At 38.2% G+C, this 144,179-nt stretch overlaps 1 protein-coding gene across 1 annotated transcript; it reads left to right on the plus strand.

Annotated features, from left to right (window-relative positions):
- Positions 1 to 3,352: 3,352 nt before the first annotated feature.
- Positions 3,353 to 83,183, plus strand: TNC (tenascin C). Its single transcript, XM_044661513.1, has 27 exons — positions 3,353 to 3,809; positions 5,823 to 7,229; positions 9,460 to 9,723; positions 12,125 to 12,240; positions 13,185 to 13,341; positions 19,451 to 19,720; positions 20,002 to 20,187; positions 21,849 to 21,938; positions 23,262 to 23,525; positions 35,427 to 35,699; positions 36,169 to 36,426; positions 37,378 to 37,650; positions 40,270 to 40,542; positions 42,874 to 43,146; positions 53,160 to 53,432; positions 54,680 to 54,952; positions 61,089 to 61,211; positions 63,790 to 63,933; positions 65,062 to 65,181; positions 66,737 to 66,880; positions 67,901 to 68,031; positions 72,369 to 72,501; positions 73,120 to 73,271; positions 75,273 to 75,369; positions 75,999 to 76,160; positions 80,349 to 80,512; positions 82,598 to 83,183. Exons 1-27 carry the CDS (start codon positions 3,353 to 3,355, stop codon positions 82,706 to 82,708), a joined length of 6,588 nt encoding a protein of 2,195 aa, XP_044517448.1. The 3' UTR covers positions 82,709 to 83,183.
- The last annotated feature ends 60,996 nt before the right edge of the window (positions 83,184 to 144,179 follow it).

Here is a 144,179-nt window from a genome sequence, read left to right on the forward strand (position 1 = left end):
CTAACTCTTAGGGCAAGAAACTGCTGGAAAAATGTCAGGAAGCCACCTACAGAATAACCAGCCTACACAGCTAATTGACTTGAGACACTAATGCAACAGGAACTTGTCCAGGAAAAAGAGATGGAAAAGAGCGATTCCATGAGTCAACTGACTGATATCATTTAGAAACAAATGCCCATGACTTCCTTTCCCTCAGTTACATTAAGGGGAAAAAAAAGTAGTCGAGGAGGGTCTTGAGACAATGCAAATGATTTGTAGTTAATTTCTATATACTTGAATATAATATACATTCAAGCCTGAGGTATATTTTTTGAGCTAAAGTAATAACCACGCCCAAATCAGCCACTTCTTAATCTTTTTCTTCTCAGTTCCTTAAGTCCTTTGTAAGACAAAGACATGACAGTAAGATGAAAGATTTCTCCAGGCTGACCAACTGAGATATTCCTCTTGTTTGGAATGCCTTTCCAATAATTATGCTTCTCCCAATCCTATTCATCCTCAAGGATCAGCTCAAGAAACAATTCCTCCATATCACCAGTCACTTTAGTTCAATGGCTATGAAGCTAGCTTGCCTCTTAATGTTGAAGATATTCACGGAGGCTCACAAATTAGGTGCCATCCTTGACTTTCCAGCTATTCTCCCAGCCTCAAGTGTCTCCCTGCTACAGCCCATTCCACATTAGCTGTCAAATTAATATTCCTAAAATTCAAGACTGACCTTGTCATCCACTATTTTTAAAAAATTTGTTTATACCTCCAGGATAAAATATAAAATCTACTGTTTGGCTTTTAAAGCTCTTCATAACATCCCTCCACATTTTACTTCTTTTCTATTTTTTGATCTAGTGATACTAACCTCCTTGCTGTCGCCACACTAGACATTCCATCTCCTTACTCTGTATGTTTTTCCTCAGTATCCTCTATGGCTAAAATGTTCTCCCTCCCCATCTCCAATTACTGGCTTCATTCAAGATCCAGCTAAAATCCTACCTTCTTCAAGGAACCTTTTCTGATTCCCCTTAATTTGAGTACCTTTCCTTTGCTGATAATGTCCAATTAATCCTGTATAGTACCTCTTTCATAAATAGTTGTTAGTGTGATTTCTCCACCATTCAGTTGTTAGTTCCTAAAGGGTAGGGACTGTTTTTTTTTCTCTTTCTATTTTGCCTTTCAACTTCTTATCACAAGAGCTGACAGACAGTAGACACTTAATAAATGCCTTTTGACTTGGCTCATGATCTTCCTGACCTGAATCTGTGATACACAAGTTAGCAAACTCCAGTTGTTTCTACATTATTCTCTAATATTTATATTGGCCTTATCTCCTTGACTGGCTTAGTCGTTCCATGAAGGTAGATGCCAAGTTCCATACTTATTTTGTAACAAATGCAAAGGCAAGAATAGGACTGGATATACTATAGAAAACAAAAACACATTTACATGGGTGGGGACCAATGGCAATGTGCAGAAATCTCTTTTCTCCCAGGGCCAAAACATAGCAAATAATGGCTTTGGGCTCCAATTTCAAGTCCAAACACCTTAAACCTTCTATGTATGTAAGAATTCATTAAGAAGAGAATGTGATAAACTTATCCATGGCAAGGAGATAAATTAATATAGAAGAAGAATAATGATGATAACAGTTAACATGTTAAGCACTCTAGGGTTTGCAAAGAATTTAATATACATCATTTCACTGATGGTGAAAGAAGAACAGCATGATCTAGAGGGGTGACCACTGATATTGGAAGCAGAGGGGCCGGGTCTGAATCTGGACTCTGTCATTTAACTGCCTGTGTGATCTTGGTTAAAATACATAACCTTTCAGAGCTTCAGTTTCTTTGCTTTAAAATGAAGAGGGTGGATTAGATTGTCTCGGAGCCCCCTTCTAGCCCTATGATCCTTTGGTTTAAAGTCTTTGGGGAAAACCATCCCTTTCTCACTTCCACAATGAGTGGGAAGGAATGTACTGTATTCTCCTACTCTCTTTCATGCATCCTGTGTTCTAACCAAACTAGTCAACTCCCCATTCAGGTCATGTCCTTACTTATCTCCATGGCTGGCCTTGGTTGACAATATCTTCCTTGTAGGGAATAGGATCATAGAATCATAGCTTCATTGATTGAATTAGAAGGGATCCTGGAGGTCAGTTCATCCAATTCTTTCATTTTACAGAAGAGGAAAGTACATTCTAATAAGGGTAAATGTTTTGTCCAAGATCACACAAGTCATAAATGACAGTGCTAGGAATTAAGCCCAGATCTTCAGACTCCAAAAAATACAACCTTAAGTCCTTGATTCCCCATGTCTTCATTTTTGATATTTCTTCCTTTCTGTAAAATTTCCTTCTTGAAGCCTTATCCTCACCCCACCCCCGATACATGAACATTAGTCAAAGGAGGACGTCTTCTTTAAATTTCCCAAGTGGGTCCTTCCTATACCTTTCCTTTGGATTTCTCACATTTTACTTTACATAATACTTATTTGTGTGTGTGTGTGTATACATATATACATATATATATACATATATATATATATATTCCCCATTAGAATGCAAAGACCTTAAGAGAAGGGTTCTTTAGCTAGGTCCCAATTAGTGCAAATATAGAATCCTGTGAAGTTGTCCCATTACTCCAATTTGTACTGCTATCTCAGTCCATTAAATTGAAACTAATTGTCATATTTTTGATAATTTTAACTTAGAACACTATGAGTTTGAAAACATGCAATCACTTCGTGGGATTTATTATGTACACTAATAAGGACCTAACCATATCTCTATCTACACAGCCTCAAATCTTCTTCTTAAAGCTAAGAGGATCATTAGGAAATTCTCAAGAAACCCCTTCACATTGTTGGTGCTTAAATATTGACTAAATTGAATTAAAGAATTTATGTCCAACAATATAATAGTAAATACTTTGAGAAGCAGCCAGGTCGTTCAGTGAATTGACAGCCAAGCCCAGAGACAGGAGGTCCTAGGATCAAATCTGGCCTCAGACACTTCATAGCTGTGTGACCCTGGGCAAGTCACTTAACCACCAATGACTAGCCCTTACTGTCCTTCTGCCTTGGAACCAATACACAGTATTAATTCTAAGATGGAAGATAAGGGTTTAAAAAAATACTATGCAAAGTTTCTAGTCCTCATTATTGTTCAATAAAATGAAAATAATTCAATGACAAAATATCTGTCTTTTTATATTATTTATAGGAAGAAAACCATCTCAAGAAGAGTAAAGGAAACTGGCTCTTGCTTAGGCTACATTTTTCCCATTTCCAGAATTGAACTGTAAAAACCTATTAGCTGTCATACTTCCAAAGTGCTGCCACCACGTAATTAAACTTCACCATGGGGCCTCTGACCCAGGTGTTGGCCTACACGATTGTAGCTCTGTTGTCCCACTCTACCCAAGCAGGAGTTCTTAAGAGAGTTATCCGCCACAAGAGGCAGAGCGGCATCAATGTCACGTTGCCAGAAGAGAACCAGCCAGTCGTGTTTAACCATGTCTATAACATCAAGATGCCCATGGGTTCCCACTGCTCAGTAGACCTAGAATCAGCCAGTGGGGAGAAAGAACTGAACCCTGCAACTGAGCTAGGCGAACATTTCCAAGAACACACTCTTAACGAGGAGAATCAAATCGTTTTCACACACCGAATCAATATCCCCCGGCGGGCATGTGGCTGTGCGCCAGCTCCCGACATCAAGGAACTGCTAAGTCGACTAGAGGAGTTGGAGGGACTGGTGTCCTCACTACGGGAGCAGTGTACCAGTGGGGCTGGCTGCTGTCTCCAGCCTGCAGAAGGTATGTGGGAACTTGCTGGGTTGCTGTCTGTCTCTGGCCAGGGAAATGGAGCTGAGTTACACAAAGGAAGGTTTCTGATCATTTTGTACTAGAGAATAGAGGTGACCTAGCCCAATCCCATAATTTTTCAGATACAAAAACCAAGATGCAAAGATAATAAATAATTTTCCCAAGGTCATATAGGTAGCAAGCAGCAGAACCAGTACCTAAACCTAGATCATCTGTAATCACTTCTTTTTGTCTAACCACACCATGATGCCTCCATGCTGATAAGTATTCCCTAGCCTCTCTGTCTGCTAATTCTCCAGATTTAAGTTCCTAATGAAATCTGTAGGAAATCTGGGCAAGTATTCTACCATCCCTATTAGAGTGCCAGGCTGCAAGATTATTGAGGCTACAAATCCTGTTCTTAAAGCTAAGAGAGTCATTAGGAAGTCCAAATAGCCTTATGCTATCTCTCCCCAGAGAACTCAACAAAGAAAAGAAGGATATCTTCAAATTTCATTGTGCAGAGTTCTCAAAACATTTTAACTCATAAAGAGGAGGAGAATAGAGGATTAAATTATTCCTTTGCATTCAAACTAGTTTTCTTCTTCTGGCAATTGTCCAACAAAACATAGATATAATGCAACACTGTAGAATCATTACAAGCAAAGGATTTGAAATGACTTGCTTATAATTAATCTCACCTTCCGAGTAGTGCATAGTAGCTTCCAACAGTGAGATTAGGACCTGAGAGGGGGAAAAAATTAAGTGAATTATTGACAGATGAATTCTTTAGCAGGATTTCTAGGCTTAAGAAGATAAGGAAATGCTAAAGACTATATATGTATATACATATATGTATATATGAACTACTACAAGACATTACAATGGTATCCTTGGGGATGAGGTAGACAGGAGTGGCCAAGATGATTATAATAAAGTAGATTTAGAACTCCTTAAGTAACTGGCTGTGAAGAGTAGTTAATAATAGTTGGTCAATAATGAATTGGAGGGAAGTATTCAGTGGTATGTTCAGAATGAGAGAATTGAGAATCTGACTGACTGCTGCTCTGTGTCTGACCACATCTGGAGTATTGGATTCAGTTTGGGGTAACTCATTTCTTAAGGGGCATTAAAGAAAACCTGGAAATTATACAGAGCATAGCGAAGGGATGGAAAAGGGTTAGAAACTGTCTCATGACAGAATCCATTGAAGGAAATGAGAATTTTTGGCCAGAAAGGTTTTTGGTTTTGTTTTGGATGGGATGAGAAATATGATTGTTGTTTTCAAGTATTTAAAGCTCTATCAGATGATCAAGGGACTAGACTTGTTCTGTAACAGCCCCAGAGGACAAAATCAGTAGCAGTGGATGAAAGTTGCAGGGATTTAAATTTCAATTTGATTGAAGGAAAAACTTCCCCCTGAAGGAGCTATCCAAAAATGGAATGTTGTTGTTCAGTCGTGTCTGACTCTTCATGACCCCATTTGGGGTTTTCTTGGCAAAGATTCTGGAGTCGTTTGCCATTTCCTTCTCCAGCTCATTTGACAGAGGAAGAATTGAATCATACAGGGTAAGGTGACTTGCCCAGGGTCACACAGCTATCTGAGTAAGTATCTGAGGCCAGATTTGACCTCGGATCTTCCTGATTACAGGCTCAGTGCCCTACACCACTTAACTGCCAAAAAATAATGGGTCATTTAAAAAAAAAATAATAGTCTCTTCTTGAAGCCTGGAAATATTAAAGCAAAAGTTAGAGAACTCTTCCTTTGGGGTTATTGTACAGTGGATTCCTGCTCAAGCACAGGGTCAACTCAATAAGCTAAGAAGATCTTTTATGTTCTAAGATTCTATTATTCTTTTTCCATTCACCCTACCTCAGATACCAAAAAATTGACTCTAGTTTGGTTGGTTATATTTACTGCTGAACTGAATACAAATAAATAGCTCAGTCCTCATCAGGTTACTCTTGTGCCTTATAGTTATTACAATTATTTTGTCTAACAGTCTGACCTCTTGGTTGTTGCAGGTCGCCTGGACACTGCACCCTTCTGCAGTGGTCGAGGCAACTACAGTACAGACAGCTGTGGTTGTGTGTGTGAACCAGGCTGGAAGGGTCCTAATTGCTCTGAGCCAGAATGTCCGGGAAATTGCAACAACAGGGGTCAGTGTATCGATGGACAGTGTGTCTGTGATGAGGGCTTCACTGGTGAGGACTGTGGCCAGCTGGCCTGTCCTAGTGACTGCAACGACCAAGGCAAGTGCGTCCATGGCTCCTGTGTCTGTTTCGAGGGGTATACCGGGGAGGACTGCAGCGAGGAGCTCTGCCCTGTGCCCTGCAGTGAGCATGGCAAATGCATGAACGGGCAATGCATTTGTGATGAGGGCTTCGCTGGTGAGGACTGCAAAGAGCCTCTGTGCCTTAACAACTGCTACAACCGCGGGCGCTGTGTGGAGAACGAGTGTGTGTGTGACGAGGGTTTCACGGGTGAGGACTGTAGCGAGCTCATCTGCCCCAATGACTGCTATGACCGGGGCCGCTGTGTCAATGGGACCTGCTACTGTGAGTTAGGCTTCACCGGAGAAGACTGTGGGCAGCTCACCTGCCCGAATGGCTGTAACAACCAGGGCCAGTGTGAGGAAGGGCAGTGTGTTTGTGATGAGGGGTTTGCTGGCGATGACTGTAGTGAAAAGCGGTGTCCCGAGGACTGCCACAACCATGGCCGCTGCATTGACGGGCAGTGTGAGTGTGATGATGGGTTCACAGGGGAAGACTGTGGGGAACTCAAGTGTCCCCGGGACTGCAGCAGGCACGGCCGCTGTGTCAATGGGCAGTGCGTTTGCGATGAGGGCTACACTGGGGAGGATTGTGCCAACCGCCGGTGCCTCAATGACTGTAACAACCGCGGGCGCTGTGTCCACGGGAAGTGTGTGTGTGAGCAAGGCTTCACAGGTTATGACTGTGGAGACATGAGCTGTCCCAACGACTGCCACCATCAGGGGCGCTGTGTGAATGGGATGTGCGTGTGTGATGATGGCTTCATGGGGGAAGATTGCCGGGATTTGCGGTGCCCCAAAGACTGTAACCACCGGGGGATTTGCGTGGCTGGGAAATGTAAATGCCAGGAGGGCTTCGCTGGGGAAGCCTGCGGAGAGTTAGCTTGCTTAAATAACTGCAATAACCGGGGCCGTTGCGTGAATGGACAATGCGTTTGCAACGAGGGTTTCATGGGGAGAGACTGCAGCGACCTAAGATGTCCAAACGACTGTAACAACCAAGGGCGCTGTGTGGAAGGCAAATGCGTCTGCCACGAGGGATTTGGAGGAGAAGACTGCAGTCAGCTTTCCTGCCTGAACAACTGTAATGACTGGGGTCAGTGTGTCGGCGGGCGCTGCATCTGCAATGAAGGCTACACTGGCGAAGATTGTTCGGAGGGTAAGTGATGATGAACAACTCACATTTCTATGGTCACTCCACCAGCCAACAAGTATTGATTGAGCCAGGAACAATGAAAAGTGCTAGGGATTCAGAGAAAGGCAAACACAGGCCCTGCCTTCAAAAGGTTTACACTCTAATGGGAGAGACAACTTGTAAATAAATAGGTACATTGAAAATTGAGATTTTAGGTAGGTGAGAGAGACTGGAGAGAGTCGGAGGGAGACAGAGAGACAGAGACAAAGAGACAGGAGAGGCAGAGAGAGAGAGAAAGTGAGACAGAGGAGAAAGAGAAAGAGACAGAGGAGACAGACAGAAACAGCTGAGAGACAGAAAGAGAAACAGAGAGGCAGAGGAGAAAGAGAAAGGGACAGAAGAGAGACAGAGACTGAAAGACAGGGACAGCTGAAAGAGAAAAATAGAGATAGAGAGACAGAGGCAGCGAGACAAAGGAGAAAAACAGAGGAGACAGAGAGACAGAGACAGCTGAAAGAGAGAGACAGAAGAGCAGGAAAGACAGAAAGACAGAGGAGAGATAGACAGACAGAGAGAGGAAAAAAGAAAGGATCAAGAGAGCAAGAAAATGTTTTGACATGATTAGTGTGATGTGTCATATTCAAGGAACAATAAGTAGAATAATGGAACTTTAGTAGAATAATGGAATCTCAAAGATAATCTGTCCCTACTATTTTGCAAAAGGATTTCTCCATAATAGTCTTAGAAAGTAAGTAGGTCAAACATTCTTTTCCAGAGAGGTTCAATAACTAGCCCAAAGTTAAACTCCTACTAAAGTGTCAGAGTCAAGATCTAAATCCAGTTCCCCCACCAAGGTTTCGTTTTACTACATTATAATTATTATCAATGAGATAGACCTTTAGAAGGCTATTTGGACACTGTTTCTTATCAATGCACAAGAATTTTTTTTAAAGCATGTATTATGAATAGGATGAAAGAACTGGTGACAACTGGGAGGGAATTTAGGGATCCTTTAATTCACTTCCCTCATCTTATAAGTGAGGAATAGAAAACAGGAGAGATTAAGTGACTTGCCCAAGAATTAAAATTCAGATATTCTTCATATTCCCAAAATTCAATTCAATTCAACAGAAAATTGTTATGCATCTACGGTGTTCTAGGCATCATAGACACCAGGGACAGAGAAAGACTCAGAGCCAGCTAGAAGAGTCAGTGTATAGAGCATTGGGTCTGGAGTTGGGGAGACCTGGGCTGTCCTCAGACATGTTCTAGCTATGTGATCCTGGGCAAGTCACTTAACCTCTGTTACCCAGCCCTTGTGGCTCTTCTGTCTTAGAATTAATACTAAGATAGAATTAATACTAAGACAGAAGGTAAGAGTTTTTAGATGAATAAATAATAAAAGATCACACTTCCATTGCATGAAACTAAGTTTTTCTAAATGTTACCACTATAGAATACCCACATCATATTAGTCATATCCGAAAAGAACAATAGTCACTAACAAACATCTTTATGTACATGTCAGCCTTGACTATTACTTGTTTCCCTGAGATAATCTGTCTTCATGAAATCTAGTAGTGGCCCGAAGTTTCACAAGATTCACAAACACAAAATGATGTGTTTCAAGATACTGAAGGTTTTCTGTCACTTGAGAATTAAATTTCTTCTATCACATTCCATAGTAGGGACCAAATACTTTTTTATCCTGACACCTATAATTACAAAACACTGGGTGTATTTTTTTCAACTATCAAAAGATTGCCAAATAAAATAAATGCATAAATATGACAGCAATTCAGGATTTGGGTTATTGTTTGGTCTTTTTTTTCCCTAAACAAATATTTTATTTTTGTTTTGATTGAGAGGCCACAATATAAGGACACACGTATATCTAGAATGTCCTGCTTTCATATATTTGTTCAGCATGCCCTCAAACAGCATGTGAATTCAGAAAGAGTTATCCACATTGCTTGTTCACACATTCTCTTTATGCTTCCATTCTTTCTGCATTGCACATGCTCCATATCAGACTTGCCCCATCTTTTCTTTAGGTTTTACCATTATTTGGCTTCTATCTTTGATATTCAACAAAAAGGAGCAAGAAAAACCCTTTAACTATAACTTCTGCCTTTGTTGGTGGTAGATTGAAAGAGAAAGGGAGGAAGAGAACTCCAAAGGAAATTACTGTTATTTTAGAAGGCTAAACAGTGGCAATTACTGACAGAGGGGCATTGTTTCTATTTCCTGGCAGTGTCCCCACCAAAGGACCTCATAGTGACTGAAGTGACAGAAGAAACTGTAAACCTGGCATGGGACAATGAAATGAGGGTCACAGAGTACCTTGTCACCTACACTCCGACAAACTCAGATGGTCTGGAAATGCAGTTCCGTGTGCCTGGGGACCAGACATCCACCATCATCCGTGAATTAGAGCCAGGGGTAGAATACTTTATCCGAGTCTTTGCTATCCTTGAGAACAAGAAAAGCATCCCTGTCAGTGCAAGGGTGGCTACTTGTAAGTAAATTAAAAAGGACTTTTGCTTTTCTATCAGTCATCAGCTTCTCTTATTCCACCCACAACATATGTGTCAAGACCTCTCTTAGCCATGAAATATGATGTCATGGGTTAAAATTCCAGTCCTCTGTGGAAAATCTGACAGTGAGGCTATTGTCCTGCCCATGGCACACAGAAATGGCCTCTTGATGTAACCTTAGGGGTCTCTCATAATGAGATTCTAATCAAAGCTAAGGCTATTTGGAAAATCTTAGTCTATGCTGATATCCTGGAGATTTGAGGGAAGTAGTCTTTTGGGAATATTGCTATTATTATTATTACTACTATTATCTTTACTCATAGTAGTAGTAGGCATAGCAGAAATGGCAATAATAATAAATATCAAGGAGCAGTACAGTATGGTAGATAAAGGCTGGCCTCAGAGTCTGAGGCTATGAGTTCAAATCTCACCTCTGATATGTATTGACACATATATAACCAGGGACCAGTTGCTTTATCTCTCACTGCTTCTAAGCACTGCTCACTCTAAGTCAAGTCAAGTCAACAAGCATTTGTTAAATGCCTTCCATGGGCCAGACACTGTCCTAGACACTGGAGATAAAAAAAAAAAAGTAAAAACAGTCCCTGCCCTCAAGAAGCTTACAGTCTAATAGGGGAAAATGCATGCAAACAACTGTATACAAACAAAACATGTATATAATATAATATACATATATGATAAAGAGGAAATAATCTGAGAAGGAAGGCACTAACATTAAGGAAAACTAAAGAGATGGTGCCAATTTCCAATGGTAAGAGAAAGGCTTTTCCCTGGAAGTTTCATGTGCCCATGAAATCACAGGTCCAATCCCATCCCAATTCTAACAATACTATCAATTTGTACTTTTAGAAATCTCAGTAGTTTACAAAGCACTTTTATATGAATTGTTTCTTTATCTCAATAACCTTGAGGCAAAGTTCACTTAAAAAGTGAACTAATTAAAGCCAGGAGAAGTAAAATATTGGTTCAGTGGCATAGCCAGGACTAGAACTCAGGTTTTCTGATTCTGAATCTAGTGTTTTTTCCCACAGATCATAGATCCTTGCAATAAAATGGTATAATAAAGAGGAAAAAGAAAAGTTATTCACCTGCCTCATAAGCTAAAGCCAGCTCAAAGTCAGTTTCTAATTCAGAAGATCAGATAGTGAACAACAAAAAAGGGAAGCCTATTTTCACTGCCTTAGGAAAGTGAACTAGTTGTGGAATCATTAATAACTAGCATTGCTGTAGTTCTTTATGGATTATAAAATACTTTTCTTGCCCCAAACATATGGAGTAAGTAGCCTTTTGTGGTTGCTCCTGTTCAGTTGTATCCAACTCTTTGTGACCCCATTATGGGTTTTCTTGGCAGAGATACCAGAACGATTTGCCATTTCCTTCTCCAATATATTTTATAGATAAGGAAACAGAGGCAAACAGGGTTAAGTGGCTTACTCAGAATCACATAGCTAGTAAGTGTATGAGGATTTGAACTCAGGACGACGAGTCTTCCAGACCCTAGGCCTGGTATTCTGTCCACTGGGCCACCTACCTGCCCTAGGTAACCTATATATTATTAGCTCTACTTTCTAAATGAGGAAAGTGAGGCTAGGGGGAGCAAGGAAAGGAGGGAGAAATACAGTGAAGTCCCTTTCCCAAAAGAGTGAGTAGCAGATCTGAGGCTTGAATCTCTATTTCGGGACTCTGAGGTCAAGGCTTTGTCTACTCAAACCCTTGGCTTCAAATCAATAGCCTATCTCAGTTCAGAGCCTTTCTCTCCTTAACTTTGACTAGGGCAAGTTTTAAATGATCTTTAACAAAGCCTCATGGGATTTCTTTCCTCAACTGCTCTAGTGTAAGCACACAAGCACCAGCCTGATTTTGGAAACATCCAGATAGATGATTGTATATTTTCATAAAGGAAATCCTCCTTGTTAACAATGACTCATTTCTCCTTTCCCTGTTTCATTCTTGCCACATACAAAGGAGCTCATTGACAGATGATAATTGGGCAACATTTTAGAAAAAAAAAATTTTTAAAGGAGGCATTTGTGGTTTAAGTATTTCTTTCAGACATTATGAATATATACTAAATGCAGTCACTGCTTTATTTGGAAAACTCTAGAGACAGGTAACTGCATGCTGTAGCTGGAAAAGTGGGGGGGAAGCATTACTGTATGTCACCACAGAATTAATAACCAAGCCGTCTCCCAGAGGTGTTGGGAGTGGTGACAGCACTCCGCTATGCTTGGAAGATTGGTAAAATCATGGATATACATAAGCCTTCCCTGGTGCCTTTGAGCTCATCATTTCTCCCATCTTACACCTTCATTTTATTTGTCTAAGGATCATCATTTGCCTGTTTCTTTCTCTTTCCAACAGACCTGCCTGCCCCAGAAGGCTTGAAATTCAAAGCTATCAAAGAGACATCAGTGGAAGTGGAGTGGGATCCTCTAGACATTGCTTTTGAAACCTGGGAAATTATCTTCCGCAACATGGTAAAGAGCATGCGTGGTCGGAAATATAAGTCCCCCAGAGTCTATAAAATATTCAGATAAAGGGACTTACTAGCAACCAGTCACACAACCCCAGAGCATTAGAGCTGAAAGGAATGTCAGAGCCTAGATTGTTAAAACTGGAAAGCCCCTTAGAGCAGATGGTGTTAAACTCACAGCCTCCAGGACCACAGGGACTGGCAAAACTCCCAGGGGTATCCAGTGCCAAATTAAAATGTAATTGGAAAATGTCTAACAGAATAAATAAAAATAAAATATAGCATAGATAATGTTAACTTGTGGTTTTCTAAGTCAGTGTGCATCTTCTAGGGATCTGTTTCTATTTGGGTTTGACAACACTGCCTTAAGGTATAGATTGTCAGCACAAAGAATACCAAAACTGTAAGGGGGCTCAGAATTTAGAATGCCCAGATTGGGTTGGCCCTTAGAGATCATCTAGTTCAATTTCCCTTATTTTGAAAAAAATAAAACTTGCTCCTTTAACCTTTTTATTATTATTATTTTAAGGAGAAGGATGCAAAAATTAACATCTGTGTACTTTGAGGGCACTCTTTTGCTATTAAAATAAATAAGTGAATTGAGTCCTCCTCTTATATTGAATTTGGCTCTGTGAAACTAACTGTAGGGGATAAAGAGAGAATAAACATATGGAAAGCATTACCACAAGGATAATGATATCTTGGCCCTACATAAAACTCAAAGGCCTGAATTATATGCCCTGCAAAGAAGAGAAAAAATTTGATGTTTTTCAAAAGACAGTTACTCCCCAATTGTCTCATCTGAAGTATTCATCTCTCTGGAAAAGAAGGACATATATTTTTGCCTAATTCTGAAGAATAGAAACTTTTTTTTAGGAGTGAGTGTACATTTGAACAATATAACCTTTATGTTATTGAACTCATCACCAAGTTCTTTCTGGCTTTCAGAATAAGGATGATGGAGCAGAAATCACCCAAAGCCTGAGGAGGCCAGAAACAACTTTCAGACAGACTGGCCTGGCTCCAGGACAGGAGTATGAGATATCTCTGCATATTGTGAAAAACAACACCCGTGGCCCAGGCCTGAAGAAAATAGCAACCACACGTGAGTATTTATCCTTAGTTCTGATAATAGCCCTCATGGTAAACTCCAGGAGATAGCAGGTACCCAGGGCTACTTGGGATCTAAGAAGTTATATCATTTCCAGCACAGTCTTCTGATGATTCCAGGGCCATATATGAATTTTTTTATGATAATACGGCCCTGGAAAAAGTTATGAGGCATATCAATGGGAACATAGAAATTCCAATGGAGAGACTTCTCAGATGGGTCCTGGGCATCCCCCAAAACACCTCATATAAAAACATTTAATTATTCAGGGTATATTCCTCAGATCTAGACACACAAACCCAGCTGAAGGCTTTGATGGATCTCAACTAAACTATAGAGTGTCACAGCTGGAAGGGACCCTAAAGATCATCTAATCTAATGCCCTCATTGACATATGGGCCCAGAGAGAGGAATTGGCTTGACAAAAGCTACACAGTAAATTATTGGCAGAACCAGGGATAAAGTCCAGGTCTTTTAACAATGAATCTGGTTCTCTTTTCACTATATTCGAATGCCCTTCGTTAAGCTGAAGTTCAGTCGAATTTAGTGTTCATTATATGATGGATTATAGGGTTTGAGAAGCATTCGTTACTCCTGGTTTATATAGAAATACAAATCTGACAATTTGTATAGAAATGCATTTGACAAGGATGAACCAAGAAGTGATAAAGCTATAGATATACATATATACAGATATGTACAGAAATGTATACACACATCTATGTTTTAGAATATAGTCAGGTATATAACCAATATATGTACTCATGGGTATGCATATATGAAATATTATGTTATATATTTTATTATATATGTATTTTAAATTATTTTTATTCATAAATAAAAATTATAGTTATATATTGTGTATGTATGTAAAGATAATGTTTAATATTGTTTTTATTAATATATTATATATGTGTGTAAAGATAATATATTTATTATACATGAACATTATATGTATTTTTATTAAAGTCATCTTCTGATGCCTCAAGGTGGCACAGAGGTGACCCTGGTTTAATCCAAGCTCTGGTGGGTCCTACCAATTTGGAAAGTCTGAGTCTTACAAACTTAGGTCTAGAAATGATCTGTCACTTAAGAACCATGATAGCTAAGGCTAGAGAGATTCATCATCATAAAACACCCAACAAGGGATTTATTTTTCCAGTCCCAGCCACCCAGACTGTCCGTATAAACAGGAGGATTCAGGTGGCTTGGTGGCACACTGGATAGAGGGCCAGACTTGCAATTAGGAGAATCTAAATTCAAATACTGCTCTAGATACTAAAGTTATGCCTGGGCAGGTCATTTAAGCTCTCCCAGCCTCAGTTTTCTTATTTGTGAAAACGGGGATCATAATATTACATACTTCATGAAGTTGTTGTGAGGATCAGCTAAGAGAAGATATTTGCAAACCTTAAACTGTTAAATAAACATTAGTTAACATATGTGTGTATAGACACATAGATATCTATATACCCAAATCTAGCTATCTTATATACACACATTTTCCTGGGATATCACTTAGCACAATGTGTGCAGCTGCTGATCTGAACAACCCCTTAAGCTAATATATGAACTAACCACTATCCTATTGAATCTCATTGACAGGGAGTAGTTGGTAAGGCTTATACTGTTGGTTAATAACAAGAAAGAACAGCTTTTATTTAATATGACCCCATTTGGCTTAGCCCAGAGCAACTCAATCTGCTTGTGCTCTGAATAATCAAGGATTTTCTCCTCCTTCGTGACAATATCTACATGTGGTAGGTAAAGGGCAGGTACTAACAGGAGAAATCATTAGGTCACAAAAGACATGTGCTGAGATCATCCCAATACTCTCCCATTTCCAAGGTGATTTTCCTGAAAATATGAATGAGGTCATTTCAGGGAACCCTATAGCTTTTTCAGCCTAAATTTTGGGAGTATGTGCATTCCAGTTCTTAAGTCAATCTCCTCATTGTGTAACAATGAGTTATCCTCCCTCATTGCTTCTGAGATTGGTTATCTAGACTGGACTTATCCTTCTACTCTGTATTCTGAGTTCTAATCCATTTTATAAACTGTAGATTTCAGGAGTCACTTCTGCTCTACCTCCTTATCTCACCCAAAATATTATTGCAAACACCATGAACTTTGAATCTGACCTCAGATACCTCCTAGCTGTGTGATCCTGGGCAAGTAATTTAATTCCCATTGCCTAGTCTTTACTGCTCTTCCATCTTGGAACCACATCACATTGATTCTAAGATTGAAGGTAAGGATTTTAAAAAGAAGAAGAAAAAGGGTTCATAGAAAGCCAAATTATTGACAATTCACATTTTCTTAACCTTTACCATTATCCCTATTTAATATAACAGAAAACTGAGGCTCAAAAAGGGGAAGTAGCTTGCCCATAGGAACCCACCTAGAATTTCACAATGTCTTTTAAAGCATCATCATTTCTGAATTGTGCCTATCTGAACACACCTAAACTTTAGAAAACAAAATATGTCCTTCATCCCAATCAGCTAGTCTCTTTTCCATTCATTCTGTCTCTAATTTCAAATCCTGAACATCTGTTTCCAACCACTACATAATGAATATTATGCTTACAAATGAAGCCATTTCTTTGACATTGATGTGGTAGTTAAGGAATGTACCATGTTTACTTGAGTTTCTTGTATCAGAGATAGTCAATGATAGGCAGGGTTGTGGGTTAGCCACTAGAGAAAATGAAGCCCAATGTCCCCAAGCCTCCTTCCAGACCAAGGCTGGAATCCTAGCTCTGTCTCTTAACACTTGTGTGATCTTGCACAAATCAATGAACCTTCTGAGCTTTATTTTCCACCTGTGTAAAATGAAGGGCATGATTCCTAAGGGCTTTTCCAACATGAAATGCTTAATGCTCAAATATTCAAATAGATGGGTGATCTCATCAGTTCTTCTAGAGTTCCCCCAATAATGCAGATCATAATCCATCTTTCTATATGCCTACAAGCCAGTAAGTGTTAGAGGCCAGACTTAGATCTTGCTGAATCTAGGTCCATCACTCTCCACTGTCCCATGAGCTGCTCTGGCTGTCCTTTTGTCAGCTCTGTCTTACCACATGGCCAGACCATTTTCCCTTTTTATTGTACAATTCCTTGATGACATCTTATACTTCTGTTCTTCAAAGTTCTTCACTGGTTTTATGTTGCAGCTTGCTTATACTCACCATATCTCCCTCCATCAGCCCCTCATTTAACTTTTCAGAAGCAATTCTCTTACAGGTCTTACTATGTTATAGTAACAGTGGTGGGAAATTAGGGGAGGAGGGCTTGTTAGTTTGGTTTTGTTTTGTTTTTTTAAGATGGGTCTGTGCTTTCATGGGAAATTTAGAGTAAGTAAAAAGCTTTGGCTCTTCTTTAAAGCACATCAATCCCTTCTCCTCCTCCTATTTAGCCCTGGGCCCAACTTGTTCTTATATATTTTCTATCCCAAAATTACATACTGTTGGATAGGTTCTATAGGGTCTCCATCCAATTACATGTTGAAATCTTGGAAACAGACATTTTTCATCCATTTGGCCAGACTTCTTTGAGGGATTATAGATCTTTTCCAAGAGGCTCAGCAGTGTCTGGGACTTGATGCCTTAAGCACAATGTCATTCATAAACAAAGGTATTCAGAAAATTTCACTCTCCACAAGAAATCTCTCTGTGACTTGAACACTGAAGATCCATCACAGTGACATATACCTTTGGCAAGCATATTTTTGGCTTGCCTGGTATTCATTGTCAGAAGGTTATTGAACAGGGTTATTTCTATTGTTAAAACTTTCATGGAATCTTAAATGATCTTGGTTAATAGATGGGGAAAAAACTATGTAGAAGGGCCTGTAAGATGGTATTTTGTTCTGTTCTACTAAATTTCACATGTATATATAAATATATATATACACATGTACATGTGTATTTATATGGATGAATATATGTGTATATATCTATAAAAGCTATAAGCACAAGAGGATCTTAAAGTCTCTACATCTTTCAGTTCATTGTGAAATGGTAAAGATATATATCATTTGCAAAAGACTGTTCTCTACTAATACTCTTGATTCATGTAGGAATTATTTTATAAAGATTTTATATGGATGAATGAATAACTATGTTGATCAGTAGGTTCTGAGACTTTTTTTTTCCTGTGGTATCTTTTCCTCTTTCTTATTGGTCCCTCACCATCCTCACAATTGTATTGCTTCCAAAATTAATCTTCTTTTTGTATATCTTCTCTGGTTGCTTTTCCCATATTGGTTTTCTATGTTGCCATTTCTACTTCCTTCAGAACAAAACTGTTAAAGTAGGGTCCGCATTTGGGGGATCCCATTGTACTTGAAAGAATGAAAAGTTTGTTAAAATGTTTGTTTGTTTTTTCAAATCCTTTCCATCTTTTTCTCTTTGTGATCCTCTTTCCATTTTCATCTTTTATGTCCATTGAATGGCTCTACTTAATTGGATATTTTGCCAAGCTTTCTTTAAACTGGTTTTACCTTCCACCATTTCTCTCTATGAGATGATACTGATCATAATCATCCTTCTTCCTTCTTCCAAATGTCTTAAAAATCAGTTTATATTTTAACTCAGGGTTGCCTTTGGCAATCATTTCCCTGCTTGGAAAGAAAGTAAAATGTTTGCTGACTAAAGTGTTTTCTGGGCTATTTCAGTCTTCTTGTGGCAATGAAATTATATTGGTTAAACTTCTGGAAAGCCCTTTTTTATAAAAAAAAACTATAAAATTATAGTTTTATATTTTACTTGTCCATTTCTAATTTATGAGTTTTAATTACTTACTTAAATAGGTCAATGTTAAATACTACAATAGTAATGAGAAAATATATGACATTTCAACTGTATGTCATACATTTTCTCATTACTATTTGTTATTACTTACTCTTATCTTTGTTCTAATGAGGTTCTACACAGATAATTGACTCAGAGATAATACCTACATAAATAAGTCTTTTCCTGTATGTTAAAATATAGTCTATTTAATTCTTTATTTTTTGTACTTGCCACATCCAATGCTTATAAATTCATTTTTTCAAAGAAAATGTTGATAAGAAAATGTGAGGTTTCTGTGTCATGTATAATCTTATAGCTTTTTAAATTTCTTCTTCCTGAACCATGCCTTCTTTTTTATTTCTTTCTATTTTCGATTATTCCCTGCATCATAATGAAGCTACCTAGTGCTTTGATTTAAATTTCATCACATTCTTCATAGAATTTCTTTACCACTCACAGCAAATGTTGATATGCAAGTTGCCATTATTTTATGATGGCCTTTTTACAATTATTTATCAATAGTATTGAAATACTTGGTAGCAAAATTTTCCATAAAATAATGCCTCTCATTCCTTCTTGGAATACAATAAGCTCCACTCTATCAAGCCCACCTCTCCAACGAATACTTACTTAGGAACCATCTTTTTCATTTATCTGCAACTTCTTTTATTCTTTTGATTTTTATTTAAACTAAGAATGCCAAGACTGCTAATTCACCTCCTCTAACAGTTTGCCCAATGTTGGTTATTAGACAAGAATCTCACATATTAGGGTACTACCAGCCAAATTACACTTTACTGGAAGTCTAAAATCTATATGATTCTTAACACCTCCATCACCTTTCCCACCACTCTGTCAATAATTACTGCAGCAGTGGAAGCAGGGCTGCATGAGATGGAGGGTCATTTTGAATTTTTCTTTGTTTCATCTATTACCATGTCATCAATTAGATTACCAGTTGAAAACATATTTGTAATTTGCCTCTCCATATGTACTAGTGTGATCCTTGGAAAAGAGACTCAGTATGTTACCAAAGCTATACCTGTACCCTTTCCAACCTGGTGGAACCTACCACAGATAATTCTCTGATGACACTGATTTAAAGAACCAAGGGCCATTGCCACACCACTGGAGAAAGACTACAGTAGGATTTTGTGCAAGATTTTGTGGTATATATATTTAATTTCCTTAAAGGAACTAACCTCTAGGCAGCTAAATGGTTTCATGACTGCAAATGCCCTATCTCTACACTATTGATAATACCTGCACGTTGGTATTTTTTAATTGCATTTCTGTCTGTGTCTTCAGGTCTGGATGCTCCCAGCCAGCTAGATGTAAAAGATGTCACAGACACCACTGCTCTAATCAGCTGGTCTAAACCCTTAGCTGAAATTGATGGCATTGAACTCTCCTATGGTATCAAAGATGTTCCAGGTGATAGAACAACTATCGATCTCACTCATGATGACAACCAGTATTCCATTGGAAATCTGAAACCTGATACAGAATATGAAGTGTCCCTCATCTCTCGAAGAGGAGACATGTCAAGCAACCCAGCCAAAGAAACCTTTGTAACAGGTAACAGAAGTAACTCATGACAATAGCAAGTTGGACCACTGAATCTCAGTTTTTATCAGCAACACTAAATTACTTTCTTACCCTAAGATAAAATGAGAAAACCTAGGTTGTAAGTCAATGGAAGCATTGCCCATGTTTTCTCCTGTGTCCATTAATTATATTCATTGAAACTTATGTCCATTACAATACTGAGCAGAGTAGATGCCCAATAAATGTATGTTAAGTTGACTTTTCTTTTTGGTAGATAACATTTTAGTAACAAAACTCCTTCTCTTCCTTAGGTCTGGATGCCCCTCGAAATCTAAAACGCATCTCCCAGACTGACAACAGCATCACCTTAGAGTGGAAGAATGGCAAGGCTAATATTGACAATTATCGGATCAAGTTTGCTCCCATTTCTGGAGGAGACCATGCAGAGATTGAAGTGCCAAAGAGCAAACAGGCTACAACCAAAACCACACTCACAGGTAAGAGTAACATCCTGGAGTCAGACCTACCTTGATGGAGCCAAAACTTCACAATGTGACAGATTATGGAGTTTTTTTTAATAAAATGTATTTACAGGTGTCTCAGTCTCTCCCTCTCCTCCCCACATCATAGAAGGCATCATCTGGGAGACAGCTAAGTTTAGGTCTTCCATGTTTCCAATTTTCAGTTCATACTCTTGAGGTGATAGTCACAATGTATTCTTCAAATATGAAATTTTTTGTTGCTATTCATTTCACTGTTTATTATCTTATGTTGTTCTTTCCAAGTCTTTTAAAAATTAGCCTGCTCATCATTTCTTATGAAATAGTGGCATTCCATCATAAAAGTATGCCACAACTTGTTCAGCCATTCCCCAAAGGAGGAATATTCTCTCAATTTCCTGTTTTTTGCAACCATAAAAAGAGCTTCTATATTTTGGAAGATATGGCCTAGAGACCTATCTCTTAAAACAAATAATTTCTAAAAGGTGTGGGAGACGGAACCAAGGTTAGTTAAAAATCAGTAGAGTGTCGGGGGTAGCTGGATAGCTCAGTGGATTGAGAGCCAGGCCTAGAGACGGGAGGTCCTAGGTTCAAATCTGGCCTCAGACACTTCCCAGCTGTGTGACCCTGGGCAAGTCACTTAACCCCCATTGCGTACCCTTACCACTCTTCTGCCTTGGAGCCAATACACAGTATTGATTCTAAGATGGAAGGTAAGGGTTTAAAAAAAATCAGTAGAGTGTTTCATACTCATAGTCCCCCATTCTGCATTCAAAGGAGGGCGATCTGTTTTCATGTCTTCTTTAGAGCCCAGAATTATCATTATAATTACACAGAATTAGATTTTTATTTGTTTTCACCATTTACATTGTAATTATCATTGGTTCTGTTGTTTCTCTGGTTCTGGTTTAACTTCACCCTGGATTAGTTCACTTAATATTTCTCTCTATTCTTCATATTTCTTATAACACAGTACCATTCCATCACATTCCACTTGGGCTATGGGCATTTGCTTTGTAAAACAGGAGTGTAAAACACTTCTTAATTATCACAGATGCTGAGAAATTGCTAAATTTCACTGGACAAACAACTTCCAGAATCCATGATTATTCCAATGAGGGTACCTACCTCTCCCCAGGTGCAGATCGCATCATCTCCATGCCTCACTATATGATTTTCAATCAGAAATGGGTGTTTAGGCAAGCCTCTAATGAGGATAACAGAGCAAGGGTGTTCCTTCTAGAGTAGACTCACATGCTGCCACTGCACTCAAACTCAGGGCCTTTCTGGCTCAGTGAGGCTCTGGTGAAAGAGCACTGTCTCTGGAGTCAGCGGGACTGGAGTTCAGATCCTAGCTCTTGGCCAGATTGTATAATCTCCCTAGACCTCAGTTTCCTCATTTAAAAAATAAGGATAGAAAAAGGAGACCTCTGAGGTTCCTTTCATCTCTGATCAACCATCACTATCATCTTCTGACCCCTAGTAGGCCTTCATGAAGATCATGCTATGCTGGAATAGAGAACTGAGGTCCTGTCTGTGCTGCTATGGGCCAAGCAAATACTTCAGTGGAGTCAGAACCTGCTCAGGTGTACCTGATCTTCCTTCTGAACACTTGCCCTAACCACAAATGATTTGCAGTTCTCTCCTTTTTCTCTCAGGTCTGAGACCTGGCACTGAATATGGCATTGGAGTGTCGGCCGTGAAAGATGATAAGGAAAGCAATCCTGCCACCATCAATGCTGCCACAGGTAAGCAGAAGGGAGTGTATGTGTGACAAAAACCCATATTTCCATGGTCCATTAGAGTTCAATAAGCACTTTCCTCCAAACCACTCTGTGGCACAGTTCATGCAAGGAGTATTATTCCTAATTTACAAATCAGTGAATTGGGGGTGGGGGGGAGCAGGGAGGCAGATCCTGAGGCCAACAGTGCTACTTCTTGAATGCCAAGAATCATATAACTACAAGCCCAGCAATACTCCCTCTACAGATACACTCATTCCATTCTCTCCAAAACTTAATAAATATTTTGAAATTTACTTATTCATCACTGCCCTCCACCAAACTAAATCATTGTGTGGGAGCCAGCCCTCTCTGGTCCACACTTAGCTTGAATGATATCTGGATGGTAGAGAGAGACTCTCCCGAGGCCCATTCTTGGAACTTGTCCAGTCTGAGAGGATCAGCCCAAGCTTGTACTTCACTAACTAAGCCTTTGAGGGCCCAGAATCTCCTTCATAGCCCAAAGGGACATCAAAATGGGGCTCCAGTGTAGATCCATTTCCATTATGATGTGATGACATGACAGTTCACATTTACATTCTATTTCTTTTTATTTTTTAAATGATGATCTGGGATCCTTCCCTAAGTGGACTATTGATTGAGTTTTGAAGACAAGTCTCTTTATTCCCCCGATTTTTTCTTCTAAAAATATTTAATTAGAATAAAACAACTCTTTCCCCATTAGAATGAAAGCTCATTGCGAGTAGGGATTGCTTTCAACTTTTGTACTTGTAAGTCCAGCCCCTAACACAGGGCTTGGCATCTAGTAGGGACTTAAGAAACATCAGCACACTTCCTAGCATATAATAAGCATTTAACAAATGTCATCACAGTGCCTGGCACGTAGCAGATAATGCAAGATAACCCAGTGCCCAGCACATGTTGTTGTCGTTCTGTTGTTTCAGTCATGTCTGAATCTGCATGGCCCCATTTTGGATTTTCTTGGCAAAGATACTAGAGTGGTTTGCCATTTCCTTCTCCAGCTCATTTTACAAATGAGGGAACTGAGGCAGCAAACAAGGTTAAATAACTTGGCTAGGGTCACACAGCTAGTGTCTAAGACTAGACTTGAACTTAAATCTTCCTTCCAGACTCTGCACCACTTAGCTGTACATAGTGTATATTTAATAAATGTTTTGGGATTAACTGATTGATCCTATTTCCCTACTAGCTTAGTACTTTGAGGACACAGAAAGGAGTAGCCAATGGATAGCGTGGCAAATAGATTCAACGCAGAGCAGCTTCTCAACAACAAAAGGCCTGATTTGTGCTCTCACATCTCTCCTACAGATATGGATGCCCCCAAGGACCTTCAGATTTCAGAGCCTACAGAAACCACTTTGCCCCTGCTCTGGAGAAGACCTCTGGCCAAATTTGACCGATACCGCCTGATCTACAGTTCTTCCACGGGACAGCAAAAGGAAGTCCAGTTACCAGCAGACACCACCTCTTACATTCTGAGAGGTCTGGATCCTGGCACTGAATATGCCATCAACCTTGTGGTTGAAAAAGGACGGCATAAGAGCAAGCCAGCCCGTGTGAAAGGTTCAACAAGTGAGTCATGAAAAAGTTCTGTGTAAGCCTCTCCATTCAGACAAGACCTCTCTCATCTCCGAGAACCTGAGGATGTGCTATTTTATTTAGAAGATCTGGAATGTTCTGTCTTCTCCATTATACAAATTCTCCTAAGAGCAAACTAACCATATTCCATGTCCCCAGCCTGATACTTTCTCTTTCCTTTAGCATCATTGGCTGTTTAAATGAACCACATTGCATTAATTATTGCTTCCTCGGGAAATTTACTACCTCATGATGTGTTTTTAAGGTGTGATTTTCAAAAGTTTCTAGCTAATGATTTCTCAATTTTCTTTCTTCTCCCCATCGAGTCTAGCTACCACATATTAATCACTTTTTAAATTTTTCTTTCTCTCTTCTTAAGGAAGCCCAAGAGGATGGTAGTAATCCTTTGGATATCTTTTTTCCTGCCTCCATTCTCATTACAGGTTTCTTTCTTCCTTCCTAGATCATCACAGCAGAGATGTGTACAGTCCTGAGCTTTCTATAACTCCCTTTTCCTCTAATCCCTTCCCACAGCAGCTAAAAAGATGAGGCCATTTTTTCCCAGGCTAATGATTTCAGAACCACATTACTCCCTGCTATTGCTGACACATTTCTCTAGCAGTGATAAAAAATATCAAAGTATATTAAACTACAAAAATCAGAATTTCTATACAAAGTACACATTTGTTCCTCCCAATTTAGAATACACCACTATCTTCAGCGTTTTAGCAATATTATATTTTCATTCTTAATGGAAATTCATCTTAGCCTCATTAAGGACCTACAGTGCACTTAATGATGAATGGCAGGCTGTGGCAGAAGCGATTTGTGATAATGCTCAGTGCATATCAGGTGTTCAATTAGTTATTTAGTCCCTGTCTTTCAACTTATAGACCCACTGAGGCAACGAGATAAAGACACAACATTTATTATGTCTTCAGTATAACATAAGATTGTGCATTGCAAAAGGCAAAATATTTGGTTCAAATAAAACAAAGGAAAGTCAGGACACATGGTATTGTAGAAGGGGCCCTGGGTTTGGAGTTGGAAGATCTGAGTTCAAAGTTAAGCTCTGTGGTTTACTCCTCCTGTGACTTTAGGCAATTCCTTCCTGCCAGGCTGGTCTATAGTTTCTCCATCTCTAAAATGAAGAAGAGGGCGCAGCTAGGTGACATAGATAGAGAGCCAAGTCTGGAAACAGGAGGTCTTGGATTCTAATCTGGCCTCAGATACTTCCTAGCCATGTGACTCTGGGCAAGTCACTTAACCCCATTGCCTAGCCCTTACCACTCTTCTGCTTTGGAACCAATTGATTCTAAGATAGAAGGTAAGTATTTAAGACAAATTAATAAATAAGATTTAAAATTTAAATTAAAAAATAAAACAAATAAATTAATTATAATTAATATACTATAATACTACAATAAAACAAAGGACTGGTCCCAAGGCAGTAGAGTAATAAGGGTTGAGTCACTTGCCCAGGATCACATAGCTAAGAAGCAGCTGAGATAAGATATGAACCCAGGATCTCCTATTTCTAGTTCTGGCTCTCAATCCACTGAGACACCTAGCTATCCTTGATATTTAATATTAATTCTGAGGTGAAAGGGAAAGGATTCTTTTTAAAAATTTAAGTAAAATAAAATGAGGGAGAGGAAGGACAGTTATCCTTAAATGATCTCTGAGGTCCCTACCTGCTCTGCATTCTCTTATCTTATAATCTGATAAAAGAAAAGAATAAATCAGTATGTGTGAATGAAATATGAGAAGGCTCGTTGGAAGAGATGGAATTCAAGTGCATCTTAAAGGACTGAGGTTTGAATTATTAGAAGACAAGATGATGGGCAGGTAGCTAGGTCTGAAGAAGCCTATTGCCATAATTGTGTAAATTAGACTGAACATTTGTTGTCTTTTAGTGTACTTGGGAGGGCATCCCACTTCCTTATCTAGGGAGCAATATGTGGAATTCCTTTCTAAGTACATTTTGGCCTGTGGGGGTTTCAAGACCTTTTAAGGGTCATTCATAAGTTAAGAGGAATAATGAAAGAAAGACAGTTTAGAGTAATGGAAGAAGCAAGGCTGTGGATCTGAGAAACTGGGTCCATATTCCTGCCCTGCTGTCTGCTACCTTGGTGATGAGATGGTAAGTTACTTTACCTCCTCTGTAAAATGAAAAGCAGCAAGGCATAGTGAAAATATTATTGGCTCTGAAATCAGAGGACAGAAGACCTCTGAGGCTTATTACCTAAATGATGTTAGACAAGTCACTCACCTTTCCTGAGCCTCAGTTTCTTCATCTGTAAATAATAATGATACTGATGGTTATATAGTGCTGAAGACTTCCAAAACATTTTACATATATAATTTCATTTAGATGATCTGAAGTCCCTTCCAGCTCTAATGCTTTGATCCTTTAAATCAATTAATCTTTTTTTTTTTAACTCTTGCCTTCCATTTTAGAATCAACACTGTGTATTGGTTCCAAGGCAGAAGTAGTGGTAAGGTCTAGGCAATGGGGGTTAGGTGACTTGTCCAGGGTCAAACAGCTAGGAAGTGTCTGAGGCCAGATTTAAACCCAGGACCTGGCTCTCAATCCATTAAGCCACCCAGATGACCCCTAAATCAATTAGTATTGAAAGTACCTTCCAGGTCTAAAGTCAAAGAACAAGCTCTATATATTAGAGATCGAAAGAGGTCAACTCAGAGACATTGTCTACTTTGAAATTGGGAGAACCCCAAGATTAGCCAAATACACACACATTCTCACACATACACACACTTCTCATATCTCCAATTTATTTTTCTCCTTTATTTTGGCAACCTCTGTGTTTGTGAAATGATGAGAGACAGAGATAGAGAGATAGACAAAGAGATAGAGACAGACAGAACTGGAGAGAGGAAGAGAGGGGAGAGAGAACATGTGAGTCTCTAGGCCAAAAATTAGCCATCACACAGTTTGTTGTCTTACCCGGTCCTTTCCTACCTCTCCAGTCTGCTTACACCTCCCTCTCTTCCATATCCTCTATGAGTCAGTGACCTACTCTTCGTCTCACAAGCCACTCCATCTCCTAAGTCTGGGTATTTTCTCTGGCTGTCCCCCATGCCTTGAACACTCTCCCTCCTCGTCTGTCTCCTAGCTTTCTTGGCTTCCTTCAAGTCTCAGCTGAAAATCTGTCTTCTCAAGAACCCTTTCCCAGTCTTCTTTAATATTAGCCATTTCCCTGTAGATCATCCCCTATTTGTCCTCTAAATCTCTATGTGCATAGTTTCTTTTTTTGTTGTTGTTTGTTTGCCTTTCTTGGTGTATCAATCCCACCTCCAGTTAGACTATGAACTTCTTGAGAGCAGAGATTTTTGTGTTGTATGTTCAGTGTTTAGCACATTGCCTGGCACATAGCAAGCATTTAATAAATGTTAGCTGGCTGACCTGCTGTGCAAAATTACTAAGCAGCATTGCCCACCCCCACCCATCCTCACTTGAGAGGACTCTAGACCTCAGCAGAGCCAGGAGAAGAAACCAATTAAATAGTAAAAAAAGTTCTATGCCTGACATCACTGTATTTCCTATTGGATCTCTTACTTTTAGCCAGCATTTTTTAAAATCCTAAAGGCAGTGGCAGCTAAGTGGTTCAGTGGATAGAGAGCCACAACTGGAGACAGGAGGTCCTGGAATCAAATCTAGCCTCAAACACTTCCCAGCTGTGTGATCCTGGGTAAGTCATTTAACCTCGACTGTCTAACCCTTATCCCTCTTCTGCCTTGGAACCAATGATTCAAAGGCAGAAGTTAAGAGTTGTTTTTTAAAAATTAAAAATCAGGGGGCAGCTGAGTGGCTCAGTGGATTAAGAGCCAGGCTTAGAGATAGGAGTCCTGGGTTCAAATCTGGTCTCAGACTTCCTAGCTGTGTGACCCTAGGCAAGTCACTTAACCCCTATTGCCTGGTCCTTACCACTCTTCTGACTTAGAACCACAATACATAGTATTGATTCTAAGATGGAAGGTAAGGGTTTAAAAAAATTAAAAATCAGATCCTGAAGGCACATTTTGATTGGAGTAATTTTATTTGCACAGCAATAACTCATTATTTATTTAAAAGGAATTAAGATGTCTCTTTTGATATATTAATTAATCATCCTTCAGGGCAGAAGGAAGTTTTAAGTCTCTTTCACATCTGGAATGCTCTTTTCCTGTTCTTAATTTCTTAGTAGTTTAGCCTTTTAAAGCAAGAACTGCTATATTGAATGGAGTTCCACAATTTAGTTTATGATCGATTTTTTTGCTAAGATTCTTTTCTTCCATGCAAGACACTCTCCTCCCCATTCAGAGCACACTTTTAAGGAGTTAGGCTATGATTCACTGATCAATGAACCTTTCTAAAATAGGAAGAAGAAAAGAAAAATAATCCACAGCATTCACTTCTTCCTTTTGAAAGCATAATAAAAAAATGATTTAGTTTTCATAAGTCTGAATAATGGAAATCCCCAGATAACTCCAAATTCCATTTTAATCAGCATTTCCAACCCCATTTCCTCCCAGGCCTTTTGGCAGACTTACTGAAAAGGAGACAAGGTGTCTGCTGATTTGAGCCTCTCATCACCCTGCTGGTAGGCTTAGTGTTCAGAGGTGTGGCCCAAGAACTGTGCAATAATCAATAAATTTTTCTTGAACACCAGCAAGGAGCTCTCCTGGATTAAAAATAAATAGATGGCATGTTCCCTAGCCTATGAAAGCTTCTAGAAGGATGAAAGTGAAAGAATTAGAGGGTGGGGAGAAATAACAGGGTAAGTCAAATGAAGTGAGGAAAGGGAAAAGAAAGAAAAGATGAAAAAAGAGAAAGATAGCATGGCATAGTCATAGAAAGAATGCTAGATTTGCAGACCAGAGAGACCCACATTTCCTTCCCATTTTAGTAACTTTGTAACTGTTGGTAAAATATTTTATTCAATTGAGCCACAGTTTCCTCAACTGTAAAATGGAACAATAAAGTAATATTATCTACTTCCTAGGATTGTTGGGAGACTCAAATAGAAAAAGGGGAAATATATGTAAAATATTTTGCAAGCCTTTAAGGTTCATATAAAGGTTAACTATTATTATTGTTATTGTTATTATTATTATTATGTAAGAGATGACAAAAGAAAAAAAGATTTGGATATTTTACCACAAAAAAAGTAACCGATAGTTATATATAAATACCTTGACAACAGAATTGCTTCTCCTAATTGCTATGTCCTGGGGTAGCCCACTTCTGAGAGGAGATAAAGCACACCTGCCCCTGTAACTGTGAATAACTTTATCATTTTGAAGAAGAGATGATTACTTCAAGCCAGTCTGGTGTGGGTAATTCATGAGCTCTAAAACCAATAGCAAATTGACAGCTGATAAAAGAGGAGAGGATCAGAGGCCCTCTTTACCTGGGTGCACCTGATTAAAATAAATTAGCAAACATTTAGTGTCCTCCTATGGTCCTGGCACCGTGCTAGGTACCCGGAACACAAAGACAATGGTAAAATGATCCCTGTCCTCTAGGACCTAATGTTCTGCTAGAGGAAAATCACCCGTGCACAGAGAAATCATTATAAAATCATACTATATAAATGCTAGGTAAATTAGAGAAATGGAGTAGGGAAACACTCACAACCTCAGGAGATGATGGAAGACCTCATGTAGGAGGCAACCCCTGAGCTGAGCTTTGAAGGGACCTAGGGATTTCCACAGGCAGAAGTGAGGAGAGAGAGTATCCCAAGAAGGAAGGCCAGCCTGTGCCTAAATACAGAACATACCTCCTCAAGTTCAAGGTTTCCACATAGCCCACCCTCTACCATGTCTCTATTGTCAAAATTACTCTTCTCTTAAAATATTTTTAAAAGAGGGAAGGGCAATATTTACTTCTGAACATGTCTAAAATAGCTTACAATGAAAACTAAAGCAACTAATCCATAGATGCTAGCAATGAAGACTTTGAAGGAGGCTATTTATACCCAGAGCAACAGGCTATATTCTTTGGTCATTTTCCCACTCTAGAGTCTTTTCTGATAAACCTAACATCAACCTTGCTGGAGGAAGATGGTAGTAATGGATGACATCTTCAAATAAGGCAGTAGACAGGAGAAATGCTGTATCAGCATCCACCTTTTGGATACATGGTTCTGCCATGATATTCCAGCAACTTTTTTACAGATGCCACAATGACTGCATACATCATCGGAACAGAATGCCAGTCAATCAGCAGATATGTATTAAATGCCTACTATGTGCTAGGCGCTGTGCCAACCACTGAAGATACAGTGAAAAAACAGTCCCATCTCTCAAAGAGTCAATTAATCTAATGAGAGAGACAATATAGAAATGACTATGGACAAACAAGCTATCGACAGAAAAAACTGGAAATGATCTCAGAGGGAAAGCACCAACAATTAAGGGGGATCAGGAAAGACTTCCTGTAGAAAGTAGAATTTTAGTTGAAATTTAGAGAAGCCAAAAGGAGCAGGTGAGGAAGGAGGGAATTCTTGGCATGGGGGACTGTCAGTGATAATGCCTGAAGGAGGGAGATGGAGTATTTTGTTCGAAGAACAGTATGGAGGTCAGTATTACTGGGTAGCAGGGATATATAAAACATAAGATTACTGGAAAGATAGAGGAGCAAAGGTTAGGTTATAAATGACTTTGAATGCCAGAGGATTTTATATTTCATATTAGAGGTGGCAAGGAGCAACTGGAGTTTATTAAATAGAGGGAAGACTTTTTCTTGCCCATACTGAAATAAAAGGATGCCTAACTGGGACAGACCACCAAAAATATTTTTTACTATTAAGCTAACTCTCTTTTGGGCTGGGTCGAATAGAAGGGGGAAATAATAGACTGAGAACTCATACTGAAAATTTTAGCAAGTTATTCTACCTCTCAGTTCATTTTCTTAGTGCCCCTCCTTACCCTTAGAGCCTCATGAGAGAAAGAAGTCAAGGAGCCCTAATCTACCCTCTGAATTTTAGTAGGCTTTAAGAATTCTCATTTCTAATAGGAACTCTGTCTTGTTACTATTACTGTCCACTCAAAGTGATTTTTTCCTAGGATCATAATATAACAAAGAATTAGAGCTGAAAGAGATCTCAGAAACCATTTAGTTCAATCCCCTAATTTTATGGATAAGGAAACTGAGGTAACAGAGATTAAATGACACCCAGAGTCACGCATGTAACAAGTACCTGAGGTGGAATATGAACTCAGGTCCAGGTTTTCTCTTTTTATTTATCTTTAATAGACATTGTTATTTATTTATGACACTTAGTGATTTTCTTTCTTTAAAAAGTTATATTTTGTTTTTAATATCTATTTCATTTCTCCTAAATCTCTCCCCCCTTTCTCACTCTGAGAACCCCATTCCTTATATAGAAAAATAAAGAGTGGGAAACTAGTTCAGTAAAATTAGCCAACATGTCGAATTCTATGGTATAGTGTTCCACTTCCATGGTCCTCCACCTCTTCATAGAAGGTAGAGAAATACATTAGTGCATTCCCATATTTCTTCTTCAGGGCCAAGTTTGGTCATTTCCATTACCCAACATTCACTTTTCCTTTTGTGGTTGTTGCTTTCCATTTACTTTGTGGTGGTCATTGTGTATATTATTTTTGGTCCTGCTTCTGGTACTTTGTCTCATTTCCTCCAGGTGTTTCTATCCTCAAGCCCTGTATTTTTTCAAATGCTCCAGTCCTCATAATGCAAAATTGCTATCATTTCTTTCTTTAGTTGAGAGAAAGCTGGTTTCTCAGCCAGCCATTCAATGGAGAGGGAAGAAAAGCAAAAATCAGTTCTCACAATTGAGGGAGATCCTTAAGAATGGTTCCATTAAGGCTATAGATTCTGTAAAGGGCAAATGTAGCAAAATAGAACTTAGACCTCTCACCCCTACTCATATTGCCCATAGAATAAAGCAATACAAAGCTACAGAAAAACCTTTTGGGGAAGTCCCCAAGAAAGGCCCTTTTCATCCAGAAATGCCAAGTAGTCCATTGTCAAAGAACCATACAGCACAATGGAAACATTTTGCCCAGAGGGTAGGAAGCACACAGATATGTCATTTATGATTGGAATGTTGTTACCCCAGACATGTTTGTCTTTCCTTCATCCAGGATATTATCTGTTGCTCATTATCATTGAGTTGGACATCACTCCTTCATTTACTTCATTGTTACCTTACCTTTTATTTAAATTATCCTTCCATTCCCTCCTTTTCTCCATCACTTCTTAGTTTTTTTTTTAATTTATTCATTTCCTTTTATCTACACATTTATTTACTCTTCTATACCTCACACACCCCTCTGTCATTTGCTCCATCAACCCTTCCAGCACCTCATTCTGCCTGCTTATTATATCTCTTCAACCATCACTACTATGTAACGGAGATTTTCAAGCTAGCCATGATGAGTTATCTGATCATTTTTTTTATTCCTTTGAAAGGCCAGTGATAGAGTGACTTAGAAAGCATTAAGTGATTGCCAAGCACAAATTACCTACTTCTGAGAAGACTTTGAATAACATATGGGGCATCAGAAATAAATTCCCATTCTCTCTAAAACTAAAACTTTTATAATAGATATTTATTCTAGTCCTGGTCTTTTTGGTATATAAAACTTTCTTTTTTGTTTTGCAAATAGCAAGCCTTCTGATTTTATATAAAACCTCGGGATTTAGAGTAGGAAGAGAACTTGGAGGTGAAATCTTCTAATCTCCTTATTTAACATGTCAGGTTTCTTTTGAGTTTCTATCTAGAGTTCCTTTTAAGACAATCTATGTAGAAAAAGTAAGTCTGGTTTTGGAGGGCAATGAGGATAGAATTTAAACACATAAACTTGTACTTTTAGGGCAGGTAATATAACTAATAAGTTGAAATATCTCTGTGCTTTTGTTTCTTTGTCTTTTATCTTTTATCTCTTTTTTTGTCTCTTAGTTTGTCTCTGTTTCTTTGTCTTTCTCTGTTTCTTTGTGTCAATGTATCTTTCTGTCCGTTGGTCTCTGTTTTATCTGTCCCTATCTTTTCTTTATGTCTCTCTTTCTCTCTTTTATATTCTCTTTTCTCTCTATCTCCCTCCCTGATCATCTCTATCTATGTCTCCATCTATCTTTATCCCAAGGTCTCTCTCTACTCCATGGTGGTCTATGTGTAAAATGAGAAGTTCTTAAATGTTCAGGCATCATGGTACTATCATTAAATAAAGAGTTATTGAATAGCAAGCATGGATTGAGCCACAATGGCAAACCACAGGGTTCACTTGAAGCTTTCCAACTTTGTCAGACCTGTTAGAGCCTGCATTATACCAGAATAATCTTACCAAAACTAAAGCTTCCTTTATATTAAAAGGAAGTTTTTATAATTTGGGAGATACCACAAAATATCAAAACAACCAAAGAAAAGTCTCTATCTCATTGAATAGTTCTGCTTTTTGGAGATTTATGGAAGGAAATTGCCAAGAATCACATGGACAGGAAGGATGGGGAGAGGCAGCTAGGTAGCACAATGGATAGAGCACCAGGCCTGGAGTCAGGAGGACATGGGTTCAAATCTAGCCTTAAACACTTCCTAATTGTGTCCACGGGCAAGTCACTTAACCCTGATTGCCTAATCCATGCTTCTCTTCTACTTCGAACTAAAACTGATAGAAGCTAAGGATTGTTTTAAATTTTTTTAAAGGAGGGGGAGTGATATCCTCGATGGTAAGAAAGCCTATACCCATGAAATTCTATATCCATTGTAGTACAATAAACCATGAAACTACATCCTTTTCCTCTGCTTATTCAGATAAACCAAGCCTTGGGCATGTTGCAATTTGGATACAGAAATTAATAATGAGAAAGACATCCTTCATCAGGAATAGAAATTTCCAACTCCTCTCCCTTATTTCTCCTTTGATCTCCTCTTCAGGGACAGAGATTCAGCCTACTTAGTAGCAAAGAAATCTATTCAAATAAGTACCTGTGGCCCCATACCTATATTCCCTTTTATGGGAGCCAATTCCATTCCTGAGAGTCAAGTCTTACAATGTAAATGCTGTCAGGAAAGAGATCACACTGACTTCAGTTATCTAACATTTATTAAGCATCTACCAGGCTCATTTGCTTATAGTGAATTCTAAGGGAGATAAAAAGATATATGACTGGCTCCTTGACCTAGAAAATTTTACTCTAAATTTACACTAAGATATTGGCTTTAGAGGTGGCATGGACCTTAGAAGTGATCTATCCTAGCATCCTTATTTTCCAGATGAGTAAACTGATTTGAGGAAGGTTAGGGGGCTTGCCGGCAACCAGTAGAATCTGGCTTTAAATCCAGCTCTTCTGACTCATAAATCAAGTGCTCTTACCTCTTCTAATCCACATTGCTCCTGACCCACTCTTGAGATCAAGTTTAATTGGGTAACAGACTGGAAGAGAATGAGGAGGAAACTAAAAGAGAAGTATAGGAGAGCTCAATCTTAGTTGCTTCACAAATCTACATGGAGCCGACCTTATTCTAATTTTTATTTTGCCCTTCTCATAACATTGAAAACAATGCATAATCATAGAGACACATGGAGCTAAAACAAAAGTGCACAGTTAATATTATAAATAAAATGAAGCAAGCATTTCTGCCTATGGTAGCTACAGAGTCTGCCCATTGCAGTGGTCCTCAAAGAGGTTTAAGAAATATTATCCCCTTCCCCCCCTTTTTATCCCTCCATTTCAAAGTAAATAGTATCATTTATGCTTAGGATTTCATAGTGATGCAACTAGGAGATGTAGTAGATAAGGGTTGGTCAATGGAGTCAAGAAAGTCCAAGATCAGCACCCTGCCATGATACTTTCTTTAAACTGGGACAAGTCACATAATGTCTCATGACCTCAGTTTCCCCATTTATTAAATTCAGATAATAATACCGCCTACCTCACATTGTTGTTGTAAAGACCAAATCAAATAATGCATAGAAAAAGCTTCGTAAACATTAAACCACAATATAAATGCTAATTATTATTATTATGGTTCATTCCTCATTGAGACTATTGGAGGGTTACCTTTTAGCTGCATTGTCTACTTTAGATAGGGTAAAGGTAAAAAAAAAAAAACTTGTAAGAATGAAATTATATTTCTACATAAAGCACGTATGCCCCTAAGAAAGAGACAATGTAATAGAGAGCTTGCTAGCTCCATTGAACTATAGTGAGGACCTCCACCCAACTTCCCCTTTACATCAAATCAGAACTAAAATGCAAAAAGACTTTACTTCTTTCAAAATGGGTGCTTTAATTGAAATTGTTGTTTTTACTTCTTGAAGGCTCAGAGCTCTAATAAATGTGGTGAATCAAATTCAATGAGACTCATTTGTACTTAGCAGAAAAGTTGGGTCTGAAAATAATGTGGTTGTCTATTTTAAAACACTCTCCCCACTGATTTAAAGTTCTCCCCTCCAATCCTGTTTATATTATAAATTTCCTTAGCAAACCCTTTCTTCATAGGTAGCATACTCTCCTGAGTGCTGTCCAGGGAAAATGATCACTCTGTTAGTGGATTCTGAGTTAATGAGGTCTTATAATACTTCCTGTCTATGTGTTCCCCAGGTAAATGAAAATGAAGCATTAAGGCTAAGATATACCAAAGAGGCTGTTTGCCCCATGCCTAAGATCCTATTGCAACTAATAAGAGAGTATGTCAAAGGCTTTTTCCTTTCTACCTTTTAATCAGGGCAAGGCTTAGAGGAACAAATACATCACATACACACATAGGCAGAAAAGTTGGATATGACTGAACCACTCACTCCTAGATATGATCTGGAAAAATACCCACAGTATTCTGTTTTCTGATTTCTCTACTTCAAAATGCTTTTGTTAATCTCTTAACTGCCTGACTTTCTGTCCCTCTTCAGAGGAGGCACCAGAGCTCGGAAACCTTACCGTGACAGATGTTAGCTGGGATGCCCTCAAACTCAACTGGACAGCAGCAGATGGGGCTTATGACAACTTTGTCATTCAGGTGCAGGAGGCCAACAAGTTGGAAGAGGTTCAGAATCTCACAGTGTCTGGCAGCCTGAGAGCTGTGGATATCACAGGCCTCCAAGCTGCCACTCCTTATAGAATCACCATCTATGGGGTGATTCAGGCCTACAGAACCAGCCCCCTTTCTGCTGAAACCTCCACAGGTACTTTTTCACTTACCAACCTTCTCTCTTTCTACAAATGTATCTCTGGCCACTTCCATCGTTACTAAGAATTTAGGTTGATCATCTGGACCAGCATTGAAAACGTGGTTTCTTCACCAATCCCCTTCCCCTTACTAATATGATAAAATTTACCACTCATTAATTTACTGTCTTCTTTGTAGAAGGAGTTATGGTATTAAATTTACACATGTGAAAGCAATAAAGAGTAGTTCCCTCTAGCTAGGAAACCAATTGGTCATCTCAACCTTCACCCAATGTGTTACACTGATAAACTCTTCTTAGGAAGCCATGACATGAAAGTGTATTACCAAAGGCCAAAAAAAAAAATAATAATCTCAATGGATTTTGTTTCCCTGAATGCAATGTCAAAGAGCTCCTTGAATGGATCAGATCATGTTCACTTTGGTTTGTAACTTGAGAACTTAGCTAACTATCTGTTTTTCTTCAGAAGAAACTCCCAAGCTGGCAGAGTTAACCGTATCAGAGGTTAGCTGGGATTCTCTCAAACTCAACTGGACCACCACTGATGGAGACTATGAGAACTTTGTTATTCAGGTGCAAGAGGCTAACCAGACTCTTACCATCCCAGGAGGACAAAGATCTGTGCATGTGACTGGCCTCACAGCTGCCACCCTTTATAGAATCACCATCCATGGGGTGATTCTAGGCTTTAGCACACACCCTCTTTCTATTCAAGCCACCACAGGTATCCTGGACTCACTCACTAATCCACTTAACATTCTTTGCTTTTATTCTTTTTTTTTTTTTTTAACCCTTACTTTCTGTCTTAGAATCAGTGCTAAGTATCAGTTCCAAGGGAAAAGAGATGTAAGAGTTAGGTAATTGGGTCTAAAGGACTTGCCCAGGTCACATAGCTAAGAAGTGTCCTGATGTCCAGTTTTATCCCAGGCCCTCCCATCTCCAAGTCTGGCTCTCTCTCCACTGAGCCATTTTAGCTGCCCCCTTTGCTTTTCTTCTTAAAGGACGATCTCTAATTTGAGATTAAGCAGACAATAAAGGTACTCTGCACTGGGCTCCACAGCTAATGAGTTGTACCCAACATTAGGTTTCCTTGGGTGACCCTCAATGAATATCTACTTTCTACTATTCCCTTATTTGAAGAATTTAGTATGGAGTCTTAATTAACAAGAAATATTATAAAATTACATATATTCCTCCCCGTCTTCAGAAATGGGTCACCTTTTCCCTCCAAGGCATAACTCAAGATCAGTCTCCAAGGGGAGAGGTTCAAGTTTCACAAAGGGTTTAAGACAATTTCTAATTTAAGGAGAAAGCCTTCAGGGGGTTCTAAGAGCAGGGAGGTGAGTCTAAAGCTACAATAAACACAAAAGTCTACACTATTTATCTACAGAGAATGGGAGCCACAAGCAAATCATAAAAGTCTTTCCATTGTTGGTAAGAAAGCAGGAACTTTTAATACCAACATTTACAGAGTACTTAATTCTTGCTGACAGTTGTATGTTGAAGAGCAGCACACACACACACACACACACACACACACACACACACACACACACACACACACACACCAGACTTATTTAGCCTTAGAAAAAGCCAGATTTCCATCTCACCTGAATCCTTGGGCTTGTGTGGATTTGCCATTTCATTAACTCAGTAACTCTTTATCGTTCTTCAGAAGAGGTTCCAGAGCTGGGGAATCTCACAGTGGCCAAGGTTAGCTGGGATTCCCTTAAACTCAACTGGACTGCGGCCGATGGGGCCTATGAGACCTTTGTCATTAAGGTGCAGGAGGCTAACAATTTGGAGGAAGCCCAGAATCTCACAGTGTCTGGCAAACTTCATTCTGCTGATGTTCTTGGCCTTCAAGCTGAAACCCCTTACACTATTACCTTGTACGGTGTGATTGGGGGCTACACTACTGAACCTCTTTCTGCTGAAGCCACCACAGGTACCAAAGAGTGTCCTGTCCCCAAAGTTGGCCATTTCAAAGATAGGGTCACAAATCAGTCTATAACTAGGGTACATGGGGGAGAAATGGGGAAAGATTTAAAGTCTTCAGGTTCCACTTTAAAACAGAGTCAAACTTTGGGGCAGAACATTCTCCCCTACATAATCATTAGATAAAAGAGCTCTCCTGTTCTCTTTCCATCCCATGTTTTTCTTGTATTTGGTGTTTAAGTTTCCTGCCACCATCTTTGGGGAACTTATTCGTCTTCCCAAAGAGAAATCAAAGCTACCTCCCAAAGAAAATTCTAATTGGTTAGTGAACATGAAGAAAAATATTCTATTAAACTATAACTATCCTAATTTTGTTGAGAAAGAAAACTCAACTTTTCCTTTAAAATATAAAGTATTATCTGTTGCATAAAGTTAGCTGCTTATTCAGGGTCACAGGACCAGCTTTAGAAGAGAAGTTGGCATCGAATGGATTGCTTGACCTTTAAAACACACATTTATTAGATTATTTTTCTGGTTTAAATTCCATGGGACACTCACACCCCGGTATTTCATAATTTAAAGTTTAAATACTGAATTTCTTGCTTTCATGTTAATATTATTCTGTCCCTATTGTTCCAGAAAGAGAAACTATTTTTCATATAGGAATAAATGGTCCCTAGTAGACCATTCCCTAGTCCCTTTTGATGATTTTTCAAATTTGAGGAACTAACTGGCTTTCTGTCCTTATTTAGAGGAGGCACCTAAGCTCAGAAGCTTAACAGTTTCAGAAATTACCTGGGATGCTTTCACACTCAATTGGACGGTGGTAAATGGGCCCTATGAGAACTTTGCCATTTGGGTTCAAGAAGTTGATCAACCCGAAGAACTGCACAATCTCACAGTGGCTAGTGTACCGAATTCTGTGGAAGTGACAGGGCTCAAGCCAGCCACCCCTTACAGAATCACCATCACTGGTGTGACTAGAGGCTATCACACTGAGCCCCTTTCTGCCGAGGCCTCCACAGGTACTTCCTTTTAAATTCCTCATACTTAGGTAATGCCTCCTTAAAAAGGATGATTAGTCTCTACTTCAAAAAAGGAATAAACCTGAAATAATTCAGAAATTTCCTTTGGCCTTGGAACAGAACATTCTATTACATGTTAATAAATACTCTCCCAAGCCTCTCTGGGGCAGTGAGGTGGCAGACTTAAGAGTTAGGAGTTAGGAAAACCTAGTTCAAATCTGGCCTTAGACAGTCACTAGTTTTGTGACACTGGGCAAGTCACTTAAACTGCTTGCCTCAGTTTTCTCATCTATAGAATGGGGGTAATAATAGCATCTACCTCCCACCATTGATGTGAAAATCAAATGAGATAATTGTAAAACACTTAGCAAATGCCTAGTACAAAGTAAGCACTATCTAAATGTTAGCTAATGTTATTTTACATATATATTAACACCCTTACCTTTCATCTTAGAATTAATACTGTGTATTGGTTGGTTCCAAGGCAGAAGAGCAGTAAGGGCTAGGAAATGGGGGTTAAGTGACTTGCCCGGGGTCATACAGCTAGGAAGTGTCTGAGATCAGATTTGAACCCAGGACCTCCTATCAATAGACCTGGCACTCCATCCACTGATCCACCTAGAAGCCCCATATTATTTTTATTTCTAAATTAGAGTAGAAATCAAAACAAATCCCCTTAAGTTACTAAGGGATTTCTTGACATGAGATTCTTTACTAAAACTCCAAATAATATCACAACTCAGGTGAAGAAGGGGTTGAAGGCAATCAATGAGTATTGAATCAAGGCCACTATGCCTGATTGTCCCTTCCATTTCAAGCTAAAGGGGAAAAAAGGCGTATGAAACAAATTTTAACTTTTGTCAAGTTTTATGTAAATCAGTTTTATAAACCCAGTTTTTGAAAATCGATGGATGCCAATATGAAAAAACAAGACATAATATCTTAAGTAAAGGAATAGATCTTTTAATACCATCTGATATCACAAAAAATGTCCTACATAAGAATACACATTAGGATGACTCACATTTTTGCTTTTATTCCAATCTAGAGTACATCTAATTTCAAATCCCTATGGGAATGTGTAGTATAGGTTATAGAGGTACCAGATTTAAATAGAAATAAATAGATTTAAGAAACCCTGCTCACATGCAACAAAATTAATTAACTCAAAGCTAGACCTTCATCTCTCAGACTGTGAGACTTTTCCTGAAGCAAGGAAACTATATCATTTGAGGACAGGTTGAAGGAACCAGAGATGGTTAGTCTAGAGAAGAGAAGAAATGGGGGAAAACTAATCCTTTAAACACTTAAAAGTGTTGTCACAAAGAAGTAGGTAACATGAAGGCAGCTTTTAGCTAGATGTATTTTTGAGAAAAAATATTCCCACCCATCAGAGCTCTCTAACAATGGAATGAAGTTGCCTCAAGAAATAGTAGCTTCCCTGTTGCTTGAGGTCCTGCGGGTATCACGTATTGTAAAGTGCTTTCCTGTTCAGTTTAGGTATGGGCCTGACTCCATCATCTCGGAGGTCCCTTCCCACTCAGAGATTCTATGGTTCTCTAAAATGTATGTGACTGACTTAATGATTCTCTGTCCTTCTTCAGAGGAACTCCCTAAGCTGGGAGAGTTAACTGTGACAAATATTAGCTGGGATGCCCTCAAACTCAACTGGACCACAGCAGAGGAAGCCTATGACAGCTTTGTCATTCAGGTGCAGGAGGCTAACAAGTTGGAAGAGGTTCAGAATCTCACAGTGTCTGGCAGCCTGAGAGCTGTGGATATCACAGGCCTCCAAGCTGCCACTCCTTATAGAATCACCATCTATGGGGTGATTCAGGCCTACAGAACCAGCCCCCTTTCTGCTGAAGCTTCTACAGGTACCTTTTTCTCACTACACTATTCTACTTATTCAGAGACCTAGCTTCTTTTTCGTCAGGGAAGGGTCAAGCAAATCTCTCTTCCTTTCTGGACGCAGATATGAACTTAATCAATTTTCCCCTTTGGTTGAAGATCTGAAAAGCCCTGAGATCTGAGTGGGAGTGTGATGCATTGCATGTATCTTGGCACAGGTGTAACTGCAAGGAGGCTAAAAGGAAGGAGGCATGATGCTTTCTGACCCCTCCATACTCTGCATTTAAGCTTAAAATCAAGGGTAAACAGAGTCGAACCAATGCCAACTTTAGGGGGATGACCTCTTGTCAGGGAAGCATCTCGGAGCACAGACTACTTTGCTCTCCCTACACAGAGATCAAGAACCTTTATCATGCTCCCCTTGGTAAGTTTGGGTGAGGCACAGATCATTTAACTCTAGAAACCCTTCTGCAAGTGGAAAATATCTCAGGAACCCTCAGGGATATGGAAGCCATGATTCTCAGACATATGACACGTTTCTTTAATATATACCAAGTTTAATAGAGAACTGAATATCTTCTTCTATATTGAGCCACCCACAGCAATTAACAGATACTGGAATATCAAACTGGCAAATAGAATACAATTATGACTCATGCCTGTACCAGAGTGAAATGTCATTACTTAGCATAAATGCCTCCATCAGCATTAGTGACAAAGCCCCTACTAGTTTGTGAGCATCAAACACTCAATAGTTCCATGTGCCGGTTCACTTGGGTGCCAGGCCCCAGGGGAAGCTCAGTATCTCACTCTGGAACTGTTTCAGGGGACTCAGGGCTCCCTGGGTGGTCTGATCAAATAAAACAGTGATTCTCTTCAGCCTTGCTCCTTATCTTCTTTAACTCCCAGGGGGTGGTTTGGTACTCCCTACAGGGTTTTGCATGATTTTTTTTTCCATTTACTCTGATCTTCGCACTTGATCATCACACCTATCTGTATCAGTCTCTGAGAGCAAGCCTATACATCCACCACTGTGTGATTAATTCAGATAAAAATCTAGCAAAAGCTCTCAAGCTTGTACCAGTTGTCTTTCCATAGCCACAGAACGCTGACATCTGGAAGGAGAGTGGCTCCATGTTCCCCAGATGATTACGGCTATGTGTAGGCTGATTCAGATCCACCAGGGTGCCCATTCCCAGAGATGCCACCCATCTCACAAGGCTGTTATCAGGGAAGCATCATGTATGCCAAGCTGTCCTACCCAGATGTTTATTTTCAATGCTACCTACAATCCATTTCTTCCCTGAAGTCTGCAAGGTTACAGATCACAAGGGTTACTTCAGATCTGTTCACTGTGCAGACCCTAAAGTGTTTTGTCCTGTTTTGTTTTCAAAAAATGCCAGTGTTTCCATTCCTAATGAGCTGTAGTGACAGGAGGCAACTCTAGCTGATTTGATCTGTGCCTCACCAAAACTACTGGGAATTTCTCCATGAGCCTTAAAGACCCACTGCTTTATCACTCCAGACATTCTCCTGTGAAAAGATTCTCCTTTTTCTGCACAGAAAAAAAGTTAGTGGGAACATTATTAAGAGAGATGTTTGCCCCATTGGCTGAAAGGAATAGTCTAGATTGGGCTTAACTAACTTGGCTTGCAACTTGATACTTTCTTAGTAACACTTAGGAAAGAGAAGAAGAAAAGATATTTTAAAGGCACCTGGGAAGAAGAAAGGGGCTGAATTTTATCTCCTGGTTAAGAGAAGTTTAGGTTGTTTTGTCTGTATGACTCTGATGGAAACAGGAGAACATATTCTGATAAGATTATTGATTTCCTTTAAGCCAGAACCATCTGAAGATACTAGCATTAGGGTGGGTAATAGTGTCATAACATCTAAAATATTATCTTTTTCAAAGTTTAGGAAGCCTTGGAATGAGGCCTGGGGCAAAAAAGTCTCTGTATCTTGGTTGAAGCTTAGTAGTTTGGATGCAATTTGTATCTTTTGAAAGATAGCCGAAATCCATCTCAGGGTAGAGAAACTGAAAAATGTGGAGCTGCAGGATCAGTTCCTGGGACTTAAGAGTTATTTGTGTTCTCCATTTCCCAGAAGTCCATATGGCAAGACCTAGTATTGCATAGGGCATGGAATATTGCTGAATCTATCTTTCTTATGCCTCTTTTTTTCCTCTTCCAACTTTCCTATTATTTTCAAAAGTAACTTTTTTTTTTTCCACTGAACTATAAACTATTCAGACTATTTCACCTGCAGCCATTTTAAGCAAGCTTGCTATCAGGACCCAAGTGGCTCTAAGATGGAGTACTTAATTAAAATCTTTTCCCCCCCTTTCTTTCCCTCTTCAGCAAAGAAACTAGAAATTGGGGACTTAAAGGTTTCCAGCATCACCCCTGATAGTTTCAACCTCTCCTGGACAGCAACAGATGGAGCTTTTGAGATCTTTACCATTGAAATTATTGATTCCAATAGGTTGTTGGAGCCTCTGGAATACAATATCTCTGGCACTTTAAGGACTGCTCATATCTCAGGGCTCTTCCCCAATACTGACTTTATTGTCTACCTCTCTGGGATAGCATCTGGTATCGGTATTCAAACCATAAGTATGGCAACTACAACAGGTATATGCACCTACCTCTGCTTCTAACAATTTTTCCTCCCCATTCTTATTTACAGGACTTTATGATTATTTGGCTGGGCTCAGCCACCCTCTATCTACCTCATTGTTCCCCTCCACCCAACAGAGAGTTAATGGTTAAGTTTTAAATCCTTGATTATGTTCAGATGAAACGGGATACACATAGACTATTGCATTTTTTTCTTCTAACAGTGAAGTCCCACAGAATCTCCTTCTCAGTCAAAACCACAGGACAGGCCACCAATTAGAAAATGTAGAGCCCCAAAGTAACCATTGTCTGGGTACCGATGTTCCAGTGTAATGGTCATAAAGTAGAATTTTCCCATTGAACAGAAAGGGTGTTAAAAGTGCTCCTTCACTCATGGAGACACATGGGATAGTGGAAGATTGCTGGACTTGGATTTACAAGATCTGGGTTTGAATTTTGATTCTAACACCATGTGAACAACCAAGAGACCTTTGGCAAGTCACTGACCTCTGTCATTGAGTTTCCTTAATTGTAAAACATGGATAGTAGTACTTGTACTCAAGCCATTTCTTTTGCCTACATGTCCCAGGGCTTTTAACTCCACAGTCCTTAACAATAATTCATGCAATTTAAATAATTCTAAGTATGTCAGTATTTTGCTACTGGGAATTCAAAGGTATATGAAGTATTTTTCATTAACGTGGTTAACCCGGGAGTTCTTGGGGAATACTCTTCTCACCAGCATTCTTGAACACAGTGAGAAAGTAACAGGGTTCTATGGATGCTCCTTTACTCCAAATAAATGGTTAATGATATTTTTTTCTAAAAGTCAAATACCATCTAAAAAATCGTAAAAACACAAGAATTGTCTATTATGCATTTGTTATTCAGCATTGTAAAATTTTTCAACAGAGGATGATTTTCTCCTTTCGAGGGAAAAAATGTCCAGAGTTTTATGGATTTAGTCTTTGTGTTTGGAACTTAGATCTCGTGGTGGTGCTTTAATTCACTTATTTTTCTATTTTTCTCCCCTTTCTATAGTAGCTGAACCTCTTCTTAGCCATCTCACTGTCTCAAACATTACCTCGGGCAGTGTATCCCTCTCGTGGAAAGCTCAGGAGGCAGCCTTTGAGAACTTTGTTTTAGAAGTTAGGAATTCTGACCTCCCTCTGGACTCTGTGGTCTACACAGTGCCCGGGGCCTTGAGGAGCTCTGTAATCACCAACCTTAGAGCTTCCACTAATTACACTGTCCAACTTCATGGGCTGATTGGCGGGCAGAGTGGTCAGACCCTGATGGCCCAGGCAACCACAGGTATTTCACTTTACTGGATTATCTCTTGTTTTTCTTCACTGTCTGTTGACCTTTTCTTGGATATAGCTTCAATAGATATCCATGACCCACTTGCCCTATATTGTTTCTATAAGACTCTTCTCTATGAAAAAGCAGAAGAAAAAGAATATGAAGGACTGACAGACTTGGTCAATCAAAGGATTCTTTGAAAACAGATAAGCTAAAAATTCTAAGAAAAATCTTTAAGTGCCCCCAAGAATTAAGGAAATTCACTGGCAACTTCTCTTTCCTAACTATTTCCACACATCTGGAGAGGCTCTTTGCATTTGAGAATACTTAACCTGACTTGCTCCAGTTGAATTTCTCAAACATCTTTGCATCTGACTGTGAATATTCTCCATAATCCTTCCAGTATAATCCATCCTCATCTGCCTGTGGTCTTTCTAATCATGGTGATGGGTTGCAAGTCTCATACACAAAAAAGATGCGTGCATGTCACTCTGATGTCTCATTTGGATAGTCATTTCTCTACTAGGCCTTTGGAATACAGCCTGGGATTTCACATGGAATGCTAAGAAAACATACACAACAAAACCACCAATTGCATGGACTGAGCCAGTTAGGCTTGTGCTGTGACCAAGACTTCTCTTTGCCTGGCCTTTGTATATTTAACTGTCCAACAGTGAGTCTGTTTGACTAGAGCATCTTCTCCTTTTCTAGCAAGCACGGCCTTGCATCCATCAGTAACTTTCTTAAGGTCTCAAAACCTTTCTTATACCAATCTACATCTCTATGATGGTAGTGGTGCATGCAGCATCCTCCCATACATATATATATATATATATATATATTAAGAAGTCAGTCTTCCCTGGATGTAAGCAGCATGCACAGGAATGTATTTTGGGGAGATGAGAGAGTGGGGGTATACAATATATGGAAGATAATTTTTCTCCTTTGCATGGATATTGACTTCTTTGAAGTCTCTTTTCTGAATCTTCTCATATCTCGGCACTTTCTAACTCCATTCCACCAATATGAGCATATACAAGATATCTTGGGAGCAGAGATACAAGACTGGTCCAATGCTTCAGAAATGTTAGTACTGCCAGCCTCAGTTTGGCAACATGATGATAGTTCCAACGTGAATCCTTAATTGAAGCACCCTAGTAAAATGCAAAGAAAGAGAAAATAAGCCCCTGATTTTAACTGTCATATTGGGTATGTTTGTAGTAACAATTCCTCCATGCTATTTCTAGAAACCATGACTCTACTAAATTCTGAAAATGAAGAAACTTTTAGAAACCACATGTAATTGTTTATACCTATTTTAGGTATCTGAATCATATTCTTTGGTGGCTAGAGATTTTCTTTTCCCAAAAGATAATTTCATGACTGGGTTATAGATTTATGCTATTAAATGGTCCTATAAAACTTGATAACTTTTTGCTAGACTAGAGAAAATAGAGTTCTCACTCTACTGCCTGAAATTGAAGTAGTCTTCTTTTCAGCCACTTGGAAGAATGATATTACCATCATACCCTTAATCTCTCCAGTCCCCTGACCCATATCACCTCCTCTATCACCTCAATCATCTAGGGCCATTTTATTCATTGCTTCTCTCCAGGGCACAGCCTAAATGGAATTCATTCAGTGTTGGCATTTTCCAGACTGTTGTATAAACAAACATCCAAGAGGCAAGAGCCCACATAGTCCCAAATGGGAAATAACTCAGTAACTCCCCCATGATATAATAGGATATTCAGAAAGCCTGCATACTATATGCTGATGAAGGGAAAACTAACAACAGGGAAATGAATCATCCCTGAATCCAATAGTTCCATGGAATAAGACAACTTTATAGTTGGCGAATTTAGGACTTAAATTTAAATGCCATTTTTGGCCATAGCTATAGGAAGGTATTACAGATGCCACATCCATATCTAAAAATTCTTGTTTACCTATTACATTTAATGGATGTGGTTTAGCAGAAAAACACTGGATTTGTAATCAGAGAAGCAAAACTCAACTTTTGGCCTTGATATTTACTACCTAGATTACCTACCTTAGGTCAGAAGTTCCTCTTTTATTGAACCTTGGTTTCCCCATCTATAAAATAAGGGAGCTAAACTGGGACCTTTAAGGTTTCTTCTAGCTCTAGATCTATGATACTATTTAGGTTTTTTCTTTTAATCAAAGTCATTCCAATTTTAGTTTATGTAATTTCCCTTATAAGATATTATTCCTATAACATAAACTACTTAATCCAATAATTTAGCAAATACTTATAAAATACTCTATATAAGTATACACATATACATACATATATAAATAAAAGGCACTGTAGGAAAATGGAGTTCTCTAGTTATGACTGAAAAAGAAAGAGAAATTGGGCTACGCAAACTTGGCTTTGATTACTTATAAGGCTTAAACAGTATAAATTTATATAAATATATAAAACAGACTATTTTATTACTTCAAAGCTCTGTGATTTCATCAGTTAGGGTATACCTCCCACCAATTCATATTATTTGAATAGAGGGACTTAAAGGTTGTGGTGGCCCAAAACTCCATTATCCTGTTAGCATCAAAATCATAATTATCTCTCAACTTCAGTAGGCTGATACTTTCCCAAAAGTTATATAGTCTGTGGCTAGACCCTATGTAAAGTTTTTCAAGCTCAGTAGGACCTGCCAGAACTTGCAGTCTGCTGGACTAGCCTTGAAGAACCCAGGATCACATCCATGCCACCAAAAGGCATCAGAATAAGACTTTTATTGAAGAATATTATGCGATATATAAAAATCCCTATATAAAAATATAGATATATCTGTATATGTATGTAACTATGTACAGATATTTAAATATTTCTATATAGTGATACATGTATTATTCATATACATATATATATGCAGCCAATCCATTTCTGTTATGTTTAATGAACTAGAGAATGACTTTTTCTATGTAGATAGAGGAAATTATATCATATGCTCCAATATAAAAACCTGTTACCAATTGGAAGTCATGGTATTCTTTACCATTTCATAAACAACATACTTCTGCTTTATAGGTATAGAAACAGCCTAGAGATGCCTTTTATAGTGTGACACAAACTGGAAATGGAATGATGTTTTTTGATGTCATGACGATGCTTCCCGTTACTCCATCCCTTCCTAAAATAATATTCTCTCTCTGCCTTTGTTCCTTTTCCTTCAGAACCTGAGCTACAGGTGGGCCAGCTAATTCTTACCAATGTTACCCCTGACAGCTTCAACATGTCATGGACCACAAGTGCTGGGCTCTTTGCAAAGTTTGTCATCAGTGTTAGCGATTCCCACTCTCTGTATGAACCCCAGCAGCACACAGTCTCAGGAGACACGCAGCACGCTCACATCACAGGCTTAGTAGATAATACTGGCTATGACATTAGCATTAGGGGAACGACGTGGGCTGGTGACCAGACCGAGCCAGTCACTGCCTTTGTGACAACAGGTACTAGTTTCAAAGTCTTTAATTTGTTGGTATTTCCAGCCATAATCTAGCTTGTAGGAAATGGAATGCCATTATGTACATTCCAGACAGAAATTTAAGATGATTCATTGTACATTCAATATCTAGAATCTATTTAAGCTTGTTTAGCCCAATTATCCCTTTCTTGGTGATTAGGTAATAAATTTTACTCTTCAAAATCGATTGTGGGAGAATACCTCTTGGGGCATACCATTTGGATGCCAAATTTCCCCAGTCTGATTTGTGGAGGGTTTCCATCATCCTGGGAACAGGATGGAAGAATCAATACAAATATATTTAAATATTTATAAAAAATAAATAATAATGAACCTCAAGAGTGAAAAGGACTTTAATTTATAGCTCTGCCTAAAGGTGACTTCATACTAAATTATTCCAAAAAGACAATGATTTCCCCATTTTTTAATAGCAGGAAAACTATTTCTCTCTAAAGCAGACATCTAGAAGAGGTCATCTAGGATCAGAATTAGGGAATAGATGGACTAACTTAGACCTTATTAATATACCGTTATTCACTCCCTAGGAATTATTTCTCTGATTTTTTTAAAGGAGATAGTGGGCTAGTTCATTATACTGGCAGTGGGATCATACAAACTTCAGGAGTAGACATACCCAGGGACCATCAGAAATCTCAACTAAATACTAAAATTGGGGGGAAAGGAAAGTAAGAGGGAAAAGAAAGCCATCATCTAATTCACACATGCTGCACCAAATTCTCTCCCAGTGCCTGTTCTAAATTATACATCTGTGGAAGCTCCATTAAGTTTTTTCATGTCTAAAGGAAATTTAGGTTCATTATTTAAAGTTAAAGGGCCTCCCAGGCACAGTTCTGCACAATGAACTATTCATAATGGATTTTCCCACAATTGAAAAGAATACTTTTCTAAAAACATAATTTAACAAATAGGTTTTTTCCTTGCTATTTATCTGATATGTATATTCCTTGTACAGATAATCCTCTAAACTCAGAAAATGGTAATCCCTTAGGAAAACAACATATATAAGATGAGTAATGAACAAAATTCCTAGGATTGATGGGTAGGGTGGAGGGTGATTATTAATGAAAATGGATCCTATCAAAGAGACCTTCCCTTTACATGTTGCTTCATGCAAACCTCCCAGGAAGAATTAAGAAGAAAAAATAGGTTAGGGAAAGTTTTCAGTTGGTACGTCCAATACCAAATTATTAGTTTGTCCAATCTGAGTGTTAAATATGAAGGAACTCAAGACCTTTTATAAAAATCTCCTCAAGATGGAAAAGGCAGGGGAAAAAAATCACCATCAAGGTCAATGGTAAAAAATAATACTAAATGACAGTATAGGAAAAAAGATGACCTCCAGAAGAGGTAACATCCCATTCATCAAAAGGAAGAGAATGACTATTATGTCCTCCAGGAAAAATTATGTTTACATAGTAGTACATGAGTTTCATTTAGCCTTTATCAGAAACATTACTTCTTTTTAATATCCTTATGCAAAATATTTCAAAATAAATATAGGCAATACAGTTGTAGGAAAAAAGGAGAGGTGGGAGGGTGAGGGATATATGTATTCATGAAGGAAAAAAGAATGCTTAACTCTTTTTTCTTTAGCAAAGCCTTTAAGACTGTCTTGAGTCTTAAGAAATATTTCTTTGAGTGTTTCCACTCAACTATGAATTCAGGTTACTCCAAATTGAACATGACTAAGGATGTTTTAGGGCATCCATTGTGAGACCCTTTTAGGTGGTCCATGAAGTCAAAATCATTTTCATAATAATGTTAAAGTGATATTTATATAATCCTCCTTTGGGGTGCTCAGTAATTTTTTAGAGTATAAAGGGGTACTGAGACCAAAAAGTTGGAAAACCATTGCCTTAGTGATCATTTTGACCTAACCTTCCCTGTCCTACCCTATCTCCCTACCCCAGCCCCCATCACTAAAAAACCACCAGTTTTCACCTTTACTCTAGGTGAAGGTAGATAGGTAAGGGCAGAAAAAATAAAGTTCACAGTGAAGTAACTCAGCCTCTGTCTCAGGGTTTTTCAAATGATCCTTAACAATGAATACCAGTAGTAACTTTACTAAATATATTGAAAATTATTTTGTATCTATCTCCTGGGACCATAGTCTTAAAGTTGGTGAATGGCAGAAAGTGTGTATTTATAATAGAAGCCAACATTTTACTGTAAGAAGTTTGGCTAAGGGTGCCTGAGAACCAAGGTCACCTCTAACACTCATCACTTTTACATTGGTAGATGTAGGGAACGCTGTCTAGAACTGACTGCACTTAAGGAGTGCTGAAGGAATTTCTAGGAAATAGATATAAATGACAGAGAGAGGGGGGATTCAGCCACATGATAGTGTTTTTAACATACCCTGAAGCAGGGTTCCCTCTGAAAAATTATAGCAACATTTTTGTGGACTCTTGGCTCTATCACAAAAGCAAAATGCCACCACAAGAGGGAATGGCAATATTATTAAAAGATTATTATTTTTAAGCACTGTATACCAGCTGTTCTTTCTCCAACAGGCTTAGTTCTTCTCCATATCTAAATCTGACACTTAATAAACAAACCGTTGTTCTTCCTAAGGTCCCATCTTTGGCCAAACCTCAAATATCCAGAGCACAGCCTTCAGTTGAGAGATAGTGTGGATAGAAAGCAAACTCCATAGTGAGGGGGAACTGATTTCAGTTCTTACCTCTGACACATACAAATTCTATAATCCTAAATAAGTAAATAAGTTGCTTAACCTTTTATCACTGCCCCAGACAACTCTAAGACTAGAAGAAGAAAAGCTACATTGGTAGAAGTTTCTTGACTGGGAGTTCCCTATAGCAATGGAATCATAGGTCTAGAACTGCCCTCAATACCCACTAAACCTGCCACACCCCAATAAAATCCACTTCAATTAACCAAGAGTTTTTGCCAGCTTATATTTTTTTTTAATTTTTTTCCTTATAATTTCTTTATTTATTTAGAATATTTTTCCACGGTTACATGATTCATTATTTTTCCTTCCCCTCTTCCTTCCCCCCTCCCAAAGCTGACAAGCAATTCCACTAGGTTATACACGTATTATTATTCAAAACCTATTTATATATCATTCTTATTTGCAATAGAGTGATTTTTTTAGCACCAATACCCCAATCATATCCCCATCAAACCATGTGATCAATCATATGTTTTTCTTCTGCATTTCTACTCCCACAGTTCTTTCTCTGGATATGGATAGCATCTTTCTCATAAGTTCCCAAGTGTTGTCCTGGATCATTGCATTGTTACTAGTAGAAAAGTCTGTTACGTTTGATTGTGCCACAATGTTTCTATGTACAAAGTTCTCCTGGTTCTGTTCCTTTCACTCTGCATCAATTCCTGGAGGTCTTTCCAGTTCACATGGAATTCCTCCGGTTCATAATTCCTTTCAGCACTACAGTATTCCATCACCATCAGATACCATAATTTGTTTAGCCATTCCCCAATCAAGGGACACCCCCTCATTTTCCAATTTTTTGCCACCACAAAGAGTGGGGCTATAAATAATTGTGTACACCTTTTTTTTCCTTATTATCTCTATGGGGTATAAACCTAGCAGGGATATGGCTAACTCAAAGAGCAGGCAATCTTTTAAAGCCCTTTGGGCATAATTCCAAATTGCCCTCCAGAATGGTTGTATTAATTCACAACTCCACTAGTAGTGTATTAGTGTCCCAATTCTGCCACATCCCCTCCAACATTTATCACTTTCCTTTGCTGCCGTATTGGCCAATCTGCTAGGTGCAAGGTGGTACCTCAGACTTGTTTTAATTTGCATTTCTCTAATCAGGAGGAATTTAGAACACTTTTCATGTGATTATTGATAGTTTTCATTTCTTTATCTGAGAACTGCCTATTCGTATCCCTTGACTATATGTCAGTTGGGGAATGGCTTGATTTTTTTGTAAATTTGACTTAGTTCCTCATATATTTGGGAAATTAAACCTTTGTCAGAGATTTTTGTTATAAAGATTTTGTTGCTAACCTATATTTTTAGAATAATAAATTCCCTGTCCCCCCCAAAAAAGAACCAAAATTCTTTAGGGAAAAAAAACACTTCCACAGGATGTCATAGGTTCAATAAAGATACAGATTTAATGTGGAAAAATCATACTGGATTTCAAATTTAGAAGACCTTAATTCATAACTTAGTTCTTCTGCTTACTACATATGTGACACTGGGCCATTCCCTCCCTTAGGCCTAAATTTGCTCATTTCAAAAATGAGGAAATCGTACCAGATGGCCTTGAAGGTCCTTTCTTGCTTTAAATTCTGTTATAATATACTTTCTATATCAACTACCTTTGACAATGAGAATCAATATTCAGGATAACACCAAGGTCCAGAGATGTATTCCATCAACAAAAATTCAACCATCTTTCCCTAGTCCATACTTACCAAGGAAGACAAAGCAGACTCAAATATTCTAGGAAGATTTTTTCAATAACCAGATTTTGAAGCAAAAAAATAGCATTTTTTGTTGACTCAGATAAAATGAAAATACATAACTAAAGATACTTCTTCCTTTCAAACTTTTCTTGAGTATATTGAAGAGGTTCTTTCCCATGCCATTTTCTTGTTCTCCTAAAGTAAGACTATTTCCAAGTATTTTAGACATTTCATGACTGACCCTCCAGCTAGTTTTTGAAATGGAATCTCTTAAATTGTCATTATGAGAGAGAAAAGGACAGTAATCTAACTTCTGTGAGTATTTTGTGAGGAAGTCTTTCTCTTAAAATTATGTCATTCATTATGAACTATACACCAAGTATATAATACACGCTTACCATATATTGCATGCAACTGAACAGGGTACAAATCTGACTATTATTAACCAATGTTCCCTCAAAATGTATACCTTAGTCTATGAAAATATGCTATCTATAGTTGTATCAATACTACTTTATTCAGAATGTGAAGGGAAAGAAAATACAAATTTGAAAGGGAAAACAAGAAAATAAAATGCCCATAGAAACCAGACTTGTTTTGGTCAACTGGATTCAAAATCAAAATTCTGGTGGGTGGGAGGAGATGGACTCAATCTCTAAAATTTATTCCAAGCTACTCTGTCAACACTTGACATCTAGAGACCTTTAAAGATTTGCCATGCATTGTCCTTTGTGAAGATTTAAGGCTATTTTGGTGGACTCGGTGACACTAATCTGCACTGTTTTCAACCCTCCCTTCTTTCAGAGGCTCTGCCCCTACTGGAAAACTTAACCATTTCCGACATTAATCCTCATGGGTTCACTGTTTCCTGGATGGCATCGGAGAATGCCTTTGACAGCTTTCTAGTAATCGTGGTGGATTCTGGCAAGCTGCTGGACCCCCAGGAGTTCACACTTTCAGGAGCCCAGAGGAAACTGGAGCTTAAAGGCCTCATAACTGGCATTGGCTATGAGGTTATGCTTTTCGGCTTGGCCCAAGGGCACCAAACAAAGCCTTTGAGTGCTGTGGTTATTACAGGTATTTCCATTCAAGTGAGCCATTCTTTTCCATTGCTCAGTCTTCTCTTCCATCCTTGTGTCTTTCATTCGGGAGACATTTCATGCAGTCCATATGCCAAATCACCAGGGCTTCTGCATTCCTGTCCTCATCACAGCTATACATTTCACAGGTGGGACCATTTCATTCATACATCCTTTGCATTCTCCCTTGTCTTCTGTTCCATCTTCCATTCCTGACATGAGAAGGTCGAAATGTTCCCATGTTGCTTTCCAAATCCTTTGGATGTTCTCAGCTGAATGTTTATTCTACATTATATTCATCCATCCTCATCCTTCCCAGACCCCAGATGCATTTCAGCCTTCTCAAAAGAAATATATCTGACTGATATATTTCTAAAAACTTGTCAATAACATCTGCCATCTATAAAGTCTTAACTGATAGAACATTGTCAGGTATAATAGTTATGGGGCATTGAAATTCTTTCACTGGGAAAAACAGACACATTGGAGATATTCTTAAACACAGACTAAATCCATAACTATCTCATGATTCAGAGGTCTTGCCTGAGGAATACAGCATTAACCATTATCTCTGTCCAAATTTGCTTTTCCAAGGAGGAAATCTTTCCCTTTTAGGGCGAGTCAAGGTGAGCCCTTTGGTCCTAAGGTTGTAGGTCCAAAGACAGAGTGCTTTATAGTACCAGGAAAAGACTCAGCACTGACTCTCAAAAGGACTGTCTGTCTCTTAGTCTTTATTCAAACACTCTCTAGAACAAAGTCAAAAGAGAAAGGACTTCTAAAAATTACTTTGCTCAAACATAGAAAAAAATCATAATAAGCAAGATGATCACGGACAGCTTTGCACAGCTCATTAGCATGAGCTTGTTTGTATTTTACCAGAAAGGTTTCACAAAGGATGGGTACAGAGCCACTGGAAGATAAAGAATAAACAGAAATAATTCACTTACTTTTAATTTGCTTAATATTGCATGGAAGGGAGAAATGGTATGTGTCCAGATGTAGCTTAATGTCATCCATTTTGGAAAAATAAAATCACACATGCATACAGATACTTCTACTAACTTTAGCTTTAATGGAATGTTTTTCTGTCTAAAAATATTTATTTTTGGTAACTCAGGAGATTTTCACTTCTCTGACCTGGGGCATCACTGCATATTGACGTCTCCATTGAACAGAAGAGTAGAGTTGGCTGTTTAAAAATGATTTTCTCTTTCCTCCCTCTTCCACTCTTTTTCCCCCCTCTAGAAGCAGAACCAGAAGTCGACAACCTTCTGGTTTCAGATGCCACCCCAGATGGTTTCCGTCTATCTTGGACGGCAGATGAAGGGGTCTTCGATAGTTTTGTTCTTAAAATCAGGGATACTAAAAAGCAGTCTGATCCACTGGAAATAATTGTACCAACCCATGAGCGTACCAGGGACATAACAGGTCTCAAAGAGGGCACAGAATATGACATTGAACTCTATGGATTAATCAGTGGACGACGATCCCAGCCAGTCAATGCCATTGCAACCACAGGTATTATGACTAATAGAGAAAGAGGAGAGAAATTGTGTTACGTTTTGTGGTTCATTATTGCAAACATCATCACTCATTCTGATTATTAAGTGAAGATTTTCACTTTGAGGTGGTGAGAGAGCAATGGAGAAGGGGCTATTTCTTTTCCTTTGTTTTTAAATCACACAATGCTGGGTTAATAGAACTGTGTTTGTGTGTGTGTGTGTGTGTGTGTGTGTGTGTGTGTGTGTGTGTGTGTGTAGTAATATAAACAAATAAACAGGGATGAAAGAAAGTAATAAACAATTCTATAATGTCTACTATGTACCAGACACACTAGGTGCTTTCTACAAATATTATCTCATTTGATCCTCACAACAACCCTGCAAGGTAGGTGCTATTATTGCCCTCATTTAACAATTAAAGAAACTGAGGCAAACAGAGGTTAAGTGATTTGCTCAGTGTCAAAGAGCAAGTATTTGAACTCCAGTGTCAGTGCTCTGTCCACTGTGCCACCAACTCCCTTTATGGAGAAAAGTAATGTTAAAGAATTCATTTGAGTGAAAAGAGTACTGAACTTCAACTCAGGAGAAGGGTTCAAATGTTAGGTCCTACACTTATGAGTTAGAGTTACATAAGCATGTTAAGTCCACTTAATCCCTCTAGTTACAGCATTTCTTCACAAGGTAGTTGTAAGGATCAAATGAGATAATGTTTACAAAGTTCTCTGTAAGCTTTAAAGCTCCCTATAAATAATAAATATTAATATTATCATTATTAATATCATGGAAAGATGTGCAAAGTTGGAAAGAACAATAATAAATTGAGGGTATTTCTAAAAACAGCCTTTAGCAAGGTTGCTTCTCAGTGTCTAGATTCTCTTAAGTCATATCTACATTGGGTGTAAGAAAAGCAAGATAACATATCTGCCTTTATCAAAACAAGACTACCTCGTTCTATCACTATTTTCCACATCCAAAATTAAAACTAATTTAAGGAACCCATGGTATAGCTCTAATTATTCTATTGTAGCAGCTTAGAAGACAGTGTGATACAGGGAAAAAATGTAACGCTGAGAGTTAGAAGATCTGTGTTCAAACGCTGGCTCTGCTACGTGTTTGTTACCTGTGTGTCCCAAGGAAAGTCACTCAAACTCTCTGGGCCTTAGTTTCCTCGTATGTAAAATGGGAACAATATTAAACAAAAAAAATACAAATATTATACAAACACCCTCTCACAGAGGGTGATAACTCTTAAATGAATTAATCGATGACAAAGCACTACCTGTGAGCATTATTTTTTTAAAGGGAAGTTTTAATAGGGAGGTGAGGTAGACAATTTTCACGTTACAAGTTCTGAATTCTGTGACAGCAGTTATTTTGTTTTGGTTTGTTTTAAAGTGATGAATGAGTTATAAATGTGGGTGCCTGGATCTTTAACTTACTTTTTTGAGTAACCTAGACACCTTCATGTATTGTCCAGTCATTTTCAGTGCTGTTCAACTCCATGTGACCCCATTTGAGGTTATACTAAAGTGGTTTGCCATTTCCTTCTCCAACTCATTTTACAATTAAGAAAACTGAGGCAAAAGGTTAAGTGACTTGCGTAGGGTCCCACGACCAGGTTTGAACTCATGAAGATTCCTGATTCCAAACCCAGTGCTCTATCCATTATGCTGCCCACCTTCAGTTCCCACCACTCAGTTTCTTCATCTATCGAATGAATATCATAGGATTTAGCATGAAAAGGGACCTTAAAGGTGATAGAGTCATTTTTACTCATATTCCAGACAAGGGCACTGAGGTCCAGAGGGAAGATAGTAATACTTTCTTTATTTCATGTGGTTGTTGAGAAGGAAGCATTCTGTCAAATTTGAAATGTCATGTAAATGAGTTATTATTCTTGTTACTGTGGTATTTCTTCCATTACTCAGACAAGTAGAGGTACTCTGCACATATCTTTTTCTCTTAACTGAACTCATCTTCAAGATTTTTTTCCCTAGTCCATGCCTATAGTAAATAAACAAAGGATCATAGAATTTGCAAGTGGAAATAACTTTAGAATTCAGCTAAGTCCAACCCTCCCATTTTACAGATGAAGTAACAGAGGCTTAGGGAGATAAAATGACTCAAGGTCAATGATAGAGTCAGGCTTCAAGCCTAGGCCTTTTGCCTTTCACTCAATCCATCTCTCAACCTCACCCCACCAATTTTCTTGAAAGGAAAAAACTACATAACAAAACCATTGAGTGATTCACTTCTGTACCTTGACTGACTCACAAGCTATTTATGGTAAATGGCTGGGGGTTATGGCTTCTTTTTTCTGCTGACCTCAGAAAGGCTTAGAAAAATGACATTTATCACAGCTGATTCTTTCTCATCTAATGCTAAAATTGGCTGCTTTTAAGGCTCCCAACTCTATAAACAACTCATAAGGGATATCTCCAAAAGGAGTTCTAAGCTGTGAATCACAAAACAAACCCAAAGAGGACATTTTCAGAGGGACCTCCTTTGTCTGAGGAGTAGAACTTTACCTGAAAAAAATTAGTCTTGATCGATTAAGAAATTAATAAATCATTGCTCCCTCCTTGTGTGGCATTGGGCAAGTGTTTTAACCTTTCTGGGTCTCATTTCCCTCATCTACAAAATGGTGAGATTGGACTAGATGTGATCTCTAAGGTCCTTTCCCTTTATAAATGTTTGCTCTCCTCTGATGAATTTGATTCAATAAACATAGACTAAGGGTCTACTACATGTAAGACACTGTACTGGAGATAGAAAGAAAAAAATTAAATAATCCCTGCACCTAAGATCTTATTTTTGATTAAAAAATTCCAGGATTCTCCCAAGAGTTCACTACAGGAAAGTTATGCCCTGTTCAGTGAACATAGATGAAATGCCGAACCCTTAAACACTTTGATTTCCACTTAAACACTAATGATTCATAAAAAAGGTAGTGTGGGATGGGGGAAAAAGTCCTAGATTTGGAGCCAGAAAACCTTAATTCATCCCTGGCTGTTATGCTTTTTGGCAGGGATCATTGTGGGCACATTCATCAGTGTCATCTGAGCTTCATTTCCCTCATCTGTAAAATGGGCATACTCTTACTCTTTACATGATATGACTAAGTATGGAATAGGCTTTGCAAAGAAGAATTCATATTAGGATAGCACTCTAAGGTTATTCTGATGGGGTTTAAAAATTCACAAAAGGTATTAGCTCCCTTACTAGAGCTTTTCGGAAAAGTCCCATTTCTAGTTCTAGTTCCTCACTTGCATCCCCTCCCCATAAAAAGATACCAGATCAACAATTTTTTTACCCAATTTATAAACAGGTCATTTCGAGTTTATTTTTGATTGCCGTTTTTGTTTCAAGTGTTTGTTTTCAAGAGAGAGGCCTGACACTTCTAAAGAGAGAATAATGACATTTTGAAGAAGATTGAAACTATTTAGAAGATAGATCTGATTTGTCTCTCTGAGACCACAAATGTGCATACCAGAAGTAGAATAATATGTGTTCTAGATCTCTCTCCTGGGCTCTGAAAGGTCAGCAGTTCTGTGTACCTGGCTCTGAGCCAGCTGGTCCAGAAGCCTCCCATCCTGGGCCCACCAAAGGGTATCAGACAACAATCAGAGTATATGTGTGTGCATGCATTGGCAAGAAGAGGGAGTGAGGGAGTCTCAGAAACAGGCTAAGGTATAATTTCCATTTGCCCTCTTCCTCAGTTTTTTTTCCCATTCTTTCTTGCTTTGTTCTACTTCATCTGTCTATCTATCTCTCTTTTTCTTTTTTTTCCCCAAGGCATTTTAAAAAGTAGTTTTAACTAAGCTGTTTCTATCTTTGTAGCTCCTCCCCTCTTTGACCCTTTAAGGGACAGCTTCACTTTTGATCCTCCCATAGTACATTATACTTACCTACCACAGTATTATCTTTCTTTGGAATGTGAAGTCTTTTGTGTGTGTGTCTTTGATCAGGGACCTGAGAAGAAGCAAGGAGGCAGACCAGTGCTTTCTATCAAATCCATTCATTTTAGCTCCCACTCCCTCCAGGGCCATTTCGTGCCCTCTCCCTCCCTTGCCATGACCCAAACTTCTGACACCCTTTGGCGAGCCCAGGATGGGAGGATCTTGGACCAGCTGGCTCAGAGCCAGGCACACAGAACTGCTGACCTTTCAGGACCCAGAAGGGAGCTCTAGAACATATATTATTGGGACTTGGAGCCAAAAAAAGATCTAAGTTGAGCTCCCTCTTTTGGGAAGTGAGTACTCAAAAGAGTTACCAGCTCTTTTCTAGTAGCCCCTGAGGGTCAGCCAAAGGTTCAAAATGTATTTACTGGGGCAGTGAGGTGGTTCAAGGGATTGAGAGCCAGACCAGGAGGCAAGAAATCCTGGGTTCAAATCTAGCCTCAGATATTTCCCAGTTGTGTGACACCAGGCTAGTCACTTTAACCCCCACTGCCTAGCTTTTACTGCTCTTTTGCCTTAGAACAAATATGCAGTATTGATTCTATGACAGAAGGTAAAGGGTTTTTGATGGTTTTTTTTAAGTATTTGCCTCATATCTGCTGCTTCATTCCACTCAGTGAAATATAGGTAGCTGACATCAGAGGGAGTCACTTTTCCCATTCTAAAAGCTCTGTCTCTCCCTACCTCCCTGACATTTGCAATCAATTTTTTTTAACTTTTCTACAAATGCTGACTTGCCATATCTGTAAGCCAAGTTGAGATGAATGGGAAATGCACAAGACTTTAGTAGTGCCTGTGACATAAAGCCCAGGACAGGCAGTCACTAAATCCAATGACTGCTCTGCAAGAATCTACTTGCTGGATCAACCCTTCCTTCAGTATCAACCTAAGGCCTTTTGTTCTGTAGGGGTGATTCTGAGCCAGACTCTCCCTGTGGAATTTTGGTTCTGTTTTTCCCCAAGGAAGCATAGTGGCCGAGGCCACAAAGTAAATGACATGTAGGCCAACTTCTGTGCAACCTTACTTGGGCAAAGACCACTTGGTGTTTGTTTGTGTTTTTTTAACAACACAAGTTTTGTTAGAAAGGTTTACCTAGGGAATAGTAAAACTAGAAGAGATCTTAGAACAAATAAATTTAAAGCATCAAACACAGCAATAAAGTTGGAAGGACTTTTGGAGACTGTGCTTCATTTTACAGATGATGAAACTGAGGCATGTGAAAATGACTTGAGCACATAGCACATCATTTCTAAAGGATCCAGGGAGAGCAACCTATGCCATAGCCTCCTGAGAGTTCCTTTAATCATCTTCTAGTAATTAACAGAGTGAAAGGAGGTACTTACACCTCCTTACATATGAAAGATCTGAGTTCAAATCCAATCTCAAACACTTACTATCTGTGTGATCCTGGTCAAGTCACTTATTTTCCTTAATCCCCTAGAGAAGAAAATGTCAAATCACTCCAGTATCTTTGCCAAGAAAACCCAAAATGGGTTCATAAAGAGTCACCATGACTAAAATAACTTAACAATAATTTTAAAAAATCATAAAAGGCAATAAGGTTTTATTATTATTTTAGAAAATTATTCTTCTCATCTTACTTAATAGTTTTCAGATACAAACGGTCCTAGGATAAGTCTCTATCCTATCATTCTTTTATGCTTGATGTTTGGTGGACTATTAAAACAAACAGTTTTTCATTATCATTATCATTGTTATTATTACTATTACTGTTCAGAGGAAAATATGAATACTTCCTTCAATCACCCAAGGGTGCCTTCTGCTAGCTAAGTCAGTAAGTTTGAAGAATAGGTTATGAAAGAAAGAAACATAGAAATTAAAACAACAAAAAAAAGCAAATTCTATACATGGAGTCAGCAAAACATGTTCCCATATAATCCTGAAATCTTCCTCCCTTTCTTGGATGGATGGATGGCATAATAATAGAATTCATTTTCCCTGAGTAAAAGTGAACATCAACTAGTAACTAAGGAACCATAATTTTGTTAAAATCCTAGTACAATTTTCAGATTATAAAATTTTGCATCTGTAGGACTTGGAATGGACAGAAATCTCTAATGGCTCACTTTTACAGGATAAAAGACTAAGAATGGTGGCTATCTAAGGAAGAATGACTGCCAAACAGTGTGTTAGACTGCTTTTGCATTTGCTGTTCTGCTCTCTCTTTTCTAGCCATGGGTTCACCAAAAGAAATCTCTTTCTCCGACATCACTGAAAACTCTGCCACTGTTAGCTGGACAGCACCCACTTCACTGGTGGAGAGCTTCCGGATCACATATGTCCCTGTGGAAGGAGGTAAGAGAGTCTGGGGCAAAGAGGAAAGAGTTGAGAGACCCTGGAAATTTGAGGTGAATCAGTAAAAGGAACTGGTGTTTTTTTTTTTAATCTCACACCCTCCCATCTTTACCAACGGGAAGAAAGCCCCTTTGTTCCCCTACTTTTGAAACTAACTCTGAGAGAACTAATATTAAAATGGTCTTTGGTAAACACTAGAATCTTAGGATGAATGAATGAGTAAATGAACGAATGAGTGAAAAGCACTTATTAAAGCTTACCATGGGCCAAGAATTATGTTAAGGATTGGGGAAAGAAAGAGAAGAAGCAAGATAATCCCTGTTTTCAAGGAGTTCATACCCTAATCAAGGGAAACCAAAAATTAAAAAAGGGTTCAACCATGGGGCAGATATCAAGGTCCAGGAGTCCGTAGGGTTATCAGCAGGTTAGATGGAAGTGTTCACTGTTTGTGGGTCTAGAGCAGGAGTTAGCAACCTTTTTGGCTGTGAGAGCCATAAACGCCACATTTTTTAAAATGTAATTTTGTGAGAGCTGTACAGTGCTCACAGTGGGCACTCCTGTAACAGCGCCTGAAAAAAAATTGACTTTGTGGCTCCTGCAGAAAGAGCCATATCTGGCCCTCAAAAGAGCCAGATATGGCTCGAGAGCCATACGTTGCCGACCCCTGCTCTAGAGGAAGTAAAAAATGTTACAGATGGTAAGACCCAGAAGAGCCTGGGATTCAGCCGCAAGGCAAATGTCAGGGTTTGGTCGTCCTCCTCTTCTCCACAGTTGGTGGCTCCCAGCTCAGAAAAGTGGTGTGAGCAGTCATGCCAGTCTTCCTAGTAAGGCCCCCAGTCTGGGCAATCCTGGGTAAAGGGAGCGAATAAGGAAAGGCAAGGGGAAGAGGGTACTTTGAAATTCCATAAAAGTCATTTAATCTAACCCTCTACCCAGAATATGAGCTGATGCTACAAACTTTTTCTCACAAATCTCACATTTTGAATGTATTATAGGCTTCCATTCACAACACCCAAACTACAGTGATTTAAAACTAGTAAGAAAGGAGCAGTTAGGTAATTGAGAGCCAGGCCTATTGACAGGATGTCCTGGGTTCAAATCTGTCCTCGGACACTTCCTAGCTATGTGACTCTGGGCAAGTCACTTAACCACCATTACCTAGCCCTTACCGCACTTCTGCCTTGGAACCATTGCATAGTACTGATTCCAAGACAGAAGATAAGGGTTTTAAAAAAAGCTAGTAAGAAAAGGGCTTTGGTATAAATTATGGGACCCATTAATTCTGATATAAATTTGGTATTAATTTTGGTACTCATCTCCCTAAAGACTCCTAACCTAAGGAAACTGTCTCTCTCAATGAGTAGAATTCTCTAGGAAATCCCTAAATGGAGACCAGTACTAACTCCCTAGATATCACTCTTTGCTCTTCAGTCCTTGCAAGTCATGTGCCTATCAACTCATAGGACCACCTATAGAAGAAAGAGCCATTTCACTTTTCTTATAGAATAACTCCATAGCAAATCTAGCCTCAGACACTTCCTGGCTGTGTGACCCAGGATATGGTGGAGAGAATATCTACCACAAACACCCAGTTTGGAGGACATTCGGGTGAGAAAAAATAAACTGTACCACATGCCCGCTGACTCCTCAAAGAAGACTTGCCATTTTAAGATTGTTGTAACTTTATACTTTTTTTTCCCTCTCTAGTCTAAGTTTATTTGACATCGCTACCAATAGAAAAATCATTTTAAGGAAATAAAGTTTCTTTATTGAGAAGCTGGGAGCAAATGAGAGTTTAAGGAAATAATTTCTTTGTTTTTAAATGTATTTCCAAATATCCTTTTGGGGATGAAAATTACATACATCTTTACTGTTGAAAAATAAACATTTATATAGTGAGAATTAAGGTAGTTCTATCATATGATAAAGATATGACAACAAAATACTTCCCCCCCAAAAAAAATAAATAAATGGAATGGAATGGAATAAAAATTAAAAAATAAATAAAAACATATTTCCATTTCCATGATAGAATGGTCCACATGTGTGTGCTTGTGTGTGAGCAATTATTTTATTTTATTTTTATTTTGAATATTTTCCCATAGTTACATGTTTCATGTTCTTTCCCTTTCCCCCAAACCTCCCTAACCCCCCCCCCCCCGGAGCTGACACACAATTCACTGGGTTTTACATGTATCATTGATTAAGACCTAATTCCATAATATCGATAGTTGGACTAGAGTTATCATTTAGTGTCTACATCCCCAATAATATCCCCATCAGCCCATGTGTTCAAGCAGTTTTTTTTTCTTTGTTTCTCCTCCCACAGTTCTTCCTCTGACTGTGGCTAGTTTTCTTTCTCATAAGTCCCTCAGTATTGTTCTGGATCCTTGCATTGCTGCTAGTAGAGAAGTTTGTTATGTTCAGTTGTACAACAGCGTATCAGTCTCTGTGTACACCATTCTCCTGGATCTTCTCCTTTCACTGCATCAATTCAAAAGGGGTCAGAGATTGCAGAATCCTGCCCACCCATTCCGCCAGGGCTTATCTTATGCCTGTTTCTTTTGCCTTGTTCCAGGAACACCTTCAGTGGTGACAGTGGATGGAAGCAAGACTCAGACTGGGCTGGTGAGACTGATGCCTGGAGTGGAGTATCTTGTGAGCATCATCTCAATCAAAGGCTTTGAGGAAAGTGAGCCTGTAACAGGGACTCTCACAACAGGTACCATTTCATCAAGCAAAAAGCCCTTATGCATGGTTCTAGCCTCCTTTTTCTGACAGTATCCTCTCCCATATCATAACAGAAGAGGCTATTTTCAACCTAGTACATCTTTCATTCCTTAACTCTTCACCGTACCCTTAAATTTTAATGAATGACATTTATTAAGCATAGTATATGTAACATGCTGGGCTCAAGATACCACTGCAACCTCAGTATTCCATAAAAGGCTAAGCTTACTAAAGGGAATAAAAATGTGGTTTTAGTACCATAGCTGGCACAGAGAAATCTAGAAGGCAGCTAGGAGGCATAGAGGTCTTTTAATTAAACACCTTTACTAAGTGCCTACTATGTGCCAAGGACTGAGCCAAGCACCTTACAAACAATATTTCGTTTTGTCCTCACAACAACCTTGAGGTAGATGCTATTATTTTTATTTCCATTTTACAGCTGAGAAAACTGAGATAGACCGATGCAAGTGATTTGCCCAGGGTCACATAGTTGCTAAGGATGTGAGGCCAGATTTGAATTCCAATCTTCCTAACTCCAGGGCTAACATTGATTGTTGCCTTCAGGAATAATTGGAGTGATAGAAAAATTAATTCAAATTGTGTATTAGACTCTTAAGGGTTCTATCACCCTGGGCAAGTCACTTAACCTTTCATGTTCCCCTCTCCCTAACTTTTTCAATTTTCCTTTCTATAAAGTATTCCACCCCATTCACCATTTGATTATCATTTCCTTAAGGATGGGGACTCTCCTTTTTATTTGTATTTGTTTCTCCAGCATTTGTGCCTGGTACATAGTAGCTCTTAGTACATATTTATTGACCGTTAATGATTGTTAACAGTTTCCTCACATTTCAAATGGGGTAACAATAACACCTGCCTCATGGGATTGTTGTGTAGATCAAATGTGATCCTACATGTCAAGTGCTTTGTAAACCTTAAAAGAGTTCTATAAATATTGCTCATTTAGAATATTAGGGCTGGAATGAACCCAAGGTCAGAGAATACTAGAACTAAAAAAGAGCTGTAGACATCATGTTAAATCCAACCTCTTCATCTGACAAACAACAAAGGCTCCTAACTATCCAGCTGTTCCTGATAAAGCTTCCCCTTTCTTTTTCAGCTCTTGATGGCCCATCAGGCTTGGTAGCAGCTAATATCACTGACTCTGAAGCCCTAGCCATGTGGCAGCCAGCCATTGCTACTGTGGACAGCTATGTCATCTCCTACACTGGGGACAGAGGTAATTTTAGGTTTCAAAGTTTCTCAGCCTTCTTGCTATAGCACTTCAAATTTAATTCTTTTATCATGCCAACAATTTCATCTCCTCACTGCCATATTTAGGAGAGAACAAGAAATTGATGCACTTAGTTCAGTAGTAATTTTGCATTACAGGACATTGGTCCTGAGTCAATTATTTTTTTTCAATAACTCTGGCTAAGACAATCAGAAGATAAGAATATCTTATCCACACTCTGCATGCTGTAAAGCAAAACAGAATAATATTGTGGTTCCATCAAGTGGATTCAGAGGGAATGTTCCATAAAGGTGAAAAAGAAGAAAAGAATATCTCTACCATCTCTCTAATTGTTCCGGTTTTCCAGTTTTTCCTCTGGCGTCATGTCACTTCATCAAAGTGAAGGGACCCCTTTTAGGAACATAGTTTTCTGGATAACTCTCAACTCCAGTGAAGGAAGTAGAAAACCCAAAAACTTGGCCCACAATTCCAAACTGATCTGGGAAAGCCAGACTATACTATAGCCTCATATGGAGTCCCCAGAAGAAGTCAGTGGCAACAAGCTTTAATTTTGAATTTTTTTTAATTTTTCTTTCTCTTTGCAACTGAAGCAGCTAGGTGGTACTGTAGTGTGCTGAGTCTAGAGTGAGGAAGACCCATCTTCCTGAGTCCAGATCTAGCCTCACTTACTAGCTACTTAAGTAGCTATTTGTCTCAGTTTCTTTATCTGTAAAATGATCTAGAGAAGGAAATAGCAAACTACTCCAATATCTGACAAGAAAACCCCAAATGGGGTCATAACGAGCAAGATACAACTGAAATGACTGAACAAGAAAAACAAAAAGAGAAAGATCTGTGCAAGCAGGAAAAGGGAGATATTTCTGAATGCCTGGGGTGTTTTTTCATAATCCCAGAAATCCAAACTAAGAGAATAAATATTTATTCTAATAACCAAGACCCAAAAGAAATCAAGATGAACCTAATAGATATCACGGAACAGGAATAAATGTACATCTCTAGCATCCGTGTCATGATGGTTTGCTTTTAGTTAGAGGAGATGAAGGCAGATGACTGCATCTCCTCAAGTAGATGTTTTTGTTGCTTCCATTTATTGTGCTGATTTAAGAGTGGCAAACCATTGGAGAGTGTTTGTAATTAAGGAGGGTGAAGGAACTGGTTTATGGGAGAAGGCAAGAAATAATTGAAATGTAGTGGGCCTAAGAACTAGGAATTCTTTCTAAAAGGTTATTCTACTGTCTTCTTTTTTTAAAAAAAACTGGTTAAAGAGCTAGTCAGGTCTGTAACATGTGGAAAGGATCTTCTGTCCCCAAATTCACCTTCTGATTTCATGCCCGGAAAAATCCAATTTCATTATGATAAATCCTTTGTATCTGACTTGAGAGAGATGTAGGCATATGAGTCCCTTCAGAAATCAAATTGGATTTCCCCAGAGGGTCACTAAAGGTTTTCATCTTTGAAGGAGCTGAGTTTTCTGCTTTCCAATAGAGTTAATGTATCAAACTTCACTTTAACTATCCCTATTCATGTCTTTGATGTTTAGTGCCAGAAGTGACTCAAACAGTATCTGGAAATACAGTGGAATATGCTTTGAATGACCTTGAGCCTGCAACAGAGTACACGCTAAGGATCTTTGCAGAGAAGGGGCCTCAGAAAAGTTCCATAATCACCACTCATTTCACAACAGGTACTAATTAATGTCAACAGCCTTGCCTAGAGACCAATTCTTCCTTGTATCCAATATTAAACTGCACACACCAGCAGTAACTGAACCCATTAATGCCTATTCTGTAAACACATTAAAAAATACAGTACAAATCTATTCACCTTTTAGCTGAAATAACCTTGTTCTCTCAATGGACAAGGGAAACTTTATAAGTGGAAATTCCTTTAAGTAAGAAACCAGCCCACTTTGACCCTAAAACTAGCATTTTAAAGACTTATATGCTGGAAAACATTTTGAGGGATCTTTGCAAGTAAGTTTTCCCAGGTGCCCAATGGACCTTTATATATTACAATCTTTCTATGAACTTTAATAAAAATGGTGACTCCTACATCTTTTTCATTGTAGGTAAGTAACAATGCCACTTTCCACCTGCCCTTGACACCATAGACTCACAGTATTGGAGGGCTTAGGGCTGAAAGGGACCTTAGAGATGACTAAGCCCAAACCCTTCGTGTTATAGATGAGGAAAACTAAGGTCCAAAGATGTTGTTAGCAACCTATAGTCATAGAAGTAGCATGTAGTAAAGCTCCTGAAAGGACTTAAGGAGATTTTAATTTGTGCCTCCATTTGTACATGTATAGTAAGACCCCCAAAAGACTAATTATTCCAAGTTTCAAGAATTTTCTCCTCTGGTAGTTACAGGAATTTATGGAACTCAGATAAGTCTAGTCCTGGCTCAACCATGACTCCCTCTGTGACCTTGGATAAGCCCTTTCCTTCTCTGGGCTTTATGTTTTACATTTGCAGAATCAAGGGATTTCAATAAGATATTTCTAAGATCCCTTGCAGTTCACATGAGCCAAGGTCCTATTATTCTGTGTATTTCTGGTAAAGCAGGTTTAAACTAGGGAATTATGTGAGTGTCCTGCAAATTCTACATTTTGGTGGATACTAAACAAAGCCACGAAGATGAGACCCGTGGCACAGGTCTATTTGTTTGGATGAATTTCCTTGTCATTAAATACCTCATCTTTTCCTAGACCTAGATTCTCCAAGAGATTTGGTGGCAACTGAGGTTCAATCAGAAACTGCACTGTTAAAATGGAGGGCTCCTCGTGCACCTGTCACCGGTTATCTCCTCATCTATGAGTCTGTGGATGGAACCATCAAGGTACAATTTTGTTTGAATTTTCTAAATGACTTATCACTCACGTTACTTAACTTTTGGATCATTTCATACATAAAAGAGAAATAATCAGCTAAGCTGTGGATAGAGTGGATAAATTATTGTACTTAGAGTCAGAAGACTTGAATTTAAATTCTGTTTTAGATGCTTCCTAGCTGTGTAACCCAAGGCAAATCATTTAACCTCTCTCATCCTCAGTTAATTCATCTAGAACAGTGGTTCCCAAACTTTTTTGGCCTACCGCCCCCTTTCCAGAAAAAATATTACTTAGCACCCCCTGGAAATTATGAAACTATTTATTGAACTCAGAATAGAATGTAATACAAAAAAAAAGTGTGGCCATCACCGCCCTCCTGGATCACTGTAGCAGATCTAGAAAATGGAGATAAGAATAATACCTATTTCACATGGTTGTTGTAAGACTCAAATAATGCACTGTATGCAAAGCAGTTTGCAAATCTTGAAACTCAATAAAATATGTTATTATTATTATTATTATTATTACATAACAGTAACTCATCCTTCTAGAGAGTACTAAGAAAAAGTACTTTCCTCATCTTGAGGTAGGCAGGTGGTACTGTCAACAGAGTGCTAGGACTGGACTCAAGAAGACTTGAATTTCAATCTAGTTACAGACACTTACAAATTTAGGCAGGTCACTTACCTGCAAGTCACTTAACTGATTCTGTTTCCTCAAATATAAAATGAGGATAATCATAGCACGTATCTCCTAAGGCTGTTGTGAGGATGAAATGAGTTAATATTATAGAACACTTAGAACTGTTTGGTGCATTGCAGAGCTATATAAATGCTAGCTAGCTATCATCATCATCATCATCATCATCATCATCATCATCATCATCATCATCATCATCATGTACATAGGACTCAGACCCAAATCTCTTGACTCAAAGTCTAGTGCTCTCTCCATTCTACCCAACTCCAGGTCCTATAGGCTCTCCCTGGATCTGGTGGTCCCTCTTGGGCACTTTATGTTTTGTTGAGAAAAGACAAATACTTTTTCTTCTAACCCTTTATAGAAATGCATGCTTATGTTTTTAAGCTGTTAAAAAGAAATTTCACTGATTTTAAAATGCATTTTTAAGATATAAGAGAAAAATGGCTAATTAATTTTAAGGTAAAAAAATCATAATTTTTCTTAAAATTTTATAACCAGAGAAGGTATAATACAATTAGATAAGTCTCAGGATAATTGAGAGACTGGTAATATTTTCCATTTCTTACAAGATTCAGTCAGTGGATCTTACCCAATGCCCTAGCAGCCTTCCTCTGGTTGAAGCTGTCCATTCATTTTCTTTTTTGCTCTATGGGCAGGCCACCTCCTTTTCCAATCAAACATGCCTTTGATGTTGTCTTTTGATGCAGCAAGGACATCATTGGTTATATGCTTCAGCTTATCATACCCATCATGCATCTTTCCATTGCCTTTTTTTCCCCCATCTAATTTTCTTCCTCAGGTCAATGTAGCTAAAAATCTATGAAAATCAGTAACTCAAGCTATATAAGATCATACACCTAGAGATGGCTTTCAAGGTCTGTGTAACATAAATGTGTAACATAAAATCATGTGAAAAAGAATAATAATATTCAATCAGTCGGTCATTTTTTTAATTTGACCATTATCCGAATGTCAACCTGCCTATAAACTGCTTAGAAAAACTTCCTAAACAGCTATGGACCCCTCATAAGTAACTATCCAATTACAATGTAATAAATATGATAAGACCAGAGAGCGGCTTATTCATGTACCAAAGTAACCGACATGAGTGACTCAGGAAGTTCATAGATATTAAATCTATAGCCAGGAACATTTTCTTCTTATTCCTAACCTGTACCAAGTCTATAGAATTCCCACTGCTGCAAATCTCATTCAGAAAAAATATGTGAAGGATAACTATAGTGTAGGTAGCATTTCTATTTAATGGAAAAGGCCAATGAGTATGATTTTTTTAAACACTAGAAAAAAGGCTTTCTATGGTGTGTGTCAACTCTAATGTATATTTCCTGTAATATTTTACATTATAGTTATCTATCTGGGTTTGTCTTATTATTCTACTAAACTAAGAAACACGAGAGTAGAGACATTATCCTCTCTAAATTTGTTTTTATCTCTCCAACACCTACCACAGACTCAGTGCTTAATGAATTGCAGATGAATGAATGAATACATGAATAATGAATGAATAACATAGGGTGATTTCTTAGAGGAGCTTCACAGCAGTCCTAGGAAAATCCTCTGAGCCTTTTGTTTTTTTCTTTTGAGGGGAAGGGGAAGACAAAGATAAAATTTCATCGAGCTGATGATTTACTTCTCCAAAGTGTCTCTAGAGTTGTATTAAGTTATTCATTAGCACTTATGCAATAGACATTCAATCACTGGCATTTGTTAGATATTGCCAATTATCACAGCAAAGGACATTAAAATAAACCAAATGAGATGGGCCAATGGCTCATTCTCCTCCTGGCATATTACCACCAGCATCATTCCTGAAGTACCCAGCCAGTCTCAGAAAGATCTCAAATCCATTCACTAGTTGGAAGTATTTATCTAGATAGTCATCTGTCGCAAAACAATCTCTTAAGGGAACAGCCATAGCATTAGTGAAAAATAAGCTATATTTGATTTGAAATTTTACCTCTGAAATGTTTGCCTTCTGGAGACTTTGCAAATTGATAGATAAAAAGAGAGAAATAAAGTGAGAGGTAGAGACAGAAAGAGAGAAGCAGAGAGAGACTTAAATAGTAGGTTGCACACAGTCAGTGCTTAATAAATGTCTGTTAAATGACTGAGTTGTCCAGCTGATTTTTTAACACAAAAAATGCTAACTTATATTTGCATAGCCTTTTCCATTTTTCAAAATGCCTCATATATCATCACATTTTACTTTCAAAACCCCTTCTGTGGTCAAAATGTAGTAATGCATATCTAGTTGCCAAATCTCTTGACTCTAAATCTAAACTCTTTAAGAGAAAAAAAACAACACTACCTTATTTTCTGTCTTCATAACAACTCTAAGACAGAGAGGCAAGGGTTAAGCAATGAGGTCAAGTAATTTGCCTAGGATCACACAGCTAGGAAGTGTCTGAGGCCATACTTGAACCCAGTTCCTTTCAACTTCAGGCCTGCCCTCAAGAAGCTTAAAAACTACTTAAAAGCTACTATTTAAAACTACGACATAAAATCGATAAATGCAAGAACACTGGTAGTTACACATCACTTGATACTAGAATGAGGAGAGAATATACTGCAGGTATGATGCAACAGACAGTACAAAGGCATGGAAATGGGACATACAATGTCAAGGTCAGGAAAAACAACCCGCAATCTAGTAGGGATACGCTGAAGAGTATAAGAGCAGCTATGTGACTTAGTGGATTAAGAGCCAAGTCTGGAGATGGGAGGTCCTGGGTTCAAACTTGACCTCATACACTTTCTAGATGTGTGACTCGAGGCAAGTCACTTAATCCCCATTACCTTGCTCTTATCACTCTTCTGCCTTGGAACCAATACATGGTCTAGATTCTAAGATGGAAGATGAGAATTTTTTGTTTGTTTTATTAGAGTATATGATGAAGGGGAATGATAGGATAGAAATCTAGAAATATATGTTAGAACTAGATTATAGAGAATTATGAAATTTGTATTTCATCCTAAAAATGGAAAGAAATCACCAGAGTTTTTCAGTAAAGGGTAGCATAGTGAGATTGTATGAAAGTAGTCCAGGCAAGTGATGACAAGGACAAATCTGGCCTCAGATACTTCCTAGCTGTGTGACCCTGGACAAATCTCTTAACCCCAGGTGCCTAGCCCTAGTCACTCTTCTGCTTTAGAATTGGCACTAAGACAGAAGATAAAGGTTTAAAAAAAAAAAAAAAAGAGTTGATAATGGCCTAAAGTATGGCATGGACTATGTGAATGGGGAGAAAAGAACTGATGAAAGAGTGATTGAATGTTTGGATTGCTGATTTCTATCAGTGGATGAATTTTCCTTACACAAATGAAATAACAGATCCAGTCAAATACACACACACCTGCATTCATGAGCGCATATATTTATGTATACACATCTCTCTATATATGTGTATATGTCCACACATGCTTTCAAGGGAAAACAACAAAATTAAAGCCTTGGGAAATTAAAAATATAAACAAAGAGATAGAAAATGCTATCAATAATCAAATAAAAATTCTTCCAGGAACACAAGTTAATAAGGATCACTTCTATTCATTCGGATTCTGCTTTGAAAAAGAAAAAGGGAAAAGCCTCATGTTGTTTTCCTGTCTTCCCTTCAATCCTTAGGAAGTCATCCTGGGACCTGACACAGACACCTACAGCCTCACAGAGCTGAGCCCTTCCACGCACTACACAGCCAAGATCCAGGCCTTGAAGGGAGCCCTGAGGAGCAAGCTCATTCAGACCATTTTCACTACAAGTAAGAAGATTTCATGCAAATGGAAAGGAGAGTGTGCAGGATGGGGTTAATTCTGTTGGTGTTCCTCTGTTCCAGCATAAATAGCTTTCTATCAATTAGCTATTCAGAAATAGAATAAGCTGCCTCATAAAGCAGAGGGATTAGACTTGCTCTGGCTAAGCCCAGAAGGCATAACTATGAGCAATGAGTTGCAGGAAGGCAGAATTTGGCTTGATGTAAGGAAAAACCTCCTAACAGTCAGAGCTTTCCAAAAGGGGAATGTGTACACTACCTTCAGAAGCAAGAGGTCTCCCCTCCCTTGGGGTCTTTAAGCAGAAGCTATGTGCTCACTCTTCCGGGAGACTGTAAATATCATAATTAAAATTGGTTAGGCATATGTCAGACAGGATGATTTCTGCTCTAAGATTCTGCGAACTAATGAGATTTGGGGAAGGATTTCATCATTGGGTAAGAAGCTGAACTAGATGACTTTTAACGTATCTTCCAAAAAGATTCTCTCATTCTATGATCAACCAAATTTAAGGTGGTTAAATGCATCCTAGTTCATCTGTCTTCTCACTTCATCTAAATCGGCTCATTCCATAAGAACTTTTTTTTTTCTGTGTTCTTGGTTCACAGTTGGACTCCTCTACCCATATCCCAAGGACTGTTCACAAACAATGCTGAATGGGGAAACAGCCTCTGGCCTCTATACTATCTATATTAATGGGGATAAGACCCAGGCACTAAATGTCTTCTGTGACATGAGCTCTGATGGAGGTGGATGGATTGTGAGTATAAAGAAAACAGATGATCACTTGTTTACATGGGTACATGATTTCGGGTTTTGGTTTTAAAAGATTACTTGCTTACAAAATTGAATAATATGGAAATGGGTTTTGAATGATGATACATGTATAACACGAGGGAATTGCTTGTCAACTCCAGGAGGGGATTGGGAAGAGAGGAGGGAGACAAGAATTATGTAACCATGGAAAAAATTTTAAAAATAAAATAAAATAAAAATAAATGAAACAGATGACATCTCACCTCTGCTTTCCCAGACGTAGTGTCATCAGGGCAATACCAAGCTATCAATGCAGATGTGTCCAGGAGGCAGCCTTCTCTCTAACAGCATAAGCCCTATAACCACTATCCAGCTGCCAAAGGAATTTAATCCTAAATAATAGCCTGGAAAAAGAAACTAACCAATCCATTAGAAAGCAATTATTAAGCACCTAGTACGGATACAAAAACAAAAACAAAAACAAAAACAAAAACAAAAACAAAAACAAAAAAAATGAAACATCCCCTGTCCTCAAGGAACTTAAATTTATTCAGTTGGGAGAGACAGAAAGAGACAAATGTATACATATGATTACATACAAAAATAGAAACAAGGTAATTTTAGGGGGACAGACTCTCACAACAGAGGGATGGGGGATTGAAGAGAGGAGATTGAGAAAGGGCCACCATAAGTAGAAACCAAAAGGAATAATGAAGTTCCAGGGGACAACAACAGTCTTCACAGGGAAAGGCATCTGGGACCCAGAAAGATGACAGGAAGGAAACCCTGAACCCCATTCTCCTGGGTTTACTTCCCATGAATATTCCATATCCATTTTGAAACTTCCTGAGAGCTTTCTTATTCTCAGATCAAGTAGTTGATCCATATGGGCTCTCCAAGGTCTCTTTGTGACACTAGAATAGCTTAGACTCTGGGGAAGCAGCCTCAATTGTTCACAGAATAAAATTTCATTTTAGCCAGAAGTTGAAAGATTAATAAACCTGCTTATCCTTTTCAGAGGGTTAAAGACACACATACAGAAACAGCGAGAGAACTATTTGTCCTGAGAATTGTAGAAGATAAAAAACGTAGCAATAAATTTACAAAGAATTCCAATAAAGTCACATCCCTAAATATTTCTAATTAGAAAATTAGAAATAATAACTATTGAATTCTTGAATAAATGATTACCTTGGTGAGATGAGGAGAGGTAACCTGAGACAAGAGGAAGAGGAGGAGGGATCACTTCATGCACTCAGCTCAATGATGCTGAGTCAAGGACAAACAAATAGGACATAGATGGGTAGAGGCCTTTGTCAGTCAGGGTCAACATATAATTTTACAGTCATACGAGAAGAGGATGCCTGGATAGAGTATAGAGCACTTTAGAGGGCCTTGATGCTCATGCCTGAATAAGGGATGATATAAATGATGGCTCTTCAGGAGGAGAGCAGTTACTGGCTTTCTTTTGCTTAAGGCTTCATATCACGTCTTTAATCTCAAATTCAGAATCAATAGAAATGATGATAATGTAGCACAGTGCCTGGCACATAATAGGTGCTTAATAAATGCTTGACTGACTGATTGAGTGACTTCTGTATTATGGTTTATACTTTCCAAAAGGCTTTCACATATATCATGTCATTCAAGTTTCACAGCATCCCCTTTCGTGAGGCAGACCAGATACTATCATTCCCAAACAACAGATGAGAAAATGAGTCTCTTGAGAGCAGCATGATACAGAGAAAAGAGGATTTGGAAACAGAAAAAAGTGGGTTTAAATCTCAGTTATTCCCCTTCTTGAGGAGGAAAGGACTTTGTGACTAGGGGTAAATCATAATCTTTTGAAGCCTTCATTTTTTTTCTGTAAATGGGAATGAGAGTACTTAAACATCTCATGGGGTTGTTGAAGAAAAGCTCTTTATTAGTCTTAAGACACTGTATGAATGTGAGCTCTTTCCTTCAATTGCAAACAAATTCAAAGATACTTTTACTCCTTTTATAGGTATTTCTGAGACGTAGTAATGGACATCAAGATTTCTACCAGAATTGGAGGACCTATGCTGCTGGATTTGGGAAACTTGGAGATGAATTTTGGCTTGGTAAACTTTCCCTGAACATTGTGTAATTAATGTGTGAGAAAGTCAACTACCATCAAGAAATCTCATACTCTCTTCCTTTTACCTTTTTTTTTGACAATATGCTATGTAGAGACAGAAGTTTACTAAAAAACAAAAAGGGATATGCCACCACTAAGGAATATTCAAAGACTAAACATCCCTTTAAAAGCATGTCCATTTAAAAGCCACTGACAATTAAAAGTTCCATTTAAAGAGGGGAATTTTGTTCTTTTGTCCTAACAGTGAATTAAGGGGCAACTAGGTAGCACAGCTGATAGATAATCAGATCAGGAGTCAGGAGGACCAGGTTTCAAATCTGGCCTAAGATGCTTCTCAGCTGTGTGTGACTCTAAGCAAGTCACTTAACTCTGATTGCCTAACCCTTGCAATATTCATTCTAAGGCAGAAGGTTAGGGCTTTTTAAAGTCAACTCAGCCTTAAATCTATTCATTTATGCATGTATTGAATGCCTGATATGTACAAAGACCAAGGCTTGAAATTTCTGAGAGTACTAGCCATGTTCTTCTCCCATTACAAGATAAAAGAAATTATAGAAAAGAGAATAGTCCCCTGATTTCCTGCTTATTCGTTTAACCTTTCTTATCCAACAGGGCTGGATAACATTCACAAAATCACTAACCAGGGACAGTATGAATTAAGGGTGGACCTCCGGGATCATGGTGAGACAGCTTATGCCATCTATGATAAATTCAGTGTTGGAGATGCCAAGTCCCGCTATAAGCTAAAAGTGGATGGATACAGTGGAACAGCAGGTAAGGCCCAAGTGGTGGATTTTAGTGTATAAACAAGGGTAGTTTCTGGGCAGAACTCTTCAATCTTTCAATCCAGAGAAGCTAAGATTGACGTTTAAGAATATACAGTATATTATAATGGCCCAGAGCAATGCAAATCTTTAGGACTCAGAATTATAATCTTAGGGCACTAGTGAGGACTTACTTTACAACTCAGGATAAAAGTTCTTCCCTGAAAGTTTCAATAGAAGCATCTTATGCCACTTAGTGCCAGAAGAGGTTTTCTGAGGTTTGAAGCAGCCTTCATTCTGTTGGATGATGTGAATCTGGATCAAAGCACAGTGAAGAATGAATGCCAGTGATCACAATGGGTATTACAAGGGAATCAATATTAGAAAAAAAGTTCAAGGTGGGAAGCTGGATGGCTCAGTAGATTGAGAGTCAGGCCTAGAAAGGGAAGTCCTAGAGTCAAATCTGGCTTCAGACACTTCCTAGCTGTGTGACCCTGGACAAGTCACTTAACCTCCATTGCCTAGCCCTTACCGCTCTTCGTCCTTGGAACCAATACACAGAATTGGTTCTAAAGGAGAAGGTCCTCGAGGGTCTTTAAAAAAATTCAAGGTAAATGCATGCTCCCAATAAAACTGGTTCCAATAGATCATCTTTGCAGCATGGAAAGAATTTGGTAGGCTGATGAAATGCCCTATTTTTGTACTATGAGAACTTTATAACTCCCAAAAGGAAAGCCATATTCTTTGTGTGTGCAGAGCTTACCTCTGCATTTTAGTTGGGGAGCAAATACAAAGATGAATACAGTTGGGTGGAAAGAAATGAGGGGATTTGACTTCACTATAAGGTCACCTGGTCGTAAAGACAACTAAAGACCAAACTAGGAGACTTTCTGGTTCTAGCATTACACCAGAGTGTATAAGGTGTCTGGGGAGGACTAGCACCTCACGGGTAAGGACTTGTCAAGCCCTTTTCAGGGATGCTCATTCACTTTTTGTGTCCACCTTCTCTCCCACATGTGGCTCTAAGAAACTGTAACCATACCCTAGTAAAACTATCTTGGGAGATAGGTGGAGGGTAACTGAAAGACCCCAAACCCATTGGCAAATTAGGGAGGTGTCTACCCTGAGGATTTAAAGACTTGTCCTGTGGAATGGGTCAGATGAGAACGATTTGTTCCAACAGCCATGAAAGTAGTTGAAGAAGTGCTGTGAAGTGCTTAGAGTCGGTCAGACATGGAAGAGGCCAAGGTCATCCACTGCATCCCGGGCCATCGCCAGTCATCCTGACTTTGGTCTTGCCACTGAACTTTGATAACTCTGGAAAAAAGAGCGAGGCTGATGACTTTGTGCAGCTCTGCCTCACTTAAATCCAATTCATAAGCAGGTCAAGACATCACCCCATGATGTCAGAGGTCCTCTTCAAAAATAAAGGACTGAAAATAACAGAATTAAACTCTTAGCTTTGCTACCTGACAATCTTTTTTTTTTTAATGGAAAATTTTCAGGCTTAAGGTATGATAAAGAAGCATTACCCAGGAGGTGTAATGTTCAGAGCAGACAGAAATAGAGTCTCCACCTAGCTCTTTGTCTTCGTCTTTTCAATTCTGCAGTTACGAGAAAAGGCACGGCATTGTTTCCATTCATAAAGCTAAGTCTCATAAGGCTGCTTTTTCCAGAACAACTATTGAAGACTTTTTTTAAGCATATACCAGACATAAGCAGACCCTTATTCCGTCAATATCTGCCTGTCATTCACATGCTTTCCATGGCATCAGCTATTAAGAATGTCTACGAATCCCTGTTACAACTTGCTCAATCACTTCCACCAAGAGCGTCTCACATCTTGAAATCATTGAGTCTGCAGGCATTTTATGTGGAACCAAGAAGAGAAGCTGAAGTGTCTGTAAAAATCAATACATTTAACTAGAAAGTAATGAATTAAACCAAAGAGACCCCCAAGTAGCTAATAGAATGCACATGTAGATGAGGCTAATATCACAGCAATCAGCTTCTAAACTAGATCATCTAGAGGGTATGATGTTTTAAAATAACAATAGCAGGGCAGCTGGGTAGCTCAGTGGATTGAGAGTCAGGCCTAGAGATGGGAGGTCCTAGGTTCAAGTCCAGCCTCAGACACTTCCCAACTGTGTGACCCTGAGCAAGTCACTTGACCCCCATTGCCCACCCTTACCACTCTTCCACCAAGGAGCCAATACACAGAAGTTAAGGGTTTTAAAATAAAATAAAATAAAATAAAATAAAATAAAATAAAATAAAATAAAATAAAATAAAATAACAATAGCTAAATGTATCAGGAGAAAGAGCTGATAGATGGCTCCCTGCAAAACTCTCTTATCGATGGGCATCCTCTCCCAGTTCTCTATCAGAGTGTCATGAGGACTCTGAGTTCCCCAAGAACATATCAGACTGAAAATTCTGCCAGGTACAGTCTAACAAAATGTATGTCTGTTAACTGTGGATGAACCTCTCAGTTAGGAGAAGCTCAGTATCAGATTAACCACAGGAGGGTGAAAATTCTTTTCAGCCACAGCAACTTGAAATGAATGTTTGCTCGCTTGAACTCAGTTGTTATCCACAATTGGTGGAAAGGAGGCCCACAATGATGAAACCACAAACCAGAGTCTTAAATTAATTCAAAAAACATTTAATAAGCCTCTATTATATTCAAGGCACTGTCAATAAGGATATATAATAAGGATAAAAAATAAATAGATATACTTGATATACTGACAAATATGTAAAAGTCTTCTGACTGCCGGCTCATGGGGAATCCCTTATACCAGTGATTCCCAAAGTGGGCACCACTGCCCCCTGGTGGGTGCTGCAGCGATCCAGGAGGGCGGTGATGGCCACAGGTGCATTTATCTTTCCTATTAATTGCTATTAAAATTTTAAAAAAATTAATTTCCAGGGGGCTAAGTAATATTTTTTCTGGAAAGGGGGCAGTAGGCCAAAAAAATTTTGGAACCACTGCCTTATGCCAAAGCCAATTGGCAATTTATCTAAGACTTAGTCCATAGACTTGATGGCACAAAGAGTAGTTTATCAGGGTGTAGATAGGTACAGTGGATAGAGTACCAGGTCTGGAGTCAGGAGTTTAAATCTGGCCTCAAACACTTCCTAGCTGTATGACCCTGGGCAAGTCACTTAACCCCCATTTACATAGCCCTTACTACTTTTCTGCCTTGGAACCAATACACAGTATTGATTCTAACCTGACTCTTAATCCACTGAGCCAAGTCTAGAGATGGGAGGTCCTGGGTTCAAATCTAGCTAGCTATGTGACCTGGGCAAGTCACTTCACCCCTATTACCTAGTCCTTACAACTTTTCTGCCTTGGAACCAATACACAGTATTGATTCTAAGACAGAAGGTAAGAGTTTTTTTTGGGGGGGAAGACAAAGTATGAGTTATTTGTTAAAATCTCTTCTTTAGGGGGCAGCTGGGTAGCTCAGTAGGTAGAGAGCCAAACCTAAAGATGGGAGGTCCTGGGTTCAAATCTAGTCTCAGACACTTCCTAGCTGTGTGACCCTGGGAAAGTCACTTAACCCCCATTGCCTAGCCCTTACCACTCTTCTGCCTTGAGACCAATACATAGTATTGATTCCAAGATAGAAGGTAAGGGTTTTAAAAAAATAAGAATAAAAAAATAAAATGACTTATTCAGGGTCACACAGATAATAAGCCTCAAAGGTGGCCTTTCACTTTTAGTTAGTTCTTTCTGACTAAGCCAGGATACTAGCCACATGGATGCTTGGATTCATATTTTGGCTTTTTCACTTACTACCTTGAGTAAATGAGTACCTTTTCTTGTTGTTCAGTTATTTTCAGTCATGCCCAACTCTTCATGACCCAATTTAGGGTTTTCTTGGCAAAGAGACTGGAGAGATGTCATTTCCTTCACCAGCTCATTTTACAGATGAGAAAACTGAAGCAGAGAAGGTTATATGACTTGCTCAGGATCATACAACTACTAATTATTTGATGCTAAATTAGAACTCAAGAAAATGAGTCCTCCTAATTCCAATCCCAACGCTCTCCACTGTGCCACCCAGTTACCCCAGATGTCAACTATCCGCCTGCTTCTCTAAGTAACCATGCCTAAATTTGTCATTCACCATGAAAATGAGAAATGTGTGCTCAGATTTTTCATTTCCTCATTTTTTGCCCCCCACAGGTGATTCCATGGCCTACCACAATGGAAGGTTCTTCTCTACATATGATAAGGACACAGATTCAGCCATCACAAATTGTGCTCTCTCCTACAAGGGAGCTTTCTGGTACAAGAATTGCCACCGAGTCAACCTTATGGGCCGGTATGGTGACAACAATCATAGTCAGGTGAGTTTTCCTAGAAGACCATGAGCCTTAGGGAGATGGATGTATCTGGCACAGTGCTCTCCATTAGGAGAGCCTGATGAAATAAGTGCTGAATTAGAATAGAAAGAACATTGAACTGGAAATCATAAGACCAAGGTTGGACTTCAGGCTTTATTACTTACTGGATTTGTGGCTCGGGGAGTTCCTTTGTGTCTCTTGGCTTTAATTTTCTCAAGTATAAAAAGGAGATAATCATATTTAGAAACAATTAGCATTTATTAAGTACCTACTAGATGCCAGGCATTGTACCAAGGGCTGAGGCAACAAGGAAAAGCAAAAACTGTCCTCTTCTCTCAAGGAGCTCATAATGAGGGATACCTTAATATAGAATAATGAGGGAGAAAACATGAAAACACCTATGGAAAAAGAAGATAGATAAAGGATAAATTGGACATAATCCACTGAGGGAAGACATGAGAACCGAGGGGGACTGAAAAGGCTTCACATAGAAGGTGAGATTTTAGCTTGGGCATGAAGGAAACTGGTAAAGTCCAAATAAAAGAGAGCACACCAGGCATGGCAGCCAGCCAGTGAAAACACTCAGGCACAAGATAGACTGTATTATTTAAGGAATCTTATTTTTAAAGTGTTTCAGGATCTCAGGCCTTCAATGACTTTGCTGGCCGACTCATACTCCTTAGTGAGATAAAAAAGCCAGAAGAGAATTTATAAAATCATCTGCCTAAATCCCTTCATTTTATAGATTGAGAAACGGAGCTCCACAAAAGAAAAATGATTTATGCACAGATGCACACTGAAGTATTGGTATAGCTTTCTAGAATCTAGGTCTCCCAAGTGTTTGGTCAGTGCTCGTTCTACTTCAACTCACTGAGGTGAAGCATTATCATATCATATCCAAGAGAAAGTCATAGCCTTATCTCATCTTCTAATATCAGTGCAATAAATAACAGGACAGTTGCTTGTTTTATAAATGCTCTCTGATTTTACATTCAAATGACTTCAGAACATAGAATTAGCATTGGGAGGAATCTTAGAACAGAGAATGTCAGAGCTTGGAAGGTCTGAGAGTTGAGAGGTATCTTAGAGCTTATCTTAGAGGTATCTTAGAGTTGAATATCAGAGCTGGAAGGCACTTTAGAATTTAGAATGTTATATTTGGAAGAAATAGAACATGGAATGTGAGAACTAAAAGGGAACCCCAAAAACAGCTAGTTCAATTATTTTATCCATTTCAGAGATAAGAAAACTATGGCCTGAATAGATCAAGTGACTTACCTAAGATCATAAGCTAGTAATCCAGAAAGCCATGACTTTGAATCTAGGTCCCTGCAAAATAATATAATGGAAAGGCTTATGGATGTTGGTCCCAGCTCTGTCACTAATTAGCTGGATAACCTTTGGTAATTTATTTCCCTTCTCTGGGCTGTAGTTTCTAAGAGAACCCAACAAGAATGATACAAAGACTAAGGAATAGGAATATACAGGTTTTTGAAGACCTAAAAATAATAATAATAAATAAAAATTTAAAAAAATAATAAGAAGCTATCTCTCAATAGCTTCTTATTATTGCCTACCAGATAGACAATGATGGAAAACAGTGGACAGGGTAGGACTTTTGAATCTATACAGCTCAAGGTGAGATTTACTATGTGGAATAATTATCCTGAATGGTCTCCACCAAGTTAACCTGGCAGGAAATGTTTTCTAAGACATGTGCAATGTAAATATTACTATTTTTGGTTTTACCTTCTCCTCCCATCCTTACTTTGTAGAAGGAAATACTTAGTATGGACTACATCACTCTGTTCAATCAGTGAACTTCCAGTATTAAGAAAAGAGCAGTGAGGTTATATATGTAGAGGACAAGGGTCTACATTCTACTCTGTGACCTTATCTATGTCACCTTAATGCAAGTACATCTCCTGTCTGGGCCATAGTTACTGAAGTATAATGTGAGGAGGAGGGTGGATTGGATTTGATGCTCCCTAAGGTGTTTTCCACCCCTAAATCAAATAGTGGATCATGTGGTAATAGGGTGATTGTCTTCCCAATGGAAACCAACTTGGACCATTTTCTCTTCCCCAGGGAGTTAACTGGTTCCACTGGAAGGGCCATGAGCACTCAATTCAGTTTGCTGAAATGAAGCTAAGACCCAGCAACTTCCGGAACCTAGAAGGCAGAAGAAAACGGGCATAAATACTTCATGGACAAGAGGGAAGACCATCGAGGGGAGGGGAGGGAGACCCAGAGAAATACAGAGGATCTTACCAAAGCATCAAAGCCACTGGCCCCAACCACAGCCAGGGCCATAATGTTGATGACATCATGAGCAATAGTGCCGATCTCACTCGCTCTTCGGTAAAATCCTTCACACCAAAGACAATGATCTCAAAGGGGTTTTCTTTTCGGTTTTATTAGGGGCTTTTTGTTTGTTTGTTTATTTGTTTCTGAAAAATTCTTCCAGTGACAGTTTCACATGATCTTTCTCTTGGGTGGCTCTGGGGAAGCACAGGGAGCAGGTTGTACATTGGTAGTTTGTTTTAGAACCAGCCATATTTTACACAAAACTGTACAATTAATTATCATTATTAGCTATAATTAAATGTGTGTCATTGGAAGGCTTTTTTTTACATTTCAGACAACAGAGACCAGAAAAGCAATACCATTTCAACTGTAAGGATGCAATTAATATGATTAATATTATAATAATAATAATGATAATGATGATGATGATAATAATAATAAACTAAGTGTTTTTAAAGAGATCCATGCTTTCCAAAACACAGCAGGACAGTGTCTGATTGTATTTTTTTTTAATAAAAGCACAATTACTTTTAAATGTACTTGTTGGGCTTACATTCTATTTTAAATCAGTGTTCTATCAGATCCAGCATCTTTGAGGAGAGGCAAGAATGTGACTCACTTGGAAAATCTAATTATAAAAGGAGCCACAATTCAGAAAGAACAATTAAGTTTCAGGGGCAGCTGGGTGGCAGAGTGAAGGGGCAGCTAAGTGTCTCAGGGGATAGGAAGCCAGACTTGGAGACAGGAGGTCCTGATTTCAAATTTGGCCTTCCTAACTGTGTGACTCTAGGCAAGTCACTTAATCCCAGTTGCCTGTCCCTTATTGCTCTTCTGCCTTGGAACCAACACTTAGTATCAATTCTAAGAAAGAAGAAAGGTGTTTTTTTTTTTAAATCAAGTTTCATCTTTTGTAAAATGAGAAGGTTGTACTCAGTGACCTCTAAAGTTCTGTCCACTTCTGATATTCTATAAGTCTCTAGATTACTGGAGTCTAATTTGTAATGCGAGGCATCCTCTTGGTGAGTCATTAATAGCCAAGGCTGACAGGAACTTTGAAGAAGAAAGTGAACAGCTAGGTTTTGGTCTGAAGTATCTTAAATATACACATAATAGCTCACTTTTTCAATGTAATTGGCTCTCTAACCCTTCAAAAAGTGAAAAGTCACTAACAAAGCAGAGAATACAGAATGGGGAAGACTCCTATAAGGGTTATTTCTTTTTTATCTGAGAGCAAGGAGCCTCTACCCAGTTCCTGTGGACCCTACTCTTTGATCAAAGAGGTCAAAATGTTATTTTTTTTCGAGGAGAACTTCTCTCCTTCTACATTTCTTTTTCTCCAAAGGGAATATTTTTGCCTCTATTTCCTTAGAAATGACTGGGGACCAGCTGTGTGACCCTGGACAAGTCACTTGACCCCCATTGCCCACCCTTACCACTCTTCCACCTATGAGACAATACACCGAAGTTAAGGGTTTAAAAAATTAAAAAAAAAAAAAAAAGAAATGACTGGGGGAAAAGAAAATGAACCAAGTTAAATAGCTATGAGATCATCATCATTAACATCATTATGAGATACCATGTAGATGAGAGAAAATCTTGGCAGAGGAGCCAAAATACAAAGATTCTAGTCCTTGTTCTGCCATTTCATTTTCTTTATTTGAAAAGAAGGTATGAAAATCCTTGCCCTTGAAAATCTGGCAAGGTTGTTGTGAGAATAAAATTATATGTCTCTGAAGGGACTTAACAACTAATTCATTCACTCAGTTCATTCACTTTTTTTTTTTTAGTCTTATGTCTTACTTTATTCCCCTTGGCTATAACCTCTTCCAGAGTTAATTCTATTTCAGTTTGTAGATGAAATAAAAATGTAGAAATGTCCACTTCATATTGTTGGCACATCTGTGGGCATCTCTTCCCTTATTCATTGAAAACCTATCATTCTAAATGTTGTGGGGCAAGAGAGATGTGAAAAAGAATGAAGGCATGGCCCTTGCCTTTTAAGGATTTACAGTTTAGTATAAGTAATGAGCCATATGCAGAAATAACTATAATCTTAAGATATATAAACACGGTGTTCTGGGTACCTAGAATAGTGAGCATAATAAAGTCCTTACACTAAAACCATCCACTTAAGTATACTATTACTACTAATAATAAATAATGCCATTTATATAGTTCCTACCACATGCTAGGCCCAGACAGCTTACAAATGTTATCTCATCTGATCCTCATAACAATCCCGATAGACAGGTGCTATTATCTCCATGTTACAGATAAGGAAACTTGCTGGAAGCCAGCCAGCAGCTCCAGGGGATCTGGGAGGGTGTTCGGTTTAGGTGAGAAAGAAGAGAGTCAGAGACATAGTGGATTTCCAGAAGCTGTTCTGAGAACTTCCTGTGAAATTTTATTTTTATACCTTTCTCTCACAGTCACAAAAATGCTGGGAAAATTTACATTTCAAATTCAAAACAGAGAAAAACTCAAGGTTATACTGGTTAAGTTGGCACACCTAACAAATTTCTACAAAATCCTGCACATAGATTACACTGAGACTGAACATGCTTCAAGGCTACCAAAACTCTACTTTATCTAAGTTTTTTTTTATTAAAAGAACCTTCAACATACTTTAAAAGTGGATTAGAGTGTGAGAACCCCCAAATTCAGGGGGACATTCTAACGTGGGAAAGTAGTAAAGTGTGAGAATGTTTTGGTTTCATAGGGTTAAATTCAGGGTGAGAAAATAAAGTTAGAGTGTATTATGTTTTGATTTTGCCATGCTGTGTCCTTCCTACTCTCAAGGCAGAGAGAGAGAAAAAGATTAAAGCAGCTTCAAAGGTACGAACTATTAATTCATTAAATGCTGGTTTATTATAGAGTATTAAGGGGAATTCTATAAGGGGAGTTCTATAAGTGGATCTCTATAAGGAAATTTTATATTTATACTACAAAACTTGATGTTATCCTAAAAATATAGATTGTAGTAATTTTAATAATAAAAAGTATTAATCAGAAGAGAGTCACACAGAAGGGGCTGATTGGGTATCCATCCATCCTGTGGCCTGATTTTCAGACAATAGGGATCAATGTAAGGCTTTACCGTTTACATTGACTCAACGGATCCTGATGGAGACCCTTATTTCTCTGAGGGGCTCCCGGCAGAAACTGACACAAACAAAAGCTAAATGACTTGTCCAAGGTCACACAGCTAATAAGTGTCTAAGACTCGATTTCGACTCACATCTTCCTGACTCCAGGCCCAGCATGCTATCCACTGTGCTACCTAGCTGCTTTTAAGGAAGGAGTTCAAAGATCTGACTCTTTCAAAGCCCCTGGACTTAGCATAGATTCCAGTAACCTCAAATACCTCTTTTATCTGTCAATAACAAATCAGAAACCACAAAGAGTAAGGAAGATGATGGAGCTTCAAAAAACAAACTAACAGCATAAATAAATAAAGTAAAAATTGACTTTAGAAGATGCAGAAAATCTAGAACACAAATTCACATGCATATTACACTTGAACAATTAAGAAAAATTCATTTATGTTCATCGTTATCTGTTCAAGAAGGCAGGGAAGAAAGTATACAACATGTTTGAAAAAAGATTTTTTTTCCTAGGATGACTAAAATAAGTTTTGGTCCCTAATAAGTTATAAACTTCAGTTAACCAAAAAGTTCAGATATGTCAAACAGTTCTAACAATGCCAGACATTACTAGATAATTTTTTCTTATGTAGCAGTTACCAAAATAATTATATCTCCATGGTGCTTGCCTACTGAGAGCTTGTAATCTAGGAGTTACAATACCAAAACAGATATACGTACTCTAAAGAAATTTAGTCAATGAAAGATTTTAGGATAAATGCGATTTTGAACTGGGTGATAGATGAATGTAAGCATAAATTGCTAGACTTCTAGAGTAGGAAGAGACCTTGGAGATAATCTAACTTGGAAGTCATAGTCAGACCCAATGGATAACAAAAGCCAGAGTCTAAAGGATCTGAATCCTAGAATGATGAGACCCATTAAAGATGTAATATGATAGAGACATATGTAAAGTGCCATCATTGAACTCAAAGAAAACAACTTCCAAGACAAATATAAGTGGAAGAGCTATGGCTAGTTAGGCAACAGTTCAATTTTTGAAAAATTTACACGGTTTAGTAGACTATATGTTCAATAGGCTTTATGAGTATGGCCGTTCAAGGGGGGGGGGGGGAAACAATTAACAAAATCCCAGGATACATAAAAGAAGAGGATTATCCAGAACACAGAATGTGCTGTAAGGTGATAAACCTCCTATATTTCGGCTTGATCAGATAATACTAAGAGAACTGCAATCAGGTGTGGGTACCACTTTTTTAGAGAGAGGGGCATTGGCCAATGAAGAGTATTCAAGATGGTGGGCTTTCTCAAAACCATGCCATAAAACGACTGATGGAAGGAAATGAAGAGTGTTTAACCTGAAGAGAAAACTTAGAGAAGAATATGATTCCATATTTTTTCCAGGCTTGAAGTTCAGTCATAAAATATAAAATAAACCCACATAAATTATTAGCATTTCCACATGTTACAAACAGTGTCCTGCAAAAAGAAATAATAAGAGATAACCCATTTAAGCTAACCATTAATAGAAGAAAAGACCTAGGAATATACCTGCCAAAATAAACTCAGAACTATATGAATATAATTATAAAACATTTTATATAAATAAAGTCAGATTTAAACAATTGGAGAAATATCATTTGGTGAAGTTGTAGATAGGATTCTTATTCAGACATGGATTGAAATAGATGGCTTCTCAGGTCCCTTCCAATTTCATGTTTCTGTTATCTTACCTGAAGCCCAAAGAAATTTATCTGACATACCCAGGTCATATGAGCATTAAATAGCAAAGATATTAAGAAATGCATCCAGAACTGAAGCCTAAGAAGTTAGATTCTCCATCCAATGCTCTGTTCACTAAGCGGGTGGAGCAGATATAGGAAAATATTTTGTTCCAATCAAACAACATAAAAGGTAGCTACTATTATTTTTCTGAATAGTCCAACAGCTTCCTGGAGGTGATTTCAAGGACTTCCTAAAGGAAAAAAGAGGGATCAATCAAAACTTTGAAAATGACCTTAAAGATCATCTCATTCAACCTTCTGATTTTATAAATTAGCAAACTGAGGCTTCAGAGAGAGGAAGTGGCTTAATTACTATCACAAAACTATTTAGGATTACATTGGTTGAATAGGAGTAGAAAAAGGAAGAGAATATTAACATCATAAATTGGAATTTTCAAGGAGGCTAACAAAACAGGATGATAAGAAATGGAGGGCAGTAAACAGATGAGTTTAAGAGAAAGAAAAGGAATGTGAAGTTGGAAGAAATAAGAGAAAAAAGAATATCTCCAGTGGCCTGCATTTAAGACAAAGCTCAGAATTACCTGAGCCCCACTGCAGTCCCTCATAGTTGCTCTGAATCTCCTCAATTCGTTACAGGGAATCTCACACTGTGAGCACTTCTCTGGTCTTGAGTTTCACACCAAGAGCTTGGCCTCCCTTTTAGTTCTCCTTGCCTTGGGGTCCTGCATGGTTCAAAGGGGTGGACTAAGATCCTTTCCAACTCTAAATCTATGATCTAATAAATAAGCTTTCATAACAGTTTTTGTCCAAGATCACTCAGCTTTCAAATGAGTCCCATTTGTCCAAAGCATCATTAGACTTGCCATCCCATCCACACATCATTATCCTAGTTAGCTGTCCCTGAACAACTGAGGGAAGATGCCACAGAATCTTAGAATGTTAGAGTTGGAAGAGCCCTTAGAGATCATCTATTCTCTCTATCTCCCCCTCTCTCTGCCTCTGCCTCTGTTTCTCTGTGTCCCTGCCTATCTCTGTCCTTATCATTGTCTCTGCCTATCTCTATTTCACTCTTCCTGTCACTTTCCTTCACACCCAATTTTAAAGAGAAGTTTCAGACAAAGTGCCAAGACCTAGGTCATAGAACCCAGGTCTCTTTATTCCCAAAAAAGCTCATTGCTCCAACCCTAGGTCAAAGATTGACTCAAATGTCAAGCTTCAGGAAATTAGAGTTAAGATTATTATAATGGCAAGAACACTGCATCTGAGGTCTAGGAAAATGAGTTCTTTTTTTTTTGTTAAACCCTTACCTTCCACCTTAGAATCAATACTACGTATTGGTTCTGAGAAAGAAAAGCAGTAAGGGCTAGGCACTGAGGGTTAAGTGACCTGCCCAGATTCACACAGCTAGGAAGTGTTTGAATCCAGATTTGAACCCAGGACTTCCCTTGTCTAGGAGTGGTTTTCAATCTACTGAGCCACCTAGCTGCCTTCCACCCTGCCATAAAAATAAGTTCTAAATATAATATTTATATTCTTATATATTATACATTTTATTTTTTATATTATAATATATACAGTTTTAAAAATAATAACTCTGCTACTTGCTAGCTGCATAGTCTTGGAAAACAAAAGCAATAACTGAAATTTATAAAGCACAGTATTTTAAGATTCATAAAGTATCATTTAACTTTTCCAAACCTCCATTTCTCTCCCTGTAAAATTGGAGGGAGGAAGTAGAGCAGATAATAACTAAAGTCTTTTCCAACTCTGATCTTTTCAATTCTATGTCTTAAGTTTAAATCCTGGTTCTTCTAGTTATTCTGTGATTTTGGACAAATTACTTCCTCTTAACCTCAGTTTCTCATTCTGTCAAATGAAGAGATTAACATAAGATCCCTTCTAACTGCAAAATCCTATGCCTTATTTGAAGATCATCCTTCCTCCTGGTCTTTCTGGGGCTACAACAAGGTCAAAGAGTCATGTGTCTGGTATAAGAAATTTGAGGCAGATTCTTCTGGGATTTAGGAAAGGGAACGTGGTCAAGCACTGGTACCTTATGACTCATAAATATGCAACTACAGGGTCAATTGCATTTCACTTTAAAAGGGAAAAAAACCAATCCCCAAGTAAATTCTCTTGGGAATCACCAGTAAATTGCATTTTTAAATGAAATACCTTTAGTTGATTGGCCTCCAAAATGTGCCCTGAGTTTCATCCAAATGGAATGTGATGGAATAGAAGCCCAGATCAGAAGAATTCATTGCTTTGGCTTGCCTAGATACTGCCTAGTTTAGCTAGCTGTAATAATTTCTGTCATTGTAGGAATACAATTTGCTATTCCAGACTGCAGTAAATATTGCTTGCATTTCAGTCATACCAATGGTCCCCTTGCTGCATAAACCAAAATAAATTGGCAGAGACCTGAATAACTTCTGACCCTGCCACAGACAGTGACTTTGGAATCTCCTGGCTGGATTCCCCAATCACTATGAACTTTAGCTTGAACCTAGGATACTAAGGTTGCCTGCAGCCCACACAGGAAATCACATCTTCACTCATGAGGCAAAGGGGAGAATAGAATTCTGAAGGTTGGGTGAAAGTGCAAAAAATCCCCAAAGGCAAAAGCACAGCAATCAGATATCTAAAATTAAGAAAATTTTATGACTGAATAAAATCTTTAAAGGTCTACTCCTGTCAGTTTAAGGAGAAGGAAATCAAATTCCGTTTATAGGAATGAATGTTTGTTTTGATCATTTCCTTTCTTTTAGAGGGGCTAGTAAGAAGAGGAGGTCATAGGACATAGTGGAAAGAATATTACTTATATGACCTTAAGCAATTCACGTCCCCTCTCTAGGTCTCAGTTTTCTAATCTGTAAAGCAAAAGGTGTAGCCATGGGTTTAGAATAATGAACCATATATAACAGAGGTGGAAAAGACCTGAGAAATTATCTAGGCCAACTCCCTGGACTTTGAAAGTCCCTTCTAGTTCTAATCATGAGTTCTTATAACAAGATAATCTCCAATATTCTTTGTAACTGTCAAAATTCTATTCTGTCCTCATGTGTCTTCCAATTGCACCATATTGGTATCTTTTTCAAGCAAGTAATTTACAACTTCCAACATTCTGGCTGTCCTGAAAACACTACCCATAATTCATTCCTAATGTCCTTCTCTGACACATTTTATTCCTCTCTGAACCCTATTCCCTTTTTTCTTGTCTTTGCTCCTCAAAAGTTATATTTCTAATAAAACTTTAATGCTTAAATTACAATTCTCCAAAGGAATGTTTAGCTGCTCCCCTGTACTTTTCTCAAGGACCTTTCTTACTCTAGCCACTTCCATCTCCTTTTTGGCACTATTGATTCATGACTGCTGGGATAAAATTCTTTAGATGTTACCCCTTACATCCCTTACATTCTGAGTCCTTTTACCCTGGAACACTAAAAGAACTTTGTGGCAAATGTGTCAATTCAGAAAGAAGAGATTATGAACTGGCATTTTCCCTCTCCTAGAGGGGAGTCACTTCACTTTTTGGAGAACTCATTTTGCCCATCAATAAAATGAAGATACTTGACTACTTATATCTGTGTTCCTCAAACTATGTTCTTTAGTATTCTGGGAATACTGGGAAAAAAGGCATAATGATAGACAAGTACACATGTCAATCCCTCCCCCTTCTGCTTTGTTCTCTGTATTAGATGTGAGTAAAAAATGCACAGACTCATTAATGTGAAGAACTGTCAAAGATCCCTTAAATTGAATCATGTGACTGTAATGTTGGCTTCCTATTGATCTAGATCAAACCACTAAGTAAGACACATAATTGTCTGCCTCGGCAAAGTCTGCACATATAAAGAGAGAGAAAGCCAGATTAGATGATGGTTAAAATATAGCACCAAAAACAGTTGTGGCTTTGCTATTGACTGAGAGGCATCATAAAAATCAAAAAATGGCAGCTAACTAAGTAGAGAACAGAATCCTTACCTCCTTACCTTACCTTTTGATCTGACCCAAATTCATTTGCATGCCAAGCCAGAGAGGACTATGGGGATACCTAACCCTAAGTGAGATAGTGATGTAAAACCTGTGTGATCTCCAGCCAGGCCTAAGGATTCAAAAGGAAGAGCAATCTTATGTTAGGTAACACTCTGTCAGACTTTTATTAGTTGACTCTGATGGCTGTGACTAATGAACAGTTGACCTGCACTTATCACGGAAAGGCTCCAGTCACTATACCCTAGCAGCCTGGAGGTGGGATGGTTTGTCAGTGTCCTTAAAGGAACAGGGCCAGGGGCTCTCATCAGGGAACCAGAACCAGGAGAAAAGGAACCAGAACCAGGAGAAAAGGAAACACATTAGTTGGGGCTTCTGCACTTTAATTTTGAGTGAATGTAGTCCCCAAAGTGGCTTGAAATTGGATATTATAATAAATATATATAATTTAAAATTATATAAAAATATAAAAATAATATAAAAATAAAATATATAATAAATATAATATAAAATAATATAATAAATAAATATTCTGGGGATCCTATGTGGGATGGAGGCAGTACTTCAGGTGATCCATGTAAAATGAATAAAATTCTATTTCAAGGATCTGTAATTTTATCCTTGTGTATGCTCCTACCCCTAAAGCAAAGCACAACCCTTCCATATGACATTATATAGTTTTTGTCAATTGTTTTAGCCTAAAAACTAAACACCATGTAGCTTATCTAGTGAAGATCTTCTCTAAAAATAGGTAGTCTAGTGATCATCAGAAAAGAAGTGAACCAATTTACCTCTAGACCTATACATCAAGCTTCAACATATCCTCATGATATGGAGATGATCATAAGTCTTTGGAGGCTAGACTAGCAGGGACAGACTGTGATAGATTTTACTGTCCTTGAACAGTTTTAAGTATGGTTCCAGAGACAGATTGTTTCCATTATTCAAGGACCACCAGCCTAGCTAATTTCAGGGAGGTTCATCAGGAGTAGACGAGGAAAAAAGATGACAAATACTTTAACTGAGACAACCAAAGGAACAGAGAAACATCCTTACTATTCTGCGATAAAAGGGAACAAGCAGTGCTAAGAATCACAGTTTTTACAACATATAGAAACACCAATTTAATTTTTTGTGCTTTAAACATGAGATCCTTTCCCAAAATATGTGGAGGGAATGGTATTACATATACAAAAACTAGAAAGGTGGTGGTGGGGAACAGATAATGAAAGGCTTTAAATGACAAACAAAAGATTGCATTTTGGTCATGGAGGTAATAGGGATCTTTAGGATGAATAAGTGTGTGTGTGATTACGTGGGGATGAGGGAGAATTGGAAGGGTTGCACAACCAGACTGGACATGCAGGTGAAGGAAATAAATCATATTGATATTTATTTGATAAGGAAATGTGAAGTTTTAAATTCCAGTAAGCTACGTTCTATACGAGACTGACATCTTAACTATAAGGAAAGATTTAAGTAATTTTGACACCCATTCCAATCTCTTTTCTTTTGTCAATTTAAAATTTTATTTAAAAGTTATTAGTGAAAAAAACTATTTTTATCAATATTCCATTTCTAAGGAGTGCTCTTTGACACAGCTTTTCCTCAAGTATTAAAATACTTCTTCCCTAAATACTCAGCCTTTTTGAGGATCTCACAGAAGCAGGCTTTTTGAGAAGTCCTTTTAACAATGCTCCTTTCTCCTTTCCCCCTCCTGGATTGACAAGGATACCTCCATATCTCTGTGGAAGGGAACCTTGAGTCCCTGTTCCCAACCTTTAGGTCATCCCATCTTTCCCAGTGGTGCTGGGTCAAGCCGCCCCAGCTCCACTGACCCTTTACAAATGAACGTAGTTGCTCCCACTACTTGAATGAGCAGAGAATCACTAATTACAATCCCCCTGCTAAGATGAAGGACCAGCAGGCCTTGCCATCTGTCTGTCCACCATGCTTCCAAATCCCATTGGCCTTCATAAGAACCCTTCAACTGAACCCTTAGCACCGCCTGAGTCTTCTCACCCTGCAGCTGAATTCTCCTTTGGGTGTTGTTTTTCACACAGAAAGAAAGATCCTTGAAGGCAGAATTTTCTAACTGTCTCCCCAACACTTAGCACAGTGGTTGGCACAAAGTAAGAGCTTAATAAATGTTGTTTTATTCATTCATATTCTGGCTAGAAATAAAATCAGACATATAAGAAAGTAGGGATAAAGAAGAAGAATAATTCCCAAGTACTCCATGAAGAAGAAAATAAAATTAATGAAGTTGCCTTGATCACATAGAAGCAAAAATGAAATTGATCTCAAAGGAAAACTTTGGGTCTTTAACCTGAGTCAAAATGTGAGTTAATCTCTGTGTGTGCATGCTAGAGAGGAGAAACCTTCCAGATGAGATTTAAATGTTTGTTCTAAGAAACAACAGTCCTTAAAGAGAGTTGGTAAACAGGAACCAAAAATTGTTTGTTCTGAAAATGTAAAAGCAAGAAGCTAATAATATTTGTTTGTTTAGAGATTTTCAAGTGATAAAATCTTACATGCGAGGGTCATGGAAATTATATCCCATGTGCCATCTTCTAAGAACTGCAAAAAGCTCTTTGACTTTGTTTCTTTGAAATAAACCAACCTCCCAGTCATTTAAGCTCACCAACTAGATATCACCATTCACTCCTTACTCTCACAACCATCCAATCTCTTTCTAAGGTCTGTTGATTTTACCTTCATGTATCTGGAAGCTCTTAATTACCTCTAAGACCAAAAATCCTCTGTTTGGCAACTAAAGCCCTTTATAATCTGTTCCCCAGTACTATCTCTCCAGTCTTCTTATACCTCCACACACACACATCTACTGCAATCTGTCTCCACCTCCTGGTTTCCTTCAAGCCTCATCTAAAATCTTATAATCTTCAAGAATTCTTTCTTGGACCCTCCTCAATACTACTGGCTTCCTCTGAGATTACCTTCAATTTACCCTGTTTATATCATATACATAATAAATATTCACATGTCTCCCCATTAAAATAGGGGCAGGGATCATGTTAATCATGTCATTATGTTTATTTGTATCCTTTGTACTTAGCTTATTGCTGGACATTAAGTAAATGCCTAATAAAAGTTTGTTGATTTAATTTAACCTCTTTCAAGAGACGTTTATACACACACTCCAAATCACTGAATATTTATTTTGTGAATATCCTGTATTTTCTGAGATGTCTACATGCTGTACAAAAGTGCTCCTTGAAACTGAGGATTGACTCATATTTACAATTATCTCTCTGCTACCTAGTACTGTAATTGGCACATAACAAGCCTTTGGCGATTGATTTATTCATTGACTGAACAAGTTATTGAATGTCTATGGTCCTCAGTTTGCTCATCTATAAAATAAGGTTTGGGAGAAGGTAATTCACGAAGTCCTACCCAACTCTAAAACTGTCGTGATAATCTCATTTCCCCCATTTGAATTCTGGAAACATATAATATTTTTCCTGCCTTGCTCATGCTGTCTTTCTCATTAGACTATGAGCTCCCTGAGGACAGGGACTGTTCTTGTCATTCTTTGTATCCTTAGCATCTTAGTACAATGCCTGGAAAGTAGGCTCTATATAAATGCACAGCTGCCTGTTGATTTGACTTCCTAATTACATGTTCAGATGTAGTCAACATGGAAAATTAGTTTGTTTGCCTGTGTATATTCATTTCAAGGGGTTAGATTTTTTCTACTTTTTTCTCAATTGCTGGAGGGAGAGAGACAAGGTAAGGTGGCAAAAAAGGAGAGAATATAGAAGAGGGGAAGGAGGAAGGAAAGGCAAGGGAAGAGGGAAAGGAAGGGAAGGAAGAAGACATCATTACATGTTTTTCAAAAAAGTAAAAATAAAGAAGACCAATAAGAAACACAAAATAGAAGAACTTTTAAAATTACAAGTTGAACTTGTATATTATATATATATATATATATATATATATATATTATATACTCAGAAAAGCAAACTGTACCTAATACTCTGCAATTTTATATACAATCATCATTTTCTCTTCTAAGTACATGGAAATACCAATCTATTTTGATTTAAAAAATTTAAGTTAAGAATTTTTAAAACTCAGAAATTAAGAAAGGAGAGAGATGGATCTTTAATTGAATAGAGATTTTCAAGCATTTTTGATGAGAAATTCCAGAGGTAAGTAGGGATTTAAAGATACAAACACAACAGAACAGAAAACCCTAGAAAGGTAAATTCATTTAAGCAATTAGTAGGAACTGTATGCAGCACTAGCATTCTAATAAAGAGAGAAAAAACAAGTGTCACTTCAGAATCTTAATGTCTTGAAAGAGTATTGAGGAAGTCTAATAAGAAAAGAAACCAGAGGTCTTTGTGGTAGATTTGTATTATTCTGAGTATATGATAAAGGGGAAAAGGAGGAAGGGTAGAAAGTATATAAACTAGTGTTGAAAGAAGGAAAATATGAGTGGAACTTTCCATTTCCCATCATTTGGACCATGATAAGAAAAGTTTACAAACACAGAGAAATGGGCATTAGATGAATCTCACCCTTATCTGAAACAGATAAATGAGCATGGAGCTCATATGCAAACACATATTCATGCAAAGTTTGGGGCAGAAATACCACACACTCAACAGAGAAATAAGAAAGGATGGGTCCGAGAGGGGGAAGAGAGGTATGATGGCTAATTATACCAGTGAAGGAATAGCTTCAAGAAAAACAAATTCTCTGACCTTAAAGTAGTGAGTAGAGGAGGAAAGAGGGAAGAAAATAATTAACATATTAAGGGGTCCCTTAAATTGCCTCTTAGACAATTAGGAAATGGATGAACAAAATAGTGGTTGAACGTAATGGAATATTCTAGCGCCATAAGAAAGAGACAAAAGGGACAATTTCAGAAAATATTGAGTAGTATGACCTGACACAGAGTGAAGTGAGCAGAACCAGCCAGAAAAGCAATTTGTACAGGGATAACAATATAAAGAAAAATTACTTTGAAAGACCGAAGGAGTCTGATCATGACCAATCATGTGTCTAGAGAATCTTTGATAAAGCATCTTAGAAATAGATGTGATTGACCTGACTGGCAGAAATAAATCAATATTTTTATGACCACTGGGTGGATACATTTTGCTTGACTATGATTATTTGTTATTGTTTTACTTTCTTTTTCTTGATTTTTAATGGGGTGGGGGGTGGTATGTGAGGTAGGGTAGAAGTAGAGTTAGCAATAGAGATGCCATCCAAAACACATTTTTTAAAGCATACCCAAGAAGATTCAAAGATAAGCAGAACAGTTTAATTAAATCTGAAGAATTTACTATGTACTTCTTATAAATAGCAAGTAGTATGAAATGGAGAAATATGGTTTCATAACCTTCTTTTGGTGTTCTGTTATGTACAAAGAAATCTTCTTTCGTATGTACATTGAAGATCAGATTTAAAAAAAAAAATTAGTCTGAGACTCATCAGGATTTCAGAGGCTCTAAGAGTCTAGAGCTAGTGAAATATTTTCAGCCAGTCTACAGATTCCTAACATTTGTGCAAAAGAACACAAGTAGCCAGCAGAGGGCTCATTCTCCACTTTTCCTTCCCTATTCCAGGAGAAAAATCTACAGTCTCTCTTTTTTTCTATACCCTTACCTTCTGTCTTAGAATCAATATTGATGATCAGTTTTAAGGCAGAAGAGCGGAAAGGGCTAGGAAACTGAAGTTAAATGACTTGCCTAGGATCACACAGCTAGGAAGTGTCTGAGATCAGATTTGACCTTCTGTCTCTGAGCCTGGCTCTCTATTTAGGGAATGAGACCCTATGAGATCTCACTTATAAAAACTCATTAAGTTGTTAAAAAGGTCCATTTTCCACCATTTCTTCACTGAATTATTTATGAGAAAAATACATTAACTGGCAGTGGGAATGATTTTTTTTTAAAAAAAAAAAAAGTAGTTACCCTTGAATCTGAGGACTTGGGTTCAAATCTTTTCTCTGATACTCTGTCATCTTGGGCAACTTGTTCAAGCTCCCCTGGGCTTGTTAATTTTCACTTATGAAATGAGGAAATTTAACTTGGTAACCTTTAAGCTTCCTCCCAACTAAAAATGTATAAAGCTATTAATCATATGTGTCATTGAATTTCAATTTTCTAGAGACCTTTAAAGTCATCTAGCCCCACTCTCTTTGCTTAAGACATGGTCACTGAGGCTTCAAGAGGTTAAATGAGCTACCCAAGGTTATACAGCTAGTTAGTTTCCTGTTGGCTTCAAAACAATTGTTCAAGTAAAAACATCCACAATAAAGCAAGCATATTTTCCCTTCACTTTGAAAACAACAGGGATCTTTTCAGCTCCATGATTGCCTATAGAGCTAACAAGTGGAGCCAAGAAGTCAAGGACAAGTAACAATGAAAAATATCTCCCTTTTAGACAGATTTTTCTTCTACAAAATAAGAAATGCAATAACTCTTGTTTTCACTCTAGAAATGAAGAAACTGAAGCTCAGAGAAAAAGAACTACTTTCCTGAAGCCACATAACTAAAAGCAGCTCTGGGGCTCAAACCACAGGGCTTCTAGATTCCAAATCTAGAATCACCATAACTACAAAGCCTTGCTTTCAACATCTAATAAATTCATTTCCCTTAATTAGTGAGCATGTAAAGGCTGGAGACATTGAATGTCAACCTCTCCATGTGAGGTACACTTGCATTTCTATCATTCATGATTTTAATTGTTAATTAAAGTAATATTAATTTACTGCTAATAGTTACATCTTCACACTTGAAGGGTCATATACTCAGAAGGCATTTCAAACATATTGATCTGATTTGATATTTACAAGTCTATGAAGTAGGTTTTACCAGTATTGCTATACCCATTTTGTTTTCTATGAGCAAACTGAGGCTCTGGGATGCAAAGATGACTTGGTCTTTTTCATATTGTTGTTAAGGCAATGACAATTGGGAGAGGCAGTAGGGTGTAGCTCAAAGATCAGCATGGGTTTGAATCTCAGTTCTGTTCCTACTCAACTGTGTGTCCTTGAGAAATACACTTTCTCACTCTGTAAAAAGTATAGACCAGTGATTCCCAAACTTTTTTGGCCTACTGCCCCCTTTCCAAAAAAAAATATTACTTAACCTCCTGGAAATTAATTTTTTAAATTTTAATAGCAATTAATAGGAAAGATAAATGCACCTGCAGTCATCATCGCCCCCCTGGATCGCTGTAGCACCCAACGAGGAGGCGGTGGTGCCCACTTTGGGAATCACTGGTATAGACTCAGGGCAGCTAGGTGGCTCAGTGGTTTGAAAGCCATACCTAGAGACAGAGATTCTGGGTTCAAATCTGTCCTCTAACACTTCCTAACTGCATAATTATGGGCAATCCACTTAACTCTTATTGCCTAGTCCTTACCACTCTTTTGCCTTGGAACCAATACACAATAATGATTCTAAGAAGGAAGGGAAAGGAAGGAAGGAAGGAAGGAAGGAAGGAAGGAAGGAAGGAAGGAAGNAAGAAAGAAAGAAAGAAAGACTCACTTCTGTTTTTTTCTTTATATCCAACTTCCTCTTTTATAAGAGATTCTAAAAACCTGAAATCAGTTCAAAAACTAAACAAAGGCATTTCCAATGGCAAAGGGCAAGGTATCCTAGCAGATCAATATGAGATTATTCTCAAGCAGTGAGTCCAGATTGGAGCAATTTCAAATTATAACCAAATACGTGACTGCCTAATCCAAGCTGAGGAAGACAGACAAAAGGCTCACTCCTCTGAAATTTACCCAAATCATTTCCTTTTATCTACAAATACTGAGTTATATAGGTGTGTAAACGTAAATGTGTCACTACATTGCTCTGTGACTCAGTTTCTCCATCTATAAAATGAAAAGAGAGGACTGGATGACCTCTGAAGTGCTTTTGAGCTGATAACCATCTGTAATTGTCTAATTGGAGTAATGCATCCTTCAGCCACCAGATGGTAGGCTGCTCCCAGCAATGGTTGGCACCCAAGACAAACATTTTTTTTTCCAGTTACCTGATAGTCTGTATAGCAAGAATAGCAAGTGAAAGGATGAAGGGGCTGTAGCCTATCCACATGTTGTATGTCTGCCTAGAATAAAAGAGCCTTAGAGATCTGATAGACTGGAATTAGTCTTTTCACTTACTTTCTTTAACATTCTTACTCTACAAAATAGAAAGAACAGGGTTTTTTCCCTCTCTTTATTAACTTTTTTATTTTAATAACAAATTTCCACAAAAATTTTCCTTTGTTATATAATTCATATTGTCTCCCTACATTCTTCCCTCCCCCCTCCTCCTGGAGCTGACAAGCAATTCAATCTAAGTTATACATATACATATAAACATATTTCCATATTATTTATTTTTGTAAGTGAATAATCTTATAGAACCCAAACCCCCAAATCATATGCCCAAATAAATAAGTGATAAATCATGTGTTTTCATTTGTACTTCTACCTCAACGGTTCTTTCTCTGAAGGTGGATAGCATTTTTTTTCATAAATCCTCAGAAATGGAAAAGATAGATTAAATGCCAGTTTTTTCACCTTTAAATTTTTAGGGTTCAACTAGATGACCTTGAAAGTCTTTTTTATGTCAAATGGTTCATGTTCTTACATTCTTTCTAGCTCTGGCATTCCAGGTTCTAACATTCTATATGCCAAGTCAGTGGTATCAAACTCTAATAGAAACAGATCCCTTGGTTTCAGTAAAATCTGGGAGATCTTATACAAATGGATGCAAAGGGAAGGGAGGAGACCCAGAAGAACAGTGTATACAAAAACAGCAATATTGTAAGGATGATCAACTGTGAAAGTCTTAGATACTCTGATCAAGACCATGAACCAAAACAATCCCAAAGAACCTAGGAGGAAAAATTAGATCTACCTCCACAGAGAATATGATGATCACTGAGTAGAGATTGAAACATACTTTCTTACTTTCTTTATTTTTCTTGTGTGTGTGTGTGTGTGTGTTTTCTTTTGCAATACACTTTGAATAATTTCAGATGTATAACCAATATTATATCACTTGTCTTCCCAAGGGGGAGGGGGAGGGAGAGAGGAGGGAGAGAATTTGGAATTCTAAATTTTTTAAATGAATATAGAGAATCTAAAAGAGATTGCTTCTTATCTCAGGGAGTGGGGAAGCCAGGAAAAGTCAGAAGAAGGGAAAGAATTTGGAACTCAAAACTTTTTTTTAATAAATGTTTAAAATCATGTAACCATGGAAATTTTTCTTAATTAATCAATTAGATATATATAATTGATTATTTAATAAATGTTTTAAAAATGTTATACATGTAATAGGAGAAAAATAAATTTTATTTTTAAATGAAATTTAAATTTAAATGAAATCAGGGGAACAGAATAGACACACAATAAATAGTTGTAAAGATTATAGTAACCTCGTATTTGACAAAATATAGACCCGGGCTATTAAGATAAGAAATCACTTTTTGGTTAAAAAAAATTGCTTGGACTGGAAAGTAGTTTGGCAGAAAGTAGATAAAGATTAATATCTTACATCACTCACTAAGATAAGATCAAAATGAATACATGATCTAGACATAAAAGCAGGTATCATAAGCAAATTAGAAGAACAAGGAACCCACTATCAAATTTACAGCTAGAAGAGGAATTTATGAGTAAATAAGAGATGGAGAACATTGTAAGATGTAGTAAAATGGATAATTTTGAGTACACTAAATTGAAAAGTTTCTGTACAAATAAAGCAAATGTTTCTAAGATTAAAAGGAAAACAGAAAATTGAAGGAGAATTTCAGAGACTTTTAGATAGTAGTCTCATATCTAAAATATATAGATAACTTTGTCAAATTTGGGGGGAATAAGAGCCATTCCCTAAATGATAAATGAGCAAAAGATATGAATAGTTTTCAGATGAAGAACTCAAAGCCATATATAGGTACATAAAAAAATGCTCTAAATCACTACTGATTAGGGAAATGCAAAGCAAAACATTTCTGAGGTACCATCTCACACCATCAGATTGGCTTAAATGACAGAGGCAAAATGATGAATGTTGGATGAGATGTGGATACATTCTGGTTGGAACTGTAAATTGATCCAACCATTTTGGAGAGCAATTTGGAATTTTGCTTAGAGACTTATAAGACTGCATATATATTTAGTCTCAGCAATACTACTGTTAAAATTATTTCATAAGGTGATCAGGGGAAAGGAAAAATATTTTGTTCCAAAATATTTATGGCAGTTCCCTTTGTGGTAGCAAAGAACTGAAAATTGAAGATATGCCCATCAATTGGACAATGGCTAAACAATTGTGCTATATGATTATGATGGAATACTATTCCTTAAGAAACAATGAGCATATTAATTTTTTTAAAAGCTTGGAAAATACTACATGAAATAACAAAGAATAAAATGAGTAGAACCAAGAAAACATTATATACAGCTACAGATTTAATATTTGAAGAATAACATTGTTCATCTCCAGAGAATAAACTGAGAAGTAGAAACATAATAACTTCTTTGGTTTGGAGAGGGGAAGGAGGAGCTGAATAAGTAAATAAACAAACAAATTTAATTTAATTTAAAAATGAATCTTAAATTTTTTTAAAGTATAATTGGGAAACATTTAATGAAATAAAAATATGAGAAAAAAGAAATAGATCCCTATGGGATGCATGTTGACTTAGAAATGTATATATTAACATTGTTTTCTATTGTATTTTTATTTAGTTTGTTAAACGTTTCCCAATTACATTTTCATCTGATTTAGGCTGTACTCTGGGGTTCTGTGTCCCAAGTTTGACTCCTCTGCTCTAAGGTACCTTCCAATTCTGATGAAACTCATTTGATCACTTCCAGCTCAAATATTTTAGAATTTCTAAGATTCCATATCTCTGGGAAAAGAAAATCCTGTTGCAGTTTCCTGAAAGACTTTCTATTCTGAGATACCAGACTTTAGGCAACAAAATGCATCAAGGAGGAATAGAACCAAAAACCTTTTTTTCTTGGTGGGGGCAATGAGACAATGAGATCCCTAATTCCTGACACCAGGAAGAGAAAACCATAGACCCATTCAGGGCTCATCATGCAAGTCCAAACAATGGAGCAGGAACAGAATGCTTTTCCCAATCATACAAGATATTGTATTTGGATTCTTACAGACAGCAGGGCTCATCATCATGAAACATTTTCTCCTGAGCTACCAGACTGCATTTCTAAGACAGAAAGATGAAAGGAAAGTTCATAGGACAACTCACATATCAGGAGGCACAGGCTATGGATGTAGGCTATATCTTCAGGAAGAGAATAAGAATGTTCCCAAGTGAAACTAATCAGAGTCACTTTGTGCATTTTTAGCATTTTTCAGCAGAAACTCTTGGATGAGTCCCAGATTTGGCATAAGTGCAAAGACTAAGTTGTGAGTTTCTAGAACCCTAAAATGCTTGGATCTGAATTGTTCCCCTGAAGCAGATTTCTTATAAAACATCTGCAGTCACAACAGAAGAGCTACTGCCAGAAAATTAGAATAATTTGGGTAATTGACACAGGGCCAAATTTCACTTTCAGATAAGAATTTCAGAATCTCATCCGGGAAATCACAAGAGACTTGCTCAAAGGATCCTTCTCTTTATCTAGGCCTTTGTATTGAAAATGAAATGCTGCCTTTTTCTTTTCCAGTACATACTAAGAGACATTTTCACTCATCAGTCTAATACACTTAACCCTTTCTTTGAACTTAGTGGAGCTGGCAAGAATACATTCATAGAATCCTACTGTCTTGTAAACAAAATAGAGTCCTTATTCCACTCTCACTGAGTTGCACCCACAGAGCAAAACTAGTTATATCTTCCCCTTCGGGTCTGTGGATATTCCACCCCCCCCAAAGGGCTATGAAATAATTCTTCCAATTTATAGGCTCAAGTGCCAGTTCCAGTGTATACCACCCCCATATCAAAGGCCAGTGGCTAATGCCATAGATTCTTTTAATTAACATCCATTAACTTTTACAAAGAGATATTTCTGAAAGGATATAGCAAGAATTCAAGTAAAATCCATTTCCCTGGAGTCATGATCTCTTCTTTACTATCTCATTCCATAAGGAGAATTAGTTCAATCTTAAAGCAGTTTCTATGAAGAAAAAAAAAAAAGGCAGGAATGAAGGAAGGAAAGGATGGAGGTAGAGAGGGAGGGGGGAGGCAGGGAGGGAAGAAAGGAAAAAAGGAAAGAAAGAAGGAAGGAAGGGAGAGAGGGAGAGAGAGAAAGAGGAAGGGAGGGAGGGATGGCACTTTGAATTGAGACATTTAGGAAGGCTTGTCTGAACTGATACATGGAAAAATGAACAGAAACTATGAAAATAAAATATTTAGCACAATACTGTAAAAGAAACGAAAACTTTGAAAACTTCAGAATTCTTAGTAATTAACCAATCATGATTTCTAGAAGAACTGATGAAGAAATATGATCCTCCTCCCCTCTCTATTCTTTACTCTCACCCCAACCTTACTCCCTTTGACCAAGAGAAAGTGTACTGAAGATGAGAAATGAGGTATACATCAGATGTGGCCAATTTTATTTGTTTTACTTGATTATACTTATTCATAGGAAGGAAAGAAGATATGAGTTAATGAAAAGGAAAGAGCATCAATAAAACAAAAAATATAAAAGGAAATATTAAATTCAGGAAAAGCAGAGTAATTTTATTAGCTTTCCTAATATACACTTTAAAATAACTATAGCTAGGTAGTGAGTATATAGAGCTCTCAGTACAGATAAGGACGATGAGTTCAAATCTAGCCTTAGTCCCTGAACAAGTCACTAAACTCCTGTTGACCTCCATTTCCTCAGTTGTAAAATGGAGATAAAATTGTACCTACTTTCCAGGGGTGTCAGGAGCATCTGATGAGATAATTATAATATACTTAACAGAGTTTCTGGGACATTGGTAGAAGCTTATTAAATGTTAGCTGTTATTAATGTTATTTTTATGGAACATAAGTTCATAGTTTCATCTACATTTTTATTCTTTGTATATCCAAAGTTTGCATTTGTTAATGATTAAATTTATAATAAAAATTAAAAAGAACCTCTGACTATATATCCCCAGTATAAGAATTGACAAGTTCCTTTCTACTCAAGCTGATTATCAGAAAAATTTGTCTCTACATATGAATTAGCATGAAAATTATGTAGTCTTTCTGTCTTGATTCCCAGAGGTACAGAGAAAAATTTATTGATTATCTACAATTATAATTCAATCCTTGATTTCCTTATTTAGAAAGTAAAGGGGTTGTCCTAAATGATCCCAGGTGTCCCATCTAGTTCTATAACTCATGATCCTATAACCTCCCTATAACCTCATCTCAGGAGCCTTGAAAGCATTTCTTACCCTCTTCTAGCCCCCATCCCACCTCTGTCTCTGTTAACATCTTTTATCCTAAGCCATCATGAATTTAACTACTTTGATTTCACTTATTATAGTTATTTGCATATGCCTATATATCTACTTGTTACCTTTAGAAGGCAATCTCCTTGCCAGTAGACATTATTTCTCTCTTTGTAGAAATGTCCCTAGCACCTAGTACAGTGCCTGGTACATAGTAGGCATCTAACAAATCCTTGATAATTAGCTGATTAATTGGTAGCATCTATCCTCACTAATTTCTTTAAGTAGTTTTATTTGTAATCATTTTGTTTTTTGTTATGTTTAACTTTCTTTGTTTTTTGCTTTCCATGTTAGAATCAATACTTAGCATTGATTCCAAGGCAGAAGAGTAAAAGAACTAAAGTTAAGTGACTTGCCCAGGGTTACACAGCTAGAAAGTATCTAAGGTCATATTTGAACTCAGGACCTCTCAATCTCTAGGCCTGGCTCTCTATTTACTAAGCCACCTAGCTGTCCCATTATGTTTAACTTTCAAGCTGTTCCACATCCCTTTAGAAGAAGGTGAAGGATATATTAGTAAAATAAAATGTTCCTGTACCCATATAGACAGGAACTGACTTCCCTAAGGAAATCACATTACTTCTCTATTTCTCTATACTTCTTTAAACAAACAAACAAACAAACAAAAAAACCCAAAGGGATCACTTTAAGGTCCCCTTGTCATTATACTATCAGTTCAGACACTCCTTTAAATGTAGAATTCCTATCCTGTGGCCCTACTGTCCTGATTGGTAAATGTCCCAGGCAGCCCATTCCAAGTGACCTGCCCCTACCTTCTTTCCGTACTATTCCCACCCCATGACACCCCTTTCCAATTTGGTAGCCATAATCCAATCAATACAGCATTACTAGTACAGAGGCTTCCTTCAATATCCTAGGAACTTTCCCAACCCAAATATGTCTCTCTACCCACCACTCTCCTATATGCATTGGCATCCCTTGTTATTAGGCTCATAGGAAAATAGATTCAGATCTGGAAGGGACCTTAAAGGTCTGCGAATCCAAAACTGAAGATGCTTGCCCAGAGTCTTGTAGCTGGTAAGTGCCTGAGGCCAGATCCAAACCCTGGTCTCCCTAATGCCAAGTATAGCACTTCATTGGTGGCACCATATTTCCTTAGTACATAAACACAATGTTTGACACATATTAAGCCCTTAATAAGTGTTTTTTTTTTCATTCATTCAAGGTAATTTGGCCCCAATCAACTCATTGGGTAGCCCGGTGGCATAAGTCATGAAAACAAATATAAAGGCTGTTCAAGTACTGTTAATGTTGGGAAATTGCAGAGTCCTAAATGCTTATCATTGTGATAGGAATGACAAGTGATGAAGTAATTTTTTCTTCCATCATCAGCACCTGCAGACTCTCTGATTACAAAAATAATCAAAGATGATAAGAATGAATTTTGCTTCTGAACAATAAGAAGAAATAGCTGGAGTGCAATAGTGTTCTGTTATGATATCCCTACACAGGCACCAACTATCTCTCTTATATGAATCTTTATCATATTCCCATAGGGGAAAGGGTGGAGACACCTTAAGAAAGTGTTTTTATTTTTTCTAATCAGCAACAATATGAGGCCATTTCAATTCAATGCAACTAAAAATTCATTAAACTCCTACAATGTTTTAAAGGATTGTACTAGGGATGCAGGAAAGGAATTTGAAGATCAACAATTTGTCTCTGATTTAGCATAGGGAGTTGCCTGAGGCACATAGTGGTTCAGTGGCTTGCCCAGAATCTCATGGTTCATGTCAGAGATGAAATTTAAACTGAAGTCTTCCTCACCCCAAAGTCCAGCACTCTATCCAATAGACTAGATTGCAAGGTATACCCAAACAAAATTTCTTATAGAAGGAATGTAAGGATTCTCAGGTGTGGAGATAAGAAAAGCATGTTCTTCAGATTGGGGTCATTTGAAGGTACCTCAGAGGTCATTTAGTCCAACACACTCATTTTCCAGATGAGAACTCTAGTGAGTTATTCAAGGTCACACAAGTACGAATAGAGAAATAGAGATTGGAGAGGGTTTGGGCATGGAAACAGGGAAAGCCATTTGGAGGCAATTATAGTAGTCCAAGAGAAAGGTAATAAGGTTTTGAACAGTGATTGTGACCATGAGAATGGAAGGAAGGGAACAGATGTGAAAAAAAAATTCTAAAAACCAATTATCAGAGTAAAGGAGGACTCTAAGATTATGAACCTGAGTGACTGACTTGGTAGCAATTTTGGTATGATATTATTTTTAGTAGAAATAGGAAAAATAAGAGGTAGGGAGAGATGGAAATGGTGAGATAATGAGGCCTATTTTGGACATATAAAACTTGAAAAACTAATAGGATATTCAGAAATATCATAGAATCAAAGAACTGGAAGGAACCTCAGAGGTCAGTTAACCCAAGATACACCTGAATAAGAATCCCCTCAGCATAATACCCAATAAGTTGTCACTTTCTACCTACAGATCTTCAGTGAAAAGGAAGCCACATCTCCAGAAGCAGCACATTCCACATACCTCTCGTTTAAAAATGTTTTTCTTTGCATCAAACTTAAATTTGATCCATTCACTTGCTCCTAATCATGCCTTCTGAGGCCAGGCAAAAAAAGCCTAACCCTTCCTCTCCATGCCAGCCTTTCAAATGTTTCATGATGGAATTCAAGTTATTCCCAAGTCCTCTGTTTAAGAAGGATGATGGTCCATTATGGAGTAATAGTGTGGGACTCAAGTTCAGGAGAGATATTAAATTTAATTAAAATTAAATAAATATATAGATTTGGGAATCTAACTCATGGGAACAAATGAAGCCATCGAAGGAGAAAATAAAGAGAAAGGAGAGAGACCAAGACAAACCTTTGAGGAATACCCATATTCAGAGAGTAGAAGATAGATAGGGATCAAGAAAAAAAAAGATCAATAAGGAGCAATCAGATATATAAACCAAGAACAAGGGAAAAGCAGTGTTATGAGAGCCAAAAGAAGAAAGAGTATCCAGGAGGGAAAGGGGAACAATACTGTTAAAAGCTTCAGGAAGTCAAATAGAATGAGGACTGAGAAAAGGTCATAGGATTAAACAGTTAAGATATCACTAGTGGACTTTGAGAAAGGAATTTCAGTAGAAAAATGGGCAGGCAGCTAGATGGTACAGTGGAATAGAGAACCAGACCTAGAGTCAGGAGGACATATCTTCCAATCTGGCCTCACACCCTTCCTAGCTAGATGACCCAGGGCAAATCACTTAATCCTGTTTGCCTCTCTTTCTCATCTGTAAAATGAACTGGAGAAAGAAGTGGTAAACCATTCCAGTGTCTTTGCCAAGAAAACACCAAATTAGGTCAGTAAGAATCAGACATGGCTAGAAAAACTACTAAAGAACAACAACCAGAATTCAAGAAAATGAGGAGTATGATGAAGAAACAGAATAGTTGATGTAGAATATTATAGATGATTCTTTCTGGCATAGGAGGAAGAAAGGAAAAGGAATGATTGCTTGAGGGGATGGAGGGGCAAGAAGAGATCTGTTAAAGAAAGGAGATATCTGAATATATGTTAGTAGCAGTAAGTAGAGAATGAGCCAGTAAACAGAGATTACTCTCTCAAGCTCTCAAAAGAGAAAATAGGGGAATTAAGGGGTTAACCTTCACAGAGAGAAGGGCTACCTCTTCCTCAGAGAGAAAAGGACAAGTGAAGATTCAGAAGGCTCTGAATTGCAAATTGGGGATATGAGGAAATTTATGATACATGGGCTTCCCCCCACCCCAAGTAAATAGAAGAGGAGCTCATGTACTGGGAGACTGGGATCTGGGAGCATTGATGGTGACTTAAAAAGAGAGGAGAAGGCTTGGAACATCTCCTGGATGTGGGGAGGGGGGAGCATTTTAACATTAATCAAGGAGAACAAAAGCATTTCCATGGAACAATAATAATCTTGCTAGAAAGTTAGAGCACTTGAATTTGTACTAGATCCAATCAGCACAGTTACATGATTTTCTCAACTAAAATTCCACTTAAAGGCCATATGATAAAGATTTGGTATCATTGTCCCATGACTACATTCTGCCATTTTAACAGAGCCTGCCTCCATGCCTCAATTAACTTTATCCAGGGTGGCTGGATCTGTACATTCTGGAAGTGTCTGCTCTCCAATAGGTGTTCACTCAAAACAGTAAAGACAAATAGAAAGACAAGAGTGAACATGTGCCCAATTATTCCATCTCTTTCTAAGTTCTCAATTTGTGTCTCGCTCATGCACTGAGCAAAGTACCTTGCTTGCAAAGCCTTAATGCTCTGGGTCATTAATTGCATCACCATTATGACTGACAGGCAAGAAGAGGGCATGCTTATTAACAGCTACAAAATATGTATGTTATTTTTCTTACTTACTCTAAAGGATAATGGTTATTTATGACTTTTGCTTGTTTGTTTTAAAACTTTATCTTCTTTCTTAGACTCAATACTGTGTATTGGTTCCAAGGCAGAAGAACAGTAAGGGCTAGGCAGTAGGGGTTAAGTGACTTGCCCAGGGTCACACAGAGAGGAAGTGCCTGAGGCCAGGTTTGAACCCAGGACCTCCTGTCTCTAGTCCTGGCTCTCTTCCACTGAGCCACCTAGCCTTCATCCCCATTTATGTTCTACCCCATTTGTAGATTCTTCCCTACTTCCCACCCTGAAACCAAATCCTAGACTTTAGAGATCATAAGTTTCTCCCCCTTGTGATATTTCCAAATTCAATTCAATAACTTTGGTTGAGCTCCTACCATGTTTTAGAACCAACTGAAAATATAAAGGGGAAAAAATTCTTACGATCATGGGCTTCTATTTTAGAAGGGAAATGAGACTTTTTCCCTCCAAAGAAAGCAAGGACTTCAAATGGGAGGAAGAGAGGCACACATTGAGAGTTCCAGAAAGTAGACTATGAAACAAAAAGAGGCCAGAACTTAAGGGGGAAGCTGTTCCATATGTTTTTACACTGTCAGATGCAAACATAACATTCCCCTTCCTTTTTTAAAAAATTATTTTCTTTATTATAGATTGGGAAAGGGTCTATCCATAAATGACAGTTATATAAAAAATGGCTACACCTACTATTGTTAGCCAAGCAAAGCTGCTATTTGCAGCTGTGCTAACTCGATCCTAGGAGAAATCTTAGATTCCTCCGTTTCATCCCCTATATCCAATCTGTTGCCAAGGCCAGTGGATTTCATCTTTACAGCATCTCTCAAACATAACCCACCTCTCCTCTGAGACTGCTACCACTCTAGTGCAGGCTCTTATCACCTCACGCTTGGGGGTTGGTGGGTGACCTGCTTGCCTCAGGTCTCTCCCCATCCCAATTCACCCTCCATTCAGCCACCAAAGTAATTTTCCTGAAGTGCAGCTTTGATCATGCCAGCCCACTACTCAATAAACTCCAGTGAATCCATATTGCCTCCAGGATCAATACGAAATGCTTTGTTTTGGCATCCAAAGTCCTTAATAACTTAGCTCCCTCCTACCTTTTCAGTCTTCTTAAATCTTACTCCCTACCATGTACTCTTTGATACAGTCACTTCTCCTGGCTGTTGTGCACACACACACAAAAGAAACTCCATCTCTTGGCTCTGGGCATTTTCTCTGGCTGTCTTCCCTGCCTAGAATGTTCTCTCTCCTCCTCTCCAACAACTAACTTTCCTAGCTTCTTCTAAGTCCCAACTAAAATCTTCTTTTACTAGAAGCCTCCTCCACTCCCTTAACTCCAATGCCTTTCCTCTATTAATTATTTCTTATTTATCTTTTATTTAGTCTCCTTGTTGTCTCCCCCTTAAAATCAAAGATTTTAAACTCTTTGAGGACAGCAACTATTTTTCTGTTTCTTTTTTTTTTATCCCTAGCACTTGGCAAAGTGCCTGACACGTAGTAAATAGATGCTTGATAAAGGATTATTGAATGATTGTTTGGAAAGATAGATGATTTATTATTTAGATGACAATTCTGTAGGGGAAAAAATGGACCAAAATCTCCTCTCCAAGATAAGATGATTTTTGAAGGGTCATTATTATGACTCATATTTATATAACCCTTCAAAGTTTACAAAGTGCTTTATAAATCATTTTATACTGACAACCACCCTGATAGGTAGGTGCTATTTATAATTCCATTTTACAGATGATGAAACTAAATGACATGCAGAGAATAAACATCTAATAGGACTAATATTCAAATCTTTCCAAATATTTATAGGTCCAGTGGAATTTAGTTAAGTGCTGTATTCATTAAAATTCTCTGCCATTCAATTTCAGATTTTCTTGTCTATTTTGCTATGATTCCCCAAATAAAAGTTATTGATAGACTGGGGATTGGGACAATAGAGAAAAAGTATTTGCAGGGCAGGGACTGCTGAATGTGTTTGTTTGTTTTTTACCCTCAACACCTAACACAGTGCCTGAACCAGTATTGGTTTGCTTATTGGACCAGCGCCTCAGTTTCATCAATTTAAGGGTATCTATGTGAAGAATTCCCTTGACCAGTGCATATTGGTAACCTCTCTGTCATTAATAGTCTCAGTGACCAAATGAAACTTTAACAAAAATTGACCATATATTTGAGCAGAGAGATATTGCAAACAAATGTAAAAATACAAAATAGTGAAAATGTCTTTTACAGACCATTACTCAACAAAGACAGTGATCAGTTCAGGAAGCACAAACCAAAGACATAGATACAAATGGAGACTTAGCAATGAAATCCTAAAGAATGAATGGGTCAAAGAACAAATCATAGAGACAAATAATAATTATATGAAAGTAAAAATGATGAACTAAAATTTCTGCAATGCAACTAAAACAGTTCCCAGGGGGGAAATTTTATCCCTATAAACATATATTAACAAAGTAGAAAAACAAAGGATTAATAAACTGAATATGGACTTTAAAAAAATTAACAAGCTGGGGCAGGTAGGTGGCTCAGGCCTGGAGATGGGAATTCCTCACCTCAGCTACTTCCTAGTTGTGTGACCCTGGGCAAGTCACTTAACCCCAAATGCCTAGCCTTTACCACTCTTCTGTCTTGGGACTTTATTTTATTTTTTTTTAAGTTTTTATTTTGAATATTTTCCCATAGTTACATATTTCATGTTCTTTCCCTCTCCCATTGTCTTGGGATTATAAAAGAGAAGGTTAATTTAAAAAAAATAATAAGAGCAAGCCAACAAATAAACAAACCTAAACTAGGACTAAAGAAGAGATATTAAAAATTAGAGGAGAAATAGATAAACTAAGGGGGAAAACACTGTAAAAATAATTTTAAAGGAGGGCAGAGCACAGGAAGGTGGTTCAGTGGATTGAGAGCCAGGTTCAGAGACATAAGATCCTGGGTTCAAAGCCGACCTTAAACACCTCTTAGCTGTGTGTATGTGTTTTGGGGTTGTTTTTTTTTTTAAGCTCAGCAATGTGATTCTTTAATTTCAAGGCTTCTAAAGGGGTCTCTTAGAACTCAAATGAAAGCACCAATTAATATCAGTTTTCTTCTAATATTCATTTTGTCCTTTGTAGATTTCACCTTCTAGTTCCTTTGCTTTTATACATCCTGACCACATTTTCAGCAGCAGGTCATTTAACCCCCACTGTCTAAACTTTAGTGCTCTTCTGCCTTGGAATCAATACATAATATTGATTCCAAAATGGAAGATAAAAGTTTTAAAGTAATAATAAAAATAATAGCATTGGAAAATTGCCTGGGCACTAAGCAGTTAAGTGGTTTGCTCAGTCACAGAATCAGTAGATGTGAGTCAGGACTTGGGCCCAGAAATAATCCTGACTCCTAGGCTGGCTGTCTAAGCACTTTGCCAAAGCTGCTCCTCATCTGGCATATAGTGGACAGTCATAAAAGCATTTTAGATCAAATTAAACAAAAATATTAAGGTGTCTTTCTTCTTCCTTCAGGGCATAAGATGTACCACTTTCTCCTCCATACATGAAGGAACCTTCTTTACCTCAAGTAAATTGAACTCAATAAGCATGTAGCATGAATCAATTTTGCTAGGAGAAAGTTATCCTAATCCCTGATTTGTTTATGACCTATAGTGCTAGGATTAACAGCACTAGTAATTATGCAGGCCCAGCATAATTGTTCTTTCTGGTTCATCAATTCAATTGTTCATAGGCTCATTGGCTCATGAATTTAGAGTTGGAAATGTCCTCAGAGATCACCTAACTCCATCCTCTTTTCTTACAGATGAAGAAACTGAGGCTCAAGGAGAGAAAGTAGTTTGTCCAAGTTCCCACAAATAGCAAGTAGCCAAGGCAAGGGTCATCAGCACTTTGGACACTATATTCAGTATTCTTTTTGTTGCCCCAGGGGGTGCCTCCCATTTAGCCACTCTCCTTCAGGACCCAAGGGAGCAGTTTCCAAAATTAGAATATCAAAACCCTTGGTGTACATGAAGGAGAAACTCAAACTATACACCCATCACTCTCTTACCTTCCTTTGAGGTGAGGGCCAGCTCTGTTTCTGCTGCTCTCTTCCAGGATTTGGGCTTTGGGTAGGCTAGAGGAAGGCGTAGGGGTAACTAATCAAAGCTGACTCTCCAAATGCAGCTTGATGTTTCTTTGAAGGGGTGGAGGTTGCTGAAGCTGAGATGCTACAGGCAGACCTGAAAGCGATTAGCAAGATAGAAACTGTCCCTATAAGTAAAGCTCACTCTTTCCAGACAACTGGGTCAATGTGTTCATTCCTAAGGCTGAGGGGAGGAAGATGGAAGCAGATCTCCATTGTTGATGCTAAAAAATGCCTCCTGGATATACAAATCAGCATTTTTTTCCCCTTAAGACTCATTATCTAGTTAACAGAGAAATTACATTAACTGATCCCATGGAGAAAATGTAAAATGTATCAAAATGCCTTTAGATTCTGGTGGGCAATAAATAGTCCAGGGCCCTTTTGGATGAAAAAAATAGCTGAGTCTTCTTGGTCTTGTCCCACTATACCCAGCACTCTTCCCTCCATCTAAACTACCCAGGGAGAGTTCAGACTGTATTCTCAGTTGAAAGAAATGGGAGTTTGTTACCTTGGGAAGAGAGAATGGGAAGGAAAATGGGAATATTTAGTCTTTGTCTTAAAAAATTTGAAGGACTGTTATGCAGCAAAGGGATGCATTTTATTTAACTTGGTCCCAGAGAACAGTACTAGGAGCAACAAAATGGAAGTTACAGGGATTTTACACTATAAAAACTTTAAACTGTACCAGGATTTTGGGGACACCCTAGATTAGGCTATTAATAATTATATATAGCCAATGATGAAATGAATTACTGAATGAATTAGTAGTTTTTCATCACTGGAAGTGAGGATAGAAGAAAACGAATGAGAAGAGCCTGGATAGCCATGCTTCACGGATAAGCAGCTAAATGGTTTAGTGATTGAGAGTCTTAAGCCTGGCAAGTCATGAAGACCTGGGTTCAAAATTGACTTCAAGATGCTTCCTAGCTGTGTAACCCTGAGCAAAACACTTAATCACAGTTTCTTAGCCCTTACTATTCTTCTTCTCAGAATGGATACTCAGTATCCATTCTAAGACAGAAGGTAAGAGTTAAAAAATATAAAAGTAACTAAGAATATCAAATATCTTCAATCCAACAAGCAGTACTTAAATGCTTTAGAAAGCGATCCTTGCGGGATTGAGAAATCAAGGAGGGCTAAATGGAAAAGATGGTATTTGAACTGGACTTTGTGGTAGTCCTCAGACAGTGGATTTTGTAGGGTGAGAAAATGAAGGCAATTGGGGAAGGCGCTTAGCTTTGGGGGTAATAAGTGGAGTAGAATAATAATTGGTCTATAACAAAGAATTATAGAGGGAATGAAAGAGAAGCTGGGTGAGACAGGTGATACCCAGTTAATAGAGGAAACCCAGAATGCAAGGAAGGACTTGGGCTGGGGATAGATGGGGGAAGGTGTGTAGAATCAAAGCTGAAGTCCCTGCCTAACAATAGTCTTCTACTCTGTTCCTTACTAATCCTCAATCCAAAATGATGGGCTGGGGGAATGTGTTTAGTGTTGGGTTGGTGTAGTTGAAGTTATAGGGGAGGCAGATGGTCTCTCTCGCTCTCCTCTGTGCCATGCTCTATACCATCTCCATATTCCTAAACCGCAAACTCCTTGAGATGAGGGCCATGTCTTAATCATCTTTTTTTATTCTCCATAACACCTAGCACAGAGTTTTCCACAAAGCAATCATTTAATAAATATTTGCTAAATTAGATTGAACTGAATTGAATTGAATTTGGTTCTGTCTTGAGGCTTGTCATGTGGAGGCCAGAAGCCAAAGAAACTTGTACTTTCTTTTTCTACCTCACCTCAAAGCTTGCTCCTTATAGCCTTAGTGACCCAATTGATACTCATACTGAATCCAAGGAGAAATCTTCATTTATGTTTTATTTACTTCAATTTGACTTAAAGCTCCAAGAGGGCAGGGAGTCTGACTTCTTCGTTTTTGTGTTCCCTGCCCCCAATGCCTAACCCAATATGTGTAGTACACACTAAGTTCTGAATAAATGTTTGCTGAGTGATATCATCTTCCCTATAAGCAGAGTCAGACAAGAACTGGGCACTAAAATGTTTTCACCTATTGGAGACAACAGGGGGATGGGGAATTCCCTTGGAAGCCCAGAATGAACAAAGACAGAATCATGGGCTTTTTCTGAACAAATATTTTGAGGGAAACCAAAGTGACGATGATGTAGAATAGCAGGCAGGGACTGTCCCCTTTCATGAACACAAAGAGGATCAAATACAGGGATTAGTACAAATGAATCATATTAAAGTCTCTCCCTAGGATATTTTGCTAACAGTGACTGTCCACAAAAATGCTAAAGGTAAAAAAAAAAAAAAAAAAAAAAAGCTGACAAGTGCTTCTGTTAAGAAGAGTGAGGGTAACTGATACAACTTCTGCATCTGATAGTGAAGTGGGGGGGTGTGGATGTGGGAGAAAAGACCGCGGAGAAGTGGAGGTGTACCTCCCCCTACAGCATTCATGTGACTCCCATTTATAAGATCAATTGATTGCTAACCAGGGTGCCCAAAGAAGTGCCAGATAAATGGTAGCCTTCTTTATAATCTCTCACTCATCAAACATGTAGGATGAAATCTTCATTTTACTATGATTTTTCTCCATTTAGAACTACTAATGAAGAGAAGATATTACTGGGTAGGGGAAATAGAGAACAAAACTATGGAAGAACATATAGGAGGGAGTCCAGAGTGGGGAGGGGGGAAGCTAATGCGTGAAGAAGTGGATATGCATACCATGTACAGCAAAATATCTTCCAGTTACATCTGCCAGAGGTCTGAAATTCTCACCATTCCTTTCAGTTCTTATGCAATGATTCCTGGGAAGAGTAATACAAAAAGTTCTGTGAAAAAAAATCCCTGGAATGGAAATAAAGAGGGAACATGATACATTGGGAAGAGTACTGGATTTCTCATGAGATAGACTGCTTTTAACTATCAGCTCTACTACTCCATGAACTTTCTAGATATCAATTTTCTCACTTGTAAGATGAGGGGTTTGGATGAGATGATTTCAAAAGTCTCTCCCAGCTTTAAACCTTTGGCCTGAGATTTAGACCCAGTTCTGCAGATAATTGTTTAGATAAATGACTTCACTTCTCAATCTTAGTTTCTCATCTGTAAAATGAGGAAGTTGGACTAGATAACCTCTAAAGCCCATTCCAGGTCTAAATATGTAATCCTGTGACCTTTTTAAAACATGTGTATTTTATCCTAAGACACATCATCTTTCCCCTCCTACATCTGGTGACACAATATGATGTCCTTCTCTTGCATAATATTGCCATTAGGGTAGCAAGATGAAATCGCTGGCATTGTACATAAGCCAGACATTCCACCTTCCATGGAACTAATGTCAGCAATGTTTGGGGAAGATGTTCAAGATGCTTGGAGCAATGATGACTATGGATTCAGTAAAGAGTGCTCTAGGTTGGGTGTGGTATGTGATTAGCTACATGTGAGATATCCAAAATTGAAGAGGTGTTGGGATAATAGCCATGAAATGAAAGGCAGTAGGATAGAATGTCATTATCTTCAAAAGATAAATTTGTTTATTTTCTGGGGAAGATAAATTATTGTACCATAATTCTGTTGGCTCCCAGGACTCCACCAGTCTGGGAAAGGGGACATTGGATAATATATTGAGTTGCTTCTTGAGGAGGTCTTATTCTTTTTGGAGTTCCCAATGGAAGTCTTGTTTTCTCATTCTGTGACAGTTCCTTTTATCATCATCACTCTCAGTTCTTCATCTTCTTCCCTAACTTTCTCTGTATGGTATTAAGAGATATAATGGTATGGGAACTTGGTAGAGATACATAAGATTGAAATGAGATGATAATTCTAGGTATTAAGACTTAATAGATTCATAGAAGGGCTTAATGATATTTAGTACATCTCATTCATCCTATAAATCAGTGGTTCCCAAACTTTTTTGGCCTAACGCCCCCTTTCCAGAAAAAAAAAATTACTTAGAGCTCCCTGTCACATATTATCACCGCCCCCTTACAGTTATTCACCATCCCAAAATGCACCTGTGGCCATCACCACACCCCTGGATCACTGCAGCACCCACCAGGGGGCAGTGGCACCCACTTTGGGAATCACTGCTATAAATTAAAAGGTCATTAAAATTAGAAGTTGTCATAGTATATCAGATGTATAAATTTGGAAGGAAGGAAGGAAAGAAGAAAATATAAGTGTTAAAAATAATGGTTTGGATGAATATATGAAAATTATAGATCTCTTCTTTATAAAGTAGAGAAATACAAAAGGGTAGAAAAGACCTATCTAACTAAATATTATTCCAGTGCTTGGCTCAGCCAGGACTTGTTAATCTTCAATCAGAATTAAACTATCTCCAGAATATAGGTAGGGAAAACCAGCTATCCACTCACCCAAGTCAATGACTGGAGCTGAAGGTGACTCCTGAGGCCTACTTTCTTCTTTGAACCAACCTTCTTCTTGAAGCCTACTTCCTTCTTGAAACAACTCTCTTCTTGGAGTTCACTCTCTTCCAACCTCCTTCACCAGATTCCCTCCTCAGGGATTTTCATGGCTTTTATGGTGGTTTCCTGTCCCTGCCCCTTTTCATGGGGGCCAATCACACTTTCCAAATTGTCTGAGTTCTCACCTTTGGAACCACACCTTTCTGAGTGCGTGAATTCTTAAGTTTCTGGTTTGTTCTCACCTAGCATCAAATAAGGTGTAAAGTCACAGAGAACCAAGAATTCCCTTTCACCAAAGAAAGGAAGGAAGGAAGGAAGGAAGGAAGGAAGGAAGAACATATAAGTACCTACTAAATGCTAGTCACTATGCTAAGTATCTTTTCATTTGATCCTCACAACAATCCTTGGAGGTAGGTGCTATTATGAGGAAATTGAGGCAGTTAGAATTTAAGTGATTTGTCCAGGGCACAAAGGTAGGAAGTATCTGGTCTCTCAGGTTTTCTTAATTCTAAGTCTAAAACTCCATCCACAATTCCATATAACTTCCTCTAAACAACTTAGAAGTACAACTTGTCCAACTTCTTCATTTTACAGATGAGAATCTAAGACCTAGAAGGATTGTAACTTGCCCAAATTCACACAGTTATTAACTAGCAGGGCTAAGTTTAAGACTCAGGTCCCCTGAGTCTAAAACCAACACTCCATTGTAATGTGTTGCCTCTTTTGAGTCATCTATCACATGTACATAACCCTCATTTTACAAATAAGAGGGCTGAAACTCAGAAAGAGGAAGTGACTTATCTAAGGTCACTCAGCTAATTAATGGTAGGGTCAGACTAATCAAGTATTAACATCCTCTAGATCAATCCAGTCGATAACAATAATAATCATGTAAATTACATTTTACAGTTTACAAAGCACTTACCTCATAATAATCTTATGAGATAAATAAAGCATGTATTACTGGCCTCATTCTACCTATTGTCAACGTGAAATCTGGACACCTCAATTTTACCCCTGCCCTTTCAGAAACCCCAGTACCAGGCACACCTGTTTGGGGCTGAACTATAGACCTTGGACCATTTGGAGATCCTAGTTTGGGTGAGATTAGTAAACATAGTCAAAATGTTTAGTGCCTTTATTTGTTTTAGAGCAGTGGTTCCCAAACTTTTTTGGTCTACTGCCCCCTTTCCAGAAAAAAAATATTACTTAGTGCCTCTGGAAATTAATTTTTTTAATTTCAATAGCAATTAATAGGAAATATATATGTATTAATGTTTCTACCTTTTTTGTAAAATATAGTAAAGAAAGGTATAAATTAGAAACATTGAACTTTGAAATTATAAAACTATTTGTTGAACTCAGAATAGAATGTAATACAAAAAAAGTTAAAACTTGTGGCCATCACCACCTCCCTGGATTGCTGCAGCACCCACCAGGGGGCGGTGGCACCCACTTTGGGAATCACTATTTTGGAGGCTTCTCCCATTGTATTAAAGATCCTTCTCAGGAAGCCCAGCTCTTAGTTTGACCCTTTCTTTTGTAATTGTTATAGTTGATGACCCCCTGATACCCCTGAGGCTGGCTGCAGACCTCTGCAGCCTGCTTGGAGTTTGCCTATGCATTCTTGCTGTACCTAGTTCTCCAGAGGGTATAAAAGACCCCCAAGTTCTGCCCCTCTTCAGAGCTATCATCTCATGTAGTGATCCTCCAGGGATATGTCCCTAGAGTCTCAGGGTGTAGGCCCTGAAAAATTCTTGGTGCTGGGCTTTGGATGTGGCTGAACATTGGGCCTATCCCTATCCTGATTAAAGACTTGTTTCTTCTGAATATTAAATAATTCTGTGATTTTTTTCCAAGTTAACACTTTAAAGGAGCTCATGCTCACAAAATGAGGTTATCTTGTCCATGACCTCACGGAAAGGAAACAATAAGTCTGGCATTAGAATCCAGGTCCTGATTCAGGGTCACAGGGCTAAGAGACAGAAGGGACCTAAAGGAGCATCACGTCCAACACTTCCATTTGATAAATGAGAAACTACAACCCAAGGATGAGCCAAGATCATACAATTAATAGATAATCGACAAGAAACCTATATCTAAGCAATAAGCCAAGTCACTTAACCATTCTAAACCAGCACATGTTCCAATATACCAAGTGAGAAGGTGGGGAGTCAAAATGGCAGCTTAGTAGCAGGAAAAGCTGAAACCACTCTGACTATTCTTCCATAACAATATTTAAAAAGCTCTTCAAAAATATAGGAATCCAAATTGAACAGCAAGAATTAGTCACAGGGATCTCCTGCTGAACACAACTTGAAAAGAAGGTGGAGACAGTCGATTTTCACAGGATGAAGAGAACCAGAAACAAAACTGCACACAGAGGAGTTCTGGCCAACCACCTCACCCCACCCCCACCTACAGCTCTAGGTTCTGTAATTGGGCATAAGCTATCCAGATCCTGGGAAGGGGACTACATCAGCAAAAGAGCACCTGAGCCATAGTCCCAGACCCTACCACCAGCCCTACTTTGGTTGGTCCTTCTGGTTGGGCTTCAGTGTTCAAACTTCAGTGGCTACCTGCTCTGAAGACTTAGTCCCAGGGCAATTTATCTCACCCTGCCCAATCCTGCAAATCAGTAGAGGAGAGCAAATCAGCAAGCAGCTTGCAGAATTCCCAATCCACAGGCAAAAATCCAAAAGGTTGGGGAAATGAGCAAATGGCAGAAAAAACATATAACTCTTAAAAATTTCTAAAGGGAAAAAAGAGCAAAAAGCAAAATACACAGAGGATGAGGGGATCCAAGCAAATAAAAGCAAAACTTCAAAAAAAAAGTGGGTGTGGGGGGTGAGGAATTGGTCACACACTCTGGAAAGATTCAAAAAGGAATTTTAAAATCAAATAAGACAGGTTGAAGAAAAATGGGGAAAAGAAAATAACAGCGTAAAAAGCAAAATTGGTCAACTAGAAAAAAAGAGGCACAAAAATTAAATGAAGAAAAATATGTCATTAAAAGTAGAATGGACCAAATGGAAAAGGAAGATCAAAAGGTTATGGAAGAAATTCAGGCTTTAAAAATTACAATTGGGCAAATAGAAGCTAATGACTTCACAAGACATCAAGAAATAATAAAAACAAAAGGCTTAGAATATGATATTCCAGAAGGCAAGGAAACTAGGTTTACAAACAAGAATCAAGTACCCAGCAAAACTGAGTATATTCTTTCAGGGGAGAGTATGGTCATTTAATAAAATAGCTGAAACTTCTCCAACTATTCTTCCATACCAATCTTTAAAAAGCACTTCAAAAAGGAATCCTAACCCAACAGCAAGAAGTAGTCATGGGGCCCTACTGCTGAACACAACTTAAAAGGAAGGCAGAAAGAGTTGCTCTTTCTAGGATAAGGGGAACTTGAAGAAAAATAAAAAAAAATGAAAAAATAGAAGAAAATATGACTCATCTCACTGAAAAAACCAGTGACCTGAAAAACAGATCCAAGAGAGACAATTTAAGAATTATTGGACTACCTGAAAGTCATGACCAAAAAAAATCCTAGACATCATATTATAAGAAATTATCCCAGAACATTGCTCTGATATTCTTGAACAAGAGGATAAAATAGAAATCAAAAGATTCCACAGATCACTTCCTGCAATGTCAACCAAAATGTCCCAGGAATATTATAGACAAGTTCAAGAGCTCCCAGGCAAAGAGAAAATACCACAAGCAGCCAGAAAGAAATAGTTCAGATATCATGGAAACACAATCAAGATTACACAGGCTCTGGCAGCTTCCACACTGAGGGACCTGAAGGCTTAGAATATGATATTACTGAAGACAAGGAAACTGGGTTTACATCTAAGAATCTCCTACCCATCAAAATGGACTATAATCTTTCTGGGGAAAATATGGTCACTTAATAAACTAGAAGATTTCCAAGCATTCTTGAAGAAAAGATCAGACTTAGGGGGCAGCTGGGTAGCTCAGTGCCAAGCCTAGAGACAGGAGGTCCTAGTTTCAAATCTGACCTCAGACACTTCCCAGCTGTGTAGAAGATAAGGGTTTAAAAAAAAAAAAGGTCAGACTTAAACAGAAAATTTGATATCCAAGTGCAAAATTCAAGATAAGCATAAAAAGGTCAATAAAAAAGACAAAAAAATTAAATGCTTTAATTAGGTCAAATTGTTTATTTTCTTATGTGCAAAAAAGATATCTCTTACTATTAAAAATTGTCATAATTATCATGGTAGTTAGAAGAAGTATAATAGAGGATGTGGTGGTAAGCTGCTTAGGATAATATGTCAAAAAAAACTAGGGGTGAAAAGACTATTGTACTAAGAGAAATGGGAAGAGAGAAGTAAAATAGGGAAAATTATATCACATAAAGAAGCACAAGGTTGGGTGAGAGTATACTGTTACAACGGAGGGGAGGATGAAGGTGAAGATGAGTAATACTTAAACCTAACTGCCCTTGGATTGGCTCAAAGAGGGAAGAACAGCCAAATTTATTGGGGTATAGAATCCTATATTACCCTCTAGAGAAATAGAAGGGGAATAAGAAAGGGAGTGGTGGGAAAAGGAGTAATATAAGAAAGGGAGAGTGATTAAAAGCAAAACACTGGAGTGGAGGAAAGAATGAAAGGTGAAAGATCAGGATTAAAAGAGGAAACCAAGATGGAGGGGGAATACACAAATGGTAATCATAACTGTGAATGTAAATGGAATGAACTCACCTATAAAGCAAAAGCAGAGAGCAGAATGGAGTACAAACCAGAATCCTACCATATTTGTCTATAAGAAACACATTTGAGGCAGGTAAAGGTAAAAAGCTGGAGCAGAATCTATTGGACTTCAACTGAGACAAAGAAAGTAGGAGTACCAATCATGATCCAATATACCAAGCCATCTTCCATAAGTCTGGGGCAAAAAGGTAGGTCAGGCAATATCTCAGGAGCAAGGATACCATTTCCTCATTATTCTTATCCATCATAGCACTGATCTCAGTGAAGGCACACAGTAAGAACTTTTGTTTCAGTAATCGAAACAGATTCTAACTCTGGGTGTGAGTGATGGTGGAGGTGAGGTAAAGTATACAGGTGTTATCAGATTAAGCTGGTTCACCTGGATATGAAATCCTTCTAAATAATCTCCAAATCCTTCTGCTGCTAGAAAAATTTCTATCTAAAGAGTCAATCAACAAGTGATAATAGAAGAAAGTAAATGGTTCAGTGAATAAACCACTGGGCTTGGCTATTAGAGAATAACAGAAAGAAAGGACCACTACAAAATACTTAGAAGTTTTCTGAATAATCAGGAGGAAAACTCTTTGTTTTTATACCTAGGAATGACCAGAACACAGAATGAATATTGAATTGACACCCATTCAAAATTAGACAGGTACATTTGTAAGATGACAACATAGTATTGAGTTTCATAGTTGGAAAAGTATATATCAGCATCTGAACTAATACCTGAAAAAGGACCATCAACTCAACATATCTGAGGTCAAAAGGCCATCTGACCTTTCTAGGAGACTCCCTGTGAGAAAATCCACTGCATACCAAGGCAACCCATTCTAATTTTAGCTACCTCTCATAATTATTATCTATTTCTTTACTTTGAGGCTAAATTTACCTTGTTTCAATTTCCACCCTCTGAAAAAACAATTTTTACTACCTGTGTGACCTTTGGCATTATATTTCAGTTTCCTGAGGCAGGTAAAGGTAAAAAGCTGTAGCAGAATCTGTTGGACTTCAACTGAGAAAAAGAAAGTAGGAGTACCAATCATGATCCAATATACCAAGCCATCTTCCATAAGTCTGGGAGCAGGGCTGAACTAGATAATTTCTCTAGCCCCTCCATCATTAAATCCTAAATTCCCCATTTTCTGATTTTGGTCAAAAGACAGTGACTCTGCAAAGTGGGCAATGAAGGGTCCTGAACCTCTTGTCAGGATAGAGGGATAGAAAGAAAAGGAATATTCTATATTTAAAGAACTCTGATGAAAAATTTTGGAAAGAAAGACTAAAACATTATTTCTGGATTTCAATTGTCCTCAACCCCATCCTTCACACACACACACACACACACACACACACACACACACACACACACACACACACACACACCTACACCTCCTGTCAACCCAAATCACCATGGTCCTCTTTGGGGGAATTGGTGGTAAGCAAGGGAAAAGGTGAAATCTTCAGTCATATGGAGATATCCAGGGCTGCCTGTGTACCTTCTGTCTTTTTCACCACATCAAAGGCCTTTGGCTGTGGTACCAGGTTTGTTACTGAAACTTCTGAGGAGGCTACAAGCAATAAACAGTCAAGGAGACTCATGAGGCTCTTTGCAACCCTTGCTTGTCCCTTTGTGATCAGGTACTTTCCTCTAGAACATACATCATTCTGTTTCCTGTGAGCTTACTGTAAATTCAAAATTTATATGCACATAAGAGGAAAGTTAAAGGAGAGAGAGAGAGAGAGAGAGAGAGAGAGAGAGAGAGAGAGAGAGAGAGAGAGAGAGAGAGAGAGAGAGAGAGAGAATGTAGATTTAGAGCCGTAAGAGACCCTGGAGGTGATCTAGTCCAATTCCCTCATTTTACAGAAGAGAAAACCAAGATGTAGAAAGGTGAAGCAATTTGCCTAAAATCATAAAGGTAAGTAAGTGGCAGATCTGGAACAAGAACTCTAGTCTCTAATTTCAGATCCAGGGATTTTTCCACTACACTATAAAACTTTTCTATATAATACAGAGGAAAGATTCCTGTTCTTATGTCTAGGAATGAACAGAGCAAAGAATGAATATTAAATTTAGGTCCATTCAAAACTAGATAGATACATCTTCAAGCTGACAACATAGTGTTGAGTTTCATAGTTAGAAAAGCCATTACCATAGATTCTGGGAGTATATAGAGTGATCTCTGGGCTGATGGTTTCTTATAACTCATGTTGGTATAGATTAACTTTCAGGTTGTATGGTCTTTTTAGCTGGCTGATTGCATCTGAATCTTGGCCTCTCCTGGCAGTGATTTTTATACCTCTGGTTCTCACTCTTGACCAACTTTTTGGTCTCTATAGTCATCATGTAGCCCAAGGAAAATAGAACCGAAACCCTAGGATGGAGGTGAGGGAACAAGGTGAGACAGAGACAGAGAGACAGAGAGATCAAGATAAAAAAAGAAAGAAAGAAAGAAAGAAAGAAAGAAAGAAAGAAAGAAAGAAAGAAAGAAAGAAAGAGAGGAAGGAAAGAAAACTAAGACTCAGACAAGTGGCTTGTTGCAGCTCACAAGTGTCACACAGCCATAACTATAAATGAATCTTTGGATTCTCAATTCAATGTTTTTTTCTTCTGCTTTACATTTAACCAATTTTAGTTTTTCCCTCCTCCTCCTCCCTACCTCCAACTCACCAGTTTTCTCTACTTCTGTGGTGTGTTTCCTATCTCTCCATTTTAGAAAGGTGAAGTGAGGAGGGCAGCCAGACCAGGAGGTTTCAGTAGGGCCAGAACTAAGGGTCAGGCTGGGTGGGCAGCCTCTAAGGCTGTAAGGAAAAACAAAGTCATTTCATATTTCTTTCTCTTTTTTGTATAAATTCACATATTTTCGAGGTCAAGAAATTCTGCTTTCTATGAATAGGCATATATTTAAGGACAGTTGAGTCAAAGGAATTATATTAAAACCCAGAGACATTCAGTGGTTTCTAAATCAGGGATCATACATTTCTAATTAGCTACTGGTGGGGTGAAGGAGAAGATCAAGGATACAATTTTCAAACCTTGGTTAGAGTACTTGAATGCTAACTTTGCACTCACAGATCTGCAGACCCCTCCTCCCAAACTGATCTTTGGAAGGCTCAGAATTCATGTTGGCATATTGGGCTTTGTAAGATTTCACTCATCGGATGTATTACACAAAAATTTATTCCAAAGCTGGTTTAAAGACTCAAACATCCTGAAGATGCAAATCAGAATGGAAAGTAATTGATTATTTTTAACTCTGTGAACCCTGTTCACATAAATAAAAAATTGTCCATGAAGTGATTTGCATGGATATGCCTAAATTATGTAATGTGTTCCAGTCCAAAAGATTTCATAAGATCATTTTGTTGCCTTTAAAGGTGTCCATTTTTTGTCCTCTCTCCATCATTTCCCACCTCCATCTTTCATCCATTTATTCACAACCAAAACAATACTACTATAAATGTTTTAGTAATCAGCTCCCCTCCTTATATCTTCTTCAGAATACAGAGAAGTAAGGCACAAAAAAGGGATGCGTACATTAGAGAGAGAGAGAAATAGACGCAGAGAGATCAAGAAGGGAAAACACAGAAACCAAGTTTTGTCATGTTATCTAAATCACCTGATACCGTAACAATACTCCTGTCACCGCACTCCCAAAAGAGCAGGCACCTTGCTTCCCTCCTTCTTATTTAAGTATATTGAAATAGCACTTCTCAAATATTTGTGATGCCTTTGATGACCTTATGTTCCAAGACAGGTGCATATAGATTAAATATGAGAAGAAAACACAGAGTAAATAACAATGTCAGAAGAAGGATAAAAGCACTAATAGCGCAATACTTGTAGATCTTAGCATGATCAAAATGCTAGCACTAGAAAGAACTTTTAAGAAAATCTAGTCACACATTTCCATTTTACAGACAGAAAATCTGAGACTCAGAAAGGTGAAGTTCCTATTTACATCGGACTTTACTGATTACAAATGGCTTTCTTCACAACCACCTTGTGTAGCAGGGCAGCATGCATGTTATCTTCATTCTACTGATGAAGAGACAGAAAGAGAAGCATTTGTCTACAGTCTGGAGTTAAAAAGTGGTGAAGAGAGAACTTGAGATTCATGATAGATACTCCTGCCACTACCTGTGACACCGTATCCCTCATCTCTCAATGTTGTTTCTTCATTTCTAAGAGGACCAGTGATGATGCTTGAATTGCACGTGAATTGGTTGTGAGGCAGAATTGCAGTCATCAGCCTCACTCTTCCAGAATCATTGAAATCCAGTGGCAGGACAAAAGTCAGGACAACTGACAACGGACCAGGATACAGAGGATGATGTGGGTGTCTTCGATGTCTAACTAAACTTTAAGTGCTCCACAGTGCCAGCTTCCATCCCTTTCATGGCCATTGGAAAAAATTGTCCTCATCTACCCATTCCACCAGAAGAATAGACTTAGAATAGACCCACACACATACCCAGCCACGTCGCTTAAGGGTTTAAGGCCTGTCAGTTACCCTCAATCTGATTTAATCCCTCTGTCAAGATGGTTTTAAAGGTGTAACTACACACATTTTGGAGCCACAGGTGAGAGCTAGGTGGCAGGTGGATAGCAATGGAGGATAAGCATCCCTGAAAAGGGCTCAGCAAGCCCTCACAGCAGAGGCACTAGTCTTCTCTGAATACCCCATAGGTCCCTCCCTTTAAATAGAGCATGAAAGAGCATTCATCAATGAAACCCTAAAAGGCCATTCTGTTTCAGTGCAGGTTAGGGATTCTGCAGGATTGGTAAATTGGGATTCTGCAATTCCCTTAAACTCTCTCCTCTAGAAACCCCAAATTTTCCTCCACACTGGCCTCAAGGTTTTCTTCTTATCTCAGCTGCCTCCTCAGTCCTAATTACTCTCATTCCTTTTCCTCCACCCTGGAAAATTTTATTGTTGATTTACATTCCTGGATTTAAAGGTTAATGATCTAAAGCTGTCAGCTGCCAGGGACATTCCCCTTCCTGGCCTTGCTTCAAACCTTGCACCACTGAACAGGTCGATATGTTCACCCACATAACTGTGAGCCTGTGGAGCTAGCCTGTGGCCTAATCAGGCTCTCCCCTTATGCATATTGGTCATTCAGGCAAATCTCTGGGGTTCTGTGAGGCAAGGTTCCCTGCACTAATGGTTTCCACAAGTTCATGATACAACTTGGAGATGTATCCAGGTCCAATAAAAGAGACAATATGGAAATGGAGAAGGATAAAGAGGAGGAAGGAGAATCAGCCTTTGCTATGGCTCCAGGACAAGATAAATCGATAAACAAAAGTGAAAATTCAATTCAATTCAAAAATGATTTATTAAGCATCTGTTATTTACAGAGTGAGACACAGTATAGCTTAATGGTTAGAGGATTAGCCATGTGGTCAGAAAGACTTAGATTCCAATCCTAACCTGGCACATATTAGCTGTGAGACCATGGGAAAGCCCACTAATCTTCTCAGTACTCCTAGGCAACTCTCTCTAAGACTATTTTATAGTTTCTCACCTTCTTGAATGAAATATATCAAAGAGTTCTTCATGCTAAGTAAATCATAGCTCCAGACATATATGAATATGTATATATATACATATGCTACACACATATATACACACATGTGCATGCTATGCATACTACATGTGTTATTATGTATGTGTGCACATATACATACATACATATATATACATACATACATACATACATACATACATACATACATACATACATACATATATACATATATATCTCCCCAGGTGATAAAAGGATAAAGCTTATAGACTCCTTGGCCTCAGGGAACTTATATTCTACTAGAATTTAAATGATCTATGCAAAGATGAATAGAGACAAAAGAGAGAGTGAAAGGATGAGGAGAGATCCAGACAGGGTTCCCCAAAATGTGAAGAGAGAGGAAGATGCTGCAAGAGACAACAGTTCAGAGAACTCTGGACATGAAGTCAGAAGACGTAAATTCAAGCCCTAGCTATACCACTTGCTAACTGGATAAGCAATGAAGGAAACACTTATGTGCTACTGTGCACACCAGGCACTATTCTAAGCATTAGGGATACAAAAAGAGTCAAAAGGCAGGTCTTGCCCTCAAGGAACTCACAGTCTAATGGAAAAGTCAATGTTCAAACAAGTGTATAAAAGTTCAACCCTTTCATCCAAAAGAAAACCTTTGAATCCCAGAGAGATTGAGGAGCATGTGTAGGGTCACAGAAGAAGCTAGCTTCCCTGACTCCAGTTCCAACACTCTCTTCACATTATGACCCCACTGCCCAAAATAGATGTATACAGAATAAATGGGGGTGGGGGGAATTAACAGAGGAAGTAAGACACTGGAATCAAGTGGAGTTAGGAAAGGCATCCTGTAAAAGATGGCATTTTAGATAGTACTGAAAGGAAGCAAGGAAAGTCAGTAGATGGAGTTAGTGAGGGAGAACATTCCACACATAAGGGACAGTCAGAGAAAACACCTGGAGTCGAGAGATGGCATATCTTGGTCATGGTATACCATGGAATAGCAAGAGGCTAGTGTCACTAGATCAAAGAGCAGGAATTAGAGAGTAAGGTAAAAAAGACTAGAAAGTAGGAGGGGGCTAGCTTAGGAAGGGACTTGAAAGCCAGAGTCATTTCCCCTCTCTGATCTTTAGTTGCTAACTTGGATAATGAAAGGGTTACATTCCATCACCTCAAAAGTCCCTTCCAACTTTAACATTCTGCCTTGCTGTGACACATCATAAACTGAGGGATGTGTGTCCACAGGAATGTCTGTCTGTCTCCAAATATAGATGTGTTTGTCTTGTAATCATTGATGATGTTTTCACAGAATCATAGAGGATGACAAGATCACAAAAAAAAGAAGAAATTTAGATATCTAGTTCAACCCTTTCATCTTAAAGATAATCTCTGCAAGGTTGCAGAAGAAGGTAGGTTCTCCGACTCCAATTCTAACACTCTTTCCACACTATGACCCTACTGCCAAAAATAGATCCTATTTATATCTCAATTCAGTGGCTTTACTGATAACAAGAGTTTAATCAAAGAAAAAACCTATAGGAGCAGCAGCTAAGAGGCTCAGTGGATTAAAGAGCTGGACCTAGCAACAAGAGGTCCTGGATTCAAATACAACCTCAGATATTTCCTAGCTGTGAGACCCTGAGCACTTAAGTCACTTATCCTCAATTATTTAGTCTTTACTGCTCTTCTGCCTTGGAACCAATATTCAGTATCCATTCTAAGACAGAAGTCAAGGGTTCAAAAAAAATCTATGATAAGGAATGTTAACTGTTATAATTTAATTATGGCCATGTTGGTAAAATAAAGATTGACCACACGCCTGCTAAGATCTATTTCAAATCGCCCACCATTTCCTTCTCTTACCTCTCCTACATACAAAATAGCGCACAGGTACCAAAAGAGATCGCCTCCAAAGACCTTAGGAGTCTTATATCATTCCCTTATATAATCACACTTCCTGTCTACCTCCATTACAAGAGGAATCATGGGAAACGTAGTTTCCAAGTCCCCTAAACTTCCACAGGAAGTTTGTCATATATCTAAATATTTAAAACTCAAATGAGCCCCAAATACCACTCAATGGAACCCCAAAAATTCCAAATAACACATTTCCCCCCTAAGATCTGGAGAAAAAGACTGGTCTTTTTTTGACGGATCTTATAAACATAGTCAACTTCTAAATTAAAGGAATTTGGGGATAAAAGAAAGAGGATAAAAACTAGCCGCATTGACAAAAAGCCAATTTGGGGCAGTCCCCTATTGGCATAAGAGTGTACATTCAAAAACAAATGCATTCAACTCATTCAACTCCCCATAGTTCAATCAACTGCACCCCAAAGTTCAATTTGGATCTTCATGATCCAGTGAAGGCTCTTCAGGCATCCTCATGGTGTCTTCACCAAACAGGTTCATCGTCTGGATTCTGAGGAGATGGCAAATTTCTTATCCTTAAATTACTCTCAAAAGAATTTAAACTTTACATTATAGATTGTAAAACATACATTTTCCTTCTGAGAATTATACATTTCCCCCCTGAAATTACTCCTAAAAGAGTTAAAATTTTTACATTATAAATTATAATACAGACATTATGATTATAAAGCTTAACACCCCCCTGAGGAAAATATCCAAATAACACATTCTCCCCTGAAAGGGGTACCTCAGGTCAGCTAAGGATAAATGGCTGAGTCATGGGGTTGTATGAAGTCAATTGGCAAAAGAAATTTTAAAAAGAATAAAATTCAAATAAAGGAGAAAAAATTAACTTGTAAATGAAATGTAAATGGAGAGGATTTTAAATTCTCTCAGAGAACTTGGTAGGCTATCTGAAAAATCGAGAGTTACATTTCCAACGCACATTGTTGCCAAACTGTTATAATTATAATAAGTAGAAATTGATATTAAAAGACGTGATATTTTAATTATGGCCATGTTGGTAAAATAAAGAATGGCCACGCACCTGCTAAGATCTATTTCAAATTGCCCGCCATTTCCTTCTCTTACCTCTCCTACGTACGAAAGAGAGCACAGGTACCAAATAGTGCAGGTACCAAAAGAGACCACCTCCAATGACCTCAGGAGTCTTATATCATTCCCTTACATAATCACACTTCCTGTCTACCTCCATTACAAGAGGAATCATGGGAAATGTAGTTTCTGAGTCCCCTAAATGTACACAGGAAGTTAGTCATATATCTAAATATTTAAAACTCAAAAGAGCCCCAAATACCACTCAATGGAACCCCCCAAATTCCAAATAACATATCTCCCAATCCAAAACCCCTTCAGGCACAAACATTGACTTTCAAAATTCATAATCTCTCCCCTAATTCAACATTCAATGCTTCTTTCTGATTCCTGGGATCAATAAGAGAGCAATTTCCTAGGGCAGAAGTTTGGCTAGCTTGGCTGTTATTATATATGAAGCTTTCATATGAGGAAGGCACTGGTAGCGCCTACTATACTCTAGAAATAAATGTGAAGTCTAAAGAGTTCTCAGTCCTGCAATGCTTCAAGAACCAATCTATAAAATAAGGGAACCATGCCAATATGCTAATGCATGTGTGTTTGTGCAGGCAATCCATGCCAGGTCTAACAGTCAACTTTGCCTCCTCTCTCTTTTCCCTTTCATTGGATGAGTCTTGGGATGATCATGGATGATCTTAAGCAAGGGCTTAAGAAACTCAGAATATCCTTACATGAAAATTCCAGAAATTTAATTTTTTAGTTATGATTTTAAAATCAGAAGACTCAAACAGAATCACTGACTCTCAGCGCCAGAAGAAACTTTGGACTGTACAGTTAGAATAAAGAATGTTAGACATGGAAGAGGTCTAGAACTTAGAACATAAAATATTTGAACATATTATGTTGGTGCAGGAAGACATCACAGAATAAAGAATAATTGAGTGAAAAGAGACCCTATTACTGCCCCATTGCACTGTCTGTCCTTTTAGTAGGTAGAATAATAAGGTTAAACCCAATCTTAGAAACTCTCTAGTCTAATCTCCTCATTCTTTCAGATAAAACTGAGGCCCACACCCAGGAAATGACTGACCTATGGCCAGTTAATTATTAATTTTAATTAACATGCTTAATATTGGTAACTAATTGGTAATTAATTACAGTTAATTATTACATTGTTGTTGTTCATTGTTTTCAGTTAACATACAAATCTTTATGGCCCCATTTGGGATTTTCTTCATAGAGATACTAGAGTAGTTTGTCATCTCCTTTTCTAACTCATTTTATAAATGAAGAAACTGAGGCAAACACAGTTACGTGACTTGCCCAGAATCACATAATTAGTAAGTATCTGAGACCAGATTTTGAACTCAGGAAGATGAGTTCTGGCGCTCTGTCCACTAAGCTGCCCTTAATTATTACATTAGTAAAGTTCAAAATAGAATCACAGCCTTCTTATTCTAGATCAATGCTATTTTCATTATACCACATTGAATCCAGATGTGAAAGAGGAGTAGTAGTAACAGCTAGGGGAAGATCAGAAAAGGCCCCCTGCAGAAAGTAGAGTTATGCTTTCAAAGAAACTGGGGATTCTAAGACATAAAGTGAGCATGCAATCCAGGCATGGGGGACATGTCACATATGGGGAACAGCACAAGGGCCATTTTGACAGAAATATGGAAAGGAAAAGGAATAAACATTTATAAAGCACCTACTATGTGCCAGGCTCCATAGCTCAGCACCTTAAAATATTATCCAATTTTATATAAAACTGCAGATCAAAGGAAAGGAAATATGTCCAAAGTGGTTGACTGGAGTGAGGTTATAAGAGGCTTTAAATGTCAAACAAAATAATATGTAGGAGATCCTAGAGGTAATAGTCATTGAATTTCGTAGCGCATGACATAATCAATGATTTAAGGGTAATTTGAAGAATGGATTGGAGAAGGGAGAGAAAAGTGGCAAAAGGACCATATATGAGGGTACAGGTAAGAGGTGATGGGGGCCTGGACAAGAGTTGTAACAATGTGAGAAGAAAGAAGAGGGGTGATGAGAGAGATATTGTAGAAGTGTAGATTCAACAAGAGTTGGCTATAGGGATTGAGAAGAATGCAGACTCTATCTTCCACACAGCTACCAAATTAATCTTCTTCAATCAGAGGTCTGACCACACCACTCCTCTGTCCTTGAACCATTAGTGGTTCCCTCATAACTTTAGGGTAAAATTCAAACCCCTGAGAGAAGAATCTGGCATCTTACAGCTGGTTCAAGTTGATCTTTCCAGATATTTCATATTACTCCCCATCACATACTATATATTCCAGCCACACTGGCCTACCTGCTAATCCCCAAACTCAGTATTCCATCTCCTGAGTGTGCCTTCACATAGTTTATTCTACCATCCTGAAATTTGCTTCCCACCTCATCCAATATATTTTAGAATCCTTAGTTTCCTCCTTTTTTTTTTTTAACCCTTAGCTTCCATCTTAGATTCAATACTGTGTATTGGCTCTAAGCCAGAAGAGCAATAATAGCTAAGCAGTGGAAGTCAAGTGACTTGCTTGTGGTCACACAGCCAAGAAGAGTCCAGATTAGAATCCAAGACCTCCTGTCTGTAAGCCTGGCTCTTAACCACTGAGCCACCTAGCTATCCCACTCCACCTTGAGCTTCCTTCAAGGCTCAACTCAGACATCACATTCTAAGGGAAGCTTTCCCTGAATCCCCCTAATTCATAGGATGAGCTATCTTAGATTTAGAGCTGGAAGGTATCATAGAGACTATCTAATCCAGAAGCCTCATTCGACTTGGTGTTTTCCAATCTTAATTTATCTTGCATGTATTTTTCTATGTAAATGTTGTCTCTCCACAGTTAAATATAAGCCTTTTGAATCTCCAGGACTTAAGACAGTTCCTTGAACATAGTAGGTTTTTAATCAATTGAATTAATTTGTTAGGAAGGAAAGGCAGATTGGTGACAATTTCTGGAGAGTCTTGACTGTTAGACAAAAGAGTCTGAATTCCATATGTAAGGCAATAGAAAACTACAAAGATGTTTGAAGCAGAAAAAACTATTTTGAATTAAGCAAGTCTCAAAAATATTTTATTTTGGATATAAAAAAATATTGACAACTTATTATAACAGAGATCACATTTTCATAGTAATGAGAGAATAAACTTGTGTAGAAGTCCTGGGTAAAGTATATCTATGAAAAAGTTAAAATTCATCTTAATATCAGATTTCTACCTCACAAGCAAATAGGGCAGAGATATTAATTCAGTGATTTCAGTCACTTTTACTAATGGGATGTCCAAAGAAGTTAGCAGCCTTTCACAATAGAAGGCAATCTGTTTCCTTATCATATTTACACATCCTATGAAAATGCATTCCAAAGGGTGCAACTCATGAGATGCATTCGTACTTTTTGTAAACAATAAGATATCAAGCTGAATGGCATACCATTGAAATCTTGGGATGGTTCGACCATGATAATGATTACGATAATCATCATAAGTATTCTTTATATAAACTAACATGATTACAATAGTTCCTTAAAGCATGAGGAATTATAGAACACCAGTACCTGAAGAAACCTCAGAATGTTGAAACATGTAGAATGTGAGAACTAGAAGTGGGTTTGAACATTGATTGTTGGTGCATCAAGCATAGAATATTAGAACTGGAAGAATCCTTAGGAGATAGAATTTGAGAATTAAAAGGAGTCTTGGGGCATAGAATATTTATGGTAGGGGCATCTAGGTAGCTCAGTGGATAGAGAGTCAGTTCTAGAGTTGGGAGGACCTGGGTTCAAATCTATCCTCAGATACTTCCTAGCTATATGACTGTGGGCAAGTCACTTAACCCCATTTGCCTAGCCTTTACTACTCTTCTGCCTTGAAATTGCTAGTATCGATTCTAAGACATAAGGTAAGGCTTAAAAAAAAAAGAATATTAGTGGTGGAAAAACTTAAGAATGTAAAATATTGAAATTTAGGATAAAAAGTCAAAGCTAAAAGAGACTTTATTTAGCATTTAATTCAGCCCCTTAATTTTAGCCAAGGTTCAAAAGAGAGGAAATAAATCACTCAAGGTCATGTATCTAGTTAATAGATGGTCTTCTGACTCACAAGACTCTTTCTGTCATAACATATTGAACTCTAGCAGAAAAGTGTTGCCTCAGCTAGCTCAGCATTAAGTGCATGCATAGTCTCTCCACCTTCTCCTCAGTGCCAAAGAAATTCTTTAAAGGGAAACTAAAACAGAAAAATGCTATCCTCTGTCATGCCTAAAAAAAATCTAGCCTGGTGATCTTGTCTACTCACTAAAAAAATGAAAAGGCATGTAGACCAGTAATTTCCTGGAGGACAATCATAAGATCCTGAATGTTCTATCTTGCACATAGTTCTGACCTCCTGGTCCTTATTTTTGGTTCCTCATTTTCAATGTGCCATTCATTCACTCACTGATTCAACAACATTAATAGGTTGCTAAATATGTGAAGTTCCATTTACTAACTGGATGCCTGAGGTACACAGAGGTGCAAGATAGAATCTCTGCCCTCAAAAATTCTACATGGCTAAAGAGATGAGAGACAGTCACAAATAGCCTCAAGACAAAAACAATATAGTTAATGAGCAGAGGACAGTATAAAATAAGCTTCTATGAAAGAATAGTATCATGTAGTTTGGAGTTAGTTGCAAAAGAAATCAAATAATCAAACCTTGTTTTAAAAAGAGGAAAACAGAGACCTAAAGACCTGCCCCAAATCACATCAGTAGTGACAGCAGGATCAGGATTAGAGCTTAAATCTAGAAGAGAGACCATTTTTGATGGGTTGGCTCAGCAGCCAAGAAAATAAGGAAAGATTTCATGGAAGAAGTAGAGCCTTGAAAAGAGAATTTCACCAGGAGTAGACTGGAAACTGTAGTGATGGGGAGGACCTTCCCATCTTGCAAACCTTGTAAACAGAAGTAGAGAAGCAAGAGAAACAGGACAGGTTCAGACAACAGGGAGTCATCTAATTTGGCTGGAACAGATAAGAGAGCTCCATTTGCCTAAATTTCCCACACCAACACAGGGTGATACCACTCTGTTAACTCTTCCTGGCTTTTCATGGGGTGGTTAGAGATCAGAGAAGGCAAAGGATTGGGAGTAATCCCAAGAATCCCTGATTTACCATGACACCTTTGTATCCTAAAAAATGTTGTACTAAAAAGCTTTCCTGGACTCCTAACTTTTAGAAAGAAATGATGATTTAAAGTAATTTTCCTGAACCATACAGCATCTGCCATCCATACTCAGTTCTGGCCTTATCAGCTAATGAGTGTTTAAACCATGTCAAAGAACAATAGAAAAGATCATATCCTAGGTGGTGGCAGAAACCTGTAAGTAAAGATTCCTTTGTTTGTTTTTTTGTTGTTCCCTGCCTTATTGTTGAAGTCTTCTTTTTGACAACGCATGCATGGAAATCTAAAGGAAATATTTGAAAAATGTGCTTAAAAAATAAGCAATATGAAGAAGATAAGAAGCAAAAAACAACTGAAAAAAATATTTGTTCCACAGTGTTATTACTCAAGTATGATGGAAGGATAAAACCATCAGTGCTTAGAAGCCCACCATGGAAAATGTGGATCTGTAAGGTGTGATATTAAGGAGGCTTATCACTAGGAGGTGCCTCAGAGGACCTCTGTTCCCACTCTTTCATGCTATAAGTAGCAGCATGGCATGATGGCTAGAATACCAGACTCAGATTCAGGATGCTCTAAGTTCAGATCCTGCCTCATTTGCTAGCTCTATAACAATGGGTAGGGCTATGTGCTTGACCCCTCTTACACTTTTTAGCATGAAGTTTTCCTCGTATTATCAGACACTTCAAAGAGATCGAAAATGGCATCAAAGTCAGCTACCACACTAAAGATATGCTAACTCAAAAGGGATACGTAAGCCAACTAAAGTAGAGGCAAAGTTGGATGGCAAGTTTTTGCGGATGATTGGGCACGCAATGCAGCCTCTGAGCTAAGATGTGACAGAGTGTGGAGCAATTCTCTGCCGCTTGTGCTCATTTGGGCCTGACAATGAACAGCAAAAAAGCAGAGATTCTTCATAAGCTGGCATCACACCATCTAGACATGAAACTGTCAGTTATAGCAAATGGAGAAATTTCAAATGCTGTGGATGAGTTCACTTACTTTGACAGAATAGTTTCCAAGGATGTTCACATAGATGATGAGGTCGATGCATGAATAGCTCGGTGTTTGGGAGGCTCCAAAAGAAAGTGTAGAAGAGAAGAGGTACTAGGACCAGACTGAAGGTCCCCAGAACCACTGTGCTGACTCTGCTGTTGTATGCCTATGAAGCTTGGAAAGTTTACCAGCTGCGTGCCAGAAAATTGAAACGCCTCCATCTGAATTGTTTGAGGAAGATTCTAAGGATTACTCGACAAGATAACATACCAGATACTGAGGTCACCTCTCCTGCTAAACTGCCAAGAATTAAAATGCTACTGCAGAAAGTGCAACTCTGATGGACTGCTAAATGCACATCTACCTAAAAACTATTTTACAGAGAATTTACACAAGGCAGGCATTCACACGGAGGTCAGAAGAAGGAGAACAAGGATGCTCTCAAAGTCCCTCTGAAGAACACCTGTATCAATTGTGAGAGATGGGAGACCAGAGATGTTGGTTCAGGACTACCAAGCATGGCATGCCCCCATCAAAGAAGGCCCTGTGCTCCATGAACAACGCAGAAAAATGGCACTAGCAGAAATTAAATTTGAGATGCACAAATTTAGACATCTTCATCCCAAATGTAAAGGATTATCTGTGCCTGACCTATGGTAGAACCTTCCAGGTTTGTATTGGACTGATGAGTCACAGTTGAAAACTGTGCCTTGACCCCAACATCATGATATCTTCTTCCAATACAAAGGATGAACCACAAAAAAAAAAAAAAAAAAAAAAAAGGGCAAATCACTGACATCTTTGAGCCTCAGTATTCTCACCTGTAAAACTGGGATAATAATAATAGCGATGACAATGATGACAACTAACATTTTTTATTTCCTTTTTTTTATCTTTGAAAATTTCATTTAATTAATTAATTTAGGATATTTTTCCATGGTTACAACATTCACATTCTTTCCTTCCCCTCCCTCCAACTGCCTTCCATAGTCAATCCGTAATTCCACTGGGTTTTACATGTGTCAGACAATTAACATTTATCCAGTGCTTTAGTATCTTTCTCATGGACAGCTAGGTGGCACAATGGACAGAATGCTTGACCTGAAGTCAGGAAGACTCATCTTTCCGAGTTTAAATCTGGCCTCAGGTACTTACTAGCTGTGTCACTTCACTCAGTTTGTCTCAGTTTCTTCATCTATAAAATGAGTTGGAAAACAAAATGACAAACTACTCTAGTATCTTTGCCAAGAAAACTTCAAATGTGATCACAAGGAGTTAGATACAACTGAAATGACTGAGTGACAACCTTCCCCACAGAACTGCTTTGAAGTTCAAACGAGATTATATGAAGTACTTTGTAAAATTTAAAACACCATGTAAATGTCAGTTGTCAATTCCATTGGGGAAACTGAGGCTCAAAGAGAAAAAGGGACTTTGCCAAGTGAACTCGCTTGGCAAAATCAGAAAAGGGGCCCCCACAGAGGATAGCTTTTCCTGATCCTACTGCTCACTAGACCCTCTCTCCCTAACTACCTTGAATTAATTGACATTCATTATTATTCAATTTATTTTGCTCATAATTGCTTTCTTTACCATTAAAATATTTTTTATTCTTTTGTATTATTCTTCATATTTGCTATTTTAGCACACTACCTGGAACATGATAAGTCTTTAATATATGATTATTCAATCATTTATCAAGTATATTCAAGCCAGAAAGGGGCTGGGATATTATCTAATCTAGCTCTTTTTCATTTCACCCAAAAGGAGAGTGAAGCCTAGAAAAGGTAAGTGACTGAACCAAGGTCCTACAACTAATAAGAAGCAGTCAGGTCTCAAATGCAGATCTTCTGATCCCAAGCTCAACATTCTTTCCAACACAGTAAGAAACTTTAAGGGAAGATAAATTTACTGAAGCATTCTATTTGAAAATTTTTCTGAATTTATTGATGATAATAATTTATATTTCTACACTGACACAAGATATAAAACAATCAAGTACCTCTTTGTAATGGATTTAAATTCTCACAAATAGTCTGCAGAGAAAAAAATAATCTATAGAAAAGTAGCAGACTTTTCACAGATAAGGACACTGAGGCCTGGTGGATTAAGTGATTTACACAAGATCATTCAGCCAGTAAGTGATAAAGTTAAGCTTCAGACTTAAAAGTCTCACTACCTCCACATTAGCACATAGTCTATGGCATGTAAGACTTTTCCTAGGAATGTGTGTCTTGGTTTCATGTGCTTATTCTTTATCTGTATTTCCTGTGTTTCTGTCTTGAACTGCTTTTTGGGGAGAGGAAACCCAAGCCTGCTATTTTTGTTCGGTTGTTTTCAGTCATGCCTGACTGTGACCCCATTTGGGATTTCCTTGGCAAAGATAACTGGTGTGGCTTTCCATTTCCTTCTCTAGCAAATTTTACACCTTAGGAAACTGAGGCAAACAAGTTTAATTGACTTGTCATGGGGTCACAAAGCTAGCAGTGTCTCAGGCCAATTTTAAACCCAGGAATATGAATCTTCCTGATTCCAAGTCTGTCACTTTATCCACTGTCCCATCTAGCTGCCCTGAGTGAGTGTTTCACAAAGGCCTTTTGAGAATAATAGCATTTGTCTTTCTAAGAGTTCTGTCCCAAGATGGTAGAGCTTAAAGCTAATTTCATCAAAGGATACCAAAGATCAGAGACAGGAAGACTCTGGCCATCAGCCATTTCAAGAGAGGTAAAAATTATCCCCTAGGTTGCTCAATTTTGGCTTTCCCGTCTAGAATAAAGTCTCAGAAAGGTTAATAAAAATAGTTGAAAAAGAAAAGAAAATCTACCAGCAATATCTTATCCATTTATTCCTAATGAGCATTTTAGTTGTCCCTAACAGAAAAACCCCATAATTTGGATATGGTTGGTGTGATGAAAGCCTTAGAACAATGAAATAAGGCCTAGTTCCAATATTACTCTTAAGGGACTGTGGTATGAGATAGAAAAGTAATGTTTGCACTTCAAAGGAGTTTGTCAACACATGTAGCAAATTAATCAACACTTCTAAGCACTCAAAGTACCTTTCTAAAATCTTACTCATTCATTTGGGCATATGAAAATGCCACCAAATTCCATGGAAACATAAAGTAAACTTTGAATTATCTTATACACCATCTTATAACTTTGAAACTAAAAGCAGAAAAACTTATTCTTCATTTAAAAAGCTTTAGTTTTCTGGAAAAGCTGATGGCATTTCAAGAGTAGTGAGAATAGAGATGCCTGCTCTAATAGCCAGGAGCCTGAACTGGGAGCTCCCTGAGGTCAGGGGCTGTGTTTGCCCCATAGGCAACAGCACTTCATGAGTGCTGGTTGACTTGACTAGTTGATGCTGGGAGCTCAACTACTGAGCAGGATGTGAGTGGAACCATTAAGTTCCTACTAAATAAATGCACTCACCTCAAAACCTCCAGAGCTTTCCCTTTACCCTCCTTCCTCTCCTCTTACCACAGCCCTCCTCTCTCTGGTTCCTGCATACTTGCTCACTTTCTTCCTCCCCTTTCCTTTTCACTCCTCCTCTTATCTAGCCCTTTTACTGACCCAAGATATAGAAGAAAAGAGGCAGGCCTGAATGAATAGATAATAAGCTAAGCCAGCCTTCCAGTCACCCAACAGCTACTCACTGGCTTTCTGTACTGAGGACAAGCCAAGTCATTACAAAGATCTATCTGCATTGATAGGAATCTCCTCACCAGGAAGTTGCCTTATTTATTGCTCTTTTGTTGTTTAATTACTTTTCAGCTGTATCTGACCTTTTGTGACCCCATTTAGGGTTTTCTTGGCAAAGATGCTGGAATGGTTTGCCACTTTCCTCTCCAGCTCATTTTACAGATGAGGAAACTAAGGCAAAGAGGGTTAGGTGATTTGCCCAGGGTCACACAGTTAATAAGTGTCTGAAGCCAGATTTGAACTCAAGAAGGTGAGTCTTCTTGATTGCAAGCTCCCTATTTCAGTGAAATCATGAATCCAGTTGCTATCCCTGTCCCTAAATAGGTATTATTTATTGTTGTATTCATTGATGAGAATTCAATCTTCCTATCTATTATCTATTCCTCTTCTCTGACTCAGTTTCCTTATGTATAAGTGGAAATTTTGTATCCTTTAGACTTCATCTCCTGGTATTCTTCCCTCACCTCAAAATTCCCTTTTCCTTTCTGTGTCTTTTACATGATTGTATATAAGTTTTGGGTAATGCCTTTCTTGCTCTCTCTTCTGTTGTGAGCAGGCTGGGTGGTTTTAGGTAGTTTTTTACTTTAGTTATTATTAAAAAACTTTTAAAAACATAATAGTTATTGAATATTAATTTTAATCTTTATACCTACCTACTTATAAATAGATGGAATTGTCAAAAGATCTTCTATCTCCATTTTGGGTCTGCCATTTTTATTTTTCAAGTTCCCTTCTATCTCTGACATTCTATATTCTATGTTCTAAGGTTTCTTCCAGCTCTAGTACTATATAGGGTATCCCAAAAAGTCTCTGTGGGATTTTAAGCTATTAAATCCATTAAGCTTTTACAGTCTTGGTGTAGTTTGACCCTGTTAAAGCTTTAAAATGTACTGAGACTTTTGGAACACCCTCTACATTCTAAGGTTCTCTCCAGTGCAAATATTCTATTTTCTATTTTCTATTTTTTTTTTTTTTTTACAGCTAGAGAGCAGGGCATTTTATATTTAAGAACAAAACTTTAAAGCTCCTCATCTTTCAATCTTCCTCCCTCCCAACCAAAATAATAAAACTATTACATTAATTTTTACTTGTGTGGGGACTTCAATTAATGTTTTTTTCTCTATGAGTCATTCCTTAATAGGTAAAAATTTGTAAAAAAAAATTTTTTTTAAGCACATACACATTCCCAGCACTGATTGAGAACATTCATTCCATCTACTGGGTAAGAAAGAAAAGGACACTTTCCTAACTTTAAAATGCAAACTTTTGGAATGGAGATCGCTAAAGCAAAACAAATAAGCACTGGTGTCACCAAACCACAATATGGTAACCACTGGTGTATAAAAGTTGAAAGCTGACACTTCCTATGATTCAGCTCTGCCACTCGCTACTTACGAAATTCAACCACATTCAGAAAAGGAAATAGTAATCAAGCTGATAATAGTTTCTGTTTAAAATCAGAAGAAGAAGAAGAAGAAAACCTAAAAGGTGAAAACCAGTGGCATGACATAGATTTTTATCTGGGTTTTTGTTGTCACAGAAATGTTGAGTGTGAAATTTTGAAATTCCAAATTCCAAAAATACAATTTCCCTTGCTGGGTCTGGAGGTCTTCGATTTCCTTCCACCACCTACACTCTCACATCATCTGCTACCTCCACCTCCTCCTCAGTCTCTTCCTCCCCCTCGGGGCTAGGAGGCATGACCTAGCACACTGACTCCAAGGAAAAAGCCCCAGACTGTAGGGGCCCAGATGATTCTGTCAGAAACCCTCCTGAACCCGGCTTGCTCTTTTGAAAACTCATTTTCACAGGCAACCCCTTCACACCTCTGCTCCTGGCAGCAGCGCAGAACTAAGCCAGCCCATAGCTGAAAAGGAAACGAGGCAGGATGTCACCCTAGAGGATGGCTGGCCTTCCGAGAACTGCCTCTTGACCACAATAGTCTTGTAGCACTACTGAGGACAGTGAGGAAAGTGAAGAAAAGAACGTGCCCCCAAAGACTCTTTGGGAAACTAGTTCATAATAAAAACAGAGGCTTCTTAGTTGAATCTCAGTTCCAGCAAAGAAAACATTTGCCAGGATCACATCATATCACAGCTAAAAAAAATTGATAAGCATTGGGTGCCATCTTAAGTCATTTCGTACCAGAAGTATTTTAGCTCTGAAGCCCTTTTTAGACCTCAAAGACAACTCAAGGGGTCCTCTGATCTAACATCCTGCTTTCAGGCAGGAAGATTATTTTTTTCCCATTTTACAGATGAAGCCACTGTGACCCCTGAGAAGCAAAGAAACTTGACCCAGATTACACAATTAACAAGTAGCAAAGTGGAAACTACTGATGAAAGGCATTATGCCACAATGAAGAGTCCTGAAGTCGGGGTCAGAAAATTCATTTTTAAATCCAGACTTTGATATGATTCTTTGTGTGGCATTGTGAAAGATTCTTGATGAGCTTCCTCCATCAAATAAAGGAGTGAATGAGTTCAAGTAACAGGGTCTACATGAACTATATCCTAGGATTCTAAAAGAAGCGACACACGGGTCTGTTTCACCTGTGTCAAGGACGTGTGAGAGGTCATGTGAAAAAGCAAGCTCTTCATGTTAAAGATAAGCTATTTCATGCACAATCCTTTCCTGCTCTATAGCATATTTGGAAATGTTCCTTTTATTTAAAGTTTGAGAAATTCAGAATTTTTTTTTAAGAGAGAGAAAGGGGTAGAGGAAAGAAAGAAGAGGGATTATAGGAGCATGCCTCCCAAATGGAAGAGGACAGCCAGGTTTCATTAAGAACGAGTCATGCTAGACTAACCTTATTTCTTTTTTTAACAAACCCTCAAACACTTCCTAACTGTGTGACCCTGAGCAAGTCACTTGACTCCCATTGCCTAGCCCTTACTGTTCTTCTCTCTTAGAACCAATATACAGTATTGATTCTAAGATGGAAGGTAAGGGTT

This window comes from Gracilinanus agilis, chromosome 2, assembly GCF_016433145.1.
Source record: "Gracilinanus agilis isolate LMUSP501 chromosome 2, AgileGrace, whole genome shotgun sequence".
Classification (NCBI taxonomy): domain Eukaryota; kingdom Metazoa; phylum Chordata; class Mammalia; order Didelphimorphia; family Didelphidae; genus Gracilinanus; species Gracilinanus agilis.

Coding starts and splice junctions, on each gene's coding strand:
- TNC (XM_044661513.1), top strand. CDS start 3,353: ATGGGGCCTCTGACCCAGGTGTTGGCCTACACGATTGTAGCTCTGTTG. Junction 19,721..20,001: donor CAAAGAAACCTTTGTAACAG/GTAACAGAAGTA, acceptor TCTCTTCCTTAG/GTCTGGATGCCCCTCGAAAT. Junction 36,427..37,377: donor TTCTATTCAAGCCACCACAG/GTATCCTGGACT, acceptor ATCGTTCTTCAG/AAGAGGTTCCAGAGCTGGGG.